Source organism: Tachysurus fulvidraco, chromosome 11, assembly GCF_022655615.1.
Source record: "Tachysurus fulvidraco isolate hzauxx_2018 chromosome 11, HZAU_PFXX_2.0, whole genome shotgun sequence".
Taxonomy (NCBI): domain Eukaryota; kingdom Metazoa; phylum Chordata; class Actinopteri; order Siluriformes; family Bagridae; genus Tachysurus; species Tachysurus fulvidraco.
The window spans coordinates 13,123,230-13,242,005 of NC_062528.1; the positions used below are offsets into that span (position 1 = coordinate 13,123,230).

The window sequence follows — 118,776 nt, forward strand, 5'->3', positions numbered from 1 at the left end:
GACAGCTTGATTACACAAAGGTTGCCAATAGCAATGTCATCTATAACTGGGAATACTGTATGTCAACAAAATGTGTTCTTATTAATATTTATTAATATTTTTAAATCCATGCCACTTCTTGGTTGTTTGAAAAGTGTATTTAGTTTCTGCTCTAATATTATGCACTACACAAGGATGGCTGTCCTTATACACGTGTTGCATGCTCTGTACACATACGCATGAGAGAGAGGGAGAGAGGGAGGGGTGTGTGTGTGTGTGTGTGTGCGTGTGTGTGAGAGGAGGACAGAGGGAAGAGTCTGCAGGCTGATCGCAGTCTCCTACGGTGCTCGGCGTATGTTGTATGTTACCGAACCGCGCTCAGTGACGGAAGCTGAAGAAGACGCAGACGCGCTGGCTCGACGCGTGCTCATTACCTTCCGACAGGTAAACGCTTCGCCTACGCTTGCGTGTAAGCCTCTGACATTGTAATCAGCTGTGTGAGTGTCTGTCGGGGTTTAAATAGAGGGTGCGTGCACGTTTGTTACAGCTCTGTTGGGAGAGGAGATGGCTTAGGTCGCCAGTCCCACATGCATGCACACAGAGGTGGAGTGAGTGAAGCGCTCGCCTCCTCCTCCTCCTCCTCCTCCTCCTCGCCTCTCCCCGGACTCCAGTCTGCACCATGAGCGTGGCTCTGCAGGATCTGCGGAATAACGTAAGTGCAGAGCGTGTTGCTGTCCAGCTGTTTCCCCTCTGTATCGCCCATCTTTCTTTACTGAACAAAGGAAACGCAGATAGTGACCTTCTCTAGACGATCTGGTGCGTGTAAACATAACAAAAGAAAACAAAATCACCGCAGAAACGTGCCAACGTAAATATGCATAATTTTAGTTACGTGCTGGTTGTGTTATCGCGTCGCAAACAGGACAAACGAACCTATAAACTCGATGACTTGTTGCTCGTTAAACGAGTCGCAGCACGTTGGACGTACAGCTGCCTGTGTTGTGCTCGCGCGCGATTCTGATTGGCTGTTCAGCACAAGACGCCAATTAAAGTGGAAAATAATTGACATATGGTCTCCATGGCGACAATTTACGGGCGAGGTCTGTTAGAACAGACGATGCATATTGATATTGTTTAAATCTTTAAATTATCCTTAAATTTATTATTTTTTTTAAATTGGTCGTTATCACTTCCTTGCACGTGACCTCTTGTCCTTGTAGATGTAATAATTAATTATAAACATCATAAAAATAATGTTTACATGGCTTCGTAAAACAGAACCTGGCCTGAAGTAGCCTATTTTGTCTACATTATTACTGTGGTCTAATTGTTCTACTGAGCACACTGAGAGAGGGTTATGATCTTATGATAAAATACCACGAAGTGCGCATGCGCAGTAGGTAGGCAATACCTGATCAAATTATGACTGATTTTCACCTTTTAGATAACAATAAACGTTTTTTGTTTTTGTTTTTTTTTCATATTCTGTGGTTATCCAGTTATATGGAGTATTTATAAACGAATCTTGGCGAAGATTTATAAACGTACCTTTATCAGCTATTTCCATGCTACAGTGTTAACATTTATGGCTTAATATTATGCAGAATTTTATCTTTTATTTATTTAATCTAAAAAAAAACTTTGGTAATATTTTATAAGGGCATAAGGTTATGGGAGTCAAAAGCATCTGAAAATGTGACTTGGATCTTTGTAATTTATTGACTGAATCTTATTTATATGTAATTGGTCATTTTATTAGGGATCTTCTTATATTTTTTGTAATCCTTTATTTTTATGTCATGTCATAACTGATGAGTTTATTGTTTTCCATCTTACTGGAACCAAATCTCTGTAATGGCCCTTAATGTTTGTTTGTTTTTTTTTGACCACATTAACATGTTGTGTTTGTCATTTGTATCTAAGAAGCAGACGAATTCATGCAATAAACCAATTAGCTTAATGTCCATATAGCCAGCAGGGACATTTTGTGCTCCGCTTCATTATCTGCATGAGCAGGATCGTTGAGGGGACGGGATGGTGCTTTGTTACTTCTCAGAAGATAACCAAAGAAATGAAGGCAAAACTGTATGCTTATGCTCACAAGTAAATGGGGATGTAAGAGAGCAACTTGTAGTCTGTAATTGTTTCTGCTTTGTTTACTATGTAGGCCTAAATAACAGTCACCAATATAATAGTCATGCATTTCACTCATAACTGGTTTGATTTGAGTCTGTCTAGTTTTTAACTCTTAATGGCACTCCAGTAAGAATGTAAATGCTTGTATGCTGGCATTATAACTCATAGGAGTTACGGTGACAAAATACAAACGAGTGTAAATTAGTGTATAAAATACAAATGAAATGCACAAATACCATAATCCAAGTGGTCTGATGTACATGTTGCATTCTAGCTTGTCAGGTTAGCAAAGCAAGTTAATTGTACTAGCTATGTACTCACTGTGGCACCAACAATCTCTGCTAATTTTAACCAAACTTTACTTTTTTTGGTGTGTGTGTGTGTGTATTATAATACAAAAATTATCCTAGTTTTGCACAAGAAATCATTTATGCTTGTTGTTTTACGGTATTTCACCTAATTTACATAGCATTTAATTTAAATTAATGATTATTATACTTTTGAAATTGTCTCCATTTCTTCAAATTTTACACATGTAGAGAAGGAAATGGAAATGAATGTAGGGTTAACTGGTGTTTCAGGTTGTCCTCAAACTGTCACAAATTCTCATATGTAATTTGAAAAAGGAAGTTACTGTTACTGTAAAGACAGCTGATTAGCCGATAGCATTCATTAGACTAGATAAACTTCCTCTTTTCTTTCTTGACTACCTCTCACTTATTTTGCATTCTTATTTCAGACCCAGTGTTTTTAGATTTAAAACCTACTAAATTCTTGTGTATGTATTATAGGTAGCATAATGTGATATGGTTATGATCTTATGATAAAATGCCAATAGCATTGAACGATATGAAGACATGAGAATTTATAGGCTTTCAGAATTGAAGTGCGCATGTGCAGTGGGTAGGAAATACCGGATATATATATATATATATATATATATATATATATATATATATATATATATATATATATATATATATTTAAACAAATACTTATTTCCCTTCACTGCCTTCTGCCATCTGTGTTCTTCAAACTCTGTAGTATTTTAAACAGAAATGTGTGATTTATGCTTTTTTGCTTCCAAATTTGGCCAAGTGACGCAAATTCTGAAGAAAATTCAGACCACATTCAGTGTCCACTTTGGCATCTGTGCCGATAAATGGTATGCAGATACCCTCAGTCTTTTGAATTCATATCCCATTTTCAAGTCCAAGTGTCCAAACACTGAATATGTGTTTTTGATGGTATTTCAGAGTGTAATTTATGTTTGTTTCAATGTTATTATTTCTATAGAAACAACTTTCCAGGAACCGGTATGGTGGCCACAGCATAAAAAATATATTATAAAAAAAATTATATATAATGCACATTAAATGGTTGCTTTTCTGTTATGGGAGAAATGTATTTAGTATGGAAGATAACTCCAGTGCCATTACACCATTCTGTTATTCAATGTTTTCCTATAACCGCATACTGTACCTTGAACTGCTTTCTTTTTAATATAATTGCTAAAATGGCCTAGTGTGGACCAGTTTGTGTTTGGTGAACTGAAATACTGTTTAGTGACATGTTAAATAATGCTATGTTCTCAGCATAAACCTGTGCTTTCAAGCCATACTGCTGCTGACATTTCAAATGTGCCACCCTTCTGACATGATAACGGCACAGAATGAGTGCATTTATAGATTTATTTAACCTGCCTGGTCCAGTCTGTCAAAGCATGTCTTTGTGTTTTTGCATTGATGAGTCCTGCATCTACAGCTGTATTGTAGCGCCCACAGCCTGTGGGAGGGGAACTGGCCAAATGGTCTCGGCTGTGCAGCGCTGCTTGGGTGTGGTATTGTGGGAAAGGGAGCTTTCGGAGCTCTCTGGAGGTGGAGTGCTTTTTCACTCCTCGACCTTTGCCTGACCCTGGAGGGCTGCTCAGGGCTTGGGAGAGCTGGTGCATCCTGCCTAAGGGTGTGTGAGTGCAGGGAGAGGGCCACACTTTCCTGTGTGTGTGCGCGCCTGTACATATGTGTGTCCGTTAATAAAAGTCCTCATCGGATGGATATTGGTCAGCGAGTTTACAGCCTGGGTTCACAGTGAAGTGAGTTCACGTTCATGGATGCTATGGATGATGATGGTGATGCTGAAAGACTTGGGACAGCAGAAATGTTTATTTAGTGTGGTATAGGTTACTAACCTTTTAGGTTTTAACACTTTTGGCTATTGTCCATTATTTGATAAGGTCAACAGTTTTCCTTTGTGTACTTGTAATGTACTTTGTTTGCGTAATGCACTGCAGTTTCTAAGGAGTTAGATTAAGGTTAGAGTGAATTCTAACCTGTACATGAGTTTACAGTTGTTGTAAACTGCCATGATTGATGTATTCACACAGAAGTAAAGGACTGGTATGATTATTTATTAACTGTTTGTCTGACTAAAATATTGTGAAAGGAGTCAATGGTATTAATATTTTTCCCTTTTATAGTTTTTACATTCAAAAACTGTACCATTCTTGTTGTACCTTTTTCTGGTGTTATAATTTGGTTTTGGTTATGAATGATCTTTTACCTGGACACACACAATCGTATTTATCAAAGACGTCCCATTCCACAGAATTAGCATTAAAAAAAGAATCTAATATTCTGTGGATAATGTGGACTTGAGTTTATGACAAGCATCATGTCTCAATCCTTCTTTCCCCAAATTCTTTTTCACTGAAACTTCTGTCTATATTGTCACATCCCAGCCTTTATCTCTGATATTCCTTTAGTGTGGGCTGGATGTTTAGTATTCTGCTAACTCTGTACTGCACCATCTGAGAGGGCCAATGCAAGAGATGGAGAGAACACACAGGCTCTCAAGATGCATATGGATTCCGTGGAGCATGGATGATGTATTTGTGATCTTTGGTGCTTTTCACAGTTGATGAAAGGGAATAGAAATGAAAGTGAGGAGAATCAGGTGAAGAGATTTAAAAAAAAAAGTTGAAGTTACATTTTGCAGAGATTCAGTGGTGGGTCAGACTTTTTAGGTCAAGGCTTTGTGCATTTCTTATGCCACTCATCTTGATTAGATTTCAACCACTGATAGACCACAAACCTCTCACAGCCAGAAGATTCTCATGTTACATCAGGCTAGTTAATATCAGTGATAAAAGAAGGAAAGCTTGTACTGTAATGCATTTTAGGTAGGTATAGTGCAGAGGTTCTGGCTTGAATTTAGGCAAACGTTCCCTACCATTGTTCTCATTATGTGTGGCTTTGTACAAGCCAACATTCTGTTTTCCTATTTAAGTTTAGACAAAAATGTATCAAGAGTAACTCCTCCTAGGGCTTTCGAGCCACATGCACCAAATTTGGATATGTCGTAGACCCTGGTTTGAAGTTTGTTGCTTTTACTTTTCTAAGCGATCCGATTACCGGTACTTTCGGTACCGGGTCTTTTTTCCCATAGACTCCCATTATAAACTTTGGAAGTTTATAACTCGGCAAGCTTTCGAACTATCTACACCAAATTCGGCCAGCTCCTTTAGGGTGATACTCTAAAGTGAACAAAGTTTTAAATTGGTGTACCGACTGGCCTTTCGGCTGTGCCGCAGCCCCCCCAAAATATGCAAAATCAAAACTTTTTACAACATGTATTCTGATTACGTCACGTGATGTCAAGTGAAAATAATACATTTGCACAACATGGGCATGTGGCATATCAAAACACTCAGCTCAACGAGGGGAATTGCATCACAGGTTTTCGGATGACATCACATGCTCGTCTCTACTTGCCTCCAAATGTTTTGGCACCCTAGCGCTCCACTAGATTTCACAAGTTTTATGTCCACTTGCCTCCAAAAAGTACCGGCCTTTGCGAATACTTGCCTCGTCAAAGCCAACATCAAAGTTTTTTGCGACGAACTTTACAAATCTAGTTTTATATTAAAGTTAGCTAGTCATTTCCATAACCAACAAAAGCAAAGTTACTTATTGTATGAATTCATACTGTTCGTTGAAATAAATGTGATGTTTATGCTGTGTTCATGCTTGCAGTCAATTATACTGTATATTCAAGGCTTCTAGAAGCCCTGAGGTGTTGATTATTCACATAGAGCGTTCCCACCTTTCCACCTATGCAAAATAGGACATGACGGAAGTCTCACTTGGTAGTTGTGTGTATCAGTGATCACACACACAGAAATCCTAACCATATATAGATACATATACAATTTATAATCTGAATTTATGTAAAGCCTCTTTGTGCCAACGCCTGATATTAAAAGTGCTACATTAATAGAATTTATTAAATAGATTTTGTAACTTGAACTTTGTACTATATGTGCTATGTACTGTATACAAGTCTGTAAACTATATATAGTCTATAAATAGACTTTTTTTAAACCGTCTGCTCCTTTCTGTCTCAATTGCTTGTAAATTTCTAGCATTTTAAAATTCTCCTTACTCACAAAAGTGAACTGGGAAAATTGTACTCACTTAAGCTTATGTCATGCTTCAGCATTTACCCAACATCATGATCAAAGCCTGACGTTCCTGATGTGCTGAAATCATTGTTGGAGCAGTTTAGACATTTTTAGGCAGATTTTTTTTAGGTAGAAGTTTTTTTTGCTTGTTTAAGTTATAGGTTCTAATTGCTACATTAAGGTAAGAAAATAATATCAGGAAAAAAGATAAAGAAAACAAATTTCCTCAAAATATTTTTTTGCTAGAATTCAGCCACAGCAGCATCCAGCCAATATGCCCAGATCACCTCATACATGTGAGAGACTGACTAAAAAAATTAAAAAATAGATTTGACAAATTCAAGAGCTGACCCCTTCCAGACTATTACAAAAATATCTGCAGAGAGAATGCAGTTGAATTGAAATTGAGTATGCACACTGCTTAAAAGGTTAGAATTCATTCATGAACGCCAACGCTGCAGGAGCAGTAACTAGCATATCTGGAGAACAGGGAAACATGACAAAAAACTGTCTGTATCTTTAATATCACCTTTATTATTAACTCTGCCATGCTAATATTTGCATTTCTATTAGATTAAAATATTATTTTTTTAAACCACAAAGGCCCGTATGCACCCAATATAATGTAACGTGAGGAAAAGCAACTAAAAATAAGACATCCTTAGAATGCCTACAGAGAAAATGTGTGTTCACTGAATGAACACTACAAATTTCTTCCTGTACTAAACTGTTTTGTTGCTTAGAAAGATGGAGAAACTTTCAGACCCATCCATCCTGTACTCAGAAGCTTCAGCTTTTGTTCTCCTTCTGTTATATATCTTTTTTTCCCTGTTTCTTCCTTCCTTCCTTCCCTCTCTCTTCCATCGGATCCTCCCTCCTTCCTTTTCCTAACCATGTGTATTGAGCGTGTTAACCTTGCTGCACAAAGAGTGACATCATTCCAGCTCTCAGGGGAGAGGGAGCTTCTCTCATTCTCGCTTGCTCATTGTCCTGTGCATGCTTCTCTCATTTTCTCACACATAATTATTCCCTACTCTGCTGTTATGTTTGATAATGAAGACAGAAAGAATAAGGCAGTATAAAGAATGAATCTCAGTGGTGTAACGACTTGTACGCACAGTGTTGAGAGAGGATAGATGTTTCCATCATCTCATCATTCTTGAAGTACCTAACTAGCAGGATTCTTTGTGTCTTTGACATTGTTATTTTAAACACATTTTCAGGGTGTGTCCAATATCAAAATGCTTGTGTGTGTTTTTGTGTGTGGAGAATACTTTACATAGTGATTTAATCAAAATGCGCTTGTGTGGTTCTGATTTTTAATCTGCAAAAGGGTTTCTGCTGCAGTATTTTCTGTGATCATTTTATGCACAGCGCAGCAGTTTTCAAACACCTGACCAGCTAGCTGGCTAAGCTGCTGTGCTCTTGGTACCTATTCTGATTAGTTGTTACTAACACACATGATAAAAACGTATCGGATCAACATGCAACAGTTAATCAGTGACAATAAATGAATACTTAATATTTGTTAGCATTAGCTGTTAATCACCAGAATGCTAGCCGTATTAAAAGAACTTGAACTACAGTTTTCATCTTCCTCTTATAAAACGTATAGTTACCAAATATATCAAATAATACATGTCTTTGTATACAATGCTGATGTAGAGGTAGTTTAGAAGTTAAAGGATAACATGCTGAAACATGTTAAATGTGTATACTGAAACATGTTAAATGTGTATACTGAAATGTTTGTGAAGTTAGTATTCACAATAATCCTGTGAGAAGTTAAAGGTTGGGTGCTGTGCTGACATGATAAAGGTTAAGAGTGGGATTTTGCTGTTAAAAACAATAGATCAAAAGCTTTTAGCATCAGTCACAACTTTTTATTTATAGATTATTAGCAAGGGCTAATTCTTATTGCCATAATAAAGCCAAGAAGAAGGTTTAACTTAAAAAAAGGTCAATTCTGTATTTCAGTATTGTTATAAAATAAAGTTAGGAAGATCAAGATTAATGCATAAATTATTCAGGATGGATTTTCCTTTTAAGGCTCTGTGCAAGTAAATCTCAGGATCTGTGGTGTTTTACAATTTCACTTTCAGAAAATGTATAAATATATAAGACCAATATCTCTTATGTAATGTTTCGATAACGAGGAGATGCCGGGTTTTGTTCACCGTGCCTGTTGGTTTAGGTGCTGAGTGGTTGTGTGAAGTGCGTTCGAATGGCTAACTGCATTAGGACACATTGGCCAGGCAGTGTTGCTCAGAATGGAGCTTTGTACCTCAACAATGAAGCGTTCTGTTTGGCGCACAGTGATGGAAGCCCCCTCTCCTTGCGGCTGTATGCTAGCTCTTCTAGCGCTAACTGGCTGCCTGAATGAAGTCTTTATGAATGCCAGAGGCCCTGAGGAATCATGAAAAGCGCTTGCAGTGTATTTATCTGGTATGAGTTCTGTACAGTTCCAGGTCAGGTCCTCACAGGAGTTTTCTATCAGAACAGTTGAAGTGATGGGGAGCACCAGCTGAGAGTGTGGTCTCACACTCACATGTACAGGCACATGTTTATACTCTCAGATTCTCTCTGTCTCTGGCCTTTTAAGATGAAAATCTTTGATTTTCATCAAATCATAAAGAATGTTTTTAGGAGTGAAGAATAAAATACTCTCCTCTTCCCTTTCTAGACTCCTCATTTTGGGTTGAAAAATATTTATAATTTTCTTCTCACTCTCTCGCTCTCTCTCTCTGTTTTTCTACTTCTCACACAAAATTGTCCATTTCTAGCTAGTTCACTTCCCTGCCTTCCCTCCTCCTAAACCCTCCCTCTGTCCCTCGTCCCTCATTTTTCTCTGAGAGCTTGAGGTTTATACTCCCCCTGACCACCAGTAGAGAGAGAAGATCAGCAGTGCAGTGCAGCTCGTGTGTGTAAACTGCTGATACATTTTGAGGTAAGTACCTGTGGGTGAACTCTTTTCTCCGTTTTCCCCTGAGGGAGGTTCCACATGTGGTTTGGTACACTGTGGTGATCAGCTATGAGGAGAGACTACTGTACTGAATAGTGAGACTAGTTCTCATGCTGTGTTCATGCAAGCAATGAAAAGTAGAGATGCTGTAAGGAGTGTGAGAAGGGAATAAATAGCTTTGCTGTAGGGGTGCGTGTGTGCGCGTGTGTGTGTGTGTGTGTGAGAGAGATGGGGTGTCATTGTCAGCGTGAGGACAGGGGTCACGAATTGAAGAAGAGAGGAAAGGGAGATTGCTGAACCCAGACTTCCTTTTTGTGTCAGCACACACAGCACTGGCCAGTACTATTCTGTCCTTTTTCTATTTTTAATCTTTTCTTTTTCTTTGCTTCTTCCTTTACATTTTCTTCTTTTTTTGCTTCTTTTATTTATTTTTTGCTTACTTTTTTAATTTTTCAGTTTTCTGTCTTATTGCTTGTTGTTTTTTTTTTCATTTATTTTTATTTTCTTGCCCATAACTTTTTTCTTTTCTTGAAGTTTTCCCTATTGTTGTACCTCTGTTTAAACTGCTTGACTGCTTTTTAACAGCCTGTAAACAAGTTCCAGAAGTTCATTAACACTTCTTTGATAAATTAACTGCCAGCTAATTAATTATTTAGTTTCCCAGATTGCATTGTATCCTTCACATTAAGTGTGAGTGTGTGTGATTTGTTGGTCAGTGATTGAGGCTCTTTTGGGCCAATTTCTAAGACGTTTCTCAGCCTGGTTTTGGCTCAGCACAACAAAATGATGTCTTTCAACGTGCGTGTTTATATTTTGTGTGTGTTGGGGATGGATGGGGGCCTGGGGTGTAGGAGGTAGGAGGGTGGGATGAAAGGAGCTTGTAAAGTCTTGACCATACAACTAGAGGGACATTCAGTCCCACTGTCTGAAGGTGTGAAGAAAGCTCATTTACTGTAGCATCAAAATTTGTGTGTGGAGTTATCTGGAAATTCTTTGATTAAGATGCTACAAAGTTGTGTTAAGGTAACTGATTAGGGTCTGTGTAAAATTTACAATTAAGGCATTTGTCCAGTTTGATTTCACTCCATTTCCAGCTTCATCTAGGAATAATACCACTAGATCAATTAGATGCGAGTTTGCAGTGCTGTGTTTACACTCTATGACTGTTTCACATTGTACAAGAATGTAAAAGCTCGGTGGTTTTACATTGAATAACAGGATATGCTCACTTGCAGAGTCTTTACTGCAATTCCACCAAAAGCGGTTAGTGAAAAACTTCTGGCAGTGCCACCAGTAGCAGAGCAACATACAATTATCGAAAACTCACATCTACACAGGCTGAGTAAGCATTCATGTATACTGTACTGACTTGCTAATGTGAATGTCATTACCAACCTACGTGCTTGTCCCCTTGTTCCGTGTAGTCCTCTTTTACACTCAGCCACAAACGTCTCCATGCCTGTCCTTGTAAAATGTGATTTCTATAAGCATAACTATTACACTGAGGGCTTGTTTCTGTTTGTGTGAATGCATGTCAAGTCAAGTCACCTTTATGTGACAATAAAGGTGGCTTGACTTGACTTATGTGACAATAAAGGTGACTTGACTTGACATGCATTCACACAAACAGAAACCAGCCCTCAGTGTAATAGTTATGCTTATAGAAATCACATTTTACTCTGTAAGCAGAATGTAGTAATTCTCTTTAATCGCAGATGTATCTTTTAGTATCATTGTCATCATATATTTTAAAATGGAAAATCCTTTATCGCAATCTGTTCTAGAATTCAGCCAAGATTTTATTGGGATCATGTGATCATGAGCAATGTCTGTTGAGGTACAGTACTTGACTTCTTGCATGAGGATTATAGACCTGGACTCTTTCTGTCTTTCTTTTCTACCTATATAATTGGCTCATGAATATTCCCCATCCTCACAGCCTTCAGCTCATCTGTCACTTGGTATTCATGAAGCAGACTTTAATCCCTGTGGCTGAGTTTTGATTTGTTTTGGTGTGTGAAGTTTATCTGGGTGGTTTGCTACTCTGCAGCATTCAGAGATGTGAATGCATGTGTGAGAGCTGGTGGTGGGGCAGTGTAGATGTTCTCAAGGTGCTGGAGTTCAGGGTATTCGTAACATCTTGGGCAGAGGTTGGACTATGCCAGCCTGCCCCCGACAAAGGGCTTCCTTTTAAAAACACTCCTCAGGAAACCACTTCAAACAATCACATTCCGCACAGAGAAAGTCCTGCACCACTCCTGGAACTTGGGAAAACCTCTCCCTTCCCTTTGCAAGGAAAGACTCCCCCTCAATCTCTCTCTCTCCTTTACGGTTTTCTGTTCTTCTCTACATCCCTGTGTCCTTACAGACTAGCTCAGACATGCATGCAACATGCATTGTTACTTTAAGTAAGCCAATTAAAGCCAGGTGAGAAAACAACAGTAACTTGAGGCTTGAGAAAGCCTTCATAACTATAGTGTTATTTATTAGTTCAATAGTTAATTTATTATTTAGCTTTGCTAAAAATTAAAGACTTAATTTTATTGGGCCACAGATTGGAGCCAGAAATGGTCCCTGGTTCGATCTTAAGCTATTTTTATTTTTTTTCTGGAGTTTCAGTGTTTGTGTGTTTCTTCTGAAGTTCTTCAGGTTCGTCCCACCTCACAAAACATGTTACTAGGTGGCTTGATTATGTTCAGTGTTGATGTTATTCTGTATGTGTGTGGTTTTAAACTTGTTTTAAATCATGAAACAACTTATGTTTAGGAAAAATGAGCACCATTTGACTTGCGTCAAGCTCCAGATTGCATGATTTATTTCTATGAGGCTCTACAAAACAATATGGGCAACAATATGGACAACTGTGTTTGTCAGCAATCTGTGATGTGTAATGTATATTTTCTTTTGTAGGTTTAATAAGCTGATATGTCCCTGTGATTGCTCTAAAGCAGGGGTCTCCAATATTATCCAGAAAGGGTCGGTATGGTGCAGGTTTTCATTCCAACCAAGCAGAAGCCACACCAGAGTCTACTGAAAGCCAAGAACAGCTGATTAAACAGGTGGAATCAGGTGTGTTTTCTACTTGGTTGGAATGAAAACCTGCACCCACACCGGCCCTTTGTGGATAAGATCGGAGACGTCATTGATCTCTGAGAATCTCTAATCATCTTGATTTAATGAGTAGGAATTCTGAGTTAAGGAGTGTTTTCTTTGTTTTTTCTGTTAGAGGTAGAGTCATGACTTAAATGCAACACAAGTTTCTGTCTCACCCCTTCATTCTTTTTGATCGGCTTTCTGCACCCACCTTCTCGCATTCTCCTCTGTACAGCTTTTTAACAGATCCTCTTCAGGGGGTCTGGCTACAGTTCTCCCCTACTAATCTAGCTCTGTTTGTGCTACCAATGAACTGTCTGCACTCACAGAATACTCTAACACAAGCCTGCTTAGGGTTCCTTTTTTACTTGGTGGGTTTCTATCAGCTACATTCTTTGTTCTCTTTCTTTAAAAGTCATTGTGAACAAGTTTGAAGAAGAGCTTATTAAGACCTCTATCTGATTTAGATAAAACACTAAAGCTAAATGCTGTTCTCATGCCTTTAACTGTGGACCAGCAGATCTTGAGGGCCCTCACCCTTTGCCTCCAGCTCACTGACGTGCATGCGCTGACGTCAAAGCCTCAAATGGACCTTTATGAATTCTAATTGCAGCTCATTACTGACCCACATGTGATGGGAAGTGTTCGCTCTCTCTCTCTCTCTCTCTCTCTCTCTCTCTCTCTCTCGGCACTGCTGCACTCCCACAGTCCTTGTCATCTGTTTAGTATTTACAGTCCTCTGACGCAGTTTAACGGTTTGTTCTTCCCATAAAGGGGGGGAGAACACACTCGTCTGTTTCCGCACAAGCAAGCTCACAGAACCAACAGACCCAACCACAGCTGTTCATCCAGCGTCTGGTTGCACGAGGGAAGACTCTGAACACGTTGCTTTAATTTGTGATGGCCTGGCTTGCATAACGTTGGGGTTGGAGGATGGGGGTGTTGTTTTGTGGGGGGAGGGGTGTTCCTTGTTGCCGTGGCAACCATGGGCATGTGCTCAGTGAGAGCACGGGGAGGAGAGACTGCTCTTTTTGTCAGCTTTTCCTCTCTGCTGCAGTCTGATGTTAGTCAAAACAAACCGATAAGAGAAAAGATGTTCTTTGAAGTATAGTATTTGAAGTTAGAAGTCATAGCAGCTGATTTGTACAAAAAAAACTGTTTTGGAGCAAATATTTTCTTCTGAGCTGTTGTTTTATCAAACAAACCACTCTAATATATTTTTTCATTAATAATGACAATCAATTAATATAATGTTGTGTGTAATAAATAAATAAATAAATAAATAAATAAATAAATAAATAAATAAATAAATAAAATTACCACCCCTCACCAAATGACAAAAAATAAATAAAATATAACTCTACAGCAAACTCAAAACAACTAAAATGTGTTGCTCCATATTTGATGAATTTGTAGAACAGAAAAAAAGGATGAACTGTGGAATGTCCAGAAGTTTGGATAACCTTCCAGTTGTAAAAGTCTGAACTTTCTATAATAAAATTTTAGACCGTAATTGACTCCATAAGTCTCATTAGGCAGATCTAGAATTATCATTAAGAATTACAATTCCAGAGAGTAGCTAATAGGATGCCAAACAGCTGATTCTGTATTCCCTTTTCTCACTATTAAACATAAGCTGCTGTTTCCCAGTGTTTTCTTCAGAGAGAGACAAACAGTGAGGTTGGTGAGGGACAACTGTTTGAAACGGTGTTAACATTCCACAATATTCTCTTATATATTTTTTTAAGTTATTCAGAGAGAAAATTTATGTTTAATGAAAAAAATATTGTATTTAGAGTGGTGTAAGAGGAATAAAACACATTGGGATAGGAAAACATGAACCTTGTGGGAGGTAAGAGAAACTTTGTCAGTGCAGTATGCACCCACTACCAGCACATCACACTGTTTAATTCATTACTCATTATTTTCTCAATATTGCCCCTTCAGCAACTGCATCACTTGCGAAATGGTAAATCAAAGTTTGGTTAAATTACTGTTAAATTATTAAAACATTTCCCCCCATTTTTCTCAAATGTAAGCTGTAGTAATGGCCAAAATTGTGGAGTAAAATAGCAACTCGTGTTGTACAAAGTGTCAGCCGAATGGTTTCAGCTGTAGAGAAAAGTATAAAAGTGGGAATGGTGGGGACAGTTCTTGGAGAAGCACAGAGTTTACACAAAACTGTCTGCAATATAAACAATTTATGCATGGCTGTAAGTGCCAGTGCTCTGAATGGTGTCTAATGTTTCAGTGTGTTTTGTGTTTAGTGCATTGTTAATGGAAGGGAAAAGTCAGTGGAAGTAGGTCTGTTGAATTCAGGTTTGTTTGTGGATATAGCACACTTAAGACGAGCCATTTGTGAGCATTGAGACAGCAGTTCAGGGAGAAACAGATTTCTGGTGCCTGGTGGTCTTCAACGCCTTAATGTTTTTGGGTTTTTTCCCCTCTTTTTTTTAACTGAAAGATAAATCTATGCAGTAATTGTAAACTTGTCTTCATTTGATATAAACAGTTTTAAGCGGGTTACGTAAATGGTCCTCTGACCAGAGCTTTTAACTCAAGTACATGTCTGAGAAAATTTCGGCATCAGAACATCATGAAAGAAAGTACAATACAATTGTTGGTAAATGGAAGCTATGAACTTAACATGGCGTGTTCTTGATATGTGAATAAAATTGTACTTTCAAGTTCATATTATCCTCAGGAGAGTCTTAATGTCACTGTTCTAACATTTAAAAGTATTTTGTATGCTAAATTGGTGCTAAATTGTGTTTTTCTTGCAAGGTCATTTTTGTCCATCTTTTTATGCCTTTACTTTTTTTAAGCAAACCGTGGAGGGAGAGGGAGATTTCAAAGCATTTCTGGTAAACGGTTCCATCGAACAGAAGTGGTTAGATAAGAAAGCGAGAGCAGAAGGAAAACTCAGAGAGACAAAGGGAGAGATGTGGGTTTAGATACTGTAATTATTTGGTTTTGTGTATGTTTAGAACAAAAAACAGGTATTTTAAAGTATAATTGATTTGATTTGAATAATCCTCAATTCCAAACAGGAAGTGAGTTCCATAAATGAACCAGTTGTGCTGAACTCTTTGACCAAAAGAAGTTTCACTATAGGAAACCTTGTAAAATAACCTTTTTTTTTCATCACAGAGTTTATGGCACTTGTGTCAATATTTAACATTTACAGGTTCACTGATGTTTGATTACTGTTTGCTTTGGGCCATGATGTCACACATCACTTCAGTGAGAGGAAATTATTGAGTTCATGTAGACATTGGACTCCAAATGAAATGAATTCACAGAATACCTTTTAAAAGAACTATTTACTAAACAGGAAGCGATTATTGAGTCACACAAGATTTCACTCTCAGGAGACAGAGAAAAGGAAATTGAGGGAAGGGGGGTGGGTGATTTGAAAAGAGTAAACGTCAAGAGAGAAAGCAATGAACAAAGATAAAGTACCAAGAGGGCTTTGAAATGCGAGGAAACACATCAGTATATTGGTTTGTAGAAGGGTTTGTTTATTTATTTGTTTATTTATTTAGTCCAGTCACTCCAGAATGTGTTAGTCAGCACAATGTGAATTCGCCTTTCACATGCAGTCAATACTCAATATGAGGTAACACTGGGACTCACCATTATGTCTCATTAAGTGTTTAACACAAATTCTGTTTTGTGACTTTTGCCCAAACAAATATCTCTAACATGTTCCGTGGAATGTCCTATAAATTTGACCATTTCTACTGAAACAGGAGGAGAGTGTCTTTTGAGGAAGTGTGCTTTATCTACTCTGCTTACTACCAGAGTATCTCCCCCATATCTATGTGCTATTTGGTTTGTTCCACAAACATGCTGGGTACAAGGGGGGAAAAGGACACTTCTGGTTTTTGCTGTCAGTTAACTGTTTTGGACTGAGATGTGTGAATGGTAAGTAAGAAAACAATAGCTGAAACATATTCAATCATCAAATTATTAACATCTATTTAACTTGCTTACTTGTTCGTGTCTACGAAGGTGAAACTAGTGTTTTATGTGCAGAATTGGACAGACACCGTTTCTGGTATTCTTCCATTTTAATTCAGAACGTGTAAGACATCATATGAACACACACGTACACACATGATGTCAAATGATTTAAATTTAAACGTTGTGTGAAACGAATGTAAAAGCGACTTTAATGCTTGTTTGTTGAAAGTGTGTTTGCTCCTTTCTCCACCAGTCCAGTGTTTACACTCATAATGGATAGATTAAATTCTCTTGGGGCTCAAATTAAAACCGTTTCCATAATTCTTGGCCTCAGAGGCGACTTCTTTTTCAGCTGTGTTGGAACAGATGAAGGAGCAATGTTTACTTGCATTCCTTAGTCTTTTTCTCTTTACTTTTGCCTGACCTAGCCTGAGGACAGAACTGAATCATGTTTCTTGGCTTGTTTTAAAGGTTCATTGGTTAGAATTTAGGCTCTTGTGTTTACATGTGAGCTACAACGTGAGAGAGGCGCAAAGACACAGTCAGTAGCTGTGCCTGAGGCTTCTCTCTGTGTGGAGTTTTATATGTTCTCATGTTTCAGAGGGATTTCTTCCATTTTTCTCCAGCTTTTTCCTGTCCAAGTATTTGGGTGTTTGGCTATGATGAGTTGCTTGTAGTGTGAATCTGTGTATGCATTGTCCTGCTATGGATTTGCATTCCAGCCATGGTGTACCTTCTCTCCTTGTATCCGGAAACACCACATCCCTGACCAGTTTGAAGTGCATATTGAATGAATGATTAAAGTTTATTGCTTGACACCACTTCTTGTTCATGCCCATGTACACAAAGCCTCAGCTAGCATATCTGTCTAAGAGAAAAGTAACCAATACAGTGTGTTATCCCCTTCATGGTCATCAGTTTTCTCCTTCGTGAGAGGCTGTTTCAGTATTTTATATATATATATATATATATATATATATATATATTTTGAAATATTTATGCAATTTTTTCATGAGAAAATAAATATTGAGCATTGCACCTTAAAAAGTTATCATTGTCATGTTCTTGTAGTGAGTAGTGCATAATTGCCATTGCTCATTGCTTACTGTGTTTCTCTCTTTTAGATGTCCAACTACAAGCGTGCAACTTTTGAGGAGGAAGAGGGGTCAGACATTCCAGCTGATGGAGCCATTTCTCCTGACAGTGTGGAGGTCAGTTAATGGACAGTGGTAGTAGAGTCAAAGGATGTTTCTGAATTTAGTGTGATACTGTATGTCCCAGGAAGACAAACAATGTGTCACTAGTATTAATCTTTCTAACTGAACACATTTTGGGTGGATATGAGGTAGAAACTAGTTTTATTCGGTTGTTAACATTATTCACAGGTCAGTGGACTAAAGTTATTGTCCTCTATGTCGACTTTATCTTCATGCTTTGTGGATAGCAACAATAGCGTCCGAACTGTTATGGTCATTATGTTTTTAAAATATCAGACCAGTGACTAACACGTCACAAGGATGCTGCGGATTTAGTGTTAATTTCCACTTCTACAAACAGATATAACAAGAAAGGTTACTAATAATTGCAGAAGTGGAAACCGTTGCAAGCAGAAACTAGACACTGTATGGTCTGCTTGTTTGTCTTATTTGGAACAGACACCTCATTGTAAGCCTTGGATAGCTCAAATGATTAGCAGGAATGGATTCTGAGCAACAAGCCAAGAACACAATTGAGCACTCTCACTTATTCCCAGCACTGACTTGGTATCTAATGCTTTGTTTTTTGTTTTTGAATTTCAAAAAATAGCTGAGCAATTTGCAATCCAGATCATTTGGCAGCTGCTGTTGAGTTTCACTGCTGAATTTGTGGAATTTTCAACTTAGATATTTTATTATTAGTAAGTAATAATCCTGTCTGTTTTGGAATTGGAGGAAATCAAATATATAATATAGGCTAGGAGCAAGAATTCCTTTACAACATACTGGCACAAAGAAAGTTGCAAATAACTTCCAAAACCTAAGGGCTTTACTGTTGAAATTGAAATCCCAGTAGAACTATCAGAGACTTGTATGTCTCCTCTCACAGCACTAAAATCATAATTCCACTCCAAATTTTCATGGCACAATAGATATTTAAGAAATTATTTAAAGGAAGAGTATCTAGGGAGAAACCTTACCTTATTGATATTTCAGGGTGACCTGGGGACCATTATTTGTGGTTAAAGACCAAGTACTGCGATGTACACGCTTAGAGACCTACATAGTGACAGTACAAGTAAAGCCATTTCTACCAAAAGTAATGATTAACACGCACAAGTTGGCATGTGGGGAGCACATAAGAAAGATGGATGAACTGGTATTTTTAATGTCTGAAGTACCAAGGTGGTGCTGGCATGTGTTATTTTCCAGGTTTCTGGTTTGGGAGAGTACTTTTATTTTTTTAAAGGTTGTATTATTAAGTGTTGATCTCACACTAGATCAGAAAAGAGAAAACAGTGCTGATATTGTTATCTTAAAAAAAAAAACCCTTCTGTTGAGATTACTTATTTGGGAAATGTTTGAGTAGCTATGTCTGATGGAATGACTATCGCCATGTCTTATTGTTCAGCGTCATGGTTCTGTTCTGCTGATTACACCCTTGTACTATATTTGAAGTTTTCTAGGCTTAATGGTGTTCTACATTAGGTATAAGAATGACGTGCCAAATGTTTTTTTTTTTGTGACAGAGTTGACTAATGACCATGATAGCACTTTTGAGTCACTTGAGGTTCAAAAGGTACTATGAAAGGCAACAGTCAAATGCTGTTTGTCATTATTTTGGCCAGCCAGGTTTTAAGAAAAGGGGATAATTATATTTCCACACTAGGCTGTTGCGTGTTGCGCAGTCCCACAGCATCTGGAAAGCATCTGTAGATGCTGTTGTATAAAGCTCTTTTGCTTTGTCTTTTGGCTCCAAATGTCATTTGCTTGTTTGTTGTTTGAGTTCACTTTTAGAACAAATGTATTGAATAATAAAATAACATTCAGCAGTATTAGATTTAGGAAAAATTCTTAAATGCAGTTTCTGTGATCAACTGAATTAAAGTGTTAAAAGTGGGTTCTTTTGAATATCAGGCACAAGTTTTTAAGCTGAACATAATACAGCTACATACAGACAGAGCAAGTCTGATTCTTCTGCTGGACCATTTAGTCAACAGCTATCTGTATATTAAGTGTGCGTGTGTGTGGGGGCAAGAAGTTGAAAAAGAACTGAAAATCTTAGATTCTGTTCTAGGATCTTTTGGGAATCTGGGAACAGTCATTGAAAATTTTAAATGAAGTAGTTTATCTATAAAACACATCCCCTCTAAATCATTACAGTCTCCCAGAGTAAGTCCTCCGTAGCTAGACTGTAATGTTACTCAAATTTTGGTTACTTGTACAATACAGTAAAAAGGCATACCTGAAGGTTTTGTTGCATCACAGCAATCCTCCCTCTGAAAACTCGGTTCCTTCTTAAGGTATATATTTTGATTTGCATGTAATGACTGACGTAACAACAACTGATCCAAAGTTTCTTTATAAAAGAGTTAATATTGTTTTAGTTTAGGGTAAATCTTGCTGAAAGTCTTGCCAGTAGTAACTACAGATGTGGAGATTAAGTTTTGAATAGATAAAGTAATAGAGATTATTAAGTGATTGGTGGATAGGACTTTCACCAAACAACCCTGGGTGCTATGTCAAGGGTATTTATGTCTACTCTGGGACTTAAGCATTTTCAAGGATCAAATGAATTACTAATGAAAATTTGTGTCTCAGGTGGGTTTCCGGAAAGGTGGTATCCAGTTGTGTGGTGGATTAGGACGGAGGACTCAGCTGGAGATTGTGTTGGCTGCTTTACTTGTGGCCTCTCTGTTATCAATTTTTGCATGTGCTGTTACCCTGGGAGTTCATTACGAAAACGGTAAGCCAATCACATGTACACCTTTTCTGTGTCTGTCTGTCTGTGTGGGTGTCTGTGTGTGGTGCTGTTGGCAGTATTTTTAGTCTCTTCTTCTAGTTTGTTTAATATTTTGCACAGGCTGATTGTTAAATTCTAAAAGTTTTATTTCAGTAAATGCTACCCACAGATACACTGAGTTATCATCATGATTATATGATGGTGAGTCAAAAAAGTAAAGCATTCAGCAGGGTGTCTAGAAGACGTTCCAAGAAAAGACCTAAACTGAGAGAGGAAAAAATCTAAAAAAAGTCTCAAAGTTCTATAAATGTGCAATCATCTAATTTTTTTTGTTTGTTTCTTGGAACTAATGTATTTATTTTACTTTTTTTAGTTTTTAAAACTCTAAAATTCTGGACTTTGTAACTGCACTCGCCAACATCACTGTGCCCCAGGACGAGCGCAGGGATGAGGAGAAAATCTACCACAAAATCACTGTTGCTGATTTAATTTTAATATTATTTATGCATATGTAGTTTGGTTATTCTTATTTTATATAAAGTGAGTCATCCTTATTTCCATCCTTTTCATTGAAACAAAAGAAGATACATCTGTCATGTTTGTGTTCGTATTATGTAACAATATAATATACTAAAAAAAAACACATAATGATGACCAAACATTTTTGCTAGCCTTGGTGTGTGCTCTGTCCAAGATTCTGAAGTCATATCAGTACCTTAAGGTGATTTGTGTTTGCAAATGCACTTATTACTCAATGAAAGCACAAAAAAGTTGCCACAATAATACATTGCCATCACATGATTTTGACTTTCATTACTAGTGTTTTTGATATCAGCAACACTTATGTTCCTATCTCACAGATCCATCAGGTAGCCTGTGTCTGACGGAGGCGTGTGTGACAGTGGCCAGTAAGATCGTGGAGTCTCTGGATCGCACAGTAGACCCATGTCAGGATTTCTACCAGTATGCATGCGGTGGCTGGATTCGCAAAAACCCTCTTCCTGATGGGCGCTCACGTTGGAGCACGTTCAACAGCATCTGGGACCAAAACCAGGCCATGCTCAAACATCTACTGGGTGAGAGAGAGTCGAGTTACATTCTCCACACATTCACATATTCTGTTGCTCTGCTCTAATCGTTTTAGTGTCCTTGAACTAAATACATGGCACTTTTTGTGGTGGACCACAATCTAGTTCGCATCTAGATGTAAATATTAGGAAATGAATCTTTTGATTGCTATAACAAACCTTATAAGGAGTTAGGAAAAAACAAAAAGAATTGTCCTTGCTGTTCCAATACTTTCAGAGGGAACTATAGAAACGAATATTTGTGGAAACATTTGTCATAAAAAAAAAGTTAGCAGGTCATTAAAACCGGATTAAAAGCCTTATACCTTTTATGCACACATTTGCATTCAATTGAACCTGGACATTACAAGTAGAACGGTCTTCAGTCTTCTCATGTTACCTTCCTTCTCACATTTCCACCTGTCGTCTCCTTCTTCGTTCGTTCGTTCATTCATCCATCATTGTTTCAGCATTTTAGAGCCCTTCTAACAATAAGGAACGATGTTAATTTGATTTATACATACAAAGCTTATTAAAAAAAAACATGGCTGTTGTTTTTTTAGGTGGCAAATTTACATGTACCTATTTTGCTTCTAATCTGAGGAAATAATTATTACAGACGGTGTCATAGCAATACCATTTGGCAAAAAGTTAACATGCATAAGCAAATGAGTACAGGACTAATAATAATAAAATCTAAGGAAATTACAGCACAGTATATAAAAATATAATGACAATAATAGCACATTGTGCAAAAAAATACTGTGCATGTGTAGGATTCAAAAGCAGTGTGTTTTATGTCATAGGTTGGAGATGTTTAGAACTGATCTTTATTTCCTTTATTATGAAAAAGCACATGTGAGCAAGTGGAGGTGCAGATGTGCTGTAACATGAGTGAAGTCTGAGTAAACAAGGCCAAGTATGTTATTCAACTAGGCATACGATCATGATCGCTTTTTAAATGTAAAAAATAAGACCGTCCTTAAAAACAATGCCGGTTTAATGCTTTGGACCTGCGTTTGGCTGCCTTTTTTACCTCCCAGGCAATTTTCCAGGTAATTTTGAATGACCACTTAAAGTCAGTATTTATTTTATATAATTAAAAACAAACCTCTAGAAAATCTCTCAGGTAATATATATTTAATCGGAATTGAAAAATCTCATCGTATAAGCGGTAGAAAATGAGTGATGAGTGAGTGAAAAATCTCATCATATCCTGTGGGGGAAAAGTTTGTACTTTAAAAAAATATATAAGGACTCGGAAAGCGTGGATTAAGCTCCTAATATACAGTAGGTGTAACCTGCATATTATGAGCATGTGACCATCAGGAACAACTTGTAAAGCCTAAGCCCTAAGAAAGGGTTATTGTATTAATGGGAGGTGTACATTATTATTTTTTTTAATCATACTGCCATGTATGCTTTGTAAATACACTGCTTTCTGTAGTTTACACTCATCCATTTCCACATTTCATCCATCCACATTTCATCCATCTCAATTTAGCTGTTGTAATGCTGCTTTGATGACGTGGTATTAGAGCTGTGAAGTATATAATCTTGGCTTTAAATCATGCTGAGGGAAATTAAATGCTTAAGTAAACCGAAGATGCACAATTGTAGAAATGCATTATATGATTTGTGCTTTGCTAAGAGAGAGTCCTGTGGCTGCTTTGTGCTGATGCACCTGGTTCAGTGCATGTGTTTTTGTTAGTCAGACAACAGAAGACAAATATTGTGTATGCTGCATCTGCAGCGTTGAATTGCACGCCGCATGTATGGCAGAATGCCAACTTTTAGGGATCATTCACCCTCTCTCCATTTCCCCCCCTCCTCTTCTGTCCCTCTGGCTTGTCTTCATTGGCCTATACCTGCAGACCGGTAATTGGTCTGGCACTGTGCACCTGTGAATTTATTAGTGGAATATTCCACCTTGTGTGTCTTAATGTGATTATGCGAGAGGAGGGAAGACAGATGAGAGCTGAAAGGAACAGTTCCTCATGGCTGTGCACGTGATGTCCCTGCATTCACCCCACCTCCTGCAAGAACATGAATTATGCTGACTATAAAACATGCACACAAGCACACTAAGGTCATTTTTGCTCTCACCATCAAACAAAGATGTCATGAAAAAACTCTTAGACAAGAAACATTGTTGGTTCTGACAGGGGCTGTGCTGTATTCTTAACTGGAATGAGGTTAGCACTGACATGGTTGGTGTTTTTCCCAGTTCTCTTGAGTTAAACATTGCATCTGTTAGTGGAACTGCAGCACTTGTGTAGAGCGTTTTTAAAAGGTAGGGCTCCTTGCGATAACTAGACAATCAGACATGCTTTTCTGTAGCATCACTCTGAACAATTCCTGAAAATGTCACAGCCATCTGTGTCCAGGGGACCAAGTCCAAGTATACTCTTTCTTTGTTCAATTCTAATGACACTACTCAAACATGGGCATCTGGGACATAAGTACAGTGTGTGTGTGTGTATATGTGTGTGTGTGTATGTGTGTATATGTGTGTGTGTGTGTGTGTGTGTGTGTGTGTGTGTGTGTGTATATACACACACACACACACACACAGAAGCTATGAAAAGATGCAGAGAGAATGTATGGAGTTCAGAATTGGTCATGATAAAATAAGTGAGAACAGAGAATTATTCTCGGATCTTAATACTTAGAGGAGAACACCAGTGGGAAGTCCCATGACCCTTTGCAAATGCTTCTTCCTAATGGCACCATGCTTGTGTGCCTTATGTATCTCCTGCTGGACCTTTAATCACCCTCTTTATAAGGCTCTAAGGCTGTAACAAGCTGCAATCATTGTCTTATTAACTACAAGAGAAATTGAGAAAATGACTTTCTATAAATGCCATAACAGTAAGAGATAACAAAAACTATTTTTTATGCAGGTTCCACATATGTAACTATAAAATGAAAAAAAAAAATAGCCTAAGGGCAGTTATCAATGTTTTCCTGTGTGTAGCATTTGCAACAAAAGAGCAGTACAAGTAACCTCTGTCTCCTTTTCTGCCTCCAGAGAACGGCACTTTTAACTCTAGTAGCGAAGCAGAGAAAAAAGCTCAGTTCTACTACTTGTCCTGTCTGAATGAGCAGCGCATTGAGGAGTTGGGAGCCCAGCCACTCATCGACCTCATCACGAAGGTAGGATTTCCTCAATTCCTTTTTTTCTTGTATTCCCTGGTGACCTGGCCATAGACATATTTATTGTTACAAGCCAAGCCTCATTTCACTAATTAAAGAACAACACACAGTGGCACTGATGTCAAACACCACTTAAATTGGCTTTTTTCCCTTGTGGTTGACAAACCACATATTTGTACAAATGTAAAACTAATTCAACTTCTGTTTCTAAACCATCCTGGATACAGGAACTTGGTACAGTAAATCACTTAAACGGCAAATGTGTTTTATATTAACGTGCAACGGATTTAGACATAATATGCTGCATGGAAGTAATTCTGCCAAGACATTTATTCTGTTCTGACTGAGAGAACACTTCTGCCATCAGTAAAACATTTGCTTTAGTACTTATCCAACTTCATGCATTGTGTTTGTCAGATGCTGCTGGCGTGGGCTCATGTCAGCTGACTTTTCTTTCAACACTGAAGATTCTCTTCAAGAAAGAGATTTGATGGCTTTCATGTGTATCAATCTGCTAAAAATGTGCTCAACGAGTGGGCTTCGCCCAATTGGTACTTCATATGTATCATAATTATCAGATAATCCGAAAGCAAGATTAGCTACAGCTGTTTTTATACCCACTTAGTAGGTATTTTATACCCACTCAGTAGATATTAGAGCTGGCAGATTTGTGTGACAAGCCCGATGATGAAAATATTGGATCTTGCATGGCCGGCCTGTTGGGCCCATGGTCGAAGTGTAGGCTATGTGCATTAGCTTGTTTACAGTGCTCTTACCAGTGTTATGTAAAGCATGCCTTTTTTTTGTTATAAGAGACTTTGTGTTGAAGTTTTCTGCACCAGAAATCAAGCAGTTTTTAAGCAAATCAGCAGTCAAATACAGTTTTTATTAAATCAATGTTTATATTAGAAAAAATGAATGGACCTAACACCATTCCTTGTGGAGTGGCAAACAAAGGGCTGTGTGTCTAATTTCTTAAAGCCCACACACAAGAGGACTGGCGAGAGAAGAAAATGATTAGAATTCTTGTGTTCTCTCTGTCTCTCTGCTGAGGTTGTTACAGTGATCGAATGAATCGGCTCCGCTGTCTTTAGACTGAACTCTCTAAGGAGAGGTGCAATTCATTGAGTTTGATGTCTACTCACATCTTTAACTTGATTGCATCCCCTTCTTCCATTGATGGTGAAGTCAAGTGACCCAAATGAAACTGATTTACAATCTTTTCTGTAGTCTTTTGGACTATTCACATTCATACAATGAATGCCAGGGTTCATACTGTATATTGAGCTTGGTGTGCCCATTTATCCTTCAGAATCAAAGAACTACAGTTTCAGTAGAGATGCTGCACTAACCTTTCATGCACTGATTGTATGTTTTCAGACAGGAGGTTGGAACATTACTGAGCCTTGGGAAAAGGATAACTTCATGGAGGTGCTGAAGACAGTCTCAGGCCCATACAGAGCTCAGCCTTTCTTCACTGTGGGGGTCAGCGTGGACCCTAAAAACTCCAACAGTAACGTAATTCAGGTACATTCCAAATCTCATGCAGGTCTTGTATACAACATTTTAAAAGTTTACAAAGACTGAGCATTGCATACTTGATATTTGTAAAATTTTGCCGTGTTCGTAAATAAATAAGGATAAAATAAATGGGAGCACTCTAACTAGGGATTAAACATTATTCTTATAATTTGCTGCTGAACCAAACTTGACATATCAAAAACACACAAAAAAAACCACTCTCGAAACAGACCTGGTGGTCTCACTTCACCTGACCTTTATTTTTTTTTTGAGACACTGGCACCTGAAATCTAGCTGCATGTTTTTTATTTTTGACCAGGTTACTTGACCGAACACTGTCCAGATTTGAGTTGACAAAATAAAACTATGATGTACTCTGACTCGCTCCCTCTGACAAAGGAGTCGAGTTTAGTGTCCGCTAGGACCAACTAGCACAGACCCAGCCAGTAATCTAGGGATTGGTCATGTATTAGACATCACCCAATTTGGCCTGACCAATTAGCATCATAAAGTAGCATCATTTACATTGTAGGGAGCATAAAATAGAGTTTTTACATAAAATACAGAGTTTTGATGAAATAAAAGGGATGATGTAACAAAGCAGCACAAAACCACACATTTTGTCTGTTCTGCTTGCTGCGTGTTTCCCCTTATCATTAGCAGGATTATTGTTTCTCTGTTCTAATATATTTTCTTCATCTAATGTTCAAGCACTGCATGAGCTCAGTCAGGTGAGAATGTTATATCTGCAGAAGCACAGCAATGTACAACTGCATTTCTTATGTAATAGACAGTAGATCATTTTCATTTCCTACACTGATTGAAATGGTGGCTGCTGATGCTCAGTCACTCTCTCATACACACACACACACACCTGCTCACTCTCATGCTCTGCTTTGCTTCCTCTCACAGAGCTAATAATAAGCATGACATCTCACTTAGCTAGTAAGGTTTTAGACAATCTCTTTAGGCACTGTGTTAGTTGTTCCTTACTCAACATGATCTATTGCAGGAACACACTTGGGCATGAATTATTAAAGTAAACATTCCACATTTGAGTGAAATATCTGGCTTCAAAATGGTAGAGCCTCTTTCAGAAACAACATAGCATCAGTTGACCTTTTGAGTTTGCTTTGCAGTGAATTAATGCTTTTATGTTTGCTCACCTGTGTCTTTGTATATGTGTGTTTTCAGGTTGACCAATCCGGACTCTTCCTTCCCTCCCGGGATTATTACCTCAATAAGACTAATGAAAAGGTAGGACACCCTATGCTTTTTAAAATATGCGATTCGGCTCATTAGGTAATAGTTACTTTTGCCTTTATTGGGATATACAGTATATAGTGTTCATTCATTTTTGTGGTTCAGTGCTTGATGCATTTGGCAGTTGTTTTTCCATATGGAACATGTAGTGCTGTTGTGGGGGTTGACTCGTGACGGTTGCATATGTAGTAGTAATGTAGTGTTGCATTTGTAGTGCTGACGCATGACTCACAGCTGGCGCTTAGAGTGTGTTTAGGGATAAAGTGTTTGCATTTAAATATCAGCATTTGTATTTATAACAAAATTCTGTAAGAATGAAGAGATCTTCGTTTATGAGTGAGATATCGAACCACCTTCCTTTCACAGAGTGAGAGAGCATTATCTAGACTGTCTTGATGGCATTGCCCTGAGGATTATAAAGCAGGTGTGAGTCCCACCTCTGCCTTGCACAGGTCACGTCTGCCAGCCAAACCTGACTGGCATAATGGCATATTGGTTCATATTGCGACAACACAAAGGAGCCTATCCTTTGGTGAGAATCGTTTGCAACATCAGAGAATCAGGGATTATCAGATGTTTATCTTGAAGACCAGACAGGAGCATTTAGATTTCTAATGTAATTTCTTGTGCATTCAATCATTCATGCCAGCCCACAAAGTTGTGCAGTGATGAATAAGTCACCACAGTGTAAATATCTTCAACTGCTATTTCCCCAAACCAGGCTCAGGACGTACCCATTGCCCGCATCGAGCTGGCGAACAAGCCCAAAGGAGGCTGTATTTTGTTTCTGAGAATAAGTTGAGACTATATCTTCCATGATCCAGTGCATATTAACTGATCCTGACTGTTTTGTCAAGGTATATCTTCTCTTCTATCTTATCTTATCTTAATGTAAGTTTGTGGTGCACAGGCTGGACAGAGAGCATTAAAACCTTCCTGCTCTTCGGAAACAAATGGAGGGAAATACAAGACCCACAATGTAATTGGCTGACACATCAGTGATGTGTCAATAACTTTGAGGGTGAATGAAGGATAAGGTTTCCGCTTATCAGGGTTAAGGGTTAAGCTTATGTAGCTTAACACTTGACCCTCAACTGTAGAAATTGCCTACAAGACAGGTTTACAGAATGTGGTTGCTAACATGCTTTGCTAAAACCAGTGCCAGTTCTATCTATCACTATTTTCAAAGAACATGCCTTGAGAACAAATTGATCAAGAGGCTCAAAGTTTGGTAGTTGTGATATTAACTTCAACATTTAGCCAAGTAAGATGCAAGGCAGAGTTTATGAACTGCTTTCAGGAAATTGCTGTGTTTCCAAAACCTTCATGGCAAGCTGAAATAGGAGAGCTGACTGCTCAGGAAATATAAAGATCATAAGAATGGAACACTGGAAGGCTACTGAGGAAGAGCCTGATTAACATTAAAAACATACATGATTTGAAATCATAGTGTGTCATATAAATAATGCTCTCGTCTTCCGAATGGTGATCAGACAGACAACACGGGGCTGTCTGATGGTTTTAAACTCTTGTGTGTCAGGCCCAGAGTGCCAGGCTTTCCATATAAGGGTGAAATATGTCCCCAGGAGCCTGAGAACTGTGAGAGGTCTCTGTATCATCAGTGACCACGGGAAGCCACAAAGTAGTAGTTTTAGGATTAAGTCGCCCAGCCAGTGTTTTTCCTTGTCCGTGGGATGCCCCCAGTGTCAGCCCCCATTCCCACATCCTGGTTAGACTTTGTGCAATCAGCAGAAATGCATACAGCATGCTCATGCACTATTTATGCACTAGTGCATCCACCCCTATCAGGGCATAGTGGTTATTTAGTGAACAAGACATTTACAGGCAGCCTAACAGGGACAGCTGCTAGTTCCACCAACTGAGGTCGGAATCAACCCTATGAATGGCACATTCTGGAAATACACTTCAGTGTAGCCTTTTCCCAGTTTATTAAGAAACCCAGCACACACATGCACTAATTCAGCTTTTTGTGCTTTCTGATATGCTTTCTGATCACAGAATCACAGGACTGTTAAACTGATGCTGGTGTTTTTTTCTTCTTTCTGTTTTAAGGTTTTGAAGGCATATCTTGACTACATGGTGGAGCTTGGGTTGTTGCTGGGAGGTGATAAAAACTCCACTCAGAGTCAGATGCAACAAATTCTGGACTTTGAGACTGCACTCGCCAACATCACTGTGCCCCAGGACGAGCGCAGGGACGAGGAGAAAATCTATCACAAAATCACAGTTGCTGAGCTGCAGGTGTGTGCATGAGGCATGATGAGAATAAGGGAGAGGGAGGAAGACGTGTGTGCTGGCTTTAGTCAGCTTTGTTTACACAATGGTCAGTGATTCTCAAACAGTTTTGTAGTCAGGGATCCCTTTAATTAGAAAACGCATTCCACAGATATCTCTGTTTACTTTATGACTGTTTATACAAGTATTTAAATATTAAGCTTATTGTACAAATGTTTACAATTTTCTGACTATTTATTTGAACCATAGAGCTTTTTAGTCCTGGATGTTCTACTGACAGAACACATTAGGTGTAAGCTGACATCATTAATAGGCCTACTTATTTTTGATTTATTAAGGTTTTGATTAAACACATTCAATTCAAGTGACCAGTCAAACAGTCTAAAGCTATAACACAATAATACACTATATGACCAGAAGTATGTGGACATCTGACCATGACAACAATTTGGGGAAGGCCCAAATATGGGTGTGATGTCTGAAGCACACAATTGTTTAGAATGCCTTTGTATGCTGTAACATTGTTCCCTTCACTGGAACTAAAGGGTTTTGTTCTCTTCACTGGAAGTAAACATGTTCCAGCATGACTCAGTCAATGTGCTAAAAGCAAGATTAATAAAGACATGCTTTGCAAGGGTTGGAGCGGGACAAATTTACTGGTTTGCACAGAGCACTGAACTCAACACCACTGAACACCTTTGGGATAAACCTGAACGCTGACTGTGCACCAGACCTCCTCACCTGACATCAGTGCCTGACTTCAGTAAAGTTCTTATGGCTTAATGAGCACAAATCCCGACAGCCACAATCTAACTTCAGGCCTTGTCAGAAGAGTGGAAGTTATATGTACTGTATGTGTGTATGTATATCTGGATATGGATCTACAACAAGGACAGTTGGGAGTGATTGGTCAGGTTCTCATGTACTTTTGGTCATGAAGTATAAATAAGATAACGGTGATAATGTTGGGTTGTGATTTTCACAATTGTAGAAAAAAATAAACCAACCAAACAAAACAATTATATTGGAAGCACTAGAGGTCCTCTCACTGAGAACCGCTGCCATAGCAGATCTCACTGTTTACTTCTGATAACAGTAAATCATTCTTTTCTCTCTGTCTGTGATGAGCTCCTTAAAGACCATGCGTTCCCTCTGTCACCAGTGCGTTAGAACGTTTCCTTTTGCGGCTTCACTTTTCTCGGCTTCCTCTTTTTATCTTTTTTTTATTTTTATTTTTAAAAAAATAACAATTTAATTTTCAGAAATCATTTCTTCATGCCTCACACCAGCACCCCTTTGTCTCTCAAGGCCCGCAATTGTTATGGCAACAGTTGCTAGGCAACAGTTGTGTTTTTTTTTTTTTTTGGTATAGGAGAATGAGAGACAAGCAAGTATGATGCAAAGCAATAGCAGGATAAAATTGGTTTCACTGATAATTGTCCCTGGCTTTCTGTTTATTATTATTATTATTATTATTATTATTATTATTATTATTATTATTATTATTATTATTATTATTATTATTATTATCATTATTATTATTAATAATGATAATAATAATAATAATGATAATAATAATAATTTATTACTATTATGAGCATAGTATTAATATAATATAATGAACAATATTTATCTTATGTTACTTTATATTTATAAGTTTGAGTTTTGTGAGTTGTAACAAAGCTTTTTGGGATAACAGCCATCTTGATGAATATTTTGTGTCTGTTGAAGGCCTGGACTGCTCCAAAGCCATTTCAGTGATCAATTCAATTTAATTCAGTTCAAATATATTTGTTTATCACTTTTTACAATGGAGATCATCTCAAAGCAGCTTCACAGAGCATAAACATAAAACCAAAGGTTAATATAAAGAATAATATAAATATTAATATAATACAAAATTTCAGATTAATATTAGATATATTTAAATGTGTTTGTATTTATTCCCAATGAGCAAGTCTAAGGTGACTCAGGTGACTGTGGAGAGGAAAAACTCCCTTGGATAGTAAAGGAATAAACCTTGGAGGACAACAACTTCCTTGTCAATAAAACATTTGTCAGACTGTATATTTATAATCACACCCTCCAATGTCACCCAAATGAGGATGAGGTTCCCCTTTGAGTCTGGTTCCTCTAAGACCACATGGAGTTGGCGTCTCCTCTTTTTACTATAGCAGAGTCTAACTGGAGCTGGTAAATCTCTAGATGCCTCAGGATCCTCACAGGGTCGGCCTCATCTCAGTGGATGTCCAAAATCAGTGTTCAGCACTAGCCAAAGGGGTTTGAATCTGTTTCTGAATTAAAAAGTATACAAGAGTACATTTGGTTTTTAAATCTGATTTACACCGTGCACTCAGCATTTTGGATTGTTGCTTTCTAATGGTCATGGCATAGTTTGGCAACTTCAGCCTGCTATATTTTGGACAGAAAGTATTACAAGATGGAGCTGGGATTTGCTCTCATTTTACCAGAACAGTATCCAATTTTTTCCTGAATTTTATTACTGCAATTTTTTAATTAAGAAACAAAAACAAAGCTTCAATTATTATATTCGTTATTGTGTTGGTTATTGACAAGTTTGCAAATCGCACAACCTAAAGATTTAAATATTAAAAAATATTGCTTTTACTTTCATTAATAGATTTATAATAGATTCTCAATTATTTAATTTAGAAAATTTGAGAACCTAGTGCTACTAGAGATTTTAGATTAAGCAGTAAATGTGTGTTTGGGAGCTTTTTTCCCCTACTATATGCAGTTTTGTGATTTATGTCAATTTTTTTTTTAATTAACTTTTTTCTTATATAGAGTATAAATAAAAGTCGAAAGCCTTTACAGCATTATTTAAGTAGAATTTGGAGAGACACTTCTTTTCATGCCATGCAATCTTGGAAGTTTGCCTGTATACAGGAACCCATGCAGCATCCCCTTCTGTGCTCTACACAGCACAGTGGACACTCTTATTAACCACATATTACTGGAATAAGCAGATGCCCTCTGGCTTTTTAATAACACATCATGCTTCTTTACTTTCTTCTTCTTCTTTTTTCTTCTTCCATTATTTTTCACTGCTGAAGAAAAAAATACCAACTAATAAATATATATATATATATATATATATATATATAATGTATCAATGTCTCCCTCTTCCTAGACTTTTCAGTGAGGATAGCTTGTGTGTGTGGTGGGGTGGGGAGCGGGGGGATGCTTGGGGAAGTGGGATGCCTAGTCATGTATAAGATGTGTATTTCAGCAAAATATTCCCTAAGGACTGGGCAGCTTGATTTGCCTCTTGGGCTCTGGAATGCAAACATGTTTGCATGTGTGAGTGAATTTGCTTGTCTTTTGAGGGTGTGTTGGGGGGGGGGGGGGGGATTGTTCTGCCTACTGTATATATTCAGTTTCATTCAGTATTCATGTTTGTGAACTCACACCAAACAACAGAGCAGAAGAATATGATTCTCAGAAAGTGGTGGTAGAATTGCATTATTTCTGGTCATAATCTTGAACAAGATGTACGCTTTGGGGCTTCATACCTCTTTTTTAAGAGCAATAGTGAATGAAGGCTACATAGAATATTCATGGGATTTAATAGCCAGGAACAGTGTGTACAACACAGCTCGAGTGCTCTGAGAATTCCACTCAGCCCAGGTTGATCAGCTGTTTTGTGGGCAATGCTAATGGGGTTTCGTTCTTCTTTGTTTTGCTTGTCCAGTATTTTATCCAAATGCAAAATGGATTGTTTTTTAGCCTTCTGGTGATTTGCACATTCCATATGAAAGTGCTCTTTCATACAAAAATTGCTCCATCACTCAGAATAAATTGAAGCTATTAAGAACTGGGTAGCATAATATTTTCTCTAATACAAAGTGATCAAATTTAAATGAGCTATGATTTATTGTTATTATTGCTTAGGGAGAATGTTTTATATTGATTTCCTCTTCCTTAGACACTCGCACCAGCTGTGGATTGGCTGGACTACCTGACCTCTGCCCTTTCACCCCTCGAGCTCAATGATACAGAACCGGTGGTCGTGTACGCCAAGGAATATCTGCAGCAGGTCTCGGACCTCATCAACAAGACGGACCGCAAGTAAGAAATTGCTGAAGTCAAATACAGGGTCATTGAAACACATCTCTACTTACAACAGAGCTACAACTAATGATTTTCATAGTTCATTTATCTCTCTTCAATTTATCGTTGTATATTTTTAACTATTCTAAATACCATATTTATTTCAATTTATTTCTTTGGAGCATTTCTATCAGCTAATACCATGTAATATCATCATTTAATAATATCACTGAATATTATAAAGGTTTTTTCTAAAGAGCAAACAAAACTTGATGCTTATAATGGGGACTTAAGGCAGGTGAATCCTGGAAACATCTAGAATTCTAGAAATCTTTCTGTGAAAACCCTTTTTTCTTTTGATTACCAGTGATGTCTGTTCTCATATATTATTTGTTCTCATATTTTCATTGTTGGTTCACTAGTTTTTCCATTTTGTTTTGGGGTTGTTTTGGACTTTTGTGAAGATCTTGCATGTTTCTCTGTACACTCACTGAAACTATGGTGAATAGAAACAAGGCTGTAAACTGTTAACCATTTAATTTGACCTGTTTATAGCACTAGTTTGTTAGATGAATTTTATACCTAAAGGGTAATTCAAATATTTTCTTCCTTTTTTGTTTTTTGGAATAATTTCACAGTATGCACTGTAGTGCAGAATCTTCACCTGTCTTCTCAGTCTGTCTTACTCTGCTTCTTTTTGATCTTCTCTTGATCTATCTGCTGTCTTGCTTTCTCACACACACACACACACACACACACACACACACACACACACACACACACACACACACACACAGAGTTTCCCTCACTCACACAATGTTCATTTCTTCTTGTGGCAGTTTGCTGAATAACTACATGATTTGGAATCTGGTACAGAAAGGAGTATCCAGCCTGGACCAGCGCTTTGAAAACGCCCAGGATAAACTCCTGGAGAGTCTATATGGCACCAAAAAGGTAAATAAAGATGGCTCAGTCAGGTGTTGAATCAGTTGTCACTGACTAGCAAGCTGAATGTGTTTCCCTATATACTAAGAAAATGAATTTCCTTAACTTTTTTTCTCTCCTGTGTGTATACATATATAGTCATGTACTCCTCGATGGCAGACCTGTATTGGAAACACAGATGACACTCTGGGTTTTGCTCTTGGTGCACTGTTTGTAAAAGCCACCTTCGACAAACACAGCAAAGAGATTGTGAGTTTCACACTGCCTCCAGTCTGTATTTACTGCTAAACATTAAACTGCACCAAGTGGATAAGATAATCATCAGTGATGTCATTTCCATTAGCGTTCACATTACAATTTGTGACTCTTTGCTACCACCATGTGGCTGTATTGTGAACTACATCATATTCACTATATTCATATGTTCATCCACACCATGTATTGTAAAGGTCTGTTCTTTCATACTCTATTATTTACCAAATGGTTGTGTTCTTGGATCATCACTCGAAGCTCTGAGATGTTTAAGATATGCAACAAATCTTATCTTGCTGCAGGCTGAGGGTATGATCAATGAGATCCGATCTGCTTTTAAAGAGGCTTTGGACAACCTCAGTTGGATGGATGAACAGACACGACAAGCGGCCAAGGACAAGGTGAGGGAACACAAGCTGGCAGCCCAAAATAAATTACACTCCGGCCTTAGGAGGGCTGCATGATATTAAATAGAACAGAAAATATTTATTCTGTTTCCTGTCCTCTGCTTTTCAATTTCTTTAAGTTGAAGTGGAATTTTCAGAGCAAATGTTCTGATATTTGGCTTTGCTTGTTACGCTGACTTTTCTTTCTAGTATTTTGTAATCAATTTTACAACTGGATCCCTACAAACTGTCCAAATTTCCAAATATTTATGGACCTGACTATGTAATTGTTATTTTAACTGTCTACCACAGCGGTTTGGTTAAAAAAATAAATATGTGGTAAAATTTGCAGGTTTTCAACTTTAAGAGACCAAATGTAATTGTACAATCTAACATCGTATTTTTCCAAACTTTTGGCAAACTCTAATCTGGTCTTCCTGTTTTTAAATCTTACCAAGAATGTCCAATTACTTTTGGTTCCTCAAAAAGAGAAAGTTGTGTAGGATTTTTTTGGTCTCGAATACCTGACTTCTTGATGTCTATTTACTAGTGATTAGAGATTAGTTTAAGTGATTATTATACAGTATTCATTGTATAATTTAAAATACATAATATAATAACAATAACAAATATTTATGGGTCTGACAGTATGACTTAACTATTACATCAAAGAATGTGTTTTTTCAAGATAATTTTTCTGTTTTTTTTTCTTCTTTTTTTAAGGCTGATGCCATCTATGACATGATCGGTTTTCCAGACTTCATCCTGGACCCCAAGGAGTTGGATGAAGTATATGATGGGGTAGGCAAACAAATGACCAGATCTAGATTATAATGCTGAGGTACTTCTTTAGTGTGATGGTGGTGTGGAAATGTAGTTATTTTAGATTTGCTGTTTTCCTAGTATGATGTCTCGGAGGACAACTTTTTCCAGAACATGCTCAACTTCTACAACTTCTCAGCCCGAGTGATGGCAGACCAGCTGCGCAAACCTCCAAACAAAGACCAGTGAGTTTGTGTGCCTAAGCTTAATTACCAGTTGTCAAAAAGGCACTTTTATTGATTAGGATTTATGACTATTTTCTCTCTCTCTTCTCTCCCCCCCCAGATGGAGCATGACTCCTCCTACAGTGAATGCGTACTACATGCCCACCAAGAATGGCATTGTGTTTCCGGCTGGAATCCTACAAGCTCCGTTCTATGCTCGGGACCACCCGAAGTGAGTGTGTTTCTGAACTTGGTGCCTTAAGATTACAGCTTAGACATCTTAATGGTAATTAAGTTATAATATTGTATAATATATAATAAAATAATGTCATGATTTTGTGTGTGTGTATGTGTTCTCCTGCCTCACAGAGCACTAAACTTTGGGGGCATTGGAGTGGTCATGGGACATGAGCTTACTCACGCTTTTGATGACCAGGGTATGTAGATGTGTACATGCACAAAGACACATACATACACACATCATTGCTCATGTTTATATTTTTGCTTGGTGCAGGCAGAGAGTATGATAAGGATGGGAATCTTAGGCCATGGTGGCAGAACTCTTCAGTAGATGCGTTTAAGAACCGCACAGAGTGCATGGTGGATCAGTACTCTCAGTACACCATCAATGGAGAACACATCAATGGAAAACAAACCCTGGGAGAGAACATTGCAGACAATGGAGGCTTAAAGGCTGCCTATCATGCAAGTTATTTCTCTGGCTCAGTTTTTTTTTTACTGCTGAAGATATCTGACTATATATTTATACTGTACAAACGGTTCCATATAATGTTTATGGTTTCATTATATTTGACTTACTTCACTTGATTTCCCTTGTACTAGATACCCAACTAAATGTACTTTTCTACAAAATTGTATTTTGTAGACTTTGATATTCTTCAATTCAATAATTCATGATAAATTAATTTTGAGATTTTGGTGTTTTTAGGCTTACAGGGCATGGGTAAAGAGGAATGGGAAAGAGAAAAGACTCCCAGCAGTCAATCTGACCAATGACCAGCTCTTCTTTGTTGGGTTTGCACAGGTATGAGATGCACCAGAGATACTGTAGATAAGCTGCATAGTCATTCAAGGTGGAATGATGAAGTACTGTAGTGCTCCAAAATCTGATCATTTTTAAGCAACGGTCTGACATTACTTAATGTGAATTTAGTATTTATTCTGAGGTTTGTATAATAAAGGTGGAGCTCCATAATCCATAAATTCCACTGGGGTCTTTCACTTGGTACAGTTTCTCTAAGAAATATCAAACAATTAGGTCAATTAGATGGACAGAGATCTAACATATAATAAATGCATGTCCTCCATGGTTTTTGATAGAAAAAGAATATTGTTTTATGATTTATTTGCAAAATTCCAAAAAAGGAAAAAAACCCCTAACACAATAAATCTCTTGATATAGACTCGCCAGTTATTTTAATACGAACACTGCCAATCTGCTAGTCCTGTGGCAGCAGTGCATAAAATCATGCAGACAGAGGTAAAAAAAAACTCTCTGCAGTTTAGGTGAGCTTGTGATCAATGTAGCCTGAGAGGAGTAGACCCCACTGTGCTTGTTTTTCTGTTGTAGCCCTATGTTGAGCCTTCTGTTGATGCCTTTCTGCTCACCACAGCAATAAAGAGTGGTATTTAAGTTACTGTTGCCTTGGACCTGTCTGGTCATCCTCCTAACCTCTCTCCTCAAGACAGTTCCACACACAGAATTGGTGCTTGCTGGATTTTTTAAAAGTAATTAATTAATTGTTTTGCATCATTCTGTATAAAATATGGAGTAAAAATTAACTGAAAGTCTTGAACTGTATCTGCATGATTTTACACCCTTCACTGCTGTCTCATAATTGGGTAACCATATACAGGAGTGTATGTTTTTGTTTTTTTTGTTTTTGGTCAAAGAGGGGTAGAAACCTTTGCACTTATCTGCAAGTACTGAATTGATGTAAACACTACATTTTGTGTTTCTCTGTGCAGGTTTGGTGTTCCGTTCGGACACCAGAAAGTGCCCACGAGGGCTTAATGACCGATCCTCACAGTCCACCCAAATACCGTGTCATTGGCACACTGTCTAACTCTCCTGAATTTGCGCAGCATTTCCAGTGTCCACTGGGCTCACCTATGAACTCAGGCCACCGCTGTGAGGTGTGGTAAGAGCAGAAACAGCAGGTCCACCGGTATGCTTCGCTTTGACCAGTCAGGCGGATAGACTATACCTTTTCTCAAGCACTGGACTACTACTTATTCTTTTCATATTCTACAAGAAAAATGTAATGTTGCTGGATATGAAGAAGCTGTTTTTTTTTTTTTTTTTTTTGATGGGTAGTGCCAGAGCCAGGAGGATACACGGAGTCAGCCATTGTTTTTGTCCAGCAACTGATGTCTCACTCCCCTTCTGCACGGCCACAAAAGCCTACATGGGGCTGTCCTATTTATTATTTGCTGCACTTGAACTTATGTGGGGCATAATGACAAGGGTGAAGAAGCTTTTTTTATGCTTGTGTGTTTTCTTTTTTTGTTTTGTTTTGTTTTGTTTTTTGTGTGCTTCAGTTGGACATGCCTCATTCTCCCCAAACCCTGTGATGTCAGAGGGAGCGCCTCATCTTGCTTTGACCTCACAAGGAACCTTTGATTCTGTCGGTGACCTCACGAGAAGTGCCATACTGTCTCCATTATTTCACAGGAAGTATTAGGAAAGAAAACCGCTGAGCTTCATCTGCCTAGGAGGCCAACGGAAGGACGTGACATTATGCTTCTCTGTATTATGAGTTTGTCAAGTGGCTTGCAGCTGGTAGATACTTTGTAATGAAGGACTGCCGCTAATCTGTCATACAACCTGTGTATTTTTCCATTCACTTATTTACCTGTTGACAAAGTTGAAGTGACCTGGTTGTTTAAAAGTGCTCTTTGCCAAAGAATGTTTGGGATTTTTTTTTATTGTTTTTTGTTCTTTGAGTAAGTAGAGAAAAAAATTGCTTTTCTTTACATTGATCATGAGAGGTATGCGAGAGGTGGTCGCTAGTGTTTATTTTAATGTCTGAGTTTCTTGTTTGTGTTGAACATTCAATGATGTCTAGCCTGCTTAATACATTTCAAAGCATTCAGAACCACTAAAGGAAAGGTGACGCTCTGCCACAGATGTTTCAGACTGCATGAGTGAAGATAAGAGTAACAGTTAGATCAACCCTTGAATTGCTGCTGACTGCTATTCCGCCTGTGATGTACAGTTTATAACAAAGTACAGTGCTTCACCATAAATATCAACGAAGTTAACGAATTATCACTGATTTCTCATTCAAACTGCTCTCTATATAATTGTTTATTAGCAGGTTTAGGATTTTGGCTTGTTTGGGTTAAATGAGCAGTCAGTAATTTAGTGTTTGTTAACCTGAATGTTGAGTTTATGAACTGATGAGCAACAAGCAAGGAAAGTAGACACCTTAATCTGACAGGTTGGAGGTTTTCCATTTTCAGAAAATTAGGGCAGCCAGAGACTGGAGCAGATGACAGTGTTGCAATTTAACCACCAATTCCTCCTGTAATGGCATTATGTTTGACTGACCCAGCTCATGGTTTTTAAACAGGAATGTCACTAGCCATCGCTCTACCACCTCTTCAGCCCAAAGAAAACTGACCGTTTATTTTAAAGCTGCTGATGTATGACTTCACTCATTCACCACCCCTTTAAGTGAAACTCTCTAGCTCTGTTGTGACTGGTACAGTGTTAGCTGTGCTGTTTCGTCTGTTGCTGTTGTTTCATTCTCTGTTGTTTGGTTAAACATAAGGTTAGGATTGTAAAAATCTGTTCTGGCTAATTGGGAGAGGTGTCAGGTCACTCCACCTGCCTTATAATGCACTTCGGCTGCAGTGTCCGTGTCTCAGTGTCAATAGATCCAGACTTTGTGTGCTTCTTCAGGTCTGTAATCTCAGGCTAGTTATTTGTCATTGTTGCACCTCCAATGTTCTGTGCACTTAAACCCTGTTCACAGAGCATTTCTCTGCCTGCTTCTGTAGGTGTGTTTTTGCATCCCACATGCTCTCTGATCTCGCTGCTGATCTGGGATTTCAGCTTCACAGATTTGGTAAGATTTGTGTTTGTCCTTAAACATCTGAAGAGTAAAATATTGAAATGTATACACCATCTAATCTAAATGGAACTTTGAAGTTCTTGAAAGTTTTTAAATAGAGAGAAGAGTTCACTATTGACATCTGTGTGTCCTGTACCAGCCATGATTGATCTTTTTGGTGAAAAACAGCTAATTACAGGCATATTTTAAAGTTTACACAGGGTTTAGTTCACTGAAATTCCTGGTAAATGAAAGGAAGTTCCAAGTTTGCCATATGGAGAAAAGTGTCAGTTACTGAATGGGTTTTAATTCTCATTGCTCTGATTTCATAGTCATCGACACACACATGGTTGTTGGTCATAATATAGTTTTTATAATTTTTTCCTTTTCTTTTTTTAAATACCCTATATATTTTTTGATGTTTTAGCATTAGTTAAGTCACCAATGAAAATTTTTGTAAGTCAAAAATTTTGTTAATACAAAAGTAAAATGTAAGGGGTTACACTGATTGCTTTTTAGTTTATTTGACAAGTGCATTCTGTCTGAGGACACGCTGCCCAGCCTATAGTGCAACATTCCACATCAAGACGTATCAAAGAAACTGAAATAAAGATTATATATTATAAAAACCCCTGATATCTGTGAGTATCATTTACATACTTCATTTGTTGTACTTTGGCTGGTATTTTAAGATGAGCACAAATAAGTTGCCAAACTGAAATGGCCATTTATAAAAGCTGCATTTTTCTAACAAACACTTTAACAAAAGTATTAGAAAAATGGCATATCTCTAGCAATAAGTGAACCTTGTATGCATTGGTAGTCATAGGATACTGAAGTGACCTTGTGGTTGAACTCAGAGTCCTGCCATCCCCCAGTTTTGTAAATTAAATGTTTAACTTTGTAGCATCCTGTGCAAACTGTAGTACTACTTCTTCCAAACAGCACCCATTTGCTCCTGACACCAGCAAACATGACTGGGAAATATATGACTGCATTTTCTATGACAAATACCGTCTCATATCTCCATCATAAATGGAGATATGAGACGGTATTTGTCATTTGTCATCTCCATCATAAATGGAGATATGAGACGGTATTTGTACATTTTTAGTGTTTAAATATTGTAAAGAAAATGTGCTAAAGGTTAAATCATAAAAATCTAATTTATTAATTCTCTCAAATGCTTTGATTGAAGAAACAAAGTGCCCAACCTAAAGAAAATGATTGCATGAAATCCATCACAAAATAGAGCTCAAGGTTCAACTAAAATCCTACTTTATGCAGCCATTTGTGTATGTAAATAAAATCAAATAAAATGCAATCATTTGACCAGCATGGGATGGGAACAACAATTAAAAAAAACTATCCCTATGGTACCAAAGAGATTTATTTCTTTCTTGCTTAATTCAGTTGGGTATGAATTCCAGATCTCGGCCCAACTGCTCTTTAAGCCAAGGCATAATGGAGAACACACTGATGTGGAAATCACGGGCATCCACAGGAGGGTCAGGAACAGTCGAGGTCGACAAATCGCACACATTTTTAGTGCCCCAACTCACGACTCCCACCTAGTGTATAAAGAAACAAATACCAGATTGTTGAGAACTGAAACTATTTAACAGGATGACTGGAAAATCATGAATTTTTGTGTATTTATCACTACCCTGATTTATAAGCGGCAAATCTCAACGTCAAATTACTAACCTGGAAATAACGCATTCCTTTACGAAGGAAGAGTGAACCTCCAGAGTCTCCTACAGAGGATTACAATAAATCATTATGGCATACAAAGAGTTATTAGGTATATGTATCTGTGTGATTATGGTTTTTGACTTTAATTAAAAAAAAAAAAACAACCTTTGCAGGTGATATAATCTCGGTATTTCTCGGATCCTCCGGTACACAGAAACCTGTCTGTGATCACATCAGTCAGAGACACCTGGTTGTTTGAAGCCGGTTCTGGTCTGTACTGCTTAAGGCAGTCATCTCTCTGTGAACATAAATGGTTGTGCTGAAATAGTAACAGAGTCCTTCAAAATTCCACAATTGGACGATTTCTGCATATTTGACAGTTTATTGCAAATTATTCACCTTTTCTCCAGTCTGGATGTGGGTTGGCTTTCGTGTTTTCGCCTGACTGATAAAGTAGGCTTGAGTCTGCTGTAGATCAAGCAGTGCACTTTCTGTTTGTGCACAAATGCCAGAAGCCATGCAGTTAGTTACGATAAAGAACATATACAGTCAACTCCAGAATTATTGCTACCTTCCAAAACCATGGGATCACACATTATTTTTGTAAATTAAAATATCTACTAAATCTACTTGATAAATCATCTGTCCCCTCTCTAAAAAATTATTCTAGTATTAATTTTCTATAAAGACATTGAAAATGACTTGCAGCCCTATAGAATATTTAATGGAAAGTGCATCCTCATGTGTGAATCTATAATGATATCAGTGAATTCTAAAAGCTGAGAACACTCCAAGACTGCAGGACGATCAATGATGTAATATAAAAGGCATGAGTGTGTATGTATTATTCTGTATAGAGTATTAACATATATTTAAATGCTTGTTAATTTTAGTTATATTAGCTTAAGAAGTTATATGAAGGCTGCTAATAATTATGAAGTTGACCATATATCATGTGACATTATTATACATAGGTTCTTACCATGTTTCTTGCAAGTAGAGTCAGAACTCATCTTTAGAGCTCGATTTGAAGCTTTTGTACATGGCAGACAAACAGGCCTGTTAAAGGCAACGTGAAAAAGCGGTGAATTTTTTAACTGAATGGAAAAAGAACAAAAATTCGCATGCATAATTACTTCATAATAGTTTTGAGTGGGCCAAAAGACAAAAAGATTATGTACTAACTGAAAAAAAAAACAATTTTACCTTGCTTTAGAGGACAGTTTAATGCTCTTGAGGACTTTAATAAGTGCAACATCATAGTCATAAAACTCGTTGACGTTCTTGTCCTTAAGTTTTGTGACGTTGAAATCTGGATGAGGGATTAGCAATAAGGCATTTACAATTCCGTCACCTAGAAACATAAGAAAAGTAGGTGCTCAGTGTAGGCCCTTGTGTATTGACATCAATATGTACCAGAGATTCCTAATTCAGTGCTAAGAAACCATTATCTATCTTATGAACTCATGCTCCTAACACACCTGGACCAAGTAGTTAATATTTTACAAACATCAATTCTTCGCATTTATGAGCAGTGGTGGCTCAACTGGTTAAGGCTCTGAGTTGTTGATCGGGTTTCATGCCCCAGCACTGCCAAGCTGCCTCTATTGGGCCCTTGAGCAAGGTGCTTAACCCCTATTGCTCCAGGGGTGCTGTTTAATGGCTGACCCTGTGCTCGGACCCCAACCCCAGAAGTTGGGATATACAAAGAAAGAATTTTTTTAATGTATTTTTGACAAAATAAAGGCTGGAAACTGGAGCAGAATAAACTGTTTATGAATACTCAAGGACTGAATTGAGAACTGGTGTAATCAGTAATTATGTAATCAGCTGATAATTAAAATGTATGTTTTTCAGAAAATTCATGGATTTGTCATAATCTGGATATTGTTTGTTGTAAACTATTTGAAGAACACCCAAGGTTTATGTGAATGCACACTACATTGTTGTTGCTGCCTAACAGGAACAAAGAAGCAAGAAAAGAGGACAGAGTGCTACAGTATATGATAGGTTAGGGAGAGATAGCTCAAGTAGTTAGGATGCTGGACTCATCACATCACTCTCAAGACAATACTTGAGTTCACTTCTTAAATGCCTCGCCAATGGGAAAGATGAAAAAGGATCAGATATTTACAGGTCATGTTCATGGGGTGATAATTTCATTAATTCCATTAGTTCTGAAGGAAAACATCCCATGGAATGCTTTTTCCCCAAAACATGGTGTGACTTGACTCTGAGATAATTATTACATGTATATCCTGATCATTATGTGCAATCATACACTGCAGATCCTCAAAACAAAAATATGGAAGACAATACAGCAAAATTTCTATTTTCCATAATAGGCACAACAGTCTCACGGAAAAAAAAACTTTGCATGAAACTCATTTGCAACAACTTCTGAAATAAAAGTTGCATAAGTATAGCCAAAAATTAAACCTTTTTATTGTTTCTGCTATGAAGAATTTTGTAATAGGTGACCTTTACATTTTAAATAACATGATTGATTTTATTATACTGTAAAATAATATACAGAATTCAAACCATGTGTAATCTTCACATCCATGGCATTCGCCCATTCAGTAACACCATCATTTAGTCTCATCAGACAGTGTGCAGATGTGATCACCCAGTCCTTAGTCAAAATGGAGCCCTGGCATGGCTTTCCTAGCTAGTTGAACAAGACAATGATGAAGGATCATGAAAAACCTCACACACGCACACAGAAACACACACACTGCAGAGAGAGAGAGAGAGAGAGAGAGAGAGAGAGAGAGAGAGAGAGAGAGAGAGAGAGAGAGAGAGAGAGAGAGAGAGAGAGAGAGAGAAAGAGAGAGAGAAAGAGAGAGAAAACAGTTTAAACTAAACAGATAGATTCACTTACCCAGCCAATAGAAACATGCCAAGGCCTGGTATAAGCAGGTTGAGATGGATTATTATCATAATCAGCATCATCATTGATTCTTAGAGAAACCAGCTCTTGAGCCACTCCACATTTGGTTACAGTGGTATCATCTACAAAACAGGAAAGAGGAAATAACACATCAAAGACACGCTCTTCCTATTTAACGTAACACTCTTTAATGTGGTAATGGTGCTTTAACAAACAGGGAGTTTAATACATAACTGTTGTATTAGGCTGCTGACTGGTTGCCTGCACTCAGCCATTGCCTGAACTGACTCTTATGAAGCTAAAATCCCCATTATAATTTTTTTTAAACACATTTTGAAATTACATTTGTGCACTACATAGCTACACATAATATATGTACACAACATGCACAGTGGCTACTCACTGATCATCCTATTGAACACCTCCCCAAGATGCTCATAATTTTTAAGGACAAAGAAATGCCTCTCTCTGATTTTACTGGAAGCTAATCTTTTCAGCTCAGCCTTCTTAACATTTTCCCCAATTCCAAACACATAGACATCTGGAAAGAGAAACACATTTGAATGCTGACATCACAATAAAATAAAAAAATAAAGATATATATATATATATATATATATATATATATATATATATATATATATATATATATATATATATATATATATATATAAAGACAATTGAAATGTTCTTCATAAAATACATAAAAATACATAATCAGTTCAAAGCAGTATAAAATCATGCAAACCAAGAAGATCCTCGTGAGAGTTATCTAGAAAACTACTGCTTTTGTAGCCCATGAGTAAACGAATCAACCCCAGAATATATTGTGGGTCACCTCCCATGTTGGAGTAGCCTAGGGGGCATGATAAAAAATAAATAAATAAAAAATATATAATAAAAATAATGTTTTGTGATCTATTAACTCATAATTACCATCAGTCTCAATGAGAATGACATTCTGAGTCTCGCTGAACCGAGTTTTATTATTTGCCTTGAGGAAGGAAAGTCTGTCATGCACACTTTTGAGGGCTTTAAAAAGATTGGTACCAGTCTTTTCCCCATGTTCTGTGCAATAAAAATACTCTGTTAATACTTTTGCAAATTACTGCTTGGAAAAATGACATTTTAACAACATCAGTGACATACTTGTCTGAGTGAACAATTTCAATTTCGTCAAGACCGCATCCGTGTTGTCACTAAAGTAATCCATAACTGTTATAATATCTTTGGGCTCACTGGCATAGGAAATTATATCAAACTTCATTTCAACATCATAGCTACTTAACTGTAAAACAGAAAAATTGCAGAAGAGAGAAATATGAATAATACAGCGTGCCGAGGACATTCCGTCTAAATAATCTATCATAGTCTAATAATAATAATCTAAATAGCCAGTGGAGAGTAAGACTTAAAAATATAATCTGTTACTGTAAATCAATACAAACCTTGCGTATTAGGCTAGCAGTGGCCTCCTTTGCCTTCTGAAACTGATCATTATTAATGCTTCCTGAAGTGTCTATTAGAATAAAAATGTTGAGTCGGCCATTTGCTATGTTCAAGCTTCTCCCAAAGTTTGGCCCTAGTTAGGTTAGGTGGAAAGAAACATTATTTACATTGCAACACACAAGCATATGTAAACATGTTGGAAAATACATGTTACTGCTATTCTATATTCATCATATCATTACTACTATTGCAACTGCTACTAGAAGTGCTGAAAAAAGATCAGGAGATTAGGATTTAATTAAAATAATGTTTAATTAAAATAATGTTTGTATTTCTTAACACGCATGTAAATCATACACAAGTGGTCAGTGTTTATCTGATAGACTGACATCCAAATCAGTCTTTTGCTGTTAACAATGACCTGCAATATTAATGGTATAATTTTGTGCAGTGTTCTTACGTTTCTTTTCTAACTCAGGGAACGAAACATCCATTACAGCAGATAGAGAACCATCCATGGCTTGAGCCACACTTGCAGGTAAATCAAAAACATAGGGGGCTGGAGAGACATACTGTTGTTCATTAATCTTTCAACACTGCTGCACTGTTTAATGCAATTGAATGATTTTGATTCGTCTCTATTTATGAACTTCCTGAGTTTTATTTATGGTAAACAGCTCAGAAAAAAGAAAAGTTTATACTGGTTTAAAAATTAATTAATCAAGATTTAGTATAATTTCTAAATTAATTAATAATAATTAATAAGTAATTTTCTTGTATCCTTTATTGTTAGTATTATTATTAACTTGATGATTACCTTTTTACCTTGTTAAAAGTAAAACACTAACTTTATTTTGGTAAGACAATGTTTTTCCCATAATTTTAAATATTATGAAAGATATAAATGTAACTCTGCAATAAAAGAGTTGTACCCTGGCAGCGTGGCTCAGGTCCACTCCATTCTTTTGAATCCAGACACACTCTTACTTCAGGCCCCAGTAGATCCATGCCTGACTGGCAGCGGTACTTCACTTGGTCACCGATCTCAAAGCGCTCCCCAGACCGTATAGCTCCAGGCGGAATCCCTGGATCTGTACAGCCATCAGCTGGAGAATAAAAAGTCTTCAGAACATTCTCATACTACCTTAGGCATCAGATCATATTGTTGTATCCCAACAAAAATCAATTCATAGTACGCGCACACACAGTAAAAGGAAGAATGTGGACTCATGAATATCACATATGTACTTGCTGATGTTCTATTTGAAAAACAATGGGCAATAACATAGAGCTCCTCTTTTTAGCTGCTATAAGAGCCTCTATATTTTCTGAGAAGGCTTCCACTTGTTTTTTTGGATCATAGTTGCGGAGATTCTTTTTCAGTTAAGTCACAAGACGTCTATGCAGTTTGGGCAACACTGCAAAACAATATATCAATCATCAAAACCCTTTCTTCCACCATTGGAATGGAAATCAAATAACAGGACATTTTCAATCATTAGAAACAAAGGACTAATTTTATCGCCACAAGTCTATTAGAATATTAGTCAGGACACTGTTGAGTATACTTATGGAAAAACTTCTAATTCTTGAGAGCATCTACTTTCAAATGAACCATTAGTAGTACTGTGTGAGTTTGACATCAGAAATAAATTCAATGCTGAACACAGGCACCTCCATATGTGCAGGAAATTCCAATTCAGAGTTTAAAAGATTTCTTATTGTCAAATTACTATGAAACAAATATACATTGTGTGTGTTTTTTTTATAACAAATACTTCTCTGTTGTTCTTCATGCTGCTCCTGTGTTACTATTCATTCAGTCAGTGTCTGCAAGAGCTGAATGTCAATGACCTTCTTGCAAACTAGATAAAGTCTGCTTTGTCTATTGCTTTGTAACTGTATGCCCTGCTCCAACGGTAAGGAAATATATTAAACTCAACAATAAATTCTTTATATAAATATTGGAGCATAAATACCTAGAGAAACCTGAAGGACAGACTGCTGTCTCACTGTACCGATAAATGCAAACAACGCTATTATAAACACGAGAGTCGCATGAGTTATCGAGTAAATTTGCCTACTTGCATGAATGAAGGCATGACACTTTTAAACACCAAAGTATACTAAATTGTTTTTACATTACACATAATGGCACAGTAAACAGTATCAAGGTGCTAGAGGATGCTTACTTTGATCAATACACACTGGAAGGTTACCAGTCCAGTGTCCCCATTCAGTGCAGTTCCGCTTGGCTGAACCTGACAAGGTCAAACCCTCCCTGCATGAGAATTCCTGCACTTCTCCAATCTTAAACCATTGTTTCTTGGGCCAAAACTGGCCATTATCCAGCTGAAGCTGTGCTGGGCAAAGAATGTCTGAAAAGATTAAAACAGTTATGAGAAAAATGATTAAAACAGTTTAAACAATAAGACATATTTAATAGCTTACCTTTGCATGTGGCAGTAGACACTGTCTTGCCATTAGGCAGTATCATGACTGACCAATCCCCTCTGGGGTTACAAACTCTGGTGCTGACTGGATAAGCGTAGTATCCAATATTACAGTGGTATGTCAGCACACTGCCTTCTAATCCTTCATTGGAGTAGGAAACTTCACCTCCCTTTATAATCTCTGCCACAGAGCAGTTCTTTTGGGGCTCTTCAATATAATCATAATCTATTTCCTCTAAAAATGCATGTAAGTTTTTTTTACAATCCATGTGAGAAGAATTAAAATTTATAAAGAAAATAAAAAAGTAAACAAATATTATAATAGTTTTCTATCATCTAGAACTATCTGACCTTCACATACCACCCTGGATATGTCTGGCTCCCATTTTCCTGTAGGTTTGCAGATTTTTTTGGGGATTGGGTAGGGTTTAAATCCGTCTTTGCAGAAGTAGGTTACCTCACTTTTCACTAAACCATTGTTGGAGTATTTTACCGTACCTCCAATAATGGACTCTGTCATACTACACGTTTGATCATCGTCGTCTTGGTCATCTTCATAGTCTTCTGCATGAACTGAAAGTAATCAGATATAAACATATTTTATAATACATAGTGCTTGTTCATTATTTTAATACATGCCATCTTACATCCCCAATGATTTGATGGACATTTTGGATTATGGATTTTTGGGTAAAAAAATTATAATACACGATTAGATATTTTGCAGTGGTTGATGGCTGCAGATGAAAGAAACTATTATGGCTTTTTTTGTAAACTCTAAAGTCTTTTTTATTGTGTAGACTTGTGTGTAAAAATCCAAACAGATCAGCAGTTGCTGAAATACTTAAACTAGCCCTTCTGACACCAGCCATGCCACAGTTAAGGTCAAAGAGATCACACTTTTTCTCCATTCTGTTATTTGATGTGAACATTATCTAAAGCTCTTCACCTCTGCATTATTATAAGCATTTTGCTGCTCCAACTTGATTGGTTGTTTAGATAACTGCATAAATTAGCAAGTTTATGTGTTCCTGATAAAGTGGATACTGCATTTGTAATCAATATTTTAATAAATGACCTTAAACAATAAAAGACAAAATATGTTTTTACCTACTGTTTAACAGACAAGGTATTACAAAATATTATCCACCTTAAAAGTCCATCATAAATTAGAAAAACAGTATGTAAAATTTGTTGTTGTACTATTGGTCGCTAGCTCTTCTACTGCTACCTTAAATCTGATAGAGTTTTATAATACTTGTTTGCAAAAACAAACAAATATGATTACGGTTTCCTGACTTACACAATTCTTTTTAGTGCAGAGAGTATTGTAGAACTGCAGCACTTACCTTTACCAATAAAAACACAAAGAGCAAAACTTAACAGACAAGCAGTGATGAAGCGCATTATGAACCTGAACATTAAAGCTCTGTGTCAGTTGTGGACTGCATTTACTGCATTTGTGTATATGTGTGTTTGATGATGTGATTACACATTAACTTCTAGGGAAAAACAAATGGGATTGAGCAACATAGCATTAGAGGAAAGACAAAAATAAATATTTGAACAAAACCAACACAATATGACTTTCATGTTACAGAAAAACAAAAAACTTTAAACAAAAAACTTCTGCTCAGTTAAAAGATGCAAATATTCAAATAGTTCTCTGCTAGATAAAGGTAAGGAGAGCAAGATAGGAATATAGCTAATACAAGATTTTAAAATATTTGGTAAACACCAGTCACTATGCCTTGATATTACTGTATGTGTACATGGGTGGTGAGCATGTGTGATTCAATGATTAGGCTCATTAGTAGGAATTTAAGTGCCCCAAAATGACCCTAAACCCCTCCTTATTCTGTTCTGCTTAGTCCTCTCAGCTGATTTGGCTTTGTAAAAATACCAGAGGAGAATATCAGGTTCTCACCCACACCAAAACAAGAACAACTTCAGCATGGTGAGTAATCAACAACTGAGCAACTGCACTCTTGAACACGAATACCTACATCTATGCTAATATACAGTATAGTCTACTTACAACATGCATTTCATGCCCTGCTGGACATTTCTGCTCTATTTTATGGATAAAAGCAAACACAAATAGTGTCAGAATTCTTGTTGGAATGAGAAAATGGCAGACCCTGAAACATCCATCAATGACTCAGATTTGTATAAGGTAAGAATAAAAAGAAATCCCTGATAAGAACAAAGTTCATCTCAGGACAGAAAGCACAGTGAACTTTACTTTTTATCCTTCCCAGAATGTATTTTGCAATCCAGCATTTGAGCCAGACAATGAGCACGATGAAATCAAGGAAGTATTTAAGGTTGCCATATCCTCAGAACGTATCAACAGTCCTACAACTCGTAAGTATCATTTTTATAAAAAATACCAAATACCACCCACCATCATTAGTTTTTATTTACATCTGGGAAAAATTATTATTGCTATTGTTTTATATATTTTTCAGTAGCTTAAACATTTCTAAAGATTTTCTATTGAGAACTTGCCCCTTAAATTAAATAAGACAACATATATTTTTTGAAATTACAAAAATATTTTCATTTATTTTATAATTTTCTTGCCAAATATTGAATAATTAAATAATCTTAAAAAAGATACAATATATTGCGATTTTCTTCCATATAGACCACATAAAACATATAATAAACCTAACTATTAAAAAAAATACTGTAAAAAAACTGCATATAAAAATTTTAATCACTGACTAACTTTTCATTAGATAAATCAATTAAATATCACAATTGAAACAATCAAAACATTTTTACTTTTCAAAGAAAAATATGAAAATATTCCTAAGAGAAAATCAGAAATATCTCATAAATATGTGCAGAGGATCAGAAAAAATACAATACAGTTCAACACAATACAAAAAATCTACAGAAATAAATATATATAACTTTTCTGATAGGGGTCAGGGGATATTTAGGTTACAATCAGTGTTAAGATCACAACCAAATTATATAATTTGCTGAAAAAAATGGGATTGATCAAGACCTGTTTGAGTAGCGCTGAAATTAGGGGTTTTATTCAGAAATGACATGAAATCGATTTTGCTGTACACTTCTCAATTTAAAATGCTTACTCTATATTGAAATAATTAATCTATTTATATAGGCATTGTCACAAAGTTATGAAAATTTTAATTGTAAAAGTAGAAAAAAGATTTTTTTGATACATGACCAAGAAATAAAATAATGTGTATATTATAGCTTATGTGTATGAGTGATTAATAGGATCTTGTGCAATATGTATGTATGTATATGTGTATATTATGCTGCTGACACTCCTGATTCAGATCAGAAAAGATTTTACAATGATTAATATTGGTTAGTATCTGTCCTCACTGTTCTCACCGGCCTGCATTGTGGGCTATGTGTTGCAGGAGATAGCAGTGTGTTCGGTCTGTGTGTGGTATGTGTGAGGAGGCACTGGTGTAGCTGGCGAACACTGGTGTTTTCAGCAGCTGCGCTGTTATTGTTGGCTGTCTTGGGACTCACTCTAAGGCTTGTTCTCATACGTGAGTGAGCAGCACTCATGCACTTATTGAAGCAATAATATAGATCAATCAGACAGTTTACAAGTGTCTTCATGTTATTGTTTCAATGTTAAGTCCAATAGTAGTGGACAAAATAATTAGCATTTGTTTATGATAACTGTATGCCGCATAAATGCTGCTGATGATTTTTTTTAACAAAGTGTAGCTAAGTGTTCCAGTGGTGTGAACTGTGTAGCGGTTAAGTTAATACAACCACCAATGATTCAGTCAATTTAAAGTAAATCTGTCAATGGAATGCAACAAAAATGACTTACTAATACATAGCATTTTGTATATTGTAATGATAGTGTAAAGAGGTGTTTGTGTAGAGTTTTGTGTGTGTATCTTTTTCACAGATATGAATGGAGACCTTGCTGAAGGAAGAGTGCTGTCTCTAAACTCCTGGAGTGAAAACACTGTTCAGCAAAGTCTTATCCCAAATTCCACTATTCCTTTTCCTGAATATAGCTCACCTATGCCACATCTTGAAAAAGAGTCGATCCCATATACAAGTACATTTTGTGGCCTTTTTAATGTATTATTTTTAAAACAAAATTCTTTCAGGATCATTTAAAGTTGCATCTGTTATTTGAACCTCCTATCTTCCAGAATGTGGAGAGATTCTGACTGAATTAGAGGGAACAATCAGCTCCCCCAACCACCCAGGCCCATACCCTCCTAACTCCATGTGTGTATGGGTGATCAGAATGTCTCCCGAATATCTGGTCCAGATCTACATCTCCTCCCTGACCATTGAGGGGCCAGCACCATGTCTTTTTGATTGGCTGGAGCTTAGAGAAGAAGGAGAGCACACCACCACAGTCACCAGGTCAGCCTTGCTTGTCTTCATAAGATTACCAAAAACTGCTTATGCCCAACTCTATATAGATATACTGAACATCCTTTCAACACAAGGAAACATCCAAATATCTCCAAAAATGTGATATTAACCAATAACATGACATAACAATCCACACAGGAATGGAGCAAATGTAAATCAATACAAATGTACAGTAAGTAGATTATTAAGGCTACAGATTAATCACATCAAGCTACCTTTGTTTCTAGGTTCTGTGGTAATGTGGCTCCACCCACTGTGAACACTAACAGCAGTACTGTCTGGGTTTCATTCCGATCTGATAGCAATATTGCAGGTGATGGCTTCAGCGTACGATATCAGGCAATCCTACCATGGCAAAGTAAGTGTACTTTGTGTTGGTATCAAAAGCTGTTAAATGTTGGAAGAACACTTCCAATAAAAGCAACAGAGCCAGCATTATTCAATAAATACACAAGACACAAAACTGTATGCACCAGCTACACAATATAATAAAAGCAAACAGACTATGCCAGTTATATAAGATAAATAAAAAAGCAATACTAATAGGTGCATATTAGAGTGATTATAGTTTAAAAGCTAATGGGCATGATCACTAGTTAAAGATACTGTGGTATAAAAATAGTTTGAATAATTATTCTTGAAATATATGATGTTTGGTGTCAGAAAGCTGCACTTCAGAGGAGTTTATGTGTGATAGTGGCCGTTGCCTGTTGCCTGTGTCTGTATGTGACAGCCAGCTAAACTGTCAGGACCAGACAGATGAGGCCAACTGCAGCCGCATACACAAGGGTAATTCACACATTAATTAGTACATGCTTAACTATACTATGCACTTTGATGTAGGAGAGTGTATTACAGGTTTAGCACAAGAAATAATAGTTCTGTCTCTTATAATTTCTGTATTTCTGCAGACTGTGGTGGTGAAAAGACAGGTCCAAGTGGTTCACTGTCCAGTCCAAATCACCCAAACCCATATCCTCACCAGCAGGTTAGATCCACTTCCAGCAATCTAGTAATGAGAACAGATAATTGACTAATAAAATACCTTGATTGTTTTTTTAAAATACTACTCTGAATCTTTTATTTGTTGAAATAAAAGAAAACTGTGTAGTCTTTTTTCTTCTTCTACTTTCTGCCTTTACTGTTAGGGGTCGCCACATTGAATCATCTGTTACCATCTAACTCTATCCTTGGCATCCTCTACTCTCGCACCAATTAACTTCATGTCCTGTTTCAACACATCCATATATCTCCTCTTTGGCCTTCCACTTAACCTGTTACCAGGCAGCTCCATCTCCAACATCCTTATATATATAAAACCTATCTCACTCCTCTGCACATGTCCAAATCATCTCAATCTAAAAGGAAAACTGTGTAGTAAATGTATACAGTAGATTCAAACCAAAATCCCTTTGAATAACACACTTTGTGTTTGCCAAATATGGTGCTTTTAAAAATATGAATGTAATATTTTTTTCTAGAGGAAAGCAAAAAAAAAAAAAAAAAAAAAAAAAGGAACAATACCAAAATGGTGTTTGAATATAATCAAATGTTTTGCACAGTTAACTGGAGAAGCAAACAATAATGAAGAAATCAATCCTACACAAAGTCACATGAAGGTATGAATGGAGTCTTACTTTTATCCATATATCTCTGCTGCACTTTCTCAGCACTGTACGTGGCTTATATCTGCAGAGAAAGGCCAAGTTATCCAACTGAGTTTCCACAACTTCAGCCTGGAAACTCAAGATAACTGTGAATTTGACTATGTTGAGGTTCATGACAGCAGCAACACGGCAGACAGTAATATCCTAAGCAGGTGAGAATGCCTTCTCTACATTCCTCTTCAGCCTTCATATTTCTTCCCACCAGCACCATACAGATGCCTGAAAAAAATACTATATTTTTTTGTATTGCACATCTATTATCACTGTACACATCACATGCTACACATTTGTTAGCAAAACACGCAGAAAAATAACTGCAAACGGAGATGAAATCTAGAGTTCATTACACTTTTCACTTGAAACTACAGTCCAGGCTAGAAAGAAAGTCTCACTTATTCATACCATTGTCTAGATTCTTACTTTACAACCCTTGCTGGTACTATTGTGTTAGCCAGCTAGACCATTTACACCTCGTATTATTCCACTTGATAAAAGAGTGTACAGTATTTCTCTCTAATGGTTGCTACAGATACTGTGGCTCAGACCTCCCTCCTGACCTTACCTCCACTGGGCACATGATGAGTGTGTTGTTTGTAGCTGATGAAGGTGTGGCTGACATCGGCTTTTATGCCTCATATCGGGTCATCTCTCTCACAGAGAGTGAGTATTATATGGGCTGTGACTATATTCTTACACTTGATAGGTCACTTTTGTGCAACACAACAAGACCAATTATCTTTGTATAGAGTATGTTCTGGAAAACAAGTGACAAGATACAAATAAACTTAATAAATTATTATCAAACAATATAAACAACTATTACTACCATGAATAAAGTGTGAATTATCACGTCTTAATTATAGAGAATTATGAAGATATAACATTTCATGTTTGTGATTTCATTTTACTCTGTTAAGCTGGCTGCAGTCCAGAGCGGTTTGCTTGTGGCACGGGGGAATGTCTGCATCGTGACTGGCTCTGTGATGGCTGGAATGACTGTGCAGATGGTTCAGATGAGCAAAACTGCAGCAACTCCACCTATCCCCCTTTCAGTAAGAACACGTGCTAAGATACATATGTTACATAATATAACTTTTTTTTTTTGGTCTAAAATCTTAAATTATAAAGATAATAAAATATATAAAAACACACAAGTACTGTACTAGCAAATATTAAAGACATTGGGGGGGAAGCAAAAAAACAAAAAACAAACAAACAAAAAAAACAACAACAACAATGTAGCAAAATTATAGACACTGTTTACCATGGGATATAGAGCATAAGTCAAAGACTATATAATCCAAAAGTTTCTAGACATCTGACCATCACATTATTCACCAAACAGTTGCCACATTTGGCCTACATGATTAGCAAGCTTTTCTATGCTGTGGAATTACTGTTTCCCTTCACTGGAACTAAGAGATTCAAACCTGTTCCTGCATGACAAATGCCTCTGTGAGGTGTATAAAGATATGGTTTGCCAAGATTGGAGAAATGGTGTTCACAGAGCCCTGACTTATACCCCAAGATACACATTAGGAGTGAACTAAAATGGTAACTGGACCCAAGCCTTCTCAAATAACATCAGTGCCATATCTCACTAATACTCTTGTGGCTGAATAAACAAACAGATGGAGGTTATGATGACATCAAAGTTGGAAAATCTGCAATGAGATTAAAAAAAAAAAAGGTATAATGGTCAGGTGGTCAAGCTTTTGGCCGAATAGTTTGCATAAGAACAACCTCAGGTTACTATCAGTGATACTAATCAGTAACATTACCGTTATCAGATGTTGTTAGATGTTTATTTGATGATTATTAATGGCATTAGAAAATGTATATCCGCAGATATTTCGTTCACAAACGTATAAAGTCTTCCGATCCATCTTAAAGAAGGTTGTGCAGCTCAAATATTGTTACAAAATGTTGCTTCTTGCCATAACAATTCCAGCAGATAATATAATGTATATTCTTTATATAATACATATTTATTTTCAATAAAAATGAAAACACCAGACGTTATGCATCATTGATTTCATATTAATGCACTGATGTAGTATAATATGGAAATTAGGTAATTATTGCTTTATGCAGCCTCAAGTTCACTCCAATGTACTGTCATTCCATATTACTTGGGTTAGATATTTCTCCTTCATGGCCAATTTACAATTTGAATCATTGTCTGCTACAGTTTCCTCATGTGAACCCATTCAGGTGGAGATGTGCCAAGGTCTGAGCTATAATCTCACATCCTTCCCCAATGTATGGCTCTCCATTAGTGATCAGACAGAGGCTGCTTATGTGCTTCGTCAGTACACTGTAGGTAACAACACCCAGAATCCTGCTTGTAATGTTTGATGTGTTGTATCTTGTCATACTGTATATCTACATGCTCCTCTTTGACCAGGTGCTGATGGAGTTGGACTGTTTTAAGCCCCTGCAGCAGCTGGTGTGTGCGCTATTTGTGCCGCAGTGCAGTGTGCAGGCTGGTGTGCTGCAGCCGTGCAGCTCCGTGTGTTCAGCAGCAGAGCAGCAGTGTGCAATGGATCTGGCGCTCTTTAACCTTAACTGGTCCTTTAACTGTCACTTGCTGCCTGACTCGCAGAACCCCAAGCAATGCTCTGTGCCATAGAACACATTCTGATTCATTTCAAACCATGACACATTATTGAATTTTTGCTTCAGATTTGAGTTTTTTGTGAGTGCTACAAGAATATACTTTTATAACATACCCATATACTACTATGGCATGAATTGTATTTAAATCATACCCTTTTAGTTTGCAGAATTAAAGTGTGGTTGGGATCTGCATCTTTTCTCCTGATCTGTACCATATGATCCATAAGTATGTTTCAGAAAAGCATAAAAAAATGATGAACTGCTTTGGTGGCTGGCAATAATTTCTGTGGGCTCATGGTGTTTTCTTTGGGAGGAAACAACTGTGTCCCTCTCAATAGTTAGCTGAATGAATACATGAATGCTCTTCTAAAAGATGCTATTACAGAAAATGTGAACTTTTCTTCTGGTTTAGTAGGTTCTACAGTCAGTAGAATAATCTAACCAATCCAACACAGCCCTGTATATTATGAATTGTATAGAAGTAAGTTGGACAGTTAATTATTGTCAGTTTTCCTGCTACAATAAAGGAGTTCACTTTTACCCACACTTATTAAATTTGGAGGAGTTCCTATAGTCAACAGATAATACACATTATATGAGAATAATTGGAAATATAAAAGCAGACATATAGAATCTGTAAAAAGTGTGTTGGCTGTAGATCAATTGTTTTCCACACAGCTATTTTTTTTTAAAGCAATAAATTCAACCACTTGCAAATGCTTACAGATATTTGTGTATTGTTGCAGCATTCTTGAAAGATTTGAGCAGTTTTTCTTAAAGAAGCTAATCAAAAAAACATTTATTGTTAAACACAGTAAACAACACAAGTTTAAAATTATGTTCCTTCAGCACAAAAATTTCAAAGTTTGTTTTGATTATAACAAGCACACTGATGTCATCGCTAAAAGTTTGAACATTATTTTAAGGACATAAACTTGGCCCTACAGCCACTATGCCGGCATGAGGAGTTTGAGTGTGTGGTTCAACGCTATTGCAGTCAGGCCCCAGATTCTATACTTATCACTGTGAAACACAGGAAGTGTGTATCCATAGCGATTACCAGTACGAAAATGTGTGTAGCCTTGGTTTTGAGGGTTGCATAGATGGGCAACAGTCAGGGTGAAGATCTCATCCACCTTCGGGACATAGAAAAAGACAACTGAAGCAATTCAAGTAATCTTCTGAGGACAAACATTTCAACTAAATTATTTACCTCATTTGGATTGGGACGAAGTGACAGAGTCTCTAGCGGCCCGAGGTTAGCTACAACAGGAGCAATCATCATTCCTGACTGAAAAGATAATGGAAGAGAACTTTTGTAAATGCTGAATGATGGGTAATTTTTTATCATTTCATTCAAGCAATTCTTTTAAACAGCACATTTTAACATAACACACTTTAGCACATGATTTAGGTGTGCTTGGATTTTTTTTTCTCTGAGAAATGACTTTTGAGAAATTACTGTCTAGAAGGCTCTCTGATCTCACAGAAAAGCTACTGAAGCACAAATTGCTGAAAATGTTAACTCTGAATATGATAAGGTGTCAAAATACACAATGTATTACAGTTTGCTGTGTAAGAGGCGGTATAGTGATGGGAAGAGATGCCACCATGATACACTGGCATTCAGGTGGGTGTTACTTTGACATATATCACCTACCAAAACACTTGGAGAACACCCCCCACCCCCCATGGCTACAGTACACTCTAATGGTAGTGAACAGGGTAATGCTGCCAGTAGTGTTATGAGTCACACAAAAAAAAAAAAAAAAAAAAAAAACATAAATAAGCCGCGTCTATATGTCTGTAAGCCGCAGGTGCCTACAGGTACATTGAAACAAATTAACTTTACACAGGCTTTAACGAAACACAGCTTGTAACAAAAATAAACAGGCTTTAACGAAACACGGCTTGTAACAAAAAATAAAAAAATAGCAGTAAACAGTAGCCTACCAAGAAAGTCATTGGTCACTATCTTCCTCCTATAAGGCAAGAAGTAGGACGTGTTAATATAGGATCAGCTTTCCAGCGCTGGAGAGAACTGAAAGAGCGGGAAGTTGGACGCATATTCACAGATTCGAGTTTCCCGAGTCAATAACTCCTGAGCTAAACGCTGTTACTACACAAATAACACCTCTTCTCTATCGTAGTAATGTAGAGAGGCAGCTACATCCGCGTTCTACCTCTTGCCTTATCGTAAGCCTTTCTTCGCTTTCTTTCTTTGTTTTTATCCTTCATGTCAATGTTAAAACCGCTTCCTGTTAATGTCACATGCGCACTTAACACTCTCTATGCCGCATATTGACAAAACCCGCACCTTTCTGCTCATTGGCTACACGTTTGGTTTGATTTTTGTTGTGATTTTTAACTTGTGGTACCGACTGAGTTTTCTGAAGCATTTCTCAAACATCGGAGACCCTACCTTTAACCCGTTGGGCAAATTTCATTGGTCTAATGAAAGCTTCATGCCGCAAAAAAACTGAACACGTCACAGAATGTGTTTTTTTAAATAAAAAACTATAAAACTCCATATATTAGCCGCGTCATTGTTTAAGCCGCAAGGTTCAAATCGTGGGAAAAAAGTTGCGGCTTATAGTCCGGAAAATACGGTATACGCATTATATTCATAACCCATTTAAAGTTCATTTAAAATAGTGTTCAAGTGTGTTACTGTTATGGATTAGATAACAACCATAACAGCCATGTCTGTAAAAGTCTTTTGCACCTCATGTTACAGATGATTAGGTTTTGATCCCTCAATATTTTTGACTCACTGAATCATTCAGGGGCTTCAGAACCCCCCACACTTCATTTTCAGTCACATCAATCCCCAGTTCTTCCCTGGCTTCCCGCAGTGCAGTTTCCACAATGTTTCTGTCAGAGGGGTCTTGCTTTCCTCCTGCAAAACTGCACCAAAAAAAGGAAAATGTTTTCCATCTAAAATAAAATTTTCCATCAAATATGAAGATACCATTTAAATGAGCTATTAAGCAAATATTGTTTTTATAAGGCAATAACTTTAAAGTATTGCTTAACACAGAAACAAAGGCTTGTTGATAGTATACATAATAAACCTTTTAAATGCAGTGTTTGTGTAATAGAACTCGATTGAATTTGTGTAATAGAACTTCACTAGAAAATATTGTGGAATGCTATTTTGTTCACTGAAAATAAGATTTCAGAACATTTATTTTCATGTTCCATATAGTACAGTATAACAAAAGGTAGATAGAATAAAATTGTTTTCCCCTGCCAAAGGTGATCTCTATTAAGTCTGCTGTTATGGCAAATAATAATTAGGTAACTTTACTTCACTATAAGCTTTAACCTGGTGTAAGGCAGAAAAAAAATTCATAATTCCTAACAATTTCAGCAAAATATATGCAGTCATTGTTGCCAATATTTTGTAACTGTTTGTAAAATTCATATTTGCAAAGTATAATAGATTAATAATAGGGTAGTAATTTTAATTCAAAGTTTAGATCAAGCAAATCACTTCTCTCTTACTGTAACCTCTCTTTTTGACATATAGATGAGATAATGCAGGTCATTGAAGCATTGAAGGAGATTTGGGATATGTTTCAATCCACTGTGTATTTTATGCCACATATGTGGTATGCCATCAGGTGTGGTTTGGTAAATATTCTATGAGAACAAATCCAACATACCTGACATCACCTTTGTGTTTTCCCCTCAGTGTGCTGGATCTAAGGGTGAAGAGCAAGGCAGGCTCTCCCCCTACTGTGCACAGAGACACAAGCACAGCTGCCCAACTCTTCCCTTTCTTCTTCTCATACAGTGCCATGTTGGAATGCAGATGTTCTCTGCAGCGCTCTTCATTCTTAGCTGATAGACAGTCTTCAAAGGCAGCCTGCTGTGGAACTCTCCTGTGCAAACCACACTTTTGGGCTTTTAGAGGTCCACTATAGCGCCATTGCTCATGATAGGAAGTCCAGAGCCCTTTAGTGAACTCATGTGATTTAGTGAAAGATGTGCTCCCTATGTCATGGTAGATCTTTGTACTTTTACCGATTCTGTTTAGATCTTCTCTCCACTTATCCGTAGAACGTCTGTGTTTGCTAGTATTGTTTTCAGGTAGTAAGCACTTGTTAAGAACACAGTCCCCGAGTATGAAATGATCTGAAAAATTGGTATATGAACAATACTGTACAGAGATAGGTATTTTACGCACCGTTCGAAAGTCATTAGCGTTTTCAGGATTGATGGAGCAGCTTGTGTTAATGCAAAAGGGTTTTTGTGAAACATATTTGCTGCTGTTTGGCGCAGATATATAATGATGAATCCTGTGTGGCCCTCTCTCACCACTGACCATGCAAAATGGCTGGCTGAGGAGGTTATTGCACATTGTTTCGCCAAGATTTTTCTTGGTGTTGTTGAGTGTCACAAACAGTGATCTATGGGTCCCCAGTAGGCATGCTGATGTCACAAACCGAGCACTCCTAAACATCCTGATGAGAACAAGAGGCAACATGAGTTCCACAAGAGCTTATATACAAAGATAGATGGATACAACATGTGGACTCTCAGACAGAATACAAAGAAGAATGTTTTGGCTATAAGGCACAGATTTCCAACCTTTAAAACCAAGTATCCCCAGGCTTACATATTTTATTATCATGCCTGATTCGACTAATTAGCTAATTAACAGCCCAGCCCAAAACCAGGGTTGGGAACCAATGCTGCAAGGGAACCTATGCTGTAAAGGATCCTACGCTATTATGGAACCTACACTCTAAGAGAACCTACGCTCTAAGGGAACCTACGCTGTAAAGGAACCTACGCTGTAAAGGAACCTACACTCTTAGGGAACCTATACTGTACAGGAACCCATGCTGTCATGCTGTAAAAGAACCTATGCTCTTAGGGAACCTATGCTGTAAAGGAACCTACGCTTTTCGGGAACCTATGCTCTAAAGGAACCTACGCTCTTCGGGAACCTATGCTGTAAAGGAACCTACGCTCTTAGGGAACCTATGCTGTAAAGGAACCTACGCTCTTAGGGAACCTATGCTGTAAAGGAACCTACGCTCTTAGGGAACCTATGCTGTAAAGGAACCTACGCTCTTAGGGAACCTATGCTGTAAAGGAACCTACGCTCTTAGGGAACCTATGCTGTACAGGATCCTATGCTCTTAGGGAACCTATGCTGTACAGGATCCTATGCTGTAAAGGAACCTACGCTCTTAGGGAACCGACGCTGTAAAGGAACCTATGCTCTAAGGGAACCTATGCTCTAAGGGAACCTACGCTCTAAAGGAACCTATGCTCTAAAAGAACCTACACTCTTTGGGAACCTACGCTGTAAAGGAACCTACGCTGTAAAGGAACCTATGCTCTAAGGGAACCTACGCTCTAAAAGAACCTACACTCTTTGGGAACCTACGCTGTAAAGGAACCTACGCTCTTAGGGAACCTACGCTCTTAGGGAACCTACGCTCTTAGGGAACCTAAGCGGTAAATGAACCTACGCTCTCAGGGAACCTAAGCGGTAAAGGAACCTACGCTGTAAAGGAACCTACGCCGTAAAGGAACCTATGCCGTGTTAAAGAAAAAAATGAGAAACAGTGCAGAAAAGCAGAATTTATAGAAATGTCAGCTTCATTCTCAACTCTGTGAAATTTCCCAGACGTAACGAATGTATACTCGTTGTACTCTCATATGAATAGTGTTTCACTCAGGCTGAACAGACGCTAGAGAAGTTAGTGTTCAGTAGCACACTTATATTAGTGAATCTATTGAAAATTCATGTAACTAGCTTTGGTTGGTGTTAATGAACCTAAATAATGGCGGCTTTCACTATGAGCTTTTGTAACATTAATCTGCTAACAGATTAACAACAGGTCTGTAAGTCCCTCGGAAAGAAATGTCAGACACAATCTATACTTATCTACATAATAAATGGATATAACCGAGATAATTTTCCTTACACAGTTACAACTGTCATTAGCATTAGCACGACACCGCTAACTCATTGCTAAGTTAACGGTCATTTGACCGAGATATTTTATTTTATTTATTTATTTATTTATTGGTAACATTTGTACCTGAACAAAGTGAGGAATATTAAAAACAATCGTACACTGAAATTAAAAGGCTCATTCAGCTGTATTCAGTCACTCACCTTGGGCATAAACACACAAGCTTTTCCGCTGAAACACTGGTTGCCAGATCCTTCGAAATGCCCATGTTATAGTAATTGATAAACTACTTTGAAAAAAGTCCCTCCTTAATGGTCCAAGTTGATAAATACTGAACTCTATTTTCCTTTAAAGTTTAAAACACTGGCAATTAAATATTTATCTTACATAATTATTATCTTTATATTAATAGATAACACGAGTTTATTTTTTATTATTAATTACAAATATCAGCAAATGGCTATTTTACAGACTAACAAATCATATGTTAGTGTTGTTAAAAGTATTACTAATCATAAGCTTTACACTGACATTTTGTAATTTAGCATTTATCCAGTGAGAATAATAGTTTTTTAAACAATAGAACACTTTACATTTTCATTTTATTTATTTTTCAGTTGCTGTATATTCCTGCCTATGGTAAGTAAAGGAAAAAGAAGGTTTCTTCCTTGGGATGTGATTTGATGTCATTTTTTCTGCTTTCAAGACTTTCCCCACTGAAAAAAAAGCCTTCCTTCAATCTAAACAGTGCTAATTCTTATAGGATTCTTCTTCTAGTATGCACTGTGAATTACGTAGTGATTGTAAAACCAGTCAATCAGCATTTTCAAATTCTTCTCAGCCTACATCATTTAAAACCAACCACGCCCATTACATACATGGAAACAGACCTGTTATACCAGTCATCAAGTCCACCCACACTAGGTTTAAAATAAAAGTCTTGTATTTTGGAAAACTAGGTTGTTTCATGATCTACAGGGACCCTTGGCCTTCCTTCCCTGCCATGGCTACATTCAGCTGCACTTCAGACGACTTTTCATGCCCTGTGTGCTTGGAAATACTTTGTGACCCGGCTACGATTCCTTGTGGTCACACCTACTGCCTTCAGTGCATCCAGAAACATTGGGATAAAGCTTCTAAGGGTCAGTACTCTTGTCCTCAATGTAGACAGGTTTTCAATCCCAGGCCCTCTCTGGGAAGAAACAACATGTTGATGGAAGCAATGAAGAAACTTCAAGTAGGAGAACAGGACAAGTCCTTAGCTGTGTGTTCTTCTCTAAATCCATGTGCTGTTGTGTCAGTGAACCCTCCTCTCCAGCCAGCAGCAGAAAGGTCTGCTGAAACTACAGGACCTGATCAAAAGACCACAGTGCAGGGAGGATTATATCCTCAGCTCCCTTCCACTTCACCCAAGCTGTGTCCTTTACACAAACAAGTGCTGGAGTTCTATTGCCGTGATGATAAAGAAATTGTGTGTGATGAATGTAGTCTCATAGAACATAAGGGTCATCGAGTGGTGAATCCAGACGAAGAAATGGAGGTAATTGCTAACATTCTATGTTGTTGTACATTCTATTTGTTTATAATGTCTCTCTTTTTTTTTAACAAGAATTTTTTTAAACCACATTTTTAAAGATATCCCTTTGGAACAGTGTCAAAAATACTTGACCTAGTTAATTTATTGATTTATTTTTGTGAGCAGCAAGAGCTGTCAAAAAAGAAGGCGAAGATACTAGGAAGTATTCAAGAAAGAGAGAGGATCATTCAGACACTACCACAGATTTTTCAAGCTAAGAAGGTAAGATTAATCCCTACAACATTTTGTTTAATTTTAGAGTTAGACCCTGTATGGTACAACTGATCATGAAGGAAAGGTCTTTAAATATTACTCCATGTAACTGCTCTGTTAAGAAAATAGGAGGTGACATAATGACTATGGGCAATTATTGGATATGTGGTACAAACTCTTGCTTCTATTTCTTTTGTGTTAGACTGCTATTCAGGGGCTGCAGACAGAAAATCTGGAGGTTTTTGGTGAAGTGATGAAGAATGTGGAGTTGATGAGCTCACAAGTAAATGAACTCCTTCAGGGCTATGAGGCCTCCTGGTACCATCGTACAGAGAACCACGGCTATAAACTACGGGAGGAGATCAACCAACTATACAAGCAAGATGTAGAGCTAAACAGACTATCTAAATCTCAGGACTCCATTCAATTCCTAAAGGTATAATCAGCCTCACCTCAGATTTCAAGGTATTTTATTAGAAAAGTACTGTTTGTAATGTAAGTATGCTTTGTAGTGCATGTCTGTACGGAATTCATTCATGGGGTTTATGGGGCAGTGGTGGCTTAGTGGTTAAGTATATTTGGCTACTGATCATAGGGCAATTGCTTAGTTGTATTCTCTCAGTCGAAAGACAGCAAAATGAGCTAAATCATTCATCAACCAAATAGTATTTTATATATGTAACTGTATTTAACATATTATCCTATTTTAAATCCTTTATTTCATTGATGCTTATCCATGGCAGACACTTGACACTACAGAATGTGTGGATGTGGTTGGAAATGCACAGCTGGAGATTGTACCCCCAGAGTCAGTAGAGTCTGGGATCAGATCAGCTCTTGGAGCTTTCAGAGCAGGACTACATGACCTTTGTAAAGGAAGCCTGGCAAATATCTTCAGAGCTGGTGAGAACCTGCCCAGTACAGAATGTTTAAGAATACATAATACATAATAAAGCTTTTTAGAACAACACATTATGTAATTTATGTCCTTCTGTGTTCATAAAACTGTGGACAAAAGGAGAGTCACAAAAGATATGTCAGAAGGAATAAGCAATGATTGCTCAAGCAATCTGGCACCATGTATTCTGGGAGAGCTAGAATGCATATGTCTAACAAAAATAGAAATATTTTCTCTGTTTAATATCTTAATTCACTATTAATCATTATTGTTATTCACTGAAGTGTAATGATGGAAATCCTTGAAATGACATTTCAAGAATAGTATAGAAGTATCACACTATCTAGTGTAGAATAGAAGTATCATACTTGTAAGAAATTGCAATAGTGTAACATTTATCTATTAAATTGAATCCACCACAATGCATTTTTAAAATCTTTGTTACTGTATGTAGTGAATGATGCACAAACAGCAACAGCACAAAATTCTCAGGCAGCAGAGAAATGTCCTGATCCCAATAATTTGCAGGCTGCTTCACAAAATACAGGTAAGAAAAATTTTCTTTATGGAACAATTGAATTTGCCAATCATGTTTTCATTTGTTGTATTTTGTATACTTTTTTGTATATTGTATACTTTGCTACTATACATTCTTCATGACCTCTTACTTAAAATCAGTGTAAATGCACAACAGCCCATAAATACAGCACATTTTGCTGATATAATGTTACTTGAAATTTGTAATAGAATGAATGCATATTATCCCGCTTTCTGTTTAGCTCTTGAAATGACATCTGGATCCAACAACAGTGACAATCAACCTAAAAGCACATCTCTTCATCATCCTGCAGCATCCTCTGCCAATTCAGGTAAGTATATACTGTGTATATACGCAGTGCAGGTATAATAAAAATTTAATGGAAAAGGATCTGTTTGTGGTTTCAACAAATGTAACTGCTGTCTTATTTTTAGAGAGGAAATTGACTTCACCATGTACAGAAAATCCAGCACCTAAATCAAGGGAGGAAATGCTAAAATGTAAGTATATGATTTTGACAAAAAAAAAAAATTACTAATGAATAAATATCTATGATTGACTAGTTTCTTAAAACATGCTATAACACATAATTTATACAATGTAGAAAAGGTGTGTTATTAAACAACAACCTTTCCTGTTTAGTCCACTTTGAGCCCACAATGGACCGCAACAGTGCTTATCGTCACATCCGCTTGTCTGATGGAGATCGCAAGGCCACGCTCCGGGCTGAAAATCAGAATTACCCAGAGCACATTGAACGCTTTGTCTTCTGGAGACAGGTCATATGTCAGGAGCCTTTGGCAGGAAGCCCTTATTACTGGGAGGTGGAATGGACCGGACAGAAGGTACATTAATATATTCACTAGAACGTATTCAACTTGAATCCCTGTGAAAAGAAATACACTGTAGACATCATTTTGAACAGATAACAGAAGTAAATATGTGCATTCATGTTATTTGAGGAAACATTATGTATACCCATGCGATTACTTAAATATATCACTAATTATCTGACAGCTCTCTACTAGTTTTAATTATAACAGATTTAGCATGTAGTCGATGATTAAAACACTGCGATTGTATTAATACAGCACTATGGTCTCCACAGGTCACTATTGGTGTAACCTATAAAGATATTAAGCGCTCCACAGCAGATGACAGCTCCAGACTGGGCCATAATGAGTTTTCATGGAGCCTGTACTGGTCAGGCACAGCCTTCTCTCTGTGGCATGCAGGAAAGGAAACCTTGCTTGCTGCTCCTAAAGCCCGACGCATCGGGGTCTATTTGGACCAGCAGGCAGGTGTGCTGGCCTTCTACAGGGTCTCTCACAACCAGGCCCATCAGATCTGCTCTGTTGAAACAGAATTTAGCAGAGCTCTCTATCCTGGTTTCCGCTTCTGGTCTGGTGCGGGTTCTACCATAACTGTTTGCCAGCTGGGCTGAGTGAGGAAGGCGGATGAAGATCCTTATTTTCTGAATCTACAGCATTTGACTGATGCTGCACTGTTTGCCTTACTTAGTTTTCAGTTAAATGCTAACATACCGAGACCTTTGATTTTGATGTCACTGAAGTGAATAGATCCACCACTAGATGTCACTGAGACATTTCCAACATACGTACAGGGGTTTGATGCTGGGGTAATAGTTAAAAACAATTTGACAAATTGAAGGAAAAAAAACAAAATTCACTTAATTCTAATTAATGAGGATTCTACAAGTCTCAGTGAATGGAATTACAAACATCAATCTTTCTAATGATATTGAAAATGCAGAAAACCTCCACCCAGCTGTATAAATACATAAACTATTTAGAGGCTGTTTTAATTTACACTGATGAGTTTGTCTGAAGATTTGGATTGATGAGTATGAAAATAATAAATGATGATAAAAAGGAGACCTTCACTTATGTCCTATTACAATAAGAAATCAAAAATGGTGTCATCACATGATGTACACCAGAGATTTCTTATTTAACACCGTTAATACTTTATGAAAACAATTTTCTTAACATTCAATCACTAATTAATTGTAAAAACAGAATAAAATAAATCTAATATTGATTTAATTTTCAGTTTGTATCTCATTTGATTTCTGCCTATATCTCTGCATACTTGAGTCTTGAAAATTTATCTGCATACTTGAGTCTTGGATATTTGAGTCTTTCCCTATAACCAAGTTTATATAAAATGCATATCCTACACATGGTGGCAGGAAATGTGGAGTCTATCCCATGGGTACAATGCAGGATACACCCTGGACAAGGCACCAGGTGGCTTTGGACAAGGGAGGAAACCCCTAATGAATGGGAGAACATGCAAACTTCGCCCACATGAGAATCAAACTCCAACCGTAGAGGTTCAAAGCAAATGTGTTAACACTAAACTGTGGCCCCAAACCCTGAGCTTAAAGATATGATTTCTGAATAGGCAATTGTTAGATGTTAGATTATACAGATTGGAGTATAAAAGTTCAAAAGTCATAAAATAGGTAAAATAGGTTCATGACAGTGGTTCTGTTCTTTAAACAGAATCATTTATGGCTGATTGAGGCTTCCAATATTGGCAGCTTGGGTGTGCTGGGATTGTAAGAAAGATTTATAGAACCTTTACAACTGATTCAGTGACAAATGATTTCAAATGAATGACTAAAATGAATGACTAAACGAATGAAATCATTTAGATTAGTCTGTACCTGCTATTTCTGTAGTAATCACACTGGTCCAGTTTTTTTTGTCATGTGTCATGCTATAAATGGAAATCTAAATAAGGCAAAGCCTAAATTAGAAATTCAGTGTGACAGAGGGTTGGATGGAAAAACATAAATGAGCAAGTCTCACAGTTCAAACAGTCTTTTCCCCTTTTCCATTTCAGACAAGAAAGGAACAGAAGCTGTCATCTGCATATGTTTTTTTTATTTTTTTTATTTGGATACATGGAATAAGGCTACAATGATTTATGTATTGTATCTAATTCTGAGAAAATCTAAAGTTTATCATAGAAATCTGATCTTTATTATTTTAAACATAACGTTATGGCTGTTATTATAGATCTGCCTAAAAAATATAATATAGCAAAAGTCCTATGATAGTAGGAAATTATATTTGAATTGCTGGATTAATGCTTATAAAATAAATGCATGCTGTGACCATTTGGATTTTAGTTAGACTAGAAGGAGTCTCAGTTTCAGGGTTTGGAAACATCCAGGAAGTGAGCTGCAGTTGAGATTACAATGCTGAATGTAGCAGACAATCCCAAATGGTCTCCTAAGCTTCAGAATTTCTTTGGAGCATTGTGGTTAGCATCAGATCAACTGCTCTACTCCCAGTAGATCTGATCTGGACTGTAATTGTGCACTGGTTCCAGGTCTATGGGAGTAATACCACATAATACAATATGCTTCAGATGTCAGATAATGCAAGTCCTACATATTTCTTATCACTGGATCAAAAACATGCAAGTTGTGTCCTCACCTAGAGAAAGCAAGGGGTGGAGCCGAACAAACCTTTATAGCCAAATCTCCTCAAACTTAAGGCAAATATCATTTCTGGTCACACAGCAGAATGAGAGGTAAGACTGACCTTTAAGCTATATAAATTGGTAAGGAATATGAATTTTTGCTGTAAGTGTGAAAATATTCATGATCCAAATAAAGCTTTAGATTTCAGTGGAGGATCTCATTAATTATCTATTTAAAATAAGCTTTTGGTTATGGTTGTACATGTAGTTAGAGCCTAATTCTCTCATAATTCTTTTACTATATTCTTTCCTTATCCAGGCCTTGTGTTCTTGTGCCTGATTGGATGTTCTCTCGCAAACGGTGCTGTATACACTTGGAATGCCCCCGGAGATCCGACTCAGCCTGATCCTGGCACTGAAAATGGTAAAAAAAAAAAACATTTAAATACTTATACTAAAAGAAAAATTAGAAAGGAGAAAATCCTTGAATAATAATTAAAGCAATCTTAAATGTAATCTTAGAAACCCTCTTTGTGGTACTGTTTGGATAAATATTTTCTATCTGCAGCTTGTCTCATTGACACTGAATCCTGTAGCTGCTGCCTTATGCAAAAGCAGATGAAAAGAATGGAGAGTTTCTTCAACATGAGTCTGAATGATATGCGCAAGGGTCTGGAGAAAGCTGAAACCGCTTTGAACTATGTGCGCTGTGAGTAAACTTAATCTTGCTTGAAATCTTGCATTGTTAACATAGAGAACTCATGCTAGATTATAATATCCACTAGTATTCACTCTCTTGGGTGTTAGTGGTTCATTCTTCAAGTTTCAAAATGTCCCTCAACTGTTGACCCTCTCTCACTCTCTCTCCTTCTGCAGCCAGCCGCAGTGCCTTTTCAGTGGCACTGACTGACACTCGTCGGTGTGTTAGTTCCACTCGGGATGACATGGTTGTGAAATACCAGTATATATTCATTAACTTAGGTGACAGCTACAATGTTAGCACAGGCACCTTTACAGTCCCACGCTCAGGGGTCTATTCACTGGCTCTTACAATGTACAGTGATGCTGGTGCCCCCAATGCTCTCCTGGCTGCCTGTGTTCGTTTGCGTAAAAATGGTCGCATGGTTGCAGCACTCAATGAGTACAACACACAAGACCAGGAGGACAGCGCTACCGTCGTCCTGCCACTACAGATGGAGACTGGTGACAAGTTGGACGTGACTCTCCTTACTGGATGCACCCTGTGTGATGACAACAGCCATTATAACACGTTCAGTGGCTTTTTGCTTTATGCTACCGATTAAAAGTGGTTCGTTCTCTGATCTTATGTCTGTGTTTAGAACATTGTATTGATCCTCATGATTTTTCAAAATCAAGCCCATGCATCTGTTAACTCCCATATCTAATTCCTGATCTGATAATCATTTTGTTTGGTTTTCATTTTATAATTGAGTTTCAGGTTCAACATGGCTGTCATGGCAGTTTTCTGTATACTATGTAAAATAGACATTCAAAAAAGAAATATTTTTCTTCATCTTCTTTTTCTTCTTCTAATATTTGACCCTTAAGTAAAAGTCTGTAAAACCTGCATAACAAAGAACCACATTTTTATTCAGACACATTCAAAATAAAGAGGAATGAATAACAAATATATTTTGTAATTATTCTTTCTGCTGATTTGTAATAAAAGTAGTAAAAGTCTGAAAAAGGCTATGAATGGTATATGATTAAACAACACCATAAAAGTGTACCACCATAGCAAAAAATTATTCAATTTAGAAAAATACCTGTTTAACCCATGTGATTGTCATCAGCCTATATCATAAAGCATATACTGTAGATCATATATATTATGCACCAAAGTATTAGAAAAAATATATATATATAGTGTTTAATATATATCCATATATATACACACATTTATTAAATATATATTAAAAAACACAATAGCTAAATGTCTGTGGCAGAAGTCAAAATAGTTGTGGGTTGGTGGCTCTGACTCTAAACACCATCTGATACCAGTCTTGTTTGTTGTGCAATAGTAAGCGATATGTACTCGTGTACTTGTATTGTATTTGCACAACTCCATTACAATCACCATTATACACTATTCCAACCACAAATTATCAAAATAATCAAAGCTTTCAATAATACAGTATCTTAATGCATTTTAGCTATTCCTGTTTATAACAACAAAATCATTTTCCACAAACCTCCTTATTACCCTTCCATTACTGCAAATATGAAATTGCTGCAGTTTTTATGTTTTTAAGCGTTCACAGGTGATAAGATCACTATGGTCCACACCCTAATACTGTATGAGAATCAGGCTAAAAATCCTGTATCTGCCCTAGCACTGGGATTACAGATCAAGAGATAGGGCGAATAGGCAACAATTATAAATAGATAAATAGATGTTCTCTGTTCATGCAATATATCTTTATATGGTTCAAATGGCCAATCACAATAATGGCTGGCATTACAACACCTGAGTGTAGGTAAAATGATCCTGCTGTCCTTAAAATTCATATGAAATAGACACACTCACACACAAATTGGGAGCTCCCAAGTGGGCTTCATGGAATAGATACAGGATACAGTCAAGATGTGTTTCACATGCCCATAATCCCAAAAGCTCACACAAAATGCTCTTAGTGCACACACACACACACCCACACCCACACACACACACACACACACACACACACACACACACACACACACACACACACACAGAGATCTCTGACCAGCTTCGCATAGTTGTCTCTGCAGATCCTCTTCAACATCTCCCAGAATCACAGTAAGTATATGAGTAACTCATTTAAAATGGCATTATTTTTGAGTGTTTACATTTAAACAAAATGTGTGTGTTCAATTCTGACTGATGTTGAATGTTCTGAATGCATAAACTGACATGTCAGTTTATTTAAAAAAAAAATCTAGTACAAAATAAATGACGAACTAAGTGTATGTTGTATGTTTATGTGATTTTAGGTAATAATATGCTGACATGCAAGGTTTTTCACTCTATCTCTATCTATGGTGTCTATAGTGAATGAATGATTACTAATTTATTTTAAACTTTCCTATAGTGAGAAAATAATAAAGAATCATTTAACTCAAAACTCAGTTATAATGGAGGGTTGTTCGCATTTGTAATTGTAAAAAAATTTAAAAGTTTAAAATATGCAGCAATACAGTAAACAGTAATTCTTGTTACTTACAAGACAAGGTATACTTTGAACTGGTATCCATGCCAAAGCTCATTATACAAATGAGGCATAATCTTTCGTCTTCAAATTTAGTTTACCGAGTGCCCCAACAACTGCCCTTAGACACCAGTTCAAACTATTTTTGAAAAATGATGACACGTTTATTAAGGTGCTAATTGCATGACATTTTGCATGGCAATTGTTTAAAATTTTCAAACATAAATGCAAATTCAAATGTTAATTGTTTGGGTGAGTCGAAAAATAGTACTTTTGGTTACTTACAAGACAGGGTGCGTTGTTGTTTACTCCTTAATTTCAGGTTAAAAATGACCTTTTCATCTGTAGAAAGTAGCCCCAATAATGCTCTCTCTATATATAGGAGCATTATTATATATATTATATGATTATTATATATATAGGAGCATTATTGGGGCTACTTTCTACAGATGAAAAGGTCCTTTTTAACCTGAAATTAATATAATATTTATACAGTTTAATCATATGCATATTCATCATTATTTTCAAGAATCATTTTTTTAAACAAAAGCAACCCTGGGTTTTGTTACTCTCACATGCCAAAGACAAGATTCTTCATTGAGCTATAGGATGAAGATATTTGCAGTGGCTGCTCTGGTCCTGCTGGGGACACTGTGTCCATGCGTAAAGGCACAAGTCAGCACACCTGTAGATATTCTATGGCAAGCTGCAGGTAAGCTCCATTTTTAAAATATGCTACATTATCAATCAAAATTTTAGCCAGTGGATAAATGAAAGCCTATGTTGTGGTTTTTCTCTCGCACACACAGCTAATTGGACTGGGCCTCTGCCCTGTGGAGGATGGGACTGTGACTGTGTGTTCAGTAATTCAAAAGGCTGCTGTTGTGTGGCTGTACCTGTTTTCCAGCTGGAAGAGGCAACCTTCATGCGCTTGGTGGGCCTATGGAAGGATCTGAACAGTCTCAATAACCAGATTCAGGAAATTACAGGTAACACTCACTGTTTTCCTCACCAGTTCATTCACTTAATTCAAAGTAAATATGAATGATTTTTTTTATTTGTCTAAAATATGTTATTGTATTTTTCATAAACTTTGATTTATATATATATATATATATTTATATATATATATATATATATATATATATATATATATATATATATATGTACCAGGGAGAGGTAATGTAGCATTTGCAGCTACACTGACACCTTTTACTGGATGCGTTGGACCTTACAACAAGAACGTGTCAATGTCTTACTGGAATGTCACACTAAACCAAGGCTATGGGTATAATCCTGCATTAGGTGAGCATGCTTCCAAGAAACAAACAAACAAACAAATAAATCCAAAACCCTTAGCTGAAAATTCCAGTTTGGTTTGAACACAAGCTTCCAAAACACAAAGTGAACTGGTGAAATAAGGTGTTAATTTCCTTATTATTAGACTAATGTGACTTATGATTCTCTAATTGCTTGGTGTTATTTTATTTTAAAAAGCTTTCTACAGTGTAGCATTAACAGTTTTAATTTAGAAACTGTTTCCATTCCTGCAGCATTTACTAAAGATGGTCTAACAGTTTGTAAAGCTGTCTGTTTTTCCCCCATTTGGCTGTATTAAACAGGGACTGCATTCATCTTCCTAGTGGTTTTAATTTAAGCCTAGTAGACAGTAAAAAGCTCATTCCTTGCCCATTTGCTGATATGAGGATCAACAGAATATAATTTATAAAACCATTTATATATAAATATATTTATATTTAAATATATCATTGATTATTTAACTTTTTCCATGCCAATCAAATAATAAAACCCAAACTAGATACATTTACATGAATTGATATTTACATGTACACAGGAACGTTCACAGCCCCTCGTGCTGGCCTTTACTCCTTCTCCTACACGGTTTATTCTAATGTGGGAGCAGAAGGAGAGCGTATCTACCACAAGGTACAGCTAATGAAAGATGGCCAGGTGATAGCCTCTTCCTGGGAAGACAACCGTGAGGACTCGGAGGACAGCGCAACACAGACGGTGCTCCTTCAGATGAAACAAGGCAACCAGGTTTATATGGAGCTGGTGCTTGGAAGGTTTCTGTGTGCAGACACGCAGGGCTACAACTCCTTCAGTGGATATCTGGTCTATCCTATGTCTGATATTTAGAACACATATGTACAAGTGTAGTAGTTGTGTAACTTCAGTCAATAACGATAGCAACTGGAGCATTATGTTGTCTCAGTATATGTAGAGTGCACTTAATATTACCTGCACGCGACCATGACTAAATAAACCAAGCAGATATGCGAATATAGTAAATGTGATTTAAATCATCAGTACCTTTATAAAATTCTATTTCTTGTTATATATCATAATGATTTGGTAATGCATGCAATGGAATAAAATACATTTCATACCAAATAGTACTACAGGTTTTTTTTCTCATTTTAGGGATAACACATCAAAATATAAAAAAGAAAATAAGCCAAAGTAAAAAAATGTGAAATTTATTGTCACATTTGAATGCAAATCCATGCCATAGGTTTTACTGTCCATTCTGTTGGCCTTTTGCAAGTAGGAGGTCCATGTATGCACCGTCAATCAGGTCCTCCTTCTTCACACCCAAATCCTGCATCAGTTGGTGGGCAATGGCAACTCCTTCATCTGTGCTCTGATTTTCCTTCATAACTACCTGTCTCGACACACAGTGAAGTTAACAGTCTGCTATGTTACAGTACACTACCCCTTCATGCATCTTAAACAGATACCATTGTTCCACTGTACCTCAAGCTCCATGAAGTCTCCCAGGCCATCCACAGAGTCCACATGCACTCGAGTCTGACCCACCATATAAAGGTGTCTCTCTTTTTTTACCTGGCCCACCTGTCCTAAAGCATCTGAGAGTACCCTCTACACATAAAAAAAAAAAAACATGAACCAAGAATAAAACACAGGGCGTCTCACAGATTATGAGTAAACACAAATCAACACCAATTGGTCAAACTTAATGTTTGCATTGCCCAGGCATTCTGGTTACCTCTAACTTCCCAAACATGCTGGAAGGTGTAAGCACTATTCTAAATGGCCTTTAAGTGTGACTGCTCTTTTGAATGTGTGCATGTTCATTCACATGGTGCCCTGTAAATACACTATGGACAGGCTCTTGTTGCACCATGAATGGATGAATGAAAGAATTAAGCTTTGATTTTCAAAAGCCATTAAGTTAAGCATGATCATACTCATTATCATTAGTTAGTCATCATCATTGCTGTTTTTTAGCCTGTGACTGGATCATTACTGCAGTGATTAAAATAGTTCAGCTGGAAACAATTCTTTCACTGTAAGTCTAAGTGATACCGCGTATAGCTTCTTGTTTCTATGTCATAATGGTCATGAATTCCATGAAACAGCCATGTTGCAATGGGCGCTGTGGTCATGATGCATCAAACAATAGATAACTGAAAAGATTACTGAAATTACTGGAACTGATGATGGGATTGTAAAGCAACGGAAAAAGTTTTTGTTGTCCAATGAGTCTGAATTTACTCAAAAGCGATGTCAGGTATGTCAGTTTAAGAATTAACCGACACACCCTACAAATATAGTACCTACCGTACAAGCCTCTGGAGAGGCTTATAATCTGGAGTTGCTACAATTGGTTGGATCTAGGCTTAGCAACGTTATGCAGTAACAAATTAAAGTCAGCTTAATGTCAATACCTGAATGTACTGAATGAAAAGATTATCCAATCAGTGGAATATTTCTTCACTGATGGTAAAGGCATATTCCTGGATGACAATGCCAAGATTAATCAGGCTGTGAAAAAGAAATTCACGGAACTTGAAATCATTTTCACACATGACTTGGCCACCACAATCTTTAAACGTTTTTAATGAGCCCATTGCAAGTCTTTGGCATGTGTTGCAGAAAACTTTATGGAGTGATTTGATTCTCCCATAATCAAGACAAGATCTCAGACAAAATGAACACAACTCTGTATGTACAGTATATAGTAAACGATGTGACATCGCATAGGGCTGTCAAAACATTGCCATGACAAACTTGTGACTTTTTATTTCATCCTTCCTGCAGTGTCTCACAATGTACATATGACATTTAAGTGTTAAATACCTCATTTAAGTAAGAATACTTTCCTATTTTTGGATTACAATAACGACAGCACTGATGCTGATGTGCTTACTGTCAGGCCTTGTGGATCATTTGTAGGAGTGATGGAGTAGTTGGACAGTTTGGGGCCACTCATGTCTGGTCTCTCATAGAATATCAGCTGTCCACTTCCATTCTGTGAGACCAGTAACAGGGTTAATATTTTGGGTCATTCTTACACGCATTACTAGTCACTTTCAATGAGCAGACTCACTAAGAAATCCCTTAGCTTCAGGCGACCCTCATTTGACACGTGGAAAAACGTGTCATGTTGGCGTATGACGGTCCCGTCCGATCCGCTCAGCTCGCGCGCGCGCTTGGACACGTGGTCGAAGTCACGCAGCCACGCCTTTATTTCTACATTTGACGGCATCTCTGAAAAATATTGTTAATAAACATGTTAATAAAACTGACTTAGCAGAATCTATTATACACAAAATCTGTTAACTGTTTGGTGGCACTTACTGACTGCTGTAGTGAACTGAAATGTAAATACACACAAAATAGATTATAATAACAGTTACGTCACATACATAAACTCCCTCAAGTTCACAGTCACCGCGTGCTGGGATTCCCGCTAATTATTTTCTAAGCGTGAAAAGGGAAGCATGAAACCGCTTTCTTCCTTTTCACAATAAAAGTACCAAAGTCTACCTCACTCAGTTGAAATAAGTTGAAGTTTTTTTGGCAACCTTTTTTAGGGATAGGGATAGATATATTGTATCATACATTTTAAGTGAATCTTTTTAAAATTAATTGTAAACTTTAAATGTATATATATATATATGTATTTATTTTATACTTATTTATTATTATTATTATTATTATTATTATTATTATTATTATTATTTATTTTTCTCTCTCTTCTGTTTCGATACTTCTGTAAAGCTGCTTTGAGACAGTGGAAATTGTGAAAAGCGCTATACAAATAAATTGAATTGAAATGAACAGAATATTTTCACGTTTAGTTATATATTAGTTCAATATTAGGGATCTGTGTGTGTGTGTGTGTGTGTGTGTGTGTGTGTGTGTGTGTGTGTGTGTGTGTGTGTGTGTGTGTGTGTGTGTGTGTGTGTGTGTGTGTGTTTGTTTGTTTGTTTGTTTGTTTGTTTGTGTGTGTTTGTGTGTGTGTGTGTGTATATGTGTGTGTGTGTGTGTGTGTTTGTTTGTTTGTGTGTTTGGTAAGAAACACTAGCCTGATATTTCAGCCAGGTGTACGCACAGTCCATATAATTAGGTTTATTGTTGAGACCATTTTCAGACTAGAGTTTGGTCTGACCATTTTAGACAAAAAAGGTTATTTAGAACAAAGAAAAAAAAAATGGAAATACAATCCTGTCATGCTGTTATATTAGCCTGAAGTGGCTCATATTAAATGTCAATATAAAGTAAATATAAAGAATTTTCCATGAGAAATCAACATTTATTTTAATTCTAAAATTTAAAAAAGAATTTTCAGCCCAGGTGCAAATGCATTTACAGCCCGTATGCAAAAGTAACAAACCCAAACTTTTATCCCATGTTGGCCTTGGAAAGTCATGCTAGCTGGGAAGGTGATCTTAAATGTGATCTTGTTTTCCAGTTTCCAGTGCATCCATGTATCACAACTGAGGTCATGCTACTTTCTATTTATATTATATATTAGTTTTGGTATTTGAAATGCTTTTAATTCTGTAAGAGCCCTGGCCTTCTGTGTCCAGCAGTCGCTAATTATGGAAAATAAAGTGCTGCTTCTAAGTCAAGAAAGAAAAACATGCCCAATCTTTCCTTTCTGAGGAACAATACTTCAGACTAGATTAGAAGGCATGAGATAAGTGGGATATTAGATTTTTGACAAACAAATATTCTGCAGCTGTAACACATCCAGTTTTAGTGCTTTTATCAGCTTGTAATGATCTGGATTCTATAACTTTTTAATGTAATGTGTGTGTGTGTGTGTGTGTGTGTGTGTGTGTGTGTGTGTGTGTGTGTGTGTGTGTGTGTGTGTGTGTGTGTGTGTGTGTGTGTGTGTGTGTGTGTAGAGCTGAGAGACTCCTCCTTAAGAGCAAACAGGATGAAACACTCCCCCGGAATCTATCCTTATACTTTTTCACTGCCTAAGAGCTAATCTTTTTTGAGGAGAAGGGTTATACTGTAGTGAGTGCTACATACTGTGCTTCCACTCTCTGAAAGTGTAGTCCATTCCCTATTAAAAATACACTTGTGGAGGAAACATCCTAAGGTGAGGAACAGAGTAGAGGGGAAGAGAAAGTGCAGTCAGCAACAGGTAAGCAATGAGCAAGTGAAACCGTGGCCAGATAATAAATCAAATGTAAATATTGTGTTAAAATATTTGGCTGTCATGTAACTAAAGCTATCAAAATGGCAGCTATCTGTTTACAGACTGGTTTACATTGACTCTGTACTTTTGAGGGCAATGAGTGCAATTAGATTTGTGTACTGTGGTGAGACCTCCTAAATTAACACAGGTTCCTGCACGACCCACATCCCACAGCCAAATGAGAAGAATGTAGTGACACTAATAGTTTATTATGAAATTGTCAGAAAAGTCTTCGTTGTATCTAGACTTACTGAAATAGTTTAACAGCTTTACTTTAGTGACCATTTACTGTGAGACATTTCAAGATCCAAACTTAGTAAAAAAAAGTTCATCTGCTGCCTTTAAAACATAAGTAAACACAACTTGAAGATATTCTTTGTTTCAACGTACCGGTAGTCAAGATGATGGATTAATTTAGGGTTCTTCTATCAAAACTTACAAACCTTGTTCAATATCCAAAACTTGTCACGACCAGTTGAGTTAAAGAGACCAAGTTCACCTAACTTCATCAGGCTTCATCAAACTATCATGTTTAATAGTGTTGCCATTTACACTTAATATAGCACATTGTAATTGCATAGTCATTCGCTGCTAAAATATATTGTAGCTTTTGTAGTAATTGTCTAACTAAAAGCAAAATGTGTCAGGATATAAGACAGACCATGATGTTAATGTTTGATGGACATTTAAAATAAAATAAATAAAATTTAATAGAAAATAACATACAACAATCATATCTGTTGACATATGATTTATTTCTTCATGATCATTTGTTCATTCATTGGCTTTTCAGTGGTACATTTTATTTCCTCTTCTGTGCTCAGAGGTTATGAATTTTGTTGATATTTCTACTAGCTTGCACTGTGTGTTACAGCATATATTTTGATCAGTTTCAAAACACTGGCACAGATGGTGAGTCAGAGAGCTTTTAGTGTGTGTTACACAGTCCCAGGAGAAAGAAAGACAGCAAGTGGCTCACATCTTTGGACTTGGCACGTGGTTTGTGTGTTTTGTCTTCATGTTTCCTCTGAATGGGGAATTGTTTGCTCATTGTTTCCTTTGGGGATCTGCTTATATTTGTTATGCCAAGTACCGTTGCTAATTGGGTTTATTTTATCTAAGCTGTTGATTCAATGCTACTGTAATCAAACTTATCTGTTGGTTAATATTTTCAATCACATGAACCTTCTGTGGTTACTATGTGACGATGGATTAAACACTTACTTCTAACATGCTGGCCATTTTGGCATGTTTTTTCAGTCAGATTATTTGGTTGGAGGATAAGTGAAGAAGAGGAGTGCTGGCTAATGCTGGAGGGATATAATGAAACAGAAGGGTGAAGTGGAAGACAGCACAACTCTGATCACCCTGTCAGAGCTCCCTGAACATAACTACGGAAGCATGGACATGGATGGAGTAAGTGTGTGTGTCCTTGTGTGTGTGTGTGTGTGTGTGTGTGTGTGTGTGTGTGTGTGTGTGTGTGTGTGTGTGTGTGTGTGTGTGTGTGTGTGTGTGTGTGTGTGTGTGTGTGTGTGTGTGTTTGTATGTGTGTGTGTGTGTGTGTGTGTGTGTGTGTGTGTGTGTGTGTGTGTGTGTGTTTGAGAAACAGAGAGTAGGGAAAATAGATCTGTTAGTTCCCCTGATTTGTGAGTGCATTCTGAGCTTTTTTTTTTAATATTAAGTGATTAGTTTGCATGTGGCTTTACAGAGGCTCAGCACTGTCAAAAACATCTATGCTTTAAAAAATTTAATCTCTCCTGTTGCTTTGCATACTTGGTAGCACATGACATAATGCCTTTATTGTGTACCCTTGTATTATATTCAGTGTACTTTGGCTAAACAAGTGGTTGTAAGAAGCGTTTAGTTTGGACTGCTGTATATCTAAATAGTAACGTATGACATATGGATCCTCCACAGTCACCTCAGAAGGATAGGAATGTGTTTAGTGATGGAGTCACCTGCGTTGGTAAGTCTGCATTTTTTTTTAAATAGTATGTGTGTATGTGGAAAATAAATGTTACAAAATGTTAATTCCAGTCCAATAGTCAAGTATCTGATGACTAGCCTTAGTTTATTCTTTACTAGCCTTGATTTTGCTAATCCCACATTGCCATCAGGAAATATGCTTGTCACTGGAATGTGCAAAAAAATATTTACCATATATGGGTTTTGAATTAGCGCTGTTACACCGTAATGCACAATGATCCAGTTTTGTTACATGGTATGAGCATAACACAGTGTATACTGTATACAGTATTCATAGTATTCATTCTTCTGAAATATTATCAGATTTTGTGCTGGTTTGGGAAGAGCCTATGTCTCAAGAAAAGACTGATGAACCAGAAGACAAATCATCCAGCACTACCAATGTTATCCACAGGAAGTGGAGGACGGAGTTCCTGTCCAGGCTGCAAACTGCTGGTCTGCATCAGGAGAAGGTCAGTATTGCGTATCATGGTCAGTATCAACTTGTAAATATTAGTCATGTTGTGTAGCACACATGAGTGCTGATACGCACTCCAAAACATGCTAAATAGCTGCTGCATACATATATAGTATATTTCTGAAGAAATAAACCTGTATATATATTTAGTGAGAATGCTTAATTTAGTACGGCAACTGACATTTCATTATTATTTTAAATGGGCATTTCATTATTATGAATAACAATGGCTAATCTTCAGAGGAAAACCCACGTTATTTTTTTTTCTCTTTCAAACAAAATAGACAAACACAAATTTCTGTATATCTAAATGCATTTTGTTGTATATGTGCATTAAATGATTATAAAGTTCTATAGTCTATACTCTATTACTAAATGATTTTAACATACTATATAGTACAATAGAACTTGTAACCTTGATAGCAAACTGTTTTGTCACGGTGCTTTCTATATATTTGATACTTTATTATTAATGTTTTATTTAATTGTGTCTGTTGTTAGAAAGAGGTTGTGCAGGGCAAAACAAAGACAACGTACGTACTTTTGAGTGCCCCCTGGAACGTGCTATGCTATTATGCAGAGGAGATCAGCCTCCGGGTTCCATTACAGGTGAATCAAGAGGAACACACATGGAGAATACAACTTACAGAAACTTGATGCACGTCAAACAGAAAACCTGTTTGACGTGCATCAATTTTTCAAGGCTTTTCAGTAGATTTGGCATGTGGTTATAGGGAAATGGTTGCCTTGTGGTTAAGGTGTTGGACTACCAATTGGAATTTTTTGAGTTCAAACCCAGGTTAACCAGGCTGCCACAGCTGGGCCCCTGAGTAAGGCCCTAAACCCTAAATTGCTCAGTTGTATAAAATGAGATAAAATGTAAGTCACTCTGGATAAGGGCTTTTTCCAAAAGTTTTAAATTTAATAGAATAGTTATGGGGATTTGTGCTCATTTAAGCAGAGGTGCATTCGTGAAGTAAGGTACTGATCTGAAGACCAGGGTTGTGCTAGGCCCCAAAGGGAAAATGTAATGCTACAGTACACAAAGACACACATAATGGTGCAGTTATACTTTGGAAAACATTTGAGAAGAACCACATATTTCACATAGTTTTGACCATATAGTTTATATTCATTACATGTGTCTAAGGGTGTTATTTCTGTCTGATGGATCTGCTCTACAGGTTGAGACATCTCAAGAATCCAACTGGTCAGAAAATCTCCTCAGAAAGGTACACATCCCTGACATCTTAGCTCAGCATGTACCCAACCCTCCACCAGTCTACTACACCTGTCAGTTCCGTTCAAACAAGCTGGAGAGGTAGAGTATCACTACACCATTGTCTGATCTTTAGTGCCAGTCAAATGTTTTTTGGTTGTCTTTTTATCTATAATGAAAAATCATCTGATTATGCTGGAAGCTGGAAGCAGGAATGTAAAGGTAGAGTTTAAATATATTCTGGGTCTGTGTTGACACAAAGGAGTGTTTACACAGAGTTTGCTTTGTACACCACATCCTTAAAGTCAAACAGACAGACACACACACACACACACACACACACACACACACACACACACACACACACACACACACACACACACACACACACACACACACACACACACACACACACACACACATACATTTTACTTGATTTGCTTGTTTTACTATAGATATATCCATATTTTACTTGCAGGTTTCTTGGTCATGACAACAAGGACGCATTCTTCAAGATGACTCAGAGACATCAAATTGTAAGCTTGATTGCTTGAAAGGATTAACAATAACCAGATGCCTGTTGCCTGACTGAAATTTTTATTACAGTTAGTGTTAAAATTTTAAAGAATCTCATGCTACCTTCAAACCTCCTGAAGAGTCTGTATGGCAAACCATTTCTGGATTTAATTCTATTATGCAAAGGAGTGTTGTAGCAGAAAAATATGACAAAAGGAGCCTGTTGTATATGTAACTGTAAATGCTAAAATATACCGTGTCATTTTCCTTAAATAATTAGAAAAACATTTATTGTCAAATTGCCAATGTCTTTTTTTGTGGAAAGCATCACACCATCACACATCCCTTAAATTTTCCTACAACGGTACATTTCCTTACTGATCACCTAGTATTTGTACATGTAGAAAATGTTCCCAGTACTGAGTAATATCACTGCTACTAATGTGACATACTGGTGATTTCCTTTATTCTTGATATACAGCTGTATGAGATATTAGCAAGGACACAGTTTGGAGCATTAAAGAGGGGAGAAGTTGGGATAGCCAGGCTGGTCAGTGAGAATGTGTTCACTGCCACCTATCCCTTACATGAGGTGAGTCTCTTTTACATGCAAATGTAATATTGCCATGAACTCTCGCTCTCTCTCGCTCTCTCTCTCTCTCTCTCTCTCTCTCTCTCTCTCTCTCTCTCTCTCTCTCTCTCTCTCTCTCTCTCTCTCTCTCTCTCTCTCTCTCTCTCTCTCACTCTCTCACTCTCTCTCTCTCTCTCTCTCTTTTGATATGTAACTATATCTATGAGGCGTCTTGTATTCAATGCAAATAATATTGTTGTTTGTGGATACTACCCTTACATTTTGTCACTCTTTCTTTTAAGGGGCATTATAAGATGCCTAACAGTCCACTTAACACAGACTCTCTGAGCATGAGACAGATCTTGTATGAGTATTGGGCACGTTGGGGCTGCTGGAAAAAGTACCAGCCTCTGGACCATATTCGAGAATATTTTGGCGAGAAAGTTGCACTCTACTTTGCCTGGTTAGGTATGTGGTATGAAGACAAATGCAAATGTAAACACACCAAAAATAAAACCTAAACAAAAGATATACCAGTTTACTGTGCAGTAAGTGCTTGTAATTTGCTTTAATGAGAACAAGATTAGGCGCTTTGTAAAGGGTGTGTTTCTTATCAAAATGTATATAGTGCTTGACAAGATTTACCCCACCCAAATCTTACAGTTGGTAACTTTATACACCCCCCCCCCCCTCTCTCTCTAGGATTTTATACAGGGTGGTTACTTCCTGCTGCAATTGTAGGCTTCCTCGTGTCTTTGTTTGGAATCTGGCTTATGGTTACTGATATCCCAGCGTGAGTGATATTTATATCATTAGACTATTAGCAGAGTATTCTTATCCTTATGACTTTCTGACCTATTATATGTTTCCATTAGGCATGAGATCTGCAACAATGGTGACAGTATTGTCATGTGTCCAATCTGTAACATCTGCAGCTACTGGAACCTTTCCAGCATCTGCTACACTTATAAAGTGAGTTATTGTGTCTGTGTGAACGGTATCGCGTTAGTTAGTGTGCTGTATATAATCAAATATTTTGCATTATTTTGCCACAGGCAGGATTATTATTTGACAATGGTGGAACAGTGTTCTTCAGTATCTTCATGTCCCTCTGGGCAGTTACCTTCCTGGAGTATTGGAAGCGTAGCTGCTCTGTCCTATCCCACAGGTGGGACTGCTCTGAGTTTGAGGAGACGGAGGTAAGGAGACTCTTGATAGGCATGCAGACTGTTCCATACTGGGAAGAGGGAGAAAAAATATCCATATTATCTTAATCTTAATAATTGATATTGGAGCTCATCTGTATTTGTATTTAAGAGACACAGAATGTAAATTAAATTATGTTATATAAATATAATATGAGGTACCTGTAAACATTCTACTAATCAGCAAAAACATGTCTTCACTAATTAAAGGAGCAGTAAGTAACCTTAAGGCTTTTTAGCATTAACATTAATATCCCTCTCAGCCTGCCTTCCACAATTCTGGTCAAAATGTGTATGCCTAAATAGAAAAAATGAAAAAACTTGCCTCTCAAAGCATCTTAAACTATCCCAGAAAATTTTTAAATGCAAACTTGAAATGATCCAACAAGCCACATAAATTGCACGTCAATACTGCAGATTACACATTCTCTAAGGAATCTTTAAAATCTTATGATTTTATAGAGTTAGAAATACCTTCATATTGCATACTGCACTTTTAAATTAGGTTGTAATAAGTACTGGCCTCAGAGGAGATTAACATGTACAGCAACTCCATCCAGATACATCTTCATACTGCAGTGTGTCACATGACTTTACTTTTGTAGCTACAGTACATCCTCATATCATCTTTTTAATCAGGAAAGGCCAAGGCCAGAGTTCACTGCCATGGCACCAATGACGGTCCGTAATCCTATAACAGGGGCTGAAGAGCCTCACTTCCCAGAGATTAGCCGTTTTCGGCGCATTGTGACTGGAAACATGGTCATCATTCTGATGGTAAAGTAACATGACAGAAAAGTGAACTGATCTTTGTGTTACAAAGCGTTTCATCTGGTATTTTGATACTAAGCTTGATCTCTGCAGCTTGCTGTAGTTTTGATGTTCTTGATAGCAATTATTCTCTACCGGACCATCCTGAGCATCATCATCTACAATTCTAAGAATGAATTTTTCATATTCTCTGTAAGTAAATATTGGCTTTTTTCTATTTACTGTTCCTTTTTTATTTACTTGTGAATGCCATCATTTTTACTGTTTAAAATGTCAGAATAGTAGTAGTAGTAGTAGTAGTAGTAGTAGTAGTAGTAGTAGTAGTATCTTTTTAATCTATGTAGCAATGCAGTGTTTTTTGTGTTGCTGTACAGGGACTCAGTGATAAACAAACAGGGCATTGGAGTAATAAATATGTTTTATTTCATTGTTTTTGTTCCAATGCTGTTCTCTTTGTTTATACTATAGGCTGGAAGGATAGCAAGTCTCACCGGCTCAGTGCTAAATCTGGTGGTGATTATGTTACTGTCTAAAGTCTACACGCGTCTCGCCAAAGTCCTGACCCAATGGGGTGAGCGTGCAAGTAATGAAGTTTCATCCATGTTCGTTATGATAATACAAAGCTTATGATTTATTATTTTACCCTCAACAGAAATGCACCGTACCCAGACCAAATATGAAGATGCTTTTATTCTCAAAGTGTTCATTTTCCAGTTTGTGAACTTTTACTCTTCTCCTATGTACATTGCATTTTTTAAGGGCAGGTGAGTGTACAGCAAACACTGTTTATTTTTTGTGACAATAAACAGATGCATTAAATGTGCTGTACTTTTTAAAAGGTTTGTAGGCTATCCTGGAAACTATAATACACTTTTTGGAATTCGAAGTGAAGATGTGAGTTTAAACTGCATTTATGTTGATACTATGACACCATGATTTATGAATATTGTAGGCATTGCACAAAAAAACTTAGAGTTGCTGTCTCAGTGATCTTACTGCTTTATCTTATTTCATCCAGTGTGGTGCTTCGGGATGTCTTATTGAACTTGCTCAAGAGCTGTTGGTCATCATGGTAGGCAAACAAGTCATCAACAATGTTCAAGAATTTGTTCTCCCGTAAGTCCCCATTTCTTTACAAGAAAAAATCTGAGGTTTAAAAATTTTCCCTCCAAATACTTTAAAATGGGTCTCCACTCTTGACCCCCACAGTAAGTTTAGGGTGTGGTGGCACAAGCGGAAACTTCACCCAGCTTATAGTGAAAAGGGAGCCAATGAGAATGACAGTCTTGCACCCTGGGAAATGGATTATAGACTGTTGTTGTGCGAGGGCCTTTTCGATGAATATCTGGAAATGGGTGAGCTGTTAAATTTGTTAAATCAGTAATTGTGTGCACATCCCACCTTCTGGCAGGTGTAGGACAAAAGAAACTGTTAAAGTAAAAAATTTGTAATGTCCGCAACACTTTTTAAACTCCCATCTTTATTAATTAATTAAAAAGCAACGTTTCGACCCTGTTGGGTCTTCTTCAGGCGAATGAACAGCTGTAATTTCAATCTGTTAAATTTGACATCATTCCCAAACTAATTCTCTGCTGTAAACATTTTCCTAAAGCTTCTATATGTTAAAAGTTAACATCATGTTAACTAAATGTTCAAATAAATGTTAATTAAATGTTATATGAGCAGACATTTTTATCTATGTGTACTGCTTGAGCATTTGCATACAGTAAGTGGATTTAAAGTCTGCTTTCTAATTTGAATGATCCATGTTTACAGGCAAGTTAGATAAATCACATCATCAGTAAATAATGACTAGGTCTGCTTTTATAAGGAAAAAGTTCTAAGGAAATATCAGTGCTATAGGCATGTGATGCAGTCTGATGCAAAGCTGAATCTATGTTATTAATCATTAATTAATTATTAAATAAAACTATTAAATAAGACTCCAAAACCAAAAGTGAATATGCAACTTGTCAAATTACTGAGAAACCTGAAAGTGAAACATTCTCATCACACTCCTTTGGTTAAAAAAAAACCAACTTGTTTTACAAAGCATTGACATCAGACACGCAACATTTCTGTAAAACTGTTAGATTAACATCTCTGTTCAGAAAAGTTTATGATGTTAATGAATATATATATAGTATATATAATCCCCTCTGAAAGTATTGGAACGGTAAGGCCAGTTCTTTTGTTTTTGCTACACACTGCAGTCATTTGGGTTTAAGATACAAAAAAAGAAAAAAGATGTATTAAATGTACTCTAATTAATTCCTGTTTGCAGTCCTGCAGTTTGGTTTCATTACAATATTTGTGGCGGCTTGTCCCTTGGCACCATTCTTTGCCCTGGTGAATAACTGGGTAGAGGTACGTCTAGATGCACAGAAATTTGTGTGTGAGTACCGCAGGCCTGTGGCTCAGCGGGCGCAGGACATCGGAATATGGTTTACAATCCTCGAGGTCATCACCTATCTGGCTGTGATTAGCAATGTGAGCATTCCTGTCACAATCATAATGTACTTGATAACACAAATTCACTCCATTTTGTTGTTTCTTGTATGAATCATTATTAAAATATCCTTTGAAGATTTGTGAAAGATTTTTAATATAATCTTTTAGTGTAAACATAATCAGCAGAGCCACTAACGAGAATGTAATGTGTTTTTGTTTGTTTTTTTGGGCTGTGTCTAACTTCCTGTTCTTTTCCTAGGCTTTCCTGATTGCATTCACATCTGATTTCCTGCCACGTCTCTACTATCGCTACACCACTGAGGGCACTCTGAAAGGCTATGTCGATTTCACGCTCTCTTTTGCACCCAAAAACTTCACAAACAGTGATATGCAGTGCAGGTAGACAGATTCTTCCATTAAAGTTGACAGTTGTAGTGTGTTGATTTGAGGGTGTTTGCATAACTAGAGGGTGTTTGCATAACTGTTTATGCTATTAAAAAATCTGCATTTCCAATGAACAAAGAAATACTTATGTCTAAAATTCTTTGTACAATTAAGGAAAAAGGTTAATAGTAATCTGAGGTTGTAATATTTATCCATAGATATCGGGGATTCAGAGACGAAAGGGGACATCACACTCCTGAGTACTATAATCTGCTGGCTATTCGACTAGGTTTCGTCATTATATTTGAGGTTAAGACAATATGCATTATTATTATTATTATTATTATTATTATTATTAACAATTTAAATGCATGATATTTGTATTTAAAACCTTACTCTCTTAACATTTGTTTCAGCATGTGGTCTTCTTAATTGGTCGTATGATTGACTGGATGGTTCCTGATGTTCCCGAGGAGGTGGAGATAAAGATTAAGAGAGAGCGCTACATGGCTAAAGAAGCTCTGGCTGAGAATCAGGTGAACTTGTCTCGGTTGATAATACATTTTTTAAATACTTAAGGTGTATCTGTAAATAGCATAATCTTTGCTCTTGTCTGTCGATATGAAGGCCTTAGAAGCAGCTGTAGAAAGCTCTGGATTACGAAGCAGAGTTAAATCAGAGAGATCCACAGCCTCGCCTCGTGACACTGTCTCCCCTCTGCCACATGTGACTGCTAAGGACACTTCGAAGGATGTTTGACATTTATCCGGGACATGGATGTCAAGGCAATCCAGTGGTTACAATATCTTATATATTATATAATATATTTTTACACAACTCAATATTCAGAGAAATCACATTGTATTATTATCCATCCAATAAACTGAATAAATTTTTTTTAAGACTATTCATTGTGTTATGAAATATATGTACAGTATGTTCCCATTTTATCATTTCCATACAGCAGGGATGTAACACAAAAATACAGTACCTGTATCTGCTTCGTACTATGTCTGTTTCCATATTAACATTTAAACCATAAGTGGAGCATATGGTTAGCATTTACACACACACACACACACACACACACACACACACACGTGTGTGTGTGTGTGTGTGTGTGTGTGTGTGTGTGTGTGTGTGTGTGTGTGTGTGTGTGTGTGTGTGTGTGTGTGTGTGTGTATTTTATATTCCAGATAGTTTGTTTGACATGTTAAAACTTCTTCACTGATATAGAATCTATTATAAAACTTGAACCCTGTGCTTCTGTGAGTCAAACTGGGGTCCATTAAGCGTTTCAATATAACGACTGGATGATTTTCTGAGAAGATTTTATAGAACGATCATTTAAGGGCAATTAAAATGTCTAATGAAAGAACAAATGTTACAAGCATAAAGTATTTTTAAACGTTATTTTAAATATAAAATTAATTATGTATAGAATTATTATAATAGAATTATTGCCAAATGTTTGTAGACACCTGACCATCACACCTATGTATGTGATCCTTATTATTGCCATACTGTTGCCAAAAATGTGTATGCTCCTGATTGTGTAGGATGCCTATGCACAAACACTTAGTTTAGTTTCATGTATTTTGTGCTGTGTTCTCTGAGCTTCACATTAAAATAGTAATAACAATAAAAAAAACATTGTTTTTGACACCTTTTGTCTAAAAAACAAGACAAAAAAAACAACAAACAAAAAACCTTGAATAGGTTAACAATTATTTGGACCTGTAATTATGCATCTGTTCAACCTGAATGATACAAATTTTAGTACACACTTTGTTTCACTTTACTAACGAACAGTAGATACAAAACCAAATGTTAATATATAATTTTCTGAATTATTATTCTCTTTTAGAGCATCTTGGGAAAAGTTAGTACTTTTATTTTGAAATTAAATTGACAGTGATTTACTTCACCGTTGTTGCTGATTTCACAGTAGCAGAATTTTCCCGGGATATCTGGGAATTAGGCCTGTCTGAGGTAAAAAGTTTTTTTTTTTTTTTTTTTTAAAGCTAGCTATGATTTTAAATGTGGAGTTTGTTTTATTCCAACTGCTCAATAAAAGACTTACGATTGAGACAGTTCGGTGTTTAAAGTTGTTAGTTTACAAGTTAGCTTGTTCATTTTATTTTACGTCTGGCCTGAAAATTAACAAGCATAGCATAGCATTAGCATAGCATAAGCATAGCGTAGCACATAGATATCTATGAGCATAGCAGTAGCATAGCATTAGCAAGATAACTTGGTAAGTACAATAACACATTTTATACGTGTGTGTATAATTGCTTATACAATTGTTCGCATTAACTATCAACGTGATTCAATAAATCAAATTAATAATAAATATTATGTGTTATTTGACATATAATGGTATTCAGGTCTATTCTTGTGATTTATTCATAAATTGCAGCTGGTACAAAGCTAACAGCTAACATGCTTTTGACCAAGAAACTGGATCAAGCTGAGCTGTGAGGCTGTTACTGAATTATAAGAATGAAATGTTAGAGATGTGGCAGCTTGAGGAGGAAGGTGATGGTTACAGTCTTCATTTATGGTGTTATTGACACATACATGTCTGCCTTCATCAGAGCATCCTGAGGTGGAAGAGAGGACACGGGCGTGATGCCACCTGTTTCAGGAGAAGACACAGAGTTGGTGCAGGATGGGAAACTGAATCGGGCAGATTGCTTGTGTCCCATCTGCCTGGAGATTTTCCTGGAGCCTGTCACACTTCCGTGCGCTCATACGTTCTGTAAACCCTGCTTCCTGGAGACTGTGGACAAGGCCAATATATGCTGTCCTCTCTGCCGAAAGCGTGTCTCTACATGGGCAAGACTTAATGGCAGGAACAAGACGTTAGTGAACGCAGAGCTGTGGAGGCGAATACAGGACACTTTCCCTACACAGTGTCAGCGCCGATTAAACGGCGTCGATGAAGAGGAAGATGTCAACAGTAAATTCTCGATTTTAAGATTATTAGAAATGAAGAAATATTACTCTATATCATCATCTTCTTTTGTTAATTCCGTCCAAGAAACACCTCAGTCGGTATCTTACTGTTAAAAAGTCACCTTAATCTTCACGGTTTTTGTTATTTCAATGATAAACAGAATGATAAATACTCATTCATGGTTTTATAATTAGCTGATTTGCAGAGCATGTGTCACAGCAGAATAAATTAATATGTGTAAAGATATGGACCAAAGATAGGAAATGTTTGTGTGCAAGGATAACGAGTCAAGCCTAAACCTTCTAATCATAATTTAAGGTTATACACATTTGGTACTGCATCCACACGGCGATCTAATACTCAGACAGAACTGAATTTTAAGAATTATACAAGTCTGAATTCTCATTAACGCATGGTTTTTCTCCTCCTGTTTACCCACAGTGTTTATACCAAAGCCCAAGGTCAGTCTGCCAGGTGAACTCAGGCAAGAGTATGAGGAGGAGGTTAACAAGGTGAGAGAATTATTCTTACTTTATAGATATCAGAGACTAGTATTGTGTATGTAGGGAATAAAATAGTCCAGATTGTGCTCTTAAATGAAAATAATGCTTTCCACATCAAAAATGTAACTTCAACAACTATATATTTTACTTTGTTAAACTTTGTTTTGAAAATCCATTTATTAGTCTTAAATTGTGCTCAGTGTCTGTCTAACAATTTCCCGTGGATGAGTTTTTTCCATAGTAACAATTAAATTATTAGAAGACTAATAATATTACTATTTTAGCTACTGTTCAAGTCATGCATTATGATCTTAAAAATATTTACAGTATCTATGTATGTGAGGGGTGTCATTTATTCATTTTGCCAACTGTAAAAGTAATGTGTATATTAATTTTGCTCATCACTGTTGATATTTGCTGAGAATAATCTCATATTTATTTGTGCCACGTGCTGTGAACAGATTGTTTTCTAGCAAGGTTCTAGTGAGAATTGTGAAGCAAACAAAACAGCATCGTTCATATAAAACAATTTAGCTGGCTGTGAAAACTTGCACAACAGTTCAGTTATTAGCTACTAATAGACAGTACTTAATAAATAACTGTTTATGTAATATGTTGTCTTTTAAAAATGGTGAAGATTTGACATAAGCCTCAGCATATGCTAGTTATGGCAGGTGGAATATTTTCCACCTAGTCCTCCTTTCCACTTTGCTTCTGTAAAGCAATATTTATTCAAGAAACATTGGGGCTTCATCATTTACCCTCTTCTTATTCCTTCAGTTTGTTGAAGAGAAGCGAGCTCTGGAGGAGGCAGAGAGGAGGGCCAGTGAGGAATACATCCAACGCCTCCTGGCTGAGGAAGAAGATCGAGTGGAAGAGGAGAGGAGGAGACAGGAAGAGAGACAGCTGGAGGATGACGAGAAACTGGCAAGATTGCTCAGTGAAGAATTGGTGAGTGTCCGAACAGTCTTGCACTGTTATCCCTTTAAATTTTGTTTTTCCAAAGCAACATCCAGCTTCTGTTACTCAGAGGAGCTGTTATCACCAAGATTTTTGAAGCTACAATCACAATCCTGCATTTGTGCATATATCTTAGCCTCATGCTGCTTTCACAATATATTTTCTTTATACTGTGAGTGAGAGACGTACTGGCTAAAGTTGCAATATAAGGCTTCTATTTAAAGTTACTAAATAAATGTAACCTCAAGAATTACTACACCTAATGTTTTTTTGAGAAAGATAGACGTTAGATCATTAACCGTCCACCTGCATGCTAATTCCCATGGTAAAATCTGTAAAACTGCATTGTCAAGCCTCGGTTGCTAATCTGAACACCCAAGACCTATAATGTGATGGCATGAATAGCATGTGAAGCAATAATGCCTGCTGTTGCTGATGTACAGACATGAAAACTAAAAAATATATATCAATGTTGTATCATTACAGAACTCAAATCCAGTTTTGGAAACTCGGAAACACATTAAAGTGAATGATGCCAAGAAAAAGAAATCTGACATGGGGCATATTGAGAGGTGAATAATTCAGTTGTAAAGGGCTGTTACATTTGAACTTGCATGTTTTATCATTCTTTTTATTCCTTGTGTTATGATGAATCAATTGTGTGAAACTGGTATGCTTTTATCTAAGTCAGTTACATTAATTGTCCTTCAGATATCTGTGCCAAGTGCCTTACACACCGCCACACTGTGAGACCACACAATCCTCCACTCTTTTGGACAATAAGGTGCTTATGGCACTTAAATGACTTTAAATGTATGTCTTCAAATAAATATGTACATTGTCTGGTCAGTAGAAAAATATTTATATTCCACTTTTTTCCACATTTTTTTCAGGAGAACATTCTGAGCCCTCCAACCTCTGTAGATCCCTCCAGCATTGAACTGCATTGCTTGGACTCCAGTAGTAAACCTTCTACATCAAGCTCAGACTCAGACACTTGTAAACAACTCTTCGACACTTCTTACAGAACCACCGTTTATTCCAAGAGGAAGAGTGCAGATGGTGAACAGCTTGAACCTGGCATCTGTAAGAAGCCCTGTAACTTCCCTCCTTCTCCTGTTGGTTCTGTTCTCCTGCATGCTGAACAGGAGGAGGATTTGAGGATTCGGATGCTGCAGGAGGAGGAGGACAGAAGGCTGGCGCTTCGCCTGCAGAGGGAGCTGAACCGAGAGATCGCTGTAGACCGCAGAAAAGGCTCTGCTAATGGGTATCTACTAAGAGAGAAAAGCAGCCCTTCATCCAGCAATAGTACAAGTCCAGGTGAGGAGAACAAGATGGAGAAAGCCTGTATTCCACATTCCTCAAGCCAGGTAGATGGACATAAAGCGAAGAGAGTCAGCAGCCAGGTTGAGTGGAAAACTTCTAGGAAATGTTCGGTTTCCACCCAAGTGTCTCCTTCTACAGCCTCGTCAGTGCAGAAGAGCAGAAAGCAAGCTACCCTTACTGAAATGTTCCCCAGCCTGGGCAGCTAAGCCAGCTCTCTAAACATCTCAAGCCTATATTGCCTTTTCCTTACATGTTTTACATGCACACCTCCTCCCATATTTAGACTTTTTTTTTGGAAGAACAGGTTGAAGGATGAAGTAGGGCATAATACACAGATTGTTTCAATATTATCCTGAAACATTAGCCGTCAGTTATGAGAGTTGACACATTACATGCTGAAACTGTATATTACTGCAAAAAGATTTTTGATGCATGTTTCTATTTTTCTAAAGATAGTTTGAGTTCATTTATTTTTAAGGAATAAAAATAGTTTTGAAAAATATTTGGCCTTTTTCGTATTATGCTGATGGCAAGGAAAGCAATAATTCCTTGCAGTCTAACTACATTGATATTTCTCATATTCTTGGCTCTGTAAGAAACAACGGCTTCACTTTACAACATGACATTCCTGTCAAAATAATTACAGGTATATATTACAATTAATATAGAAATTACACAAAAGAGCAAGTTTTAGACCAATCTAAAATAAGTTATGTCTGTTTCATTTATTGCAAAAAAAAAAAATGTTGAAGAATGTATCAGTATTCTGTAATAATGAACAGAGACGTGTATATCCTGAAGTTTCTTTCAAAGAACAATATTCCTGGAGAACACTGGTACCGTGGGAAATAGTTTCCTTTCCAACGAAATGCCTTATTGTGACAAACAATCCTGCATGATATCTTTTTTCCCTGAGGACATCTCATGACTAATGGAAACACATCTCAGTAAATCATTGCCTAATAGAGAAATGTATATATGCCACAAATCACAAATGAACCCATTCTCACTGCTGACATATTATATAGTGTGTTTCACTTTCAGTAATGGACAATAAAATATGTGGCCATTTATGACCTGGTGCCTTCAGTAAATAGGACAGGTCTTGAGATGATATATATATATATATTCAATTTAAGTTTATTTGTATAGCGATTTTTACAATGGGCTTTGTCTCAAAGCAGCTTTACAGAACAGAAGGTAAACATAAAGAGAAATATAGAGAATATAGTAAAAATTCTAGATATACAGTATATAGTTCAGTATGTATGTATGTATGTATGTATGTATGTATATGTATTTATCCCAAATGAGCAAGTCTGAGGTGACCCAGGCAGCAGTGGCAAGGAAAAACTCCCTTAAATTGGTAAGGAAGAAACCTTGAGAGGAAACAGACTCGAAGGGGAACCCATCCTCATATTGGTGACACTAGAGGGTGTGATTACAAATATACAGTCAAACAAATGTTGAATTGGTGTAAAGGTCACATGGAGTTCAGATCTCTTGGTATCATAGAGTCCAACTGAAGCTGATAGATCTGTAGATGTCTCAGGATTCTCAGAGTCAGCCTCATCTCAGTGGAGGTCCAGGATCTTCATCGCACGGAAGATGATTGGAGCTGGTACAATGTCTGGATGCCTCGGGATGGGTGTGAAAGAGAAAAGCAGTGGAGAGGGATTAACATATCTGCTGTTCATGAAAATGTGCAAGTCTGACGTAATGGTGCATAATTTTATGGGATGTATTATGTGTGTGTGTGTATGCCTGACTAAAGAGATGCGTTTTTAATCTGCTTTTGAACGGGGAAAGTGTGTCTGAGCCCCGAACACTATCAGGAAGACTATTCCAAAGTTTGGGAGCTAAATAAGAAAACGCTCTACCACCTTTAGTAGACGTTTATATTCTGGGAACTACCAGAAGTCCTGAGTTTTGTGATCTCAGAGAGCATGAAGGATTGTAACGTGTTAGAAGACTAGTTAGATACATGGGAGTGTGTGTGTGTGTGTGTGTGTGTGTGTGTGTGTGTGTGTGTGTGTGTGTGTGTGTGTGTGTGTATATATATATATATATATATATATATATATATATATATATATATATATATATATATATATATATATAAAGGTATTTACAGGTTGTTTCATGTATCAGCACAATAACAGAAGAGATCATTTTTAGCTCAAATGTCATTTTTAGCTCAAGTGCATGCTTGAAACTGTTAATGTCACCAGTGTCCTGCACTGAATCAGGATGGAAGAGAAGACCGCCCTGTTTCTAGTCCTGTCTGACCAGAACAGGAATCTGAGGCTACAACAGGCTCAGGCTCATCAAAATGGTACAGCTAAAGACTGGAAAAAACATAATCTTGTCTTTTTCTAATCTTTTTATATACACATGGTTCTGTTCAACATCTGTTCTTTTATTCTGTGCTGTAACTCTGTTATAACAGGGCAAAAACATGAGAAACATGATTAGTCATTCAGAATAATATATTTCTTAACGCTATTCCCAAAAGCAAGAACATAGTTTTGCAGTAATAACAATGTGCAAAAATTCTGTGACTAATACCCAAAAATAGTACTTCATTAGAGTACCAGAAATTCAGAACAAAAGTGGAACTGAATCTTCATAGTAGTCGAATGAATTCTTATTTGTTTAGACGTAATTCCTGTCTGTTCTAACCAGTTAAAAACATCCCCAAGAAATTTTAAGAAATGGTTTAAAAAATAAAAAAGTTACCAAAAGTGATGTCAAGCCATGTACAAGTTAATTGGACTTCCATGAAGTAAGAATATTATTTGACGTTAATAGAACTAGAACTGTCCTGGTCAGAAGTAGTCAGATCTAACTGCTAGTTAGTGTTTCTTTCTGTATTAGAAAGAACAGGAACACATCAATTTGAAATGATTTGATGGTGATTAGATTAAAAAGTTTAAAAAAAAAATGGATCTAAAGCTGGTGCAGTAGTGCAGCGGTTCCCAGTTTCCTCCTGAATTTGGATTACTGTCTGTGTAGGAAATAATACAGAAGGTTGTAACTATACTTATCACTTACATTATAGTTACATTTCTCTCAGCTTGTCATGATTTGAAAGTATGAGGAAACTCACATCAAGAAAACTTCATCAGTACCGACACTGGAAACTCATAAATATTAATTACACTTCATATTATCATGATCGATAACGTACTATAAACCTATATATAGAATTGATAATATATATTTTATATAATCATTTTTATACAATAATAAATATTATTGATATAAAGGTTAACCTAATGGTTAGAAATTTTGACTCCTAACCCTAAGGTTGTGGGTTCGAGTCTCAGGCCGGCCACGAGTGAGGTGCCCTTGAGCAAGGCACCGAACCCTCCCAACTGCTCCCCGGGCGCCGCAGCATAAATGGCTGCCCACTGCTCTGGGTGTGTGTGTGTTCACGGTGTGTGTGTATTCACTGCTGTGTGTGCACTTTGGATGGGTTAAAGGCAGAGAACAAATTCTCTGGTCACCGTACTTCTCTGGTCATACATACTTACTACACCGTATGTCACGTCACGTCACTTCACAATATTTTTACTAAACAAAAAGAAAAAGGTTTTGTAATATTATTCTTGCCACATCCATTGTGACTGAGTCACAGACACACGGTAGTGACTACCAAACGTCACAGGATCTCGTGTCCACTGTGGGCTTAATGAGCAAAACCACAGTCATGATGCTGTTGCATTAAGGCACACAAACAAATCTGTATCATCAGCAAGATACCAAAGATAACAAAGCTCTCATTGTTTTCAAGTAAGCATAGAAGGAGAGGATCTTGGCTTAATTAGTTTGTTTTTACAATATCAAGATATCAGCAAGATTTTTCACTGTTTCATTTGAAGTTTCTGAAAAGAAAACAAACATAATAATCAATATTACCAATGAAAGGAACAAGTATAAGTAGTATATAAATGGCCAGATGCATTGATACCTAAAACCATTGGTCTTTAGTCCAAAAGTTTGTAGACATTGAGCATCACCCCTGCATGTGATACATTTTTAAACATATCATTCCTGGTTTATTCACTTCTTCGTGTTTATAATAACCCCCCGTTTTCCACCAGATTTTGGAGCATGGATGTGGGGATATGTTACCATTCTGCCACAAGACTTTTAGTGAGGTCAGGCTCTAGTGTCAGGTGAGAAGTCTTGTTTGAAGCCAGCTTTCCAATTCAGCATCTTCAGTGTTGGGTTCTGTGCAGAACGCTCGAGTTCTTCATGGACACAGCTTTGTGCAAAGTGTCATACTGGAACAGCCTCTTAGTTCCAGTGAAGGAAATCCAACATTACAAAGCTGTTCTAACAATTGTATGATTTCAACCTTGCAGCAACAGTTTCAGGAAGAAGCCCATACGTGTTTAATAAATGTGCACATAATCATTTCCCATCAATAGAAACAAAAATACATGTAAAAAGAGTTGGTTTGCCTCAATCATACACCATGTAAGAGTAAGTTTAAGATGAATTGTAATAATTTATTGCAAAATAAATTAAATGAATCTTACCAAACTGTGCCGCCATTAACATAATTGTTATTGCATGCCTTTAATTTTAGCTGTTTAGCCTTCTAATAGGAAGTGTTATAATATTCATCCTCCTTACTATAAGATATTGTATTTTATCTAGGAGGAAGGTTGTTATGGTTTCGCCTATTGGTTCATTAAAGCCACTCTTTTCCAAGACATATGAAATGTTTACATCACTAAGATATTCTTTACACATTGTTTGCTAAAAGAAATGTTGTTCATTAGAAGAGAGTGTGTATGAGCAACTGGCATTGGTTTATAATAACCAAAAATAACCCATTGCAATTTTATCCCATTAGTACGTAGAAATTCATACTATAGTTAGTGAAAGACTACACATGGGTAACATAATATTACTGTAAAATCACAGCTGTAATTGTACAGATGTTTATCCATTTTTTCATCTTCTGTAATCACTTAATCCTGGTCAGGTCATGTCGAATACTTAGAATACTGATGTGAGACAGAAATAAAATTACATGGATCAGATGCCAGGCCAATGCAGGCATGAGGCACATGCATTTACACCTACTGGCATGTTTATAAGAGGTGGAAATGAACTGGAAACCCCTAGAAACCCACATGGATGAGGGGACGACATGCAAAAGTCCAAACAGACCCGAAGTCAGGACAGAACCGAGCACGTTAGACCTATGAGGCTCTAGTATTTATACTACTTCTAACATTGTATCTTTAATACAATCAATTTTTATCAAATGTATATATCTTTAACCAATATAAAATAGCCAAAATAACCATACAATAAAATCTAGATGCAGGATGTAGTGTTGCAAACAGTAGTTAGCCTTACCTCTGATTTAACTTGTTGCCTTGACTCTGGATTGCTGGTATTAATTAATTCATGATGTTTCATCAAATGTTTGAGAAGAAATTATTTAAGACTTTTCTCTTAGTGAGTCTTTTTAAGAGATGATACAGTATATAGTAATATCAGTGTTACTGTAGCTAGACAGTGAGAGCCCTTGCTAGTTACAGTTATAGAATTCTGTTTGTTAGAGTTTATTTTGCCATTACTGATTTTTTTTTAAATTACTGTCCTAGCTGCTGTAAGGATTTTTGAGATTTTTAAAGTTTTATACGGATTTGAACATTTTAATATATAAAATACATCTATATAATTATAATAAACGATAATGTATTGTATTATAATTCCAATTGTTCCAATAAAATGTGTGAAAATGAAATTCATATGCGCATGCTATAACCTGTGTAGATTATTCTAGTTCTAATGTCTAAAATCTAAACAAATCAGATATTGACCATATATGTACTGAATACAACAATTCAGAGATTTCCTCAAACGTGAGTCTGTGTGTCAGACTAAGAGAGGAAGGGAAAAAATCAGCTGTATATGACGGTGCTCTTACGGTTCCTCATCTTGACATACTTAGGACATCTCTATCTCTGGATTTCTCACACACTCCTGTTAACCAAACACAACGCTTGCTCTCTCCACCCTGTGACACACAACTAGTCTTCTACTTCTCTGGTACAGGTAAAGACTTTCTTTTCTTTTATCCATTCAGTTGACTTCGAATCCATTAATAAGTGTTTCATCCTCTTATAGCACACTAAATGAATTAGTTGATGAATTAGTTATGCATGCTACAGGTTCAAGAGTTTGGGTGTTGTGCTGCAAAAGATGTTTTAGTGCTTCCTTGCTGAAAGTGTTTATAAAATGAATTTTTTTAAATTTACCTCAGGTGATAAATTAGACTTGATGCTGATAATCAAAGTGCAAACTTATCGTAATCACTGTAATCTAACAGGTGTTTAAAATTTTAGTTATTTTTTTCCATACGATTAGATTATTAACGAAGAGGCAGGTGAGCTGTCTTTCAGTGGAACTGGAATGAAATCTTTAGATGTAAAAAAACATTTGTATACTCATGTTGAGGGTATTCCACACAAACTCTCAAATCTGACCTGTTTACTGTTCAGGTCAATAATAAAGAAAACCTAACACTCCCAATGAAACTTGTACAAAGGGCTTTCTGCCTAATCACAAAGTCATGGATATATGCACATACATATACAAGTGAACATGTTTGTAAAATATTGACCATTTGCGTGAGTCTTTGTTTCAGATGAAAATTGTGCAGTTTTGGTATGTAATTTTCATGGTATTTTCATGTGCATCCAGGTTCATTGCAGTGTAAAGATGTGTTCCGTCTGTAGCTCAAAATATCTGCCTGCGGTCATGATTCTTCTGGCAGTAGTGAGCACGCTGGCCAACCTGCTCCTGCTTTTCCCTGGACTCAATTATAAATACCTGTTGGAAAATAATATTACTCCAGAGGCAACATGGTGCACAGGAATATGGGCTGCTGGATTTGTAGTAAGTGCTGCACATTTGTGTATTTAAAATAATACACTGTCCACTCTTAAATCTAACTACAGCAATGAAAGATTCTGTGTAGGTGCAGATTCAGAATGGGAATAATAGTTCTGTATCCACGGTTTAAGAGGATTTAGCCATTCTTGATCTTATAGCATCACATTCTGTGCAGACATTCATCTGTGTGCTTAGTGGTTTAAGTATGTGACCTATTTGTCATGTGCTAGTTCTGTCTGTCTGATTGGTCACCTCTCTTTTATAAACCAGACTGCATGTGTCTATGTTGTGTGTGTTTATTTTTGTCAGGCGCTTGTGGCTATTCGTGGGTTTGGATCAAATGATACAAAAAAAGGATGCTGTCAGTTCAGAGCAAATGTAAGTTAAGTGCATAATAATAATAATAATAATAATAATAATAATAATAATAATAATAATAATAATAATAATAAATTGAGTAATTCTTGGACTAAATTACATGTCGATATTTTGACTAGAGGCAATGAATGAGAGCAATGACAAACTGCAGTATAGAAATCAATGAAAATATTGACAGACTCTACTGACTGTCTAAGCAGAATTCACTGTGTGTCATTTCAACACAAATTTCTAACATGGCAGTTCGATTTATTTTTTTTATAGATGCTGTGCCGAGTAGCCTACGCAGTTGTGGCTTTGGTTTTTGCTGGCCTCTGTTTCCAGTTCAACAGTACAGGACTGACAAGAGGACCACTGTGTCTGCACAACGGAACTGAGGGTCTGAAGTGGGACAGACCCCTGAGACTTATGAATCTGGAGTAAGTCTCCATATGTCTCCCTGTAGTCTTGCATATTGGACGTTACACTGAGATGATGAACTGGTTATTTTTAAACTTTGTGTATTTTATATCATCAGCATTGTAAAGGGGAAGGTTATTTTTATAACAAGAGGCAAGAGTCCATAGTGGACCTCGATGGGGGAATGTCCTTTGCCAGTGGTTTATTAAATTTAGCACTTCCTCTTCTAGTGTTATGAATCACAACTAGACAAGACATGTGACTTGTCTTAACTTGACATAACAGTATTTTGTGTACAGTAGGTAAAGCATTTGTGTGGGTGTGTTATGTGGGGGTTAGGGCATGGGTGTAGTTATGGGTATTTGAGCTAAGTATGTGCTTACATTTCTGTTTCTGTGGGGATTTTATAGTGCAAAAAGTTACCTGTATGAGCCAGAGAGATGGGCCTCCGCCTGTGAGGAGCCTCGTGATGTTATAGTGTGGAACATTGTCCTGTTCGCTACCATCATGGCAGTCAATGGACTTCAGGCTATATTCTGTGTTGTGCAGATCCTCAGGGCTGTACATGGTGCGATATTTGGACCTGGAAAGAACAAGGTGAAGTCAATTTTGTTATTCTGAGTTATGTAATAGCAGAAACCTTGTGGACACACAAAAATATCAGAAGTTAGAAGCATCTCTAATTATAATATTAGGTTAGGAAACATTAAAATGAGCCCATCCCTCACTACTACCCTCACAGCTGTACTGTCATCAGAACTGTACCACATCACATGTACTTATTGGCCAGTGATACAATAGCTGTGAAGAAAGACTGGGGTTATAATGACTCTCCACAAATAGGGAACAAAAAGGTTTGAGAAGCGCTGGAATAGACATATAAGAAATGACCCGTTTAAAATTCTAAATAAATGCCTGTTGCTGTTGATGGATCATCTGTTAAACTACAAGGCATTCAGATCACAACACATCATTAATTTAGGAATTAATTGATGTTAACGGACTGGAGAAACATAACATAAGAACATAAATAATTATCTTCACAACATTTTTTTTCTTAGGTTATTCATGCTTGAAGAACCCAAAGGACTGTTTTAATCCCTGGAGTAGATTGCAGGGCTCTCAAGTTTTGAAAACAGGCAAGTGTGACCTCTCCAACCTCCCAGCACCCTCCCAGCACCCTCACCCAGATCTTACTCAGATAGTGCTATTTTCTGATTGGCTATTGTGTAGCCTCTTTTTCTGATTGGCTGACGCGCTTGATAAATATATGATAAATAGTCAAGTTTTTCTGCTTGAGAAATACGATGTTTGGCGCTAGAGCGTGCCAAAGGAGTTTTTACACCTGGTCACTTCATGCGTTTTCTGTGATCCGATAGCTATCCGATCGTAAAAAGACCAGGTGTAAATGCCCTCCGAAACATTTTCGAGACGGAAATAAATCCGTTCGTTCAAACCACTTCAGGAGGTGGTCTGGGACGCATTTCAGATGAAACTGGACAAGTGTAAATGCATGTGGTTGTTCAAGCTACATATGTCAGCGCTATACTCCTCCCAAATGGAAGTCGTACATCACACCAGAAACAAATATGTTTTCCCACCAGACCAGTACTGGCTTCGATCTTACACCCAGGTGTCTCGTTTGGTCTTAAAATGCACTGCTGCTGCCAGCGAAAATGCAGCAAACAGTAAATGCTGTTTTTTGTACCAACCGCATACACCAAAGCGTGTTCCATTTCAATTACCCCGGAAATGAGGTAAAATATATTTTGGGCGGGAGTAGGAAGATCGGATTGATATCCAAATCGCCAAGAAGCATTTATGTGGCCTAATGTAAATGGAACAGTTTTAACAAATCAAAATAGCTATCGGATCAGAGAAAACACAAGAAGTGACCAGAAGACCCAAAAATGCCCAAAAGACCCAAATGCGTGAGATTGTATGAACCTTTACTTTTCTATGGCTGAAGTGCCTACACAAGTATAGTGTATAGTTCCTGCATGCAGCACTTTGCAGAGAGACGCAGCCTTTCATAGTTGGTGTTCTCAAGGTGCAACCCAGGGCACAACACCAGCGGAGAAAAGCTCAAATTATATGTACATCGTTGATTTTAGAATTTTCTGTTTTCAGTACATAAGTTTAAGTGTTTCAGTACGTCAGTATCTCCACTTCAGTGTGGATAATACACAGTTGCACATTTGCAGGAAAATGAAAGGAACAAAAAGTTTAGGCTTTTTCTTCACAAGCAAAACCATTTTCATTGCTTTAATTACCAGTCTGAAATGGTTTGAGCTGAACTTGTTTTACTGTTACAACACCCTAGAGGTCGCTGTAGCTGCACTATTTTTGCTTTTAGTCAGTAAGGTCGGAGAAAACAGAAAATACAAATCTATGTGCAAGTAAAAAATGTTATTTACATTTGCATTCTTGCAAGTATTTAATTATGATGTACTTTTCTATTTTGCTGTGATTTTAAATTATGATCATATTTTATTTATATTTGTAATCATATAGATGTACAATATACTAATTTGGATATTATGTATTTATTCAGTGTATTTAATATGACTTACTGACCCATATATGTTTTGTGCAAAAATATTAATAAAGATATTTACAGAATAAAATCACTTATTTTGTTATTATGTCTGCTTAATATATGTGCATATTTCTAAGAAGTAGTGCTGCACGATTAATCATATCGCAATCGTGATATCAAGCCTGTGCGATTATATGATGCAAAATGCTGCGATTTTATGAAATAAATGGGTTGTCATGTGTGGACATGACAAACCATTCTCTCTGAAAGCTGTTTGCCTATTTCATCCACTACACCCCTAATCCGCTATCTGCTAAACTAGTGAGTTTCAGTTTAGGCAGTGGCACGTATGGTCATGTGACTTTTTCCGGTATGCAGTGCGGGAACGGGTGAAGATGGATGCCGAGCAGACGGACACTGAACTGGTGGCCAGAAAAAATTTCACCTCTGTTATATGTAGTGTTAATTTCGTCAGACGAGACGAGACGAAATATGTTCAACAACCTTTTTTTCATAAGACGAGACGATGACAAGTCTGCATCACTGTCCAAAACACTGACTAAAACTAAATTAACATTGATTATTGTTGACGAAAAAAGATGAGACGAAAATGTTTTGTATAAAATAAAAACTAAGATAAAATCTATTAATTTTCGTCTACAATTGTCTCTGTTTTTTCATGAGCTGTTACGCCTTTAAAATATTCAGAACGAGTTCGCGGCTTCGTGCTGTTGCTCGTTACAGGTCTCATACGCCTGTTTGTATACACCTAATTGTATTGCTTCTGCTAAAGAACATAGTGCGCTCCGTCTCTACGGTTAAAATCCTGTGTGTCCATGGCAACGCTCTGTTTTACATTTCAATGGTGTGTTATAGTTAGCAGCGGTCTGTTATCAAGAAATAAAATAGTGTGTGCGTAGAAAAAATTCGTCCATACGCCGATCAAAAAAAAAAAAAAGTCCTGAGCGCAAGTCTACCGTCTAGGCGGCTTTTTGTGTTAAATGATATTTCCTGTCGCTGCGCAGGCGCTTTTATTGTACATGACAGCTTATGACCGGTCTTTACATTACGGTTAAATGCAGTATCAGTAAAGTAAAACATGTGATGTGCAGTCAAGTTCGAGTGTATGCACTGTTTAACACTAGACTTGCTAAACCTGCGCAATTTTGTGTAAAATCCCTGGACCTCACACCTACCAGCACCCCTACAGCTCCATTGTTCTCCTCCTTTTGTTGTGCAAACGGCCCCATCACCTGTGAGGCCTGGCTCATTTGCATTTGTTCACTCAGAGTAGCTCAGATCCAAGGCAGGCCAAACCTCTGTCTGTGACGGAAACCTTCACGGCCTATCTATACAAAATAGTCTGTTTAATTTATATAAAAAAATTGTGTGCTAAGGTTTGTCATTGCCATAGTACATATCATATTTATACAACCCTTGTGCAGACCTGGGGTCTATTTGACTCATCTGGAAAGTTTAATATGTCATAACTTGGGTTTCCTTCCACATATTTGCCTGAAATTTACCACGATTGTTCCAAATTATGAACTTTGAAGGTAAAATTAATCATGTCCTCCCGGGTCAATTTGTCCCAGCCACATTTAGTGGGGCAATAGGTCACACTGTTGCCCTTTTCAGCGCAATGAACATACATACAGACACAAAAATGCACACATAAAATGTCCACTAACACACGCACCCAAAACACACACTCACACACCACACACACACACACACACACACACACACACACACACACACACACACACACACACACACACACACACACACACACACACACACACACACAAATTGGGCATTGCATCTCATTAGGCCTCCAAAAAAAAGCTACACATTTGTAAATGTTTCACACTTTTGAAGTGCCTTTGCCAAGCAGAGGGCAAAATATGATCTGCCGAAACACACACACACACACACACACACACACACACACACACACACACACACACACACACACACACACACACACACAGATGTTGTGTTTTCATATTCAAATCATATTTGTTTTCTCTCTTTTATTCATGAATTTAGTTGCTTCAGTCAGCTTTGACCTGGGGATGTTTGACATACACCAGCCAGTGGTTATCCAAAATCATATTTAATAATTTCGGCTTATTTTACTTAAAATCATGGCATAATATCATGAGGTTTATTGTTTATAACTTAAATATAATAAAAAAGCATAAGTGTTTTGGGTGTAAAGGAAATTTTATTCACAATAAATTATGCCAAGTTTTTGAGTGGTGTGTGTGTGTGTGTGTGTGTGTGTGTGTGTGTGTGTGTGTGTGTGTGTGTGTGTGTGTGTGTGTGTGTGTGTAGCTCGTTTTTGGGTGATCAGATGGCATCTGGTAGGCAAAATAGACATAACAAGTGTAAAATGTTCAAAATGTAAGCTGATCACACAGAATGGTGATCATTGTAGAATCTTTACTTTATAAGCATTCAAGTCAATTTGACCTGGAAAAAAACAGGTTTTATTATTTACTGACATTATAAATGGGCAAAATGGTTTCAAAACAATCTCCTGACTTTCAAAGAGACAATGCCAAGAGATAGATTCATTTCAATTATGCAACACCTTCTAACAGACAAATTTGCTGCGGTCTCCGACATCTGGACACGCTTCAACAAGAACTGTGCTGAGAGTTTCACTCCAGGAAAACACATGACCATAGATGAACAGCTGTTCCCTACCATGGTTTGTTGTCCATTCACACAGTATATCGCAACCAAGCCAGACAAATTTGGGATAAAGTTCTGGATGGCCATTGATTTGGCCAAACGTTGTCTCATTTCACTGTGTACTGCAACAGCTATATATGGTTGAAATGACAATAAAAAGCTTCTTGACTTGACTTCTTGACTTGACTCTTGATTTGGAGACTAAATATGTCTGCAATACATCTCCTTACTTGGGAAAGTACTGTACCCCAGTCGCCCAGGGTCCAGCTTGCGCAGTGAAGCACAAGCGATTTGCTACTGCACTGGGCATTCCAATGTCCTCCTCTACCTACACAGTGCCGCCTTTTGTCGTCTGGCTCAGACAGGGTTTCCCAGTACCACGGTGCATCTTCTGTGGAGGCATGTTGGGTTCTTGTTCCGTCTCAAAATTCACTTTTGGTGTTATAATTCATTGATGGCCAATGAAAATAAAATTACATCATTTTATTCTGTATGTGTAAGAACATGTCAAAAGCCATAGACCATAACTTCACTCAGCTTATGACATTTGTCTACAAACATACGTTGGAGACTGAAGTGTTAGCAAGTTTTCATTTTATTCATGTATTAGCAACTTTTCATTCTTTCCCAAGTAAGGGATGTCTCATCATGTCTCTTCATGTCTCATATACACTCTTACTGTTCCAAACACACTCCTCATGTCTCATACACACGCCTCTGCTAGGCAAAGGCATATCAAAAGTGTATCAAAAGGCATAATGAAATGCAATGCCCAATTTGTGTGTGTGTGTGTGTGTGTGTGTGTGTGTGTGTGTGTGTGTGTGTGTGTGTGTGTGTGTGTGTGTGTGTGTGTGTGTGCATGTGTGTGTGTGTGTGTTTTGGGTGCGTGTGTTAGTGGACATTTTATGTGTGCATTTTTGTGTCTGTATGTATGTTCATTGCGCTGAAAAGGGCAAAAGTGTGACCTATTGCCCCACTAAATGTGGCTGGGGCAAATTGACCCGGGAGGACACGATTAATTTTACTTGCAAAGTTCATAATTTGGAACAATCCTGGTAAATTTCAGGCAAATATGTGGAAGGAAACCCAAGTTATGACACATTAAACTTTCCAGATGAGTCAAATAGACCCCAGGTCTGCACAAGGGTTGTATAAATATGATATGTACTATGGCAATTACAAACCTTAGCACACAATTTTTTAAATATAAATTAAACAGACTATTTTGTATAGATAGGCCGTGAAGGTTTCCGTCACAGACAGAGGTTTGGCCTGCCTTGGATCTGAGCTACTCTGAGTGAACAAATGCAAATGAGCCAGGCCTCACAGGTGATGGGGCCGTTTGCACAACAAAAGCAGGGCTGTAGAACTGTGAAAATCTCAACAGGCGGGATTCATACCTTGGGACCTGCACCAGAAAATAAAAAATCCAGTATTTCTAGTTTAAACGAGTGTTCTCAACTTCTCACTGATACTTCTGTGATTCGCCGGAGTTTTGACAAGTTTTATAGGCTTGATATTGTTTCTTATTCAAAAGTGGTGACAGAAAAAACTCCCCTGTCACAATCAGATCATAATCAAAATTAATAATTAGGCTTAAAAGCAAATGTATATGTAAGGGAATCAAGTTTAATAATTCCATGTAATATTGCTCCAAATATTATCAATAATGGTGCGTGCAATACCATGTATGACATTTAAGTTGGTAATTTACTTTGTGTATGTGTATATATATATGTACTGTGTATGTATGTGTATATATATATATATATATATATACACACACACACACACACAAACACACACACACACACACACACACACACACACACACACATACACACACACACACACACACACACATATATATATATACTGTATACCTACAGTTTTGATTTTAGGCTTTTCATTAATCAGCATTAATGTGTTATTTTATATTTTAATTTGAAAACATTTTGCATTTGTTTGTTGTTGTTGCTAGTTTGAGTTTACAAATACAAATTTCAGCATTATCAGTAATCTGTGTGTGCATTTTCCTTGAGAACCAAGCAAGTTGACTCATGATACCATTTGTTTATTATATCGCAAACGCATATCGCAATCGCAATATTGACCTCAATAATCGCAATATGACATTTTCCCCAAATTGTGCAGCCCTACTAAGAAGGCATTGTGATAAAGACTAAAAGGCTTTCTATTATTTAAATACGTAAATAGATTAATGAAATATAATGAAACGTGTTGCCTATAATGCATTGTATTGTGATTTGCCATAATGTATGCAGAAGTTAAATGTAAATGTAAGCAGTCACTGCAAACTGTGCATTTTTATTTTGTAATTTTTATTCTGCCTTACATGTTTAGAAAGATTTAGAGATTATAGGCAAAAATTTAAGGACAAAGTCAAGCCATATAACTTAAACAATAATAAATGGAATCTTGTACGTGACTAAAACTCAATGAACACCCAAAGAACATACACATATACTAAAGTCCACCAACATGAAGTTAATTGGTATAAGAGTAGAGGATGCTGAGTACAGAGTTAGGTGGAAATAGATGATTCGCTGTGGTGAACCCTAACAGGAAAAGCTGAAAGTAACTATAAGAAGAAACTATAAATAAACAGTCAAGAAAACTAAGAATAACTAACTATGCAGTGCATGCCAGGCTTACAAAAAAAATGTATTAGGCTTTGAGCTGATACTTAGCAGGAGAATTTATATTAATCATGCAGTAGTTACAGCATTAATGCTTTGATTAATGAGTTGATAAAGCTCTATTTTGGACTACAAGAAGTCACTCTAGCCTAATATAACTCTCCAAAGCCCTGTTGTTGACACACTATTGCTTTTGAAAGTTGATTATTTGAACAAGGCGAATCCCTAAGGACTTTATTGTCAGGATGCAGTTCATAAATGTAGTCTGTTTGATGTGTCTTCTTTACATCCTGCTTTGTTTGAGTTTGTTTTACTCTTGTTTTCCCCTAGGATGTCTTTGTCATATAGTTCCTCTCTGTCCTCTGTGTTTCCTGACCATACATACACACACCAGCCAAATATCCCACACAAGGCCCGCACGTGCAAGGACATGCGCGCGCACACATACACAAGCAAAACGCCCACATGCACATATGCGTTCGTGCGCACACACACACACACACACACACACACACACACACACACACACACACACACACACACACACACACACACACACACACACACACACACAACATGGTAAAAAGTTGAAGATGGAAAAAATAACATTATTTTAAATTGTCTAGAATCAGTAACCTGAATTTACTGATTCCTGTTCATTGCTGACAGGATTGAAGTTTAGTAGTTAGTTTATGAGATTCTTCACTGATAAAATTGAAACTATCAGGAACAAAATGGTGAATGTTGAATCCATGACAGCATCTCGTGACCCAGTCTCATTTAAAGCTCTACACTCACAACTACAGTGCTTATTTATACAGCTAAATCAACAACATGTTTGTTAGATCCCATTCCAACTAAATTACTGAAAGAAGTGTTCTATACAGCTGGTGAGCCTCTTCTTAATATTTTTAACTCCTCATTATCTTTAGGTAACGTCCCTAAATCCTACAAGTTGGCAATTGTTAGACCCTTCATTATTACAGACCTATTTCAAACCTTTTGTTTATGTCTAAAATATTAGAAAAGGTTGCATGTGTTCACCTCATTCTTACAGAAGAACAATATTTTTAAAGAGTTTCAGTCAGGTTTCAGGCCCCATCATAGCACAGAACTGCACTTTTTAAAGTTACAAATTACTTGTTCTGAGCTTCAAACCAAGACTGCATGTTAATATTAGTTCTACTTGATCTTAGTGCTGCATTCGACACTACAGTTCACAACATTCTCCTACACCGCTTACAAAATTACACAGGTATTCATGGACAGGCATTAAGATGGTTTAGATCCCACCTGTCTGATCGATACCAATTTGTAGATGTAAATAGAGATTTTTGCCAGTTAATCATCGGGTCCTTCAAGGATCAGTTTCAGGACCTCTGCTTTTCTCACTTGAACATTCATGAACTCCAGACTAGACTATTATAATGCATTACTAGGTGGTTGTCCTGCATCTTCAATAAATAGGATACAGTACAAATTGCAGCTGCCAGAGTTCTTACCAGGACAAGAAAATATGATCATATAACCCCAAATTTATTATCTCTACACTGGCTACCTGTTCACTTTAGAATTGATTACAAACTGCTGCTACTTACATACAAGGTTCTAAATAGTTTAGCTCCCATGCTCTCTGAGATTACAAAGCTCAGGACCTCTGGTTGGTCCCAGAATATCAAAATCTACTGAAGGCAGTAGTGTTTTCATATTTAGCTCCCAAACTTTGAAATAGCCTTCCTGACAGTGTTCAGGGTTCAGACACACTTTCCCAGATTAAATATTTACAGTTGACTTTACTTTATAGCTCAAACCAACCTAGCCATTTTCCTCTGACCTCTCTCATCAACAAAGCATTTCCACCTGCAGAACTGCCTCTGACTGGATGTTTTTTGCTTCTTTGTCCCTCTAGAGACTGTTGTGCATGGAAATTCCCCTAACTGAATCTTCTGATCTACAACATACTGTAACTGCATGAATGAGCAGAAGTTCACGTTTGTTCCTAGTGAAGTGGCTAGTGAGTGTATTTTTCATATTTGCATTAAAATGCTTTTAGGTCTGTTTAGGTCATTGTTGATTTTTCAATTAAGAATAAGCAAAAAGTTACTGATCACATATTTATAGCATTCACATATGTGTATTTGGAGCATGAGTTGGGCCATTTGTAATGATGAGAAATAATGTCTTGAACTGAAATGACACTTGTTCTTCAAGCCACAAGTCTTGACATATTTCCAGTGAATGTCTTTCCATGTTGGTTGCTGTAGTGACAAGCTAGACTGGCCATGCCTCAAGACTACCTACTGGAAAGTTTGAAATTTTGAATCATTGAAGTGACTTTTAACCCTCACCTGCTCAGTGCAATTATATGTCATATATGTATATTTGTATAAAAGGAAAGATGGCATTTTAAAGTACGTCTATTTAACCTCTATCTATGTGTGTAGGCAATAAAAGATCACCATTACTATATTTTATTTAATACTTAATAATTTGGAGATTCAGAAACAGGAAGTACTTAAGGTCATTACAGTCATGGGAAAACAGACAGAGTTTGTCTACATATTTTTTTTAAATGAGATGGAATGTAGCCAAGAACACTAAAAGGAGTGAATACTAACGTATTTGTAAGAGGGTCACATGAGGAAGTGGAAGTGTGTTATGGATATGACAATATTCTACTGTTGAGACAGCAACAAAAATTTCACAAAACTATACTGTCATCAATGACATCAAAATGCTTCATTCATTACTTTAATTCCTCATCAGTTTGCAGACACTCAAATTGTTCGAATGCAGGACAGAAATTCTAGCAAGGACAACCCCTAGTCTGTTTGGAATATGGAGAGAGCTTAATAATAATAAGAAACCCAGGCTGCAAGCAATGTGTTCAAGTGTCCAACAGGTGTATTAGCACTTAATTAGTAATCTTGAGCTCCCTAAAGCTGTAAGGCACCAAAATTGTTCCACTGTGCCATTTATAGTGATAATTGTATCATAGCAACATGACATTTACCACAATCTTTATTTGAAAATGCAGTGTTTTCAGTTCCTTCCGGTGTTATCAGTAACAACAATCAAACAGATGTAGTCAGCAAAGTTATTGGTGACATTTGCATCATAGCTGCAAAGTTTTGCAAGTCATGAACAAGATTACCACTAAACACTTGCTTATATCCAGAATACTAACAGTACTGTTGGTTATTTTGATACATTGATTGCTGCTAGTTTGTATGTGAGATTGAACAACTACCTGCATCTACTAGATTGTTTTATCCCTTCTGTTATAAATAGACTTTCAAAGCTCATTTTATATGTAATCAGCAATCAGCATAGACCTTTTCTAAACTGCAACTAATACACAGTTTCCAAAAAAGCTAATTGTTTTGGAATATGAATAATTGTGTACTGAATAACTGTGTACTGTTTCACTGGACACTTTCCTCTGATGATATTATACATTCTTTTATTTTCAGTAATCTCGGTCTGAAAATCAACAACAGCAAAATTTACAACTTCAGCTATAACCAAAACGGTCTCCTGACTCATGACAAAGTCGTTCTGAGGAAGTTCTAACCATCATTTGATGACATAGTGATTTTGAAACACAGCTTGCATTTATCAACAAAGAGATAATAATACTAGTAGCCATACAGACTGGTGTACATGGCTTCAGGAGTCTTTAAATGTTGAGAACTTTCAGGAAGGAAACAGAATGACAGAAATGACAGGACTTTTCATTCTTCTTTAGACCCAATGAACGTTAGCCCCCACAAAATCCCACTGAGCACTGGAGGGAACATCTCTGATAAAAGAGAGACAGACAGGAACGTTTGTGGGAAATGTTTCCAAATTGAGCAAAGATGGAGCAGGCAGCTGCAAAAGACTGGAGAATGTTTGTGTTTTCTTTAGGCTGAAGAGCTCACAACAGGGATTCCAGAAGAGGATATAGAAGTAAAACAGCAAGCTCCGAGGACTATTCCTGTATGTTTTTCATTTGTGAAAGCATTATTGTACTCACTGGTGCTATTTCTAAGCAGAGTCCACCCACATTAAGGCAAGACATTATCTGCCATTGATTACTTCCTGCCTCATATTATTTCCACTGAATCTCACTAGGTGTTTGTATGCTTGCTTGTTTACAGCTCTCAAGGTTAGTATAATTTTTATTATCATTTGGAATAACCAAATAATTTGATTGTTTGTTTTGTATGGGGACAACAGTGTGTGAATGTGTGAATCAATAATTGATTGAGTTAATGATACAAAATAACACCTTGCTTTACTCTTTAAATCCCAGACTAACTTTTGTTATCAAGGTATTATTCTATTTTTTCACTGGTGTTTACAGTATGTTTGTATAATATAGTTATGTTCCTTTGGATTTTGATTAGTTTACATAAAAAGGTATTGAAAATACAATGGTCAGGAAACTCTGTTTGAATGTAATTCATTTGCATTTATGCATGGCTTATCTCCATTTGAATTTTGCATGATCTGGTAGTGATAACATTCAGAGGCTGAATGTGAAGTTTATTGCTTGAAGCCATACTATTTATACCCATAAGCCATATTTATACTAAAAGATTTGACATTTCTGACAAAATTTCCAAAATTCAGTGTTCCTGTAACAACATACTGTAAACATTGACTAAATCCTGTCCAAATGATTTCTAACATATCTCTTATGTTTATGTTTCCTTATCTGTCAGCAGCTTCCTTCTTAAGCAAGCTTAATGACAAAATTCCACATTAAATGGGTTAAGTAGTAATATGTAAACACAAGTGAACAAACAAAAGCTAAGTTAAGACTATGCTGTGACTACAAACATAATCATTGCTATTACACACAGAAAGCCTTTTAAAACTTTGTCCTTGAAGATTTTTAAGAAAATAAGAGTGAAAGGTGAATGGTATAAGTCTTGTGGTATTTTTCAGGTATGAACTACAGAAATTACACTCTGCCCCCGAGCAGTGTGGGGCTTCCAGGTGGAAACAACACAAACTCCAGCAGTGTATTTACACAAGAGGTGCTCCCAGTGCTCTATGCTCTGATCTGTGCCATTGGATTGATTTTGAATGGCTTTGCAGCATGGATCTTCTTCCGAGTACCCAGCACCTCAGGCCTGGTGGTGTACTTGAAAAACATCCTGGTGGCTGACCTTCTCATGCTTTTCTCCTTCCCTTGGCGTGTGGCCAAAGACCGAGGCTTAGGTGGACCTTACATGGAACTGGTGGTCTGCCGCTACACAGCTGTGCTCTTTTATATAGGCATGTATACTGGCATCATCTTCATGAGCCTCATCAGCCTGGAGCGCTATATCAAGATTGTGCATGCGTCCTCATGCTCAGCTCGGCCTTGCTCTTTATGGCTCTCCTCTTTCCTGCAGCAGGTAATTGTGGCCAGATGTCTGGTGCTTCTGTCCTGGGCACTGATGCTACTCTGCATGCTCCCCAACACACTGCTGACTAACAAACCTGCTGTAGAGGGCAGCTCCTGTATGGACCTAAAGAGTGAGCTCGGACTACGATGGCATAAAGTCTCTGCCCATTGTGCTGTGGGTATCTTCTGGGTGACACTTGTACTCATGACTTTCTGCTACTCTTCCATATCCTGCCAGGTGTACCGCTCTTACCAAAGAGTAAAGAAGGGAAGGAGCAAAGCAAAACAGAAGTCTAATCAAAGTATTTTCAGCTTGCTGGCAGTGTTTTTTTTCTGCTTTGTGCCATATCATGTTTGCCGAGTACCATACACTATGAGCCAGAGTTTCAACACCAGTCTTAGCGCTCAAACCGAAAACCAGCTCTTTCAGGCAAAAGAGGTCACATTGTTTATGGCTTCATTTAATGTGTGTCTAGACCCTCTGGTGTACTTCCTTATGTGCAGAGCATTTCGAGAGTTGTTTCTGCAAAAGCTGTCAACTGCAGAGACTATTAATGGGATACCATCTGTTACCCACAGAGTAAGCACCAGCAATTTGTAGAGAAGAAATGGAAACAGAAACAGGATCTGAAGGTTGTGAGACACCCAGGTGGTTGCAGTGGGTCAATCACAAACCAAAACCAAAATGAGCACATGAGCAGTGTTGTATGTTCCAGTTTCTGTCTCATTTTGACCAAATAATTTCATCACTAAAAGGTCACAACGATTACCTAAAAATGTTTTTTTAATCTCATGAGCATTATCAAACTCAATACTGTAAAACTCATAAAAGCTGGGACATCTATACAATTTTGTAACCCAAAATGTGTGTTTCCATGATAAATAGAATTCTGCTGTAGAAAGAAATGCGGATTGAATGAAACTTTTTTTTTACTATTTTACATTTATATTCACAAACACAATATTTATGTTTTAAACAATTCAATAAATACATATGAATAACATAATTACATAATTTGGGTAAGTTTTCATTCTTCATAAAGCCTCAGACTAACCACCCATGCAATCTTTCAGGGCAATGTACTGAGGGCTGTTGAATGTCAAGGTAGTGATATTCACTCCCAGTGCCACATTGATTTCAGAGTTGATCCTGTGCTCGTTACTATTTGTGTGGGCTGTCTTCTGTGGTAGTTTCCTCCCGCCTCCTAAAAACATCAATCAAATCAAATTGTATTTGTCACATACGCATACATACAGAGTACGACATGCAGATGAAATGCTTTTTGCATCTGTCCAGTATTCAAACATAAGGAATGCAATTAAGGATAAAAATATAAATGTACAGACTTCCCGAAATATCTAGTAGTAACAAACTGGGTTATAGCAGTTTATTATTTAGGACCCCTTGAGTCACTTTATCACCTGTTTACATGGCTTTTTCTCAGTCCCTGATAAACAGAATTCAGGCAAATGTCCTGGATCAGTTCATGGCTCATATTCTAAGGAAGTATACACTGTCACCACTGTGTGAATTCCGAATACATTTCTGTATATGGATTTGTTTTAAACGTAACTTCTTCAGATGTTTTCTGTGCAGTCAGCATTGTAGTTCAATTTAATGAACTACTTGGACACAGAAGGTATTCTTGCATAAAGTACTTGAAGACTCCATATCCAGAATCACCTTAGGATCAGTGTAAAAATCCAGGGTCAGGATAGAAATGATCTTATGGGATTCTAAAGTCCCATTTTAATTGCTTAAAACTGTTATGTGTAGACCTAGCTAAGACATGTGACATAATGCAGTATAGGAAGCCAGACTTCTTGGTTTGGTGGACCATGATACATGATAGTCATAGGGCAGAGTTGTGAGACAAACCACAGCAGAAACATTCTTTGTTAATTAATGAATTTATATTACCTCACAAACCACAGTAGACACAATCTATATTTGAAGTTTTTTTTAAATCAGTCATTTGTCTTTTCTAAATTGCAAACAAATAGACTACATAAAGACAAGGTGATTATTTGAGACGTTACAACATGGTAATACAGTACCATTTTCAATATTAATATTATTCAGTACTCCAGATGTTTGGTTTATGGATTCATGTACTCAATTCCCAAGAGTTTATCATACATACTATATGAGTTTATAATACGTCATACGTAGTTGTATCCTTCTTCTTCAAAGCCCCTTTAAAAAGATGGGGAAAAAAACACTAGTGGAAGGCACTTAATGTGCAGTCTGTTGTTTAAGTAGACAAAAAAATATTTACAGTCGACAGATTCAAACACACAATATTTGTTGTAGACCAATGTGGCAATTTAATATGAAAATAGTGAGGTTATCCCCAAAGGTCCTCTCAGAACACACAGAAATAAATGTAATCCTTGGCCCTACCATTATGGAGAATCTGTATTTTATACAAAATCGGCAACAATCAATGGATTGAATACACTGGACTCTCTTGCA

General features: G+C 37.1%; 11 protein-coding genes across 26 annotated transcripts; 9 read left to right on the forward strand and 2 right to left on the reverse strand.

Annotated features, from left to right (window-relative positions):
- The first annotated feature begins 250 nt into the window (after window positions 1–250).
- ece2b (endothelin converting enzyme 2b) lies at window positions 251–41,148 on the forward strand. 4 transcript variants are annotated; one of them, XM_027147935.2, is made up of 20 exons: window positions 251–423; window positions 527–691; window positions 17,720–17,806; window positions 20,393–20,537; window positions 21,395–21,610; window positions 24,633–24,757; window positions 26,138–26,284; window positions 27,473–27,535; window positions 29,615–29,803; window positions 33,747–33,889; window positions 34,711–34,825; window positions 34,955–35,065; window positions 35,371–35,469; window positions 36,178–36,255; window positions 36,358–36,461; window positions 36,562–36,672; window positions 36,810–36,877; window positions 36,955–37,145; window positions 37,390–37,485; window positions 38,430–41,148. In XM_027147935.2, exons 2-20 carry the CDS (start codon window positions 659–661, stop codon window positions 38,604–38,606), a joined length of 2,298 nt encoding a protein of 765 aa, XP_027003736.1. In that variant the 5' UTR covers window positions 251–423; window positions 527–658; the 3' UTR covers window positions 38,607–41,148. The 4 variants fall into 4 exon arrangements, with proteins under 4 accessions (XP_027003736.1, XP_027003738.1, XP_047676938.1 ...); XM_027147937.2 differs by lacking the exons at window positions 251–423; window positions 527–691 and adding an exon at window positions 9,470–9,521; XM_047820982.1 differs by lacking the exons at window positions 251–423; window positions 527–691 and adding an exon at window positions 16,112–16,132.
- Window positions 41,149–41,666: 518 nt separating this feature from the next.
- On the reverse strand, window positions 41,667–55,072 carry si:ch1073-280e3.1 (complement factor B). Of its 2 annotated transcripts, none has more exons than XM_047820981.1 (19): window positions 55,048–55,072; window positions 49,361–49,582; window positions 49,008–49,244; window positions 48,749–48,934; window positions 47,489–47,662; window positions 47,017–47,115; window positions 46,556–46,689; window positions 46,257–46,395; window positions 46,044–46,175; window positions 45,856–45,963; window positions 45,511–45,648; window positions 45,099–45,229; window positions 44,759–44,885; window positions 43,421–43,568; window positions 43,197–43,273; window positions 42,614–42,705; window positions 42,380–42,512; window positions 42,227–42,276; window positions 41,667–42,090 (listed from the first exon to the last, which is right to left on the reverse strand). In XM_047820981.1, the coding sequence occupies exons 1-19, from the start codon at window positions 55,055–55,057 to the stop codon at window positions 41,929–41,931; spliced, it is 2,499 nt and encodes an 832-aa protein (XP_047676937.1). In that variant the 5' UTR covers window positions 55,058–55,072; the 3' UTR covers window positions 41,667–41,928. The 2 variants fall into 2 exon arrangements, with proteins under 2 accessions (XP_047676937.1, XP_047676936.1); XM_047820980.1 differs by lacking the exon at window positions 55,048–55,072 and adding an exon at window positions 50,359–50,498.
- LOC113643601 (membrane frizzled-related protein) lies at window positions 50,873–58,421 on the forward strand. Of its 8 annotated transcripts, none has more exons than XR_003440814.2 (14): window positions 50,873–50,966; window positions 51,101–51,185; window positions 51,271–51,376; window positions 52,417–52,551; window positions 52,926–53,081; window positions 53,179–53,398; window positions 53,638–53,768; window positions 54,074–54,199; window positions 54,322–54,398; window positions 55,081–55,229; window positions 55,607–55,737; window positions 55,995–56,129; window positions 57,292–57,396; window positions 57,485–57,627. XR_003440814.2 is itself a non-coding variant. In XM_027147939.2 (14 exons), the coding sequence occupies exons 2-14, from the start codon at window positions 51,141–51,143 to the stop codon at window positions 57,707–57,709; spliced, it is 1,764 nt and encodes a 587-aa protein (XP_027003740.2). In that variant the 5' UTR covers window positions 50,873–50,966; window positions 51,101–51,140; the 3' UTR covers window positions 57,710–58,421. The 8 variants fall into 8 exon arrangements, 6 of the variants coding, with proteins under 6 accessions (XP_027003740.2, XP_047676944.1, XP_047676942.1 ...); XR_007144444.1 differs by having other exon boundaries at window positions 57,292–57,400; window positions 57,485–57,624; XM_027147939.2 differs by having other exon boundaries at window positions 57,269–57,396; window positions 57,485–58,421.
- A 59-nt stretch (window positions 58,422–58,480) lies between these two features.
- Window positions 58,481–63,956, reverse strand: nudt8 (nudix (nucleoside diphosphate linked moiety X)-type motif 8). 2 transcript variants are annotated; one of them, XM_027147941.2, is made up of 5 exons: window positions 63,839–63,956; window positions 61,365–62,165; window positions 60,471–60,603; window positions 58,910–58,987; window positions 58,481–58,832 (listed from the first exon to the last, which is right to left on the reverse strand). In XM_027147941.2, the coding sequence occupies exons 1-5, from the start codon at window positions 63,901–63,903 to the stop codon at window positions 58,647–58,649; spliced, it is 1,263 nt and encodes a 420-aa protein (XP_027003742.2). In that variant the 5' UTR covers window positions 63,904–63,956; the 3' UTR covers window positions 58,481–58,646. The 2 variants fall into 2 exon arrangements, with proteins under 2 accessions (XP_027003742.2, XP_047676946.1); XM_047820990.1 differs by having other exon boundaries at window positions 58,803–58,855.
- A 430-nt stretch (window positions 63,957–64,386) lies between these two features.
- On the forward strand, window positions 64,387–68,755 carry ftr86 (finTRIM family, member 86). Its single transcript, XM_047820983.1, has 9 exons — window positions 64,387–65,175; window positions 65,338–65,433; window positions 65,627–65,860; window positions 66,168–66,327; window positions 66,777–66,869; window positions 67,102–67,191; window positions 67,295–67,360; window positions 67,503–67,705; window positions 67,969–68,755. The coding sequence occupies exons 1-9, from the start codon at window positions 64,414–64,416 to the stop codon at window positions 68,302–68,304; spliced, it is 2,040 nt and encodes a 679-aa protein (XP_047676939.1). The 5' UTR covers window positions 64,387–64,413; the 3' UTR covers window positions 68,305–68,755.
- Window positions 68,756–69,943: 1,188 nt separating this feature from the next.
- On the forward strand, window positions 69,944–71,928 carry cbln20 (cerebellin 20). Its single transcript, XM_047820763.1, has 4 exons — window positions 69,944–70,427; window positions 70,636–70,740; window positions 70,885–71,025; window positions 71,193–71,928. The coding sequence occupies exons 1-4, from the start codon at window positions 70,421–70,423 to the stop codon at window positions 71,618–71,620; spliced, it is 681 nt and encodes a 226-aa protein (XP_047676719.1). The 5' UTR covers window positions 69,944–70,420; the 3' UTR covers window positions 71,621–71,928.
- A 2,174-nt stretch (window positions 71,929–74,102) lies between these two features.
- cbln18 (cerebellin 18) lies at window positions 74,103–75,865 on the forward strand. The gene is made up of 4 exons (XM_027147759.2): window positions 74,103–74,237; window positions 74,335–74,514; window positions 74,699–74,830; window positions 75,381–75,865. The coding sequence occupies exons 1-4, from the start codon at window positions 74,135–74,137 to the stop codon at window positions 75,683–75,685; spliced, it is 720 nt and encodes a 239-aa protein (XP_027003560.1). The 5' UTR covers window positions 74,103–74,134; the 3' UTR covers window positions 75,686–75,865.
- A 3,905-nt stretch (window positions 75,866–79,770) lies between these two features.
- On the forward strand, window positions 79,771–90,466 carry ano7 (anoctamin 7). 2 transcript variants are annotated; one of them, XM_027145646.2, is made up of 24 exons: window positions 79,771–79,952; window positions 81,271–81,422; window positions 81,924–81,972; window positions 82,296–82,444; window positions 82,951–83,058; window positions 83,634–83,770; window positions 84,147–84,204; window positions 84,666–84,776; window positions 85,058–85,223; window positions 85,458–85,548; window positions 85,631–85,727; window positions 85,811–85,954; window positions 86,600–86,737; window positions 86,825–86,923; window positions 87,200–87,302; window positions 87,384–87,495; window positions 87,571–87,625; window positions 87,750–87,847; window positions 87,941–88,086; window positions 89,016–89,221; window positions 89,442–89,581; window positions 89,785–89,875; window positions 89,983–90,102; window positions 90,194–90,466. In XM_027145646.2, the coding sequence occupies exons 2-24, from the start codon at window positions 81,330–81,332 to the stop codon at window positions 90,323–90,325; spliced, it is 2,643 nt and encodes an 880-aa protein (XP_027001447.2). In that variant the 5' UTR covers window positions 79,771–79,952; window positions 81,271–81,329; the 3' UTR covers window positions 90,326–90,466. The 2 variants fall into 2 exon arrangements, with proteins under 2 accessions (XP_027001447.2, XP_027001436.2); XM_027145635.2 differs by having other exon boundaries at window positions 79,772–79,952; window positions 81,267–81,422.
- A 971-nt stretch (window positions 90,467–91,437) lies between these two features.
- rnf168 (ring finger protein 168) lies at window positions 91,438–95,819 on the forward strand. Of its 3 annotated transcripts, none has more exons than XM_047820906.1 (7): window positions 91,438–91,558; window positions 92,167–92,531; window positions 92,970–93,040; window positions 93,812–93,982; window positions 94,478–94,563; window positions 94,703–94,775; window positions 94,885–95,819. In XM_047820906.1, the coding sequence occupies exons 2-7, from the start codon at window positions 92,201–92,203 to the stop codon at window positions 95,521–95,523; spliced, it is 1,371 nt and encodes a 456-aa protein (XP_047676862.1). In that variant the 5' UTR covers window positions 91,438–91,558; window positions 92,167–92,200; the 3' UTR covers window positions 95,524–95,819. The 3 variants fall into 3 exon arrangements, with proteins under 3 accessions (XP_047676862.1, XP_047676863.1, XP_027000730.2); XM_027144929.2 differs by lacking the exon at window positions 91,438–91,558 and adding an exon at window positions 91,592–91,823; XM_047820907.1 differs by lacking the exons at window positions 94,478–94,563; window positions 94,703–94,775.
- A 5,483-nt stretch (window positions 95,820–101,302) lies between these two features.
- LOC113643518 (transmembrane 4 L6 family member 4) lies at window positions 101,303–104,770 on the forward strand. Its single transcript, XM_047820296.1, has 6 exons — window positions 101,303–101,401; window positions 102,050–102,244; window positions 102,551–102,619; window positions 102,884–103,038; window positions 103,429–103,615; window positions 104,080–104,770. The coding sequence occupies exons 2-6, from the start codon at window positions 102,068–102,070 to the stop codon at window positions 104,092–104,094; spliced, it is 603 nt and encodes a 200-aa protein (XP_047676252.1). The 5' UTR covers window positions 101,303–101,401; window positions 102,050–102,067; the 3' UTR covers window positions 104,095–104,770.
- Window positions 104,771–114,583: 9,813 nt separating this feature from the next.
- On the forward strand, window positions 114,584–117,280 carry LOC113643514 (P2Y purinoceptor 14). Its single transcript, XM_027147799.2, has 2 exons — window positions 114,584–115,070; window positions 115,856–117,280. The coding sequence occupies exon 2, from the start codon at window positions 115,858–115,860 to the stop codon at window positions 116,899–116,901; it is 1,044 nt and encodes a 347-aa protein (XP_027003600.2). The 5' UTR covers window positions 114,584–115,070; window positions 115,856–115,857; the 3' UTR covers window positions 116,902–117,280.
- Window positions 117,281–118,776: the final 1,496 nt, after the last annotated feature.

Coding starts and splice junctions, on each gene's coding strand:
- ece2b (XM_027147935.2), top strand. CDS start 659: ATGAGCGTGGCTCTGCAGGATCTGCGGAATAAC. Junction 692..17,719: donor TGCAGGATCTGCGGAATAAC/GTAAGTGCAGAG, acceptor TCTCTCTTTTAG/ATGTCCAACTACAAGCGTGC. Junction 20,538..21,394: donor GGGAGTTCATTACGAAAACG/GTAAGCCAATCA, acceptor CCTATCTCACAG/ATCCATCAGGTAGCCTGTGT.
- si:ch1073-280e3.1 (XM_047820980.1), bottom strand. CDS start 50,431: ATGTTCAGGTTCATAATGCGCTTCATCACTGCTTGTCTGTTAAGTTTT. Junction 47,663..48,748: donor TCCAGTGTGTATTGATCAAA/GTAAGCATCCTC, acceptor TTTATTCTCCAG/CTGATGGCTGTACAGATCCA. Junction 44,886..45,098: donor GGCATGTTTCTATTGGCTGG/GTAAGTGAATCT, acceptor TTGTTCAACTAG/CTAGGAAAGCCATGCCAGGG.
- LOC113643601 (XM_027147939.2), top strand. CDS start 51,141: ATGGCAGACCCTGAAACATCCATCAATGACTCAGATTTGTATAAG. Junction 52,552..52,925: donor TCTAAGGCTTGTTCTCATAC/GTGAGTGAGCAG, acceptor TCTTTTTCACAG/ATATGAATGGAGACCTTGCT. Junction 55,738..55,994: donor GGTCATCTCTCTCACAGAGA/GTGAGTATTATA, acceptor TACTCTGTTAAG/CTGGCTGCAGTCCAGAGCGG.
- nudt8 (XM_027147941.2), bottom strand. CDS start 63,903: ATGGGCATTTCGAAGGATCTGGCAACCAGTGTTTCAGCGGAAAAGCTT. Junction 62,166..63,838: donor CTTGTGTGTTTATGCCCAAG/GTGAGTGACTGA, acceptor TGTTCTCATCAG/GATGTTTAGGAGTGCTCGGT. Junction 60,604..61,364: donor AAACACAAAGGTGATGTCAG/GTATGTTGGATT, acceptor TTTTTGGTGCAG/TTTTGCAGGAGGAAAGCAAG.
- ftr86 (XM_047820983.1), top strand. CDS start 64,414: ATGCACTGTGAATTACGTAGTGATTGTAAAACCAGTCAATCAGCATTT. Junction 65,861..66,167: donor ACTCCATTCAATTCCTAAAG/GTATAATCAGCC, acceptor TATCCATGGCAG/ACACTTGACACTACAGAATG. Junction 66,328..66,776: donor GGCAAATATCTTCAGAGCTG/GTGAGAACCTGC, acceptor TACTGTATGTAG/TGAATGATGCACAAACAGCA.
- cbln20 (XM_047820763.1), top strand. Junction 70,741..70,884: donor TGATCCTGGCACTGAAAATG/GTAAAAAAAAAA, acceptor TTCTATCTGCAG/CTTGTCTCATTGACACTGAA. Junction 71,026..71,192: donor CGCTTTGAACTATGTGCGCT/GTGAGTAAACTT, acceptor CTCCTTCTGCAG/CCAGCCGCAGTGCCTTTTCA.
- cbln18 (XM_027147759.2), top strand. CDS start 74,135: ATGAAGATATTTGCAGTGGCTGCTCTGGTCCTGCTGGGGACACTGTGT. Junction 74,238..74,334: donor TATTCTATGGCAAGCTGCAG/GTAAGCTCCATT, acceptor TCGCACACACAG/CTAATTGGACTGGGCCTCTG. Junction 74,515..74,698: donor CCAGATTCAGGAAATTACAG/GTAACACTCACT, acceptor TATATGTACCAG/GGAGAGGTAATGTAGCATTT.
- ano7 (XM_027145646.2), top strand. CDS start 81,330: ATGAAACAGAAGGGTGAAGTGGAAGACAGCACAACTCTGATCACCCTG. Junction 87,626..87,749: donor TTGGAATTCGAAGTGAAGAT/GTGAGTTTAAAC, acceptor TATTTCATCCAG/TGTGGTGCTTCGGGATGTCT. Junction 90,103..90,193: donor AAGCTCTGGCTGAGAATCAG/GTGAACTTGTCT, acceptor GTCGATATGAAG/GCCTTAGAAGCAGCTGTAGA.
- rnf168 (XM_047820906.1), top strand. CDS start 92,201: ATGCCACCTGTTTCAGGAGAAGACACAGAGTTGGTGCAGGATGGGAAA. Junction 93,041..93,811: donor ATGAGGAGGAGGTTAACAAG/GTGAGAGAATTA, acceptor TTATTCCTTCAG/TTTGTTGAAGAGAAGCGAGC. Junction 94,776..94,884: donor CCACTCTTTTGGACAATAAG/GTGCTTATGGCA, acceptor CATTTTTTTCAG/GAGAACATTCTGAGCCCTCC.
- LOC113643518 (XM_047820296.1), top strand. CDS start 102,068: ATGTGTTCCGTCTGTAGCTCAAAATATCTGCCTGCGGTCATGATTCTT. Junction 102,245..102,550: donor TATGGGCTGCTGGATTTGTA/GTAAGTGCTGCA, acceptor TATTTTTGTCAG/GCGCTTGTGGCTATTCGTGG. Junction 103,039..103,428: donor CTGAGACTTATGAATCTGGA/GTAAGTCTCCAT, acceptor GGGATTTTATAG/TGCAAAAAGTTACCTGTATG.
- LOC113643514 (XM_027147799.2), top strand. CDS start 115,858: ATGAACTACAGAAATTACACTCTGCCCCCGAGCAGTGTGGGGCTTCCA.